Source organism: Aulonocara sp. 'chitande type north' Nkhata Bay, linkage group LG22, assembly GCF_057382095.1.
Source record: "Aulonocara sp. 'chitande type north' Nkhata Bay isolate Kocher_YH1m ecotype deep benthic linkage group LG22, A_spYH_male_GT1.1, whole genome shotgun sequence".
Lineage (NCBI taxonomy): Eukaryota > Metazoa > Chordata > Actinopteri > Cichliformes > Cichlidae > Aulonocara > Aulonocara sp. 'chitande type north' Nkhata Bay.
The window spans coordinates 9811025-9952733 of NC_141364.1; the positions used below are offsets into that span (position 1 = coordinate 9811025).

Consider the following 141709-nt stretch of genomic DNA (forward strand, 5'->3'; position numbering starts at 1 on the left):
CAAGAGCAAAACTGCAGCTCAACCAAGCTACATTCCACCATTTTTAAAAGTTTGTTCACAAATATACTGTATTAACATAAATAAGGCAACTGGTTTCAAAATTTGGGAGACAAAGCATTTTAAATTCACAGTTAGATATGGTAACTGATGCAAGTAGAAACTCTAGTATCAGATAACTTTGCTTGATATTTGCTTTTTGCTTTTTCTGACTGCAAAGATGAAAAAATTAAATATTGCCATCCTGCAGACTCTCCTCAGAGTGGAAACCTTTTTAAAAAAAATAAAAAAATAGAGATTTCACCAAAGCATTGTCTGAACATTTACCTCCCAGATTTCATGGCAATAGTCATGACATTTCACTCAAAACTACAAAGGAGGTTTTAGGCTGTTCTAAAGCATAGTTTCCTGTCAGACAAGGTAACACAAACTTGCTACCTTTACTGTACATGAACTGTTTGTACTAACATACATACACAGCCGCCTGTCTAAAGGCCTGCTCTAAGCCAGGAAAAACTCTGATATAGTAATCGCATGGCAGTACTGCGGGAAATGTGAGAGGACCAACAGAGTCAACAGGTTTCATCTTGTGAGAAACATGAGCATTTGATAGAAATCCATTTGACAACTGTTTAGATATGTCGGTCTGAGCTGACTAACACCAGTGGGAGTAAAAAGCCTCAATTTCACCAGAGAGAAATATTTAGAATAAAAATAGGCCAATTAATATGTTCTCACTTAGTTTGCATATAGTTAGCAGCCCATTTCCTAAATTAAATGCAGAAGGTGCAAACTCCACTACTTCTGTGTGCGTGTTCCGCACCCATTAGTTTATCTGTGTCAAGGTGCAAACTACATCATGCACAATTTTCCTCACAGTACGACTCCTTCCCTGCACTTTGTGGGACTTTGTGCGACTGGCTGTTAGAGAAACAGTTTTAGAAATCAGCTCTTAATCCACATTTATCTCCATTATGCAACATCATGGCATGCATGCCCCCACATCCAAAGCAATATTCCCTCCTCACCCACTGGGATCTCATTTTGGCCGAGCTTTCTCTCCTCACCAGAATATCTGCGGGAGTGACGGCACTTGTGAAACCCTAGCCGTCTGTTTCATCACGGGGACGTGGCTCTCCAGTCATTTAAAGAGCCCCACTCGTTTCTTTGACCTCATGGAAAGCTCTTGTGGGGCTGTGTGTGTGTGTGTGTGTGTGTGTGTGGGGGGGGGGGCCTAACTGGGGCAAAAAAGGGGGGCCGGGTTGCCACTCCACAACTATGTGTAACTGAAACATGTGCTGCAGTAAACACTTCCACCACTCCGCAGTTAATAAATAGCTCTGCTGCTGATTGACTCGTGGACTCTTCTACGTCAGCGAGGTGCTGGGGCTCGTAGTTTTTCCAGCGATGCCTGTTGTTGGTTTGTGGACCAGCCTTAGTAACAGGCCACTAAAGACCGGATGGGTCCAAAGCCACAACTGAAAAAAGAATACAGCAGATAATGAGAAACAACGCCAACATCCTGCCCTGATAATGTAGGCAGAGCATGGCAAACAGAAGAACTGCTTTGATATCAGCAAAGCTACTTGTCACTATTGATGCAAAGTGACACAACATATGTTGACCGGATGGACTCATAGAGCTGTTTTAGCTCTATGGGATGGCTCCGAATTAAGCTTCAAATATGTTAAGACACCATCAAAGTCCACATCAGATCTTGGTATTTGAAACATTGGTAAAAAAAACAGGTCTCAAACACAGATCTGATTCTAAATAAAACCTTTGCTCGCAAGTTTGTTTAGTTTTTTATTATGACAAGGCATTTGTTTCCTCTGAAGCCCTTTTCAAGTTCTCTGATTTAAGGTGGAGCTTCCTTTCTGGCATGTGGACAACATTTCATATTTAAGGTGGGTATCTGATGAATTCATGCATTTCTGCAGCCATTGGCAAGGCTTAGAGTATTTTTGTGATATGCAGACATCCAACATTTTTTTTTTTTTTACTATGAGTTAGTTTAGTGTAGTAGCGAAGGCCTTACTGGTAAAGCAGAACCAAGCAGAACCAAGCAGGAACCCCCCCCCCCCCCAGGCTAAAAAAACAACAGAGGTGCCTGTGAGTGCAGTTCCTCAAATGGCCACTTGAGGCTAGCTCCAGCAGGGTCAGTCCCAATAGACTCCCATGTTAAAAACCTGCTAAAGTCATGTCATGAAAGATGAAGTTATTAGGAATCTAGCCACATTATTATTATTATTATTATTATTATTATTATTATTATTACAGAGTTATTACAGTCTTGTAATTTGTAATTAGTCTTCATTTTGACTTAAAAAAATCGGTTTAATTTCTGTTAATTCCCAGAGTGGATTTCTTGTTTCTTGTTTAATTTGAGTTTTTAGTGTTTGAAAATGTTTAGTTTTAGTTTATTTTTTATTAGTTTCATGTCTTTTTCGCCCCTCCCTGAGCCTGGTTCTGCTGGAGGTTTCTTCCTGTTAAAAGGGAGTTTTTCCTTCCCACTGTTGCCAAAGTGCTTGTTTATAGGGAGTCATATAATTGTTGGGGTTTTCTCTGTTTTCTTTGCATTATTGTAGGGTCTTTACCTTGAGGCAATTGTTGTTGTGATTCCAGTTGTGAAAATCAGTACAGGTCTTACTGGTCTAAATAAATACATCTATCAAACTCTCATGAAGCAATTTTTGATGAAAATATTTTAACTAACAAACACTAAAATTAAGGATATTTCCTAATTTCAATTAGTTTTTATTTTCTTCAAAAGTCTAGCTTTTATTTTTACTTTTTAACATGTTTTTTTTCACATTTAGTTTTTCGTTTAAGTTATCTATAATAACCGTGGTGTCAACATATGGCCAGATTGCTAACGCAGACCAAACTGGGTTTTGGCGTAAAAAAGAGCACTTTAGGTGTTTACGAAGAGAGCGCAGCAGTAAGATTATACGTAAGAGGAGGGAACTCAGAGTAACTGAACCTGTTGCATATGTATTTCTGGGAGTTGATGCATCACTGCTTCCAACACGCAATCTACTGTTAATTACATCAATATTTAACGCCGGGAAAAAAGCACGTCTTATTTTTTACGCTTGATGTTGAAATGAACTTGAACTCTAAACTGCGTGTAGAAAACAGCACAACTTTTGTAAATGACCCATAAAACTAACCACACCTATTAACACTATTTGTGGATTGCCCTTATTACCTACTCAGACAATTCAAATCACCAATTTAGACCTGCTGACTTTACCTTTAGTGGCTTTTTTTTAATGTTATCACTGATCAATGATATGTCAGGATGTGTGCGAAACTGCACTAACAAACTGTCGATGGATGCATAACTCAGGTTCCACCCATCAACCATCCACCCACACAACCAAACATGGTTACTTCAGGCTAAAAACAAACTAACAAAAACATCATACCAACAGCCAAAATCTTACAATCCAGGAGGTCAAAAACCAGTGGGTCATGTCACGGTGTCTGTGTCCATCATCTATCTAAGGTCTACGGGTGTTTCATTAACCACACTCATTTGCTGTGTCACAATGCACTGACACTGACTCCAGCAACATAAGAAGGAAGCAAAACACAGTAGGTGAGTTAAAAACAGATATTCAGCTGCAGTTAGGCTGCTCTTTAATGTAAAGATTGACTTTGTAATACAGTAGCATATTGAGGGTTAAGAGCAGTAAAACACAGGGCACTTGTTGGGCAATAAAGATTGGCAGCAAGCAGCTGGCTCAAACTTTAATCCCAAATGAACATCTTGTAACAAGGGAACAGTCCCCTGTGGCACACTTGAGTTGTTTGCCAGCCAGTTAAAAGTCTTAAGGTGGTGTACATGTGAAATCACGACATGACTGCAGCAGGTTTGAATCCCTGGACTTAAAGTGCATTTAAAGGGAGGCCTTCGCACTGCACGGTTGTGTGACCTTCGCTGTGAACCAGCGGCGTGACTTCGTTTGGACAGCACAAACACAAACACAAAGCAGCGCGCTGAACATTTTCTTTATGGTGCAATCTCTCGGCTAATGAGTGACACAATCACATTGCTAATTTAATCAGGCTGTAAATCATGTTTGTGTCCAGGAAACTTTTAAATACATGTTTGACCCCACGTCTCCGTGTTCCCTGCTGGGAGCGCTGCCGAGCTGCTTTTCCCAGAGTTTCATGTGGTATATCATTTTAAGGGTCTAAGAGGGAGGGGTAAATCCGATCAGGGGGTTGGGGGTGGTCTCCCTATCACAAACCCACAGATTTTTGTCGTCTGCCATCCCGTGTGCGGCCGCTGCCAAATTTTTGCGAGCGCTCTGCCTGGTATGACGTGGTTTGGACACGGCGAGGTGGAAAAGACCTCGACTGGATTTTCTTTCCACAGTTCTAACCCTCAAACTCTTTATTTGGGTCTGAACAAAAACATGATGGAACATTGGGCGGCATTGTAAGTTATACAAAAACCGAGAAACAACTGGCCCAAAATACCAGCTTTCCCACTGCTCAATCACCTGTTTGTTTTGGAAAAATAATTTGGAAGGAAAGTGAAAAATTAATACTGTAGGTCTTTGTGTTTTTAAGCTTCCTCACACACCCCTGTCACCATATGTGCTTTCATAACTGCTATTTTATAAAGTGTTTCTTGATGTAGAATAATAAAACATTAAAAATAGTCCCTGTGACCAAGAGTTGAGTTCAGACTGTGACCAGAAAACTGGTTTCAAGGGACATGAAGTAATCTGGTACTGGCACAGCTTTACAGTTGCCTGAAAAGACACGAGAGCGATGAAAAGAAAGGTATGCAGAGCTGAGATCAAACAAAAATGTGAGAGTGTAAAAGTATTATATCACCATGAATACACTCTATGAACAATTCTGCTTTATAACTGCTTAAGATTGAAGCATTGGAAGCCAGATGTCTCACCACCTGGTTGAATCATTGGTACTGAGTGAACCCTGTACTCTTATTATCACCTGTTTGAGCTATAAGGGAGTAAAAACAGAAACATTTTTGGAGTTTTTGGACCATAAAAACTTTGTTCAACATTCACCCTGTCAGAGGAGTGGTGACCCCTCACCACACCCCACCACCATGCCCGCTCTTTCTTACAGTCAGACTTCCTGTCTCCCGTCAATGTTCTCCTTTTTTGTCGACCGCCGTGACGGAATCCCCTGCTCTGTTTCCTGTTTTGAAGGCCTGTTGCTTAGTTACATGCAAGGGAGGGGTTTTTAGAGCTGAGGGAGCGTTTGCAGCAGACGGCCGGGAGGTTCGTTCTCCCTCGCTCTCTCTCTAACAGTCCCAGAGCTGGCATGAGGCTCAGGCATAACAAGGATTGAGCAACAGCTCCCTGAGGCACACAGCCGGTTACTGTCTCTTAACTGTTGGTCAGTGGTAGGGACACCGTGTCCGAAGGTCATTTACATAAGTGAAGAATGGCGATAGTGTAACTGCAGGGGAGTGCGGTTACCAACAGACTAGTTTGTTACTGTGGTACAAACCGAAGGAGAAGAAGCCTATTGGCCCAAGAGGAAGTTTGCACTCGGATGATTCTGGTCTGCAAATTCTTCAGTTAGTCCAACAACCTCAACGCATATCTGTGCTCTCATCACAAGATACAAGTTTTTATTTTTACTGTACATGGAAAAATATTGCAGCAGTACGAAAAGTATTAGAAGTAGATACTGTATTCATTATGATTATCACAGAAAGTCTAAGTGAAAATCTAAGTACAACTTTACTGCTTCCATAAGAATTAAGAGGGTAAGCAGCAGCCAGGTGCTGCTAATCAAATGCACTTAACTGCTCATCAGCAAGTGTGAGCGCCTCTATAAAAGCAGACGTTTTGGCAGTTTGCTGGAGCATTCAGGTGCCAAGGAGGAATAACATTAGCAATGATCATACAGAAGTACTTGTTGCTGCCCTTCAATCTGGGAAGGATTATAAGGCCATTTCCAAACAGTCTGACATCCATCATTCTGCAGTGAGGAAGATTATTTACACGTGGAAAACATTTGCCAATCTTCCCGGATGTCCCGGCAAATTCAGTCCAAAGTCACTCAGAGAAATTGCAAAAAACCCCCTGAGAGCTACATCTCAGACACTAAGGGGGTCAGTTAGCATGTTAAATGTTAAAGTTCATGACAATACAATTAGAATAAGACTGAACAAGCATGGCTTATTTGGAGGGCTTGCTCTAAAAAAAACAAGCAAACCTGGCAACCCTGCTTACGTTTGGAAAATGTTTGCATCAAAGTATTTTTAACTCAAATGTCAGACCACCTGTCCAACAACTGAAGCTTAGCTGAAACTGGTCGTGCAGCAGGACGTCTCAAACACAACAGCAAATCAACAGAATAGCAGAAAAAGAAAATAATCAATATGTTGCAATGATCCAGTCAAACTTCAGACCTCAGCTCGATTAAAATGTTGTGTACCTTTGATTAAATGAGTTGTGCATATAGGTGACAATAATTTGTATGTAGAATCTCCAATAAATACATCAAGAAATGCTGCACTTGCTCCCACCAAAAAGCAGCATATAAAGTCAATATTGTTTCTTTAAGGTGCCAAATGGAGTTAAAGCATTTTAAATGCTAGCTGACAATGAAGCTCTAAATGGGTTTGAGTATCTCTAGTAGCAGCTTTAAAGAATATAATTAATTACAATGTAAAGTTTAAACACTTCAGGTTCTGGCACTGACAGTTTGTATATAAGTAATGAAAATAGTTGAAGAATGCATGGAGCATTTGTGCCTAACACTGTATGATCTTTACCTTATATTTTAAATGACCTTATGGGAACTGTTGTTGTGAATTTGCACTATATGAACAAAACTGAATTGGCATTCAAACAAGAGGAAGAGGAAAGAGATGAAATGTTGGCAGAAGCTAGAGATGGAAAAAAATCATGTGAAATTTAAGCTGATCAGCAAATAATGACAGAAACTCAAATTTAAGGTGGAGCTGGAAGTGCCAGAAATAGTTGAAGGGGTTAAAATATTGTGAAATATTTACAACTGAGATGGTTTATAAAAGAGCCGGAGTCAAAGCAGTCGTTTTATTCTAGTCTTAATGAGTGAGCTCTGAAAAAAATCTTTAACACATCAGTTTACCTGAAAGTTAAACTGTTTGAATGGCACAAACTCAGCGTGACCACTGTTGGTATTTAAGGAGTGAACAACAGTTAAAACACCAGCTGGTGTATCTCACATCTTGACATCTGAAAACTCAGAGTTTAGCTGAAATTCCAGCTGAATATTTGAACTGGTGTTTGAAGGTTGAATGCCACCTGATGTCAGTGCACCAAAAACAGCTGCCAAGAAAAACAAGCAAACAATTTAACAGCAAAACAGTGTGTGTATGGAGGTGTGATACCACCTGATGTGTGAGCTTTCCCTTATTGTCTGTCATACATAAATTTAAAATGTTGGACACTCATGTCAAACAATGTCCAAAGTTTTGCATAACAAGGTGAGTGTATGCGAGTCAAATCTTTAGGGTTCAGACAGATCTAAAAAGTCAGTTTTGCACCGTTTTTTTCCTATTCTTGAGTCTGAGTGATGTCAAAGAGCAGTGACTTTGTAAATGAGCAGCCGTGCTGTTTAAACCTTCTCTTTGTAAGGGGCAGCCAATCAAAGGAAAGTTGTCTGAGAGCCTGCACTAAGGCCCAGTGTACCAATCTAGCCCAAGAGCCCAGATACAAAAACAGCGCTGATATGGAGATAACAGATCATCTTTAAAGTGTTGATGTGTTAATGATGAGATTCTCTCTGTAGGACTCTTTTTTTCCTGCCTCTCAACCAACCTATATTGGTGATTGGCTGCCTCTCCTTGACCCTGGTTCTTCCTGTTATAAAGGGAGTTCTTCCTTCCCACTGTCGCCAAGCGGTTGCTCATAGAGGGTCATGTGATTTGGGGGGTTTCTTTCTAATACTGTAAGGTCTTTACCTTAGAATATAAAGCACATTGAGGTGACTGTTATTGTGATTTGGCGCTATATACATAAAACTGATTGAACTGAACTGAAATGACTGTTTTTTTAAATATACATTTCCTAGAAACAACGTCTCACAGTTATACAGAGACTGATTCTCGGTACAGCTAAAGTCTGTTGAGCTGCTCCGCTGGGTGCATTTCGGAGTTTGTGGCTTTATTAATGATTATTCCTGCTGGTCTTAGGATTGAACCAGCAATCCCCAGCATCACCCAAAAAAACAATATCTGAAAAGCTGGAGTGCCTTTCTGGCAAGGATGCAGATTCTGTAATTTCAGCAGTTAATAATGCATTTTTTAACGTATGGATAAATAATTAAACGTTGGACCCCTGGAATGAAAAATAGTCTCGTCTTCCTTAAGGCACTTTAAAGTCCTCTCCCCCATTAAGCAAGTCAGGGAATATCATTAACAGTAACTTTATCTCTGCTCGTTGCTGTTTCTTAATTCAAACAGGGTGCTGTGGAATTTTATAATAAGCCCAGTCGGAGGGAATATGGCTACAGAAGCCACTTAGCCGCTTAGTAACAAGATAGCATAATGGCATAATGGCAGGGCTCTCCCTCCAGCAAATAAAAAAAGCTGCAAAAAAGTGAAAAAATGTACTAATTTGACAAATGCTCCATGCGTCTGAACTTTCTGCTGTGTAAGTGTTTTGTATTCCACTTACGGGTTGGCTAAAATCGAGTTAGGTCAAGAAGTGTTTTGCAAAAACGTCTCATCCTGGAGGGCTTCAAATTAAGTTATGGAGTCATTTTTTTATGACATGAGACAATTTGTTGTATACGAGAGACGAAACATTAGATTATTAACTTCCACTCCGACAGTGTAACAGCTTCACTGTTGTGTTTCTGCACTCACACTATTAAATCTGAGCTTGCAGCGGTTTCAGCAGCTAAAACAAAAAACGGCTCGGGATGTTGAAGTTGCAGTCCACGTGTGAATTCTCCTGTCTATGGGTTTTACATAAAGTTTACTGAATGCATGTAAACCACATTTGACTATCAAAGTGTTGCAGGGACTGAAAACAGAAAATGCATGCTTGGTTGTACGCTATACAACTGATTCTAAACCCCAACAGACAGAAATATTGTCAATTCACTGAGTAAAATTAATAGTGATCGCTTAATTTTAATTAAATTCAGTTAAATATACCTGCAAAAGGTTCTAGCATATTCCAAACCTTTAATTTACTTGCCAGAAGAGTCATTTCCACCAAAATGGTAAATGGACTTCTTACATAGTGCTTTTCTGCTCTAATTCAGCACTCAGAACGCATGCCACATTCATGCCAGCACTTTGGCGACAGTTGGAAGGAAAAACTTCCTTTTAACAGGAAGAAACCTCCAGTAGAACCAGGTTCAGAGAGGGGGCGGGGCCATCTGCCATGACCGGTTGACATGAGGGGAAGAAGGCGGGACAAACGACACGCTGTGGAAGAGAGCAATCTAATGACAAATCTCTCACAGCGTGGTCAAAATGTTTGGATACTTTGTTAAAATGACTTTACAACTGTGTTTCTCATTCTTTCACTTTATGTTTTAAGTGCCTACTTTACTGTACCAGACTACAGATTCTTCACAGGATACCTAAATATTGAGTTTAAGACTGGGAGCTGGTTAGCCACACAGCAAGAAGGTCCTGGGTTCAAATCCACCATCTGGCAGGGACCTTTCTGAATGAGGGGACATCCAACACATCACTGGAAACGAAAGTTAATGGGTAAAATGCTAAAAATCTATGTGGACAATCTGTACCAAAAACAAGCACTGTGGAAAAAAAAAAAAAACAATGGGTCTACTACACACAACACTATATAATAATAAAAAGATGTTGCTGGGTTTCTTGTTGCTTCAGTTTGTGGACAAAGAGACAATATGCCTATTTAACCTAACATATATGTGTCTGGACTGCAGGACGAAGCCTAACAAGAGAGAACCCACGCAGGCACAGGGAGGACACAGAAAGACCCCAGCTAGCTGGTGGATCATATCCAGAAGCTTCTGGCTGTGCCATCAGCATCTCCCTGTATCCATCCATCCATTCATTCTCTGCTGCTTATCCTTTTTCAGGATTCGTGGGGGGGCAGGAGCCTATCCCAGCTGTCTTAGGGCGAGAGGCAGGGTAAACCTGGACAGTCTGTCGCAGGAGACACAGACATTCACACCCTATGGGCGATTTAGAGTTTCCAATTAACCTATCCCCACTAACTGCATGTCTTTGGACTGTGGGAGGAAGCTGGAGTACCCGGAGTGAACCCATGCAAACACAGGGAGAATATGCAAACTCCACACAGAAAGACCCCAGCCGGATGGTGGAATTGAATATAAATATTCTGACTCCTTTTCCTCTCTTCCTCCACTTCCCTTGCAAAATATTTATATGAGCAGCTTCTACCATCTTCACAAATGGTTGTACCTCAGTTGTTCTAAAATGTTTTTGCAGTACTTACAGTGGGATGCAAAAGTTTGGGCAACCTTGTTAATAGTCATTATTTTCCTGTATAAATCGTCTGTTGTTACAATAAAAAATGTCAGTTAAATATATCATATAGGAGACACACACAGTGTTATTTGAGAAGTGAAATGAAGTTTATTGGATTTACAGAAAGTGTGCAATAATTGTTTAAACAAAATCAGGCAGGTGCATAAATTTGGGCACCACAAAAAAAGAAATGAAATCAATATTTAGTAGATCTGCCTTTTGCAGAAATTACAGCCTCTAAACGCTTCCTGTAGGTTCCAATGAGAGTCTGGATTGTGGTTGAAGGTATTTTGGACCATTCCTCTTTACAAAACATCTCTAGTTCATTCAGGTTTGATGGCTTCCGAGCATGGACAGCTCTCTCTAACTCACACCACAAATTTTCAATAATATTCAGGTCTGGGGACTGAGATGAACGTTCCAGAACGTTGTACTTGTTCCTCTGCATGAATGCCTTAGTGGGTTTTGAGCAGTGTTTTGGGTCATTGTCTTGTTGAAAAATCCAGCCCCGGCGCAGCTTCAGCTTTGTCACTGATTCCTGGACATTTGTCTCCAGAATCTGCTGATATTGAGTGGAATCCATGTGTCCCTCATCTTTGACAAGATTCCCAGTCCCTGCACTGGCCACACAGCCCCACAGCAGGATGGAACCACCACCATATTTCACTGTAGGTAGCAGGTGTTTTTCTTGGAATGCTGTGTTCTTTTTCCTCCATGCATAACACCCCTTGTTATGCCCAAATACCTCAGTCTTAGTTTCATCAGTCCCCAGCACCTTATTCCAGAATGAAGCTGGCTTGTCCAAATGTGCTTTAGCAAACCTCAAGCGGCTCTGTTTGCGCTGTGGGTGGAGAAAAGGCTTCTCTGCATCACTCTCATATACAGCATCTCCTTGTGTAAAGTGCGCTGAATGGTTGAACGATGCACAGTGACTCCATCTGCTGCAAGATGATGTTGTAGGTCTTTGGTGCTGGTCTGTGGGTTGACTGACGGTTCTCACCATTCGTCGTTTCTGTCTATCCGAGATTTTTCTTGGTCTGCCACTTCGAGCCTTAACTTGAACTGAGCCTGTGGTCTTCCATTTTCTCAATATGTTCCTAACTGTGGAAACAGACAGCTTAAATCTCTGAGACATCTTTCTGTATCCTTCCCCTAAACCATGATGGTGAACAATCTTTGTCTTCAGGTCATTTGAGAGTTGTTTTGAGACCCCCATGTTGCTACTCTTCAGAGGAAATTAAAAGAGGAGGGAAACTTACAATTGACCCCCTTAAATACTCTTTCTCATTATTGGATTCACCTGTGTATGTAGGTCAGGGGTCGCTGAGCTTACCAAGCCAACTTGAGTTCCAATAATTAGTTCTAAAGGTTTTGGAATCAATAAAATGACAGCAGTGCCTAAATTTATGCACCTGCCTGATTTTGTTTAAACAATTATTGCACACTTTCTGTAAATCCAAAAAACTTCATTTCACTTCTCAAATATCACTGTGTGTGTCTCATATATGATATATTTAACTGACATTTTTTATTGTAACAACCAACGATTTATACAGGAAAATAATGACTATTAACAAGGCTGCCCAAACTTTTGCATCCCACTGTATATTCATGACTTACAGCTGTGTTCTCATCAGATCTGAACTATCAGACAATTTGTAGACACCTGTCTTAGTTAATTGTATAAATATCCTAAAACGTTTTCAAATGCTAGCAAAGAATGAGAAGTGCTCTTTCTGATGTGCACAATAACAAACTAAACCCAAGTAAATGAGAAAAACTGAGAAGAACTATTTGATGAAAGTGCACCAGACGTGATTTGTGTGGCCAGTAGTTTAAAAAGAAAATCAATATTCTCACATTAATGTGATCATTTCTAAACACATTCTTTTCCCTGACTGCTTTTTTAACCTTCAGAAGCACTTTAATGTTTTCTGTGCTTACTTCTGTACATCTGAACAGAGCGGAGCACTTAGGCTCTTCTGTCTCTGTTTATATAAGGAGATGTTTATTTATCAACCAATGACTTAGAGCACTTCAGCTCTCTTGTTTCTGCCTCACTCGGGAGCAAATTTTGAGCTTCTGGGTGAACACCGTTCTGCTGCACGGCCAACTCATCCTTGACGCTAATACGCTTCTAATCTAGGTGTTTAGCCGATGCTTGCTACTGTCACTGTGCTAAAAGGGTTCTCCGTTTTTTGTTTCTCTTTTCTCTTTGCATAACTGGTCATGTGTCATCTAGCAGTGTTAAATATTACTCAGTGCTAGGCAACTAATAACTTACCCAAGTTACATAGCAGTAGTTTTGTTGTACCTCGATTGAAGTGACTGATATTGAAACAGATTGATCTGATGTGTCGTTGGAGTTTTTCTAAAAGAAAAAAAAGCATTGGATGATTACCTGTATGCTCAAACTATGCTTGTTTTATTGGTGAACCTGTGCCTTTGGACCGAGATTAACAAACCCCTGGTGGTCTGAAGCCAACACACAAGTGCATTAAACCTGCAGTCTTTCTAATGGCCACTAGGGGGTGAAGCCTCTGGTTGCTAGATGAAGTTTACTTAATAACAGACTATGAGGAAAATCTCATTCATTCATTCGATACACATTTTTCTGATGAGTTCATGGTCTCGGTTGCTAGTTTCAGGGCTTGGTGAATACAACGTGTTGTTCATTTTACGTGAGGGTGAGTGTTCATGTTTCTAAATCATTAGTTTAAAAACACAATGCTGCTTTTCTTGAGGCTTCACAACACGACCTCAGTAACTATGGGTGATGGGGCGCTGTCCGTCTTTTATATACAGTCTAATTCCAGCTAAGTCAAAATCACAGTTTCTGTAACGCAATTACATTTAAAACCACTTTAAAGGTGTTTTTCTTTTGGTTTGTTTTTTAAGAAACAAAAATTCTAATTCTTTTTTCCCCCCCATAAAACAAACAAACAGTGACTGTACCATTACTCAGTTTCATCAAGAACACAAATGAATCTAAGAAATCTGCAGCGGTTCTCCTTTTAGTACAATAAATCATTAGTCCCACGAGCATTATCCAGTCCATCAAAGCTCCTTGTGCAGCACATTAACTCTATACTTTTGCTGGTCTGGGAAACAAACCACAATAACTCTTTCATAAATGTTGCAAGAAAAGTAAAACACAACCTGCAGTGCAGCACTTCTTCCCCTCCCCACAAAGTGAAAAGCGTGAGATGAAAGAACTTTTCTTAACATGTCGAAGTCATCGGACCATCACATTCATCACTGGGTCACCCTCCATCAGCAAAGTACTTCCTGCTCCATGGGGAGAAAAATTGATAGCACATTGTCTGTTTGCTCAATGGCTGCCTTAGATTACATGGTAAAACATATAGTTTCTTTTAAAGAGTCATTAAAGCTTCCTCCATGCGGCTCACATTTAAAAGCACCGACGTTTCCTCTTGTTGTACATAGAGTAGAGTAGACATTTCTCAGGTGAGGGATATTTTAATACAAAAATGGAAACGTGGGCCAATTACAGGTTTGGGTGCTTGAAGTGATTTAAAACATGCATGTAATTCATCTTAGGTAGTCTGAAACTTTAGCATCAACACAGATGAAAATGGCATTTTTAATTTCATATATAAGTTAAATAATTGCTAAAACTCCAATGCATTTTTTTGCTGGTTTGAAAAGGTTCATAAACAATTCTACAACTACATGTGGCGACATAAGTGAAGGATTCCAAACTTCACACTTAATTTTTCTAAATAATTTTTTTAACATGAACATTTCTTAGCAGTAAGGCGAATCACTTAATTGTCTAAACTTTAACTAAATGCTCCATATGTGCGCCCTAGTCCCTTCTTTCCTTAAGTTTGGTAATATCCAGCTGAGATGCACCTGATACACTTTGGTGGAATACAGCTTTAGTTTAATAATAATTTGATTAGGAGTTTTTGAAAATTCTGGTCACAGATTTTAAATCATTTTTCATCATTTGAGCCTCAGAAACAAATAGATGCTATTTGCAATCTGTTACAGAAACTTTGTTTTGTTTTTAAATGTAAAAAAACAAAAAAACAAAAAACAAAAAACAAACACCTAAGGTTCAACACTCAAGTTCATACATGACTGAAACTCATTTGCTCTCCAGTATTTAGTCTCTGTCTCCATCTAGTGGCCAGATGATAAACCTAACAATGAATATATCCTTGGCTGCCTCTGCTTTCAGTTAGAAAAATCCAAACAGGAACATTTTTAGTATTCATTGTCTTTTTATTACTCCTTAATCAATACCACGGTTAGAAATTGCTGTGTCAGCCATGGAAAGTAAGATCATAAGAAACTTGACAGAAAACAGGAATCAACAACTGGAATTGCTGCTTGTAAGAATGAAAATCGCAATTTCAAACATTCAATGCAATTTGCATCAAAGTATTTTTTTCCCCAAAGAACTACAATGATAAAACTCATTCCTCCTTAAAAAGGGATGAATGTCAAAGTCCACTGCAGGTCAAAGTCAAACCGGAGCAAAAGAGTCGAATTGTCAATAAAGCCCTAAAAGCTTTCAGCCAGCGAGTTTAATCAGGGCCCTTATTATAGTTTGCCATCATGAAAAAACTTGTTCTCCAAGAAAAGCAGCAGGATTCAAGTTCAGATATGGCTGTGGAGGCAAAGAAACCGAACCTAAACCTCTGAGATGCAGATTGAATACATGAACATCATAATGAGGCACAGAGCTGCCACGCTGACAGGAGGACTGACGGCCACAGACGCACACAAGTGTGAAATTATACAATCAAAGCCAAACATGGAAACATTTAGGAGTTCTGATTCTACACTACAAAGACTACAGATTGATGTCTTAAAAATGTAAAGTTCACTTCAAAGCCAGTCCCAGGAAGCTTCGACCCTCAACACATCAACAGCATTTTCTCTCGAATGATTTTTGGTTAATGCACGTCTGTATGAGATTGAAACACAGCGAGTTTTACATTAAGTCCAGTAACAATCAAAGCTGCATGTAAAGACTTTATTTACAGTAACACAAGAAACCAGTGAATCATCCTTTTCTCCCTTACTGCAGCTCAACACTGTTCAAACACACCGCCCAGCAACTGTAATTAATACCATAAATTAAAAAAAAAAAGGTGACACTTATAGTAAAAAAGTTTCCAAACGCCACATATAAAAAATCTAAACACTGAAAGTAATGCATCTGAACTGTATAAAATGACGAGCTGATGTATTTAAATGCTTTAAAACAAACGAAGGCAGGTCGACCCCCTTTGGGAAAAAGTGGGGTCAAGTGTTTCGGGCCTTCCAAGTGCAGTCACCGCGCCTGTACCCCTCCTCTGACAGTCTTTTATTATGTGCTCAATCTTTTCAAGTAATTCCATGTATCAGTGGCAAACCCCCCCTAAAAAAAACCCAACAACTTTCTTTCAGTTTTTTTTTTTTTTTTTTTTTTTGATTGTTCCAGTGTTTCCTCTGTCCATCACTGAGGACCAGTGTGTACAAAAAGTGCGAAAATTACAAAGCTCATTGCTGCACAGAACTACAAACCTAACAAAAACATAATCCCAGTTTGGCTCATGAGGAGAGCTTGGAGTAGCTTGGTGGTGAAAACTTGCGCTTCAGGTATTTGATTATGTAGAGAGGAAGACAGCTGACGAGTGTGATGGCGGACACCTTCCACAGGAAAGGCCAAGTCGTGATGAAGGACGAGTCTGGGAGAAGGAAAGATAAAGACTTTATCACAGCGACATGATCGCGCTCTAAAATTATGTTGGTGATTGCGTATTGGTCAAAGCATGAAAATAAAAACTTAAACACGTGAGATGAAAACGACCCACACGACAAAATAAACCCAAGAACATAAGATGATGCAAACATACAGATGCAAGACCAGATACATAATATCAGAGACAGATGAAGGAGAAAGGGGTGTGAATTCACAGGCTGTACACCTACCAAGGAAAGCTCCCAACGACACCCTGCCTATGCCTGTTGCCGACACACAGAAGCAAAAGAAGTGCAGCAGAAACAGTGAGTGCAGTGCAAAAAGTTAGCAGTGAAGAAAGAAAGAAAAATAGGACAGACAGAGAGAAGAAAAAGACTGAGGAGGGAATAAAAGCACAGAGCTGAGGGTTTAAACAACAGCGCAACACTTAGGTGCCAAGTAGTGTTACATCAAACTAAACAGAGCGGGCACAGCGAAGAAGAAGGCGGTTCCTTGAAGTACTCAGACCAATCAATACTGGACGTATCAAACCAAAAGTAAAAGCCTCACACCAACTGTTCAAGCTGTTCACAAGCAGGTTAGTTGACTATTTAGCAACTGAAAAATAGCATATTAGCATCACTCTTCATGGTTGTTCAGACTAAGGTTTTATTTTAATGAGAAAATATTCAGTAGATTAAAGTACAACAAGAAGTTCTCATACAAGCTTTCATATAACTATTTGATAGGATTTTTAAATATAAAGATATTCTTATTATCTCCTGAAACCTTAAATGTTTAAAAGGTCAGTAAACCAGTAGTGAAAAACTCAGAGGAAAGGTATACCTACCAAAGTACTCGTTGAGGAAGGCGAGTGAGGCGAGGTAGCAACCCAGGCTGAAGAACTCAGCCACCACCATGAGCCAGTGCCAAGTGCGGATCGTCAGCGCCACCATCAGCAGCTCAGTCAGGATGAGCGCCGTGAAGGAGATGGCAACCACGTGAACGAACTCCGACTCAAACAGCACCAACGCGCTGTACATGAGGATGCCCCCTGGTGGCGCCAAAGGAAACATGCGGACTTTAAAAACTTTTTTGCGCGATTAGGTCTGGTCTAAGTGTCTGGGCTTAACTAAAATTACATTACTCATTATTCATTCAGGACTTGCTGTGCACCAGATCTCCCTTTAAGAAATCACGATTGTTTTCTAAAGATTAACTGGCCCAGTCTATCAGTTTCATCAACAGTGGTCTGGGACACTGAGTTAAGGATTATGGTGTCTGCAGATAAGGACTGATTCAATAACATTATTTATGAGGCTGAAGGATCCACAATGACTTCCAGTGTGTCTCACTCTTGAGTGTCCAGACACACACTCATCTTTGGGCGCCTGCTGTATCTTGATAGCCTTTCATTTTATCATAACACTACACAAATTGAGCTTAATAGCCTATAACTGATCACGTAATTGCTTTTTCATATTGGCTTAATACAGCGCATTCCACCGACTCAACGTCTGTAATAAATTATGCCCGATCAGTTCCTAATATTTACTTCCTTTCATATTGCTTTTTTTCCTCTCCACATACCGAGTATTGGCCTTTAATTAAAAACCTCGAGCTGTCAGGAAGTCACGCTTGAGCAAGAACATAGATCTTTCTCACTCGCTGCATGGCTTAGCGATTACAGAAATATCGATTTACTGGACAGACAAAAGCTTGCATGTAAAAGCGGATGGCAGTTGGAAACCTTAGATACTGAGAAACGGACTGTGCAAGGGTTTGAAGGGGCCCTGGGACTGTGCTACTAGACAATGCACAAATGATGAAATGGTGGCTGAAGAGTTGCTCTGACAGTTTAAAGATAGAATCACGCTGTAGATGGTTCTGCTATAACTTGAAAGTTGATTTTAGGAAGCAAATGTGAGTGAATGATAAGGAAAAACACACCTTGATAGACACTGATCAAAACCCAAATGAGGAAAGTCTTGAAAGACAATGAACGTCCCTGAAAGAGAGAAAGACATGTTGTTACTTGTTTAAATTCTAACGAAGGAAAGCTGTCAAAACCAAAGATTAAAAAAAAAATGGGATTAAACCTTAGTGAGGTCCTTATAAAGCTCTGGGTAGAGCAGGGCCATTTCTGGCTTCACATCTTGGTCCAGGACCAGGGAGAATACAGGAAACATGGTGTAGATAGTCGCATACCTACACACAAAGTATAAAAAAAATAAATAAATAAAAAAAAAAGAGAAAGAAATGAGAGACGAAGACAGGAGAGGCAACAAAACTGAAGGTTATATGATCGAATACTGTAGAAGCTTGCATCAGGGTTATGCTGTTGTGAAGCTGTCCTTACACTGGCCCCATGAGACTTCAGGTACTCACCCGACCATGAGGAAACCCTGGTACAGAGGCACAGAGGCAAAGTAGAAGACGGAGGAGAAGACGGCCTGAGGACAGGACACAAAACTGGTGTCATAAAGTCACCAAATGAGGAATTTTAATGTCCCCGCTGTGGGGAATTTGTAATTTCGTTTTAACCGCAAAACAACTTTCATGATGAACTCATTAGGAACGATCAAAAGCAAAATATAGGCTCAAAATATGTAACAAGAAACATACAGCATTTGTAGTGTTTTGTCTGTGTTTTAATTTAACTATCGCTGTACCTGCATGGTGGAGATGATCATGCCCCTGTGCATGACAAACTGGCCAAGCGCTGCAGAACGCTTGTAGCTGTTCCTGCCGTGAACCATGAGCAGGCGGCCAATGTGCTTAAACTGAGTGATGGAGAAGTCTGCAGCCAGCGACGCCTGCTTCCCTTCCTATGTGAAACAAACAGAATAAAGATGCTAAGCTAAAGTAGAACAACCGTTTTCTTTTTTCTTCACATTTAAAGACATGCCACTTCGTTTTACCAGTTTTATAACTGAGGGATCTGAGTCAAGGTTTTTAGAGTTTTTATGACCAAATTAAGTTATTGGACCTAATCCAGGATAAGACACACAAGGTCTGAATGAAATGTGCAGCAGGCTTTACCTTTCCTTCAATCCCGATGCCACAGTCTGCAGCCTGGATCATACTGACATCATTTCCTCCATCACCTGCCACAAAATTACAAATTACATGATGCAGTTTCTAGAAGTAGCAGCTGGAATGGGCATTTTTAAATCAGTGAGTTTTCACTGCCATCTTGTGGACACATGCAGTAATACTCTGTCTAAGACCACATGAATCTTCCTCTAACCCAACTAAAATCAGTGATGTTAAATGGTCACATCTGGGATGGGACAGTTAAGAGACTGTGAAATTATGTGTTTTTCTCTGAAGCATTTTACAAACCAGTTCAGCTTGTATCCCAAACACGAGTATGAAATCGGTCTGGTTTAATTTGTCTGTTCACCAGAGTTTTATAAATGGTAAACACTTTCCTCTCGAAAAGATGGGGCTAAATTCACACAGATATTTTCTCCCGCTAACAGATTTTCCCAGGCTGTCCGTGGATCGTAGCCAAATGCCTTGTGGGCAAGCAGGTCTGCCGCCCCTATATCTGTCAACACTTACCTATGGCGCAGGTTCTGTTGGCTGTGTGCTGTTGGAGGAGTCTGACGATTTGAGCTTTCTGAGTTGGAGAGCAGCGACAGCAGACCACCGCCGGACACTGACACGCCAGCTCCACAAACTCGTGCTCATAGTACCTCAGACACACCTGTAGCACCACAAAGGAAGTAGCATACATTTAAAAAAAACTAACAAAAAAACCAAAAAAACCCCAAAGGTTGTGTGACATAAATTAACTTGTTGACCAGAAAACACAGTGAAAATGTTAAATTCCTGCTTAACTTCATTATTTTTTTTTTTTTTTTTTTTTTTTTTTTTTTTTTTTTTTTTAAATTCAGCTCACTGTTCCAGTTGTTTTTATTATCTTTCCCTCTCCAACTCCTCCACTTCTTGGGTGAACTCCAAAGAGTTCGTTTTGGCTAAGAAGTACACCCTCAACATCATCGGCTGTGCAAGCGTCACTGCACTGCGCTGTAGTACCTCTAAGGAGTCTCCTGAGATGACCAGAGCACAGTCATGTTTCCTTCTGAAGGCGTTCAGCTCCAGATGGGCCTCTCCTCTGTTTGAGACCTGCTTGAGAGCCACACAATACAATTATCCACAAGATCATTTAGGCTTTTTGTTATCGCACATTTAATCTTAGTGAACAGCTATCTGTTTTGGAAAATGCAAAGTGGACAAGACTGCCATAAGCTTTCCATTTACTCTTTGAAGTTTACTTATAGACACATTTCTACTAATCAGGCAGGCAGGCTTCTCTTACATGCAGGTAGACAGTCTGTATAGAGGCAAAATGCAATCGTGAAATGAAGAGCTAACATAATATATATGCTTTTAGAAAAGTGGATAGAAAAGTACCGTAATTGTCGGGCTATAAGCCGCTACTTTTTGCACCAGCTTTGAACCCTGCGGCTTTTAGTCAGGTGCGGCTTTTCTATGGATTTTCCATGATTTTTGTGATATCGTAAGACGATTTGTTTTGTTTGTTCCGCTGTTGTACGGCACTACGTTGCCTGGCGGAAGGATCGGGGTTCAAGAGTGGTATGTTAGTCACATGTCCGTCCGCCAGGCAACGTAGTGCCGTACGAAGTAGCGCGAAAAACAAACTTCAAAGTAGCGCTACGCATTCAGCGGGAGGCGTGGATGATGAGCGGCGATAAACTTGCGAAAAGCAAGTTATGCCCAACTCCACCGGTGGATTCTGACAGCGTGGAAAAGTGCGAAAACATCCACGATCACCAACGGATTTTGAAGGGCTGGACTGCTGCATGATGGAGAGGAGGACACCGCCACGGCCCTTCTGAGGGTGTTCGACTCTGACACTGACAACGAGGATTTCTTTGGTTTTGAAAGTGACAACGAAGGAGAGAAGCGGAGAGTGGATGACGAAGCCATCCTGAGCCTGTTCGTTTCCGACATTGGAGAAGAGGACTTTGGTGGTTTTAGAGCGCAGGAAGAAGAGAAAGATGGTGAATGACTGACTTTTCTTCTTGTTAAAGCTGTGTCACTGCACCTGAGCCTAAAAGGTAGTCCGAATCTATTTTTCTGGTGTGCTGTAGGTTACTGTTATGTACTACATGTGCAAATATGTACCCATAACTTGTTTTTCAAAATATTAATAAAAGGGGTGTGTCTCCAAACAGCCATCTCTTTCCTGACAATTCCCTTTGTGCATATTCTCTTACATATGATAAGTCAACATTGAAACACCTGCGGCTTTTAGTCAGGTGCGGCTAATGTATGTACAAAACAGGATTTTCCCCTGATTTTAGCTTGTGCGGCTAATATTCAGGTGCGCTTTGTAGTCCGGGAAATACGGTAGTTTTTAATACAGCCATACACACCTGCCCACTCCCTTAGGTCTGCCAATCAGCAGCTCTTTAAGGTGCCAAACACCAAGGGTAAATTTAGAGGTGACCGTGCTTTTGCTGTAGCTGCTCCAAAGTTGTAGCATGATTGGCCCTTGCACGTTAGGCAGACCTCTGCTCTTTCTGAGTTTATAACTCTTCTTAAAACATATTTATTTGCTGAAGCCTTTGGCACATTTTAAGAGATTGACTCTATTTGTTTTACTATTTTTTCTAATTCCCTAATTTTTAACATGTTTTATTGTTTATGCTATTTGTATATGTGGTTCAGGGGGTTTGGAAGCTCATCTCGTAACCTGAAGGTTGCCGGTTCGATCCCCAGCTCTGTCTGTCCTGGTTGTTGTGTCCCTGGGCAAGACACCTACTGGTGTTGGCCAGAGGGGCCGATATGGCAGCCTCGCTTCTGTCAGTCTGCCCCAGGGCAGCTGTGGCTACAACTGTAGCTTGCCTCCACCAGTGTGTGAATGTGAGAGTGAATGAGTAGTCGAATTGTAATGTAAAGCACTTTGAGGGTCTCGAAAAGCGCTATATAAATGCAATCCATTATAATTATTATTATTACAGCGATTTAAAACAGTTTTATTTTAAACTGCTTTAAAAATAAAGGTGGTATGGTAACCATAATCTCTTATCCACCCTCCGTGAAAAACTGAGTTACACCCAGAGTGTGAAGCAGCCAACTAGCCGACAGGTCCTTTTATGCAAACACTTCATGTTTTCAAATAAAACAGCGTACCGGTCTGAAGACGTGGATGTCTTGGTTCCTGGAAACCAAATGAGAGCTTTTAGCGATGCACGTAGCCGTCTCAAGCTTGTCCCCAGTCAGCATCCAGATCTGAGAAGAAAACAACATGAAGAAACACAAAGTGTTACAGAAACAGCACAAAAATGGAGTAAAATTAAACAAATAAGATCTTCAGTTATCTCCAACACTTTATGGTTAATTAACATGAAAATACATCAAATTCTGATTAGGTGTAATATTATAGTTTTCCTGCTTTTTATCCCTCCTGAAGTAATTATTAAGCAACTTTCCTTCAAGGTATCAATATTGTTGTTTAAACATAATGCTAACAAGCAGCAAAATGAATTTTTCTTCAGTCTCAATTGAGAAAAATTAAGTTGTTTTAATCTTTTAATTATTTCTTCCACCTTTTTCTTTTACTCCCTTGCACTAACACTACCATGTCACTATTACTTTAATAGTTTTGTTGGACTGCAACAAAGTAAATAAATCAAAGTGGAGATGATCTGACGAAAAAAAAAAAAAGCATCGGTCTGGCGTCCAGTTTTATTTCTGCACCGACCTTGATGCCAGCATTTCTAAGCAGCTCCAGCGTGGGCCTGACGTCTGCTTGTAGCTGGTCTTCCACACCAGTCAGACACAGAAGCTCCATCTCTCGCTCGAGACTCTCCACCACTGCTGCGACCTTCAGGGTTCGATCGTGGATACTCAGTTTCGCTTGATTGTAGCGATTCTGCACAAAAAAAGAAGAAAGAACAAAAATAACGAATAAAATCATGAAGCGATTCAGAGCTTCAGAACCGCAAATAGTGGACACGCCTGTTATTCTCCCTTTAGAGTAGTTTGAACTGCAGAGACTACAAAAACCAATAAATGTATTTACAGGCAAACATGAAAGTGATCTGAGGATTATGATGGGTTTGTGGTTGTTTACTAATGTCAAAGAATTCCTTTTTTTTATGAGTTACTTAAACATTTGTTTCATCTACTCTTCTTTCATTATGTTGTTTATGACAGTTATATCAGTAAGTGTAAGTTAAAAGTCCAGAGGAACCACGAACTTCACCCTCAAAAATGACCGTACAGTGAAAACACATATTTAGATTTTCATTTGGAGGGCTGTCAAAGCAGACTATATTAGATTTAAAGAGGTACACATCGTTCCTTATAAACCAACAACTGATAAACCTGCATACCTCAAAGTCCTGATACTGCTCCTCAGATAAACACTTCTTCGCCACCACCAGAGTCCTCAGGCCCTCTCTGGCCATGTTCCCACACTGAAAGGAAGGAGATCAGAGATCTATTTCAGGGGTGTTTTCAGTCTTTCAAAAGCTTCATCGCTCTTGACTGAAGTAGAAGATGTTGTGTATTTACAATAAATGTTTGCGAATGTTTCCCTGAGATGAATTTCAATCAAATCTAGGGCAGATAAGTTCTTTTATTAGAGCAGCTGCTGTGCAAGTACACCATGCAGACACTACTGTCAATAACAGCATATTGTTACCAACACCAAAAGAAATCAATATTGAATAACATACCCTGTGGTGAAATTCAGAGGACACAGTAAAACAAAGGGATGGATGGCAGTTTATTTTTGATATGAAACACCAATAGGGGCAATCTGTCCACTTGATTGGTTATTGACAAGCTGAGTAACTGCAGCGCGTTGATCTGACAACGGGATATTACGGCCAACAGGACATCATTAGCACCATTGTTCAAGAATATGACATACTGTAATTACTTCAACTTTATCTAGGTCACTAATTAAATCAAAAGCTGCCCCCGGTGCTAAATGACTCAATAATGCCAATATAATTATGAACATATGCGCACAAGACCTTCGACCACCAAACTGGTGTAGGTGGCCTGTTGATCTTTTGATGAAATGTCCCCATTAATAGAGATGCCATAAGCAGCTAAGCTCTCGTATATTTGTTATTCATGTTGGTTATTTTATTACTTCACATAAGTAGAAACAAATGAGAAAAATACTGGCAGAGTTCCCACATGTGACAATGTTTAAGACTTAAACAGTAGATTCAACATGTATCATCTTTATTATAGAAAGACTACATTTAGTATACATTAAATTAACATGCCTTTTTAAGACATGAAATTGCATAACATTTTTAAAGCAGGTGTTTTTCAGCATAACTTTTATTTATTTAGTTTGAGTTCAACAACTGTATTTAAAATCTTTTATATTTAAAGCTCCACAATCCCTTAACTATTATGTTATGTGAGAACAGCATGCGTCAACAGTTCACACAAAAATGTTTTGAGGATGCGCACAGACTGATTAGAGCACGATGTTTCTTGTCCCTGCTCCAAAACCTGTAATTATGCTGTCTGCCCATTTTTACATAGACTGTAATTACAAGTAGCCAAGAAGAAAAACTGGTTACATCAGCCCTAACTCCAATTCTGAGCCAGAGATATTGAGAATTTCGGGCAGTGACAATCTAAAAGATCTACAAATCGGGGACCTATCCGGGAGTCAGTTAAACCAGGTTCCTTCAGCATAAGCAAAGTTATATTCAAGACCTTTTTAATGGTGTTTAGAATGAAACTGAATCTTAGAAAGACCAATCAGGTAACAGTCTTTATCTGGCACTAGCTGAGGCACTAATTTGACAAACTGCACCAATCCAAGCGTGCTGCCTTATAGTAACCGTGTGCAAACACATGGAACACTTAAGAGTGCAGGAATAGTGTCACCGACTCACTGTTGTGATTCTCATCCTGAACCAAAATTTGGTTAAGACTAACTTTAATGGAATTTGCGCTTCTTTGATCCAGTTCTGTCCAAACTATATTTACAGGAAGTATCCAGTAAAATCTTTAATATGACTCAAATTTGTACCTCTTCTTCCAACCAGTCGTTATACTGGACGATGCTCGCCATGGCAACATCAGCACCCTTCATGTAGAAAGTGATATCCCCCGTTGACTCCTCCTAAATAGTTGGAAAATAAAAATAGCTACGTTTCTTCTAAATTTGAAGGCATTACTGTGGAAACTAAGCTAAACAGAAGCACAAGATTAGGTTCAAACCTATCTTAAAAATTAGCCCTCATTATGTGCAGGAATAACAGAAACAGGCATGACTCAGACCACACAACAATCATTATACACACCCGAACAATGATGCCCATCCTTTTGCTCTCAGAGGTGAAGGGGAAGATCTGCAGGATGTAAAAGGAGAGAATCTGTCCAGAGGGAGTCTTCAGCTGCAGGGAGGTCAGGTCTCTGTTCACCAGGGTCAAACCAACGCTTTCTGTCCACCGCACCAGCGCCACCTGAGGAAGATTCGATGCTTTGACTTTAATAAAACAGCAGACAAGATATACTTGTTCACAATGTTTGAGGATCAAATTAAAATACTTAAAATCTTAGTTTTAGTAAACATTCATCCTAAAATAAACAGGTTAATGAGAAAATCACTTTATGTAGGAAAGAAAATGATGAAAGTTGACAACATGTAAGCTGATTAAATGTACTTTCACATGCACTTAAAGGATGAGAGTGTGTTACGGCATCTCCAGAGCTGCTGAGCTCTTCCCATTCAGCTCCACATAAGTGTTTTTCTGTTTCTCTTTCCTCTTTTTCCCCTCAGCAGGAACTGCGGCCCCCGAGTGAGTGTTCAGCTGCACACGACTCAATCCTCAATGGGTTCATTTTCAATTTGCTCACTCAAAGGTTGTTATTATACTCCGACCTACAAATTAGAACTTCCTGTTAATACCCCATCATTTCTCCTGCTCCCCCTTTGAGCTCCGTAAAAAGGCTGCCTATATTTACTTAACACACATCTGTGTGCCATTATCCTGTGTGTGTGTTCACATAGCTGCACATGGACACACATGAATTGACACACAACATGTGCTGACATTAAACAGAGTCCTTTTAATCTACTTTATCAGCTCTACAAAAACTATTTAAAGCTTTGTCAACTTTGATACAAATTGCATGTGATTCAAACTGCGTGTGTTACAACATTACTAAAAAAAACGACTGCTGCTGACTAGTTTACTGCAATGGCAGACGTTCTTAAACAACACGATCAATCATTTCAACTGTGTTCACTGTGTTTTAGCAGCCATGTAAATCACAATAGCGGCAAGTGGACTCTTAACAGTTAAATTCTTTTTTCTGCTGTAATGTCACTGGTAACATAAAAGGGTGCACCCTGAAGAGCTCAATTTATTTTGGGATCATTTGACACACTTTAGATTTGAAAGAGTATCTCAAGACAGAGCAGAAATTGTGCATCTGGATTCATGAGAAACTTCTGTTGGTAACTTGTTTATCCCAAATACAAAACTATAAATCGTCTAGTTTGCGTCTTCTTTTTGCATTTGAGTAAAAGTTCTTGCATAACCAGTTTAACAAACCTTCACAGCCGTCCTGCTATTTGTACACATTTTTAACTGTTATTGATAAGCACACAGGGACACATGCAAACTTAACGGGAAGGAAAAGTATATTTACTTGATTATCATTGTGGTGTAATCGACACCATTTAATTAGCGAGGAAGCATTGCAGTTTGGTGATTTTAGAACTGAATGAATTGAACCTAAATTCTTTTTTTTGTAACTTTGGAAATTGGATTTACCTGAGAATCTGCAAATCTAAATTAAAAAGCAATGTCCCAGCATGTTCATATTGTTTACATAATGTATCTCACCTTTTTTTGACACAGAGTTATCTTCACAAAGCTTTTGATTTTAGCTCCAAATAAAAATTATCAACACTATGACAGAGTCTAAGAAGTCAAATATTAATAGCCAGTGACCACCAGCTCAGCTGCTTTTCAACTGCAGGAACTGAATGGATCCAACCTGGTGTTTCCCATGACATGAATCTTAGGGGGAATTTCACAAAGATTTCTCTTTTTCTTGGCTTTTCAACAGAATTTTGCAAACTTGGAAGGATCAGGCACTATCAAATTGACGTGCCTTGCATGTATGCCATTAAAAAGGAAGTAGCAAAGAAATATTTTTTATAAAGGAGAATATTAAATGTGAAATAGCAGCTGCTGCAATGCTTTTCTTTTCTTGCATTGGAGATGAAGTGACACAATTTTCCTGATCTTAATGACAGCTGAACAATAATTGTCAAACTTCTCAATCCAGAAAGACCAAGTGTGTAATTTAATACGAGCTCCTGAAAGGTGACAAAATGTAGGAAAGAAAAAAAAAGCCACACACATTTAAAGGCTACACTCAAATATTTTTTTCTAATCAGACCACAGGTCGGACGACCTTTGTTCTGATCCCAGTAGCTTCCACTTTATGACTGCTTATGATATCCGAAATGATGAGCGGGCCAAACAAACTAAGAGAAGTATAGCGGCTGAGATCGGATGCTGCATTCAATGAGACGAAGGATTCAAAAGAAGAGGGAAATGAAAGACAGAGAAAGAACAAAGGAGAGAGTGAAAGGGGAAGGGAGAGTTCTACCAACAATCACAGATCTACACCTCTCATCCTCCCAGTGAGAAAATTAAATATTGATCAATCCAAGCAGTGTGAGACAATAGAGGGAGGAGAGACAGAGCAGAAAGAGGGGATATAAATAAATATACCCATCAACTTGGAGGAAGGTAGTGCAGGTAAAACAGAAAAATTAGATTTATCTTTTAATACGCTTTTATCTTTATTTTGATTGCCAAAGGTGGCAGGGGGTAAAAAGAAACTCTGCCAGTCTCACATAGGCTTTACGAACCTTCACATGTCAGTGGTGATAAACATGCCAATAATGCTGCAGTGGGCCTTTAAGGGTAGATTAACTCCCCTCCAATCTGCATTAAACTACTGTTAAAAAAAACAAAACAAAACAAAAGCCTGACTTTTTTTGTCGTTTTCCTTCTGTGTTTTATGTGTTCTCCATGTAATCCAGCTCTCGTGTTACATGGAGAAAGGAAACACTGAGGATCCTCGTGGGGACCGGGCTGCATTCTTCCTTCAGTTACAGCAGTAAATTCTCAGGCAGCTAATATAGACAATTAAAAAGCTTAACCTCTAAAAAGAGTTCATGACCTTTGACTTTCTGCCAGTGAAATGATAATTATGACTAAGCAGGATTATTTAGGATGGCTAATAAATGACACAGAAAGAGATTAGAAATATTTTTACAATGAGTGTTTCAAAAGCAAAATCTCCCTTTTCCGCATCCTTTTGTTTAGTATATGCATGTTTTCTCCTACAAAAATATTAAAAGGTGCTAAAATAAAGATTTAAGCTGACTTTAAAATATATTATGGGTTTTTCCAAAGACACTGAATGAGCTGGGAATCACCCAGAAACGTCACTCATGACAAGGGCGGTATTGTGACAATTTGTCACACACAGATTATTTAAACACATCTGTGTGACTGTAGAAAAAATGGACTCTAAAAGGTAAAGAAAATAATTTTATGTAGTGCACTGTAATGTGTTCAATTCAGACAGTTATTCAATCTTAACAATGTGCTGATTTAATTCATTAGCTTTCTATTTTACGTTCCCTGCCAGCTTCCAACTCCAAATGCAATCTGCATCACAACAAGTTAACCTCTGTTAACCCAAAGTAGTCATAAAATATTGTTTTTGACAAGTGAGGAAAACTGTGACCCACCCAAATTAGATAAGTTTGCTAAATACGAGGTGGAAATAGAGCTATAATCTAATCTTTGACGACCAGGATAACCGCTGTGCTTTATATCTACCTCATCTGGGCTGGAGGCTTGATACGTGCGGTTGTCATCACTGAAGTCCTGGTCGGCTTCTGCAGATTCAGTCTCCCCGTTTACTCCGGCATGCGACTCGTACACCGGTGTGACGTTGTGGCACAGGGCGATGGCTTTCACGGCCTCGTGGATCCGGCTGCTAACGCTCTTACGAACCTTTGGGCCTGATGCCTGGGTCTTCCGCGATGGCGTGGCACCAGTGGCACTACCACTGGATGGCTGGGAAGTTGCCTGAAGTAAGAACAAACAGTCTGCAGCTGACAACAGTTTCTGTCCAGACTTGTATTAAATATTTAGTTTTTTAAAAGAACTTTATAGATTTGGGCTCGGCTGTTCCTGTGTTATGGCACTGAGTAAAGGAACAATGGCCAGCATAGTGTTGCACAGTTACATGAACCTTTGAGCTGTTGTATACAAAATGTCATCACTTTATCCTTTTAAACATTTTTGTGAAATATTGAAATATCCATGTGAATTCATGAGTTATGGCTAAAAATGTGTTTGCAAGGTACCAGATCCAGTGCCTAAAAGAACTGAATCTGGAGTATATTTATATATATTTATCCCTGCAGACACAGTAAGAAACAGCTAGTTCTTATCAATCTGACACACCTGTTCAAGCTAGATGACACAGCGAGGAGAGGACTGCAGCATAGTCTCTATCTTGTTATATTTGGTTTGAGGGCTTTTACATTTTCATCTCTTTTGACAAGAACCATCAGTTTAAGTGTGCGATTACTGAGCATGACAACAGTCCACAGAGCCAGCTGTAGTTGACAGGAGGACTGCACTCTACTGAGCATTAGACTTTGGTTTATTATTAGACTTGACTCCTGCTGAGCAGAGAAAGGGGCTGACAGGAGTACAGTAAGTACACAAACTTTATCTAAAGGGACTGAAAGATCTACAGGCAGAGATTATTATGCCATTCAGCCAGATAAACACAGTGTCACAGATATAAATGGAGGATTTCTTCTAAATGTACAACAGATACTTGTAGGCAAAAGTTGTGATTAAATTAAGACCTTTAGGTGGGGTTTTTTTAGACTATATTATAAATGATCCTCTTTAAATTTTACACATCACTGTGACAGTACAGTACAGAAAAAAGTATTGTATAGCACAAATGAGAGAGGCACTGCTGATCAGCACTGCTTCAGCTGTCCTGCGCTAAAAAGACTAGTCATTTTTCATTAGCTGAGATTAGACATAAGGGTGCGGGGCAGATGGTTTCAGCCTCGACCAGCTGTTTGGAGCTGGCTGAGAGCGAACAATATCATTCTGTCAAGACTGCAGCCAGATCTGAGCCACCCAGTGAGGAAACACTTGCTTACAGTACAGGGAGTCTCTCAGGGACGCCGCATGATGAATGGACAATATGGGCTTCTTTCCTGGAAAACTTATTCTTAGCTCAATATAAAAATTGATTAAACTGATCCGCAGAGAGGGGCAGGAATAAGCGGGAAAACACTGAGGGAAAAAAAGTATTAATTTTAACTGGATACGCGCCCATGCTGGGCACAAATTTTCAAAAGTCAAGTAAATTGTGTACCCAGTGTCTATCGTTAGGCATATGTGTTATAGTTTTAAAGTAATACTGAGCGAACACTCACACTAAACAATCATTATTCAGAAATTTACAAAAGAAAAAAAAAGAAAAAAAAAAGTATTTTTTCATAATATGGATGCTAAAAAAATTAGTGCTAAAAATTTTTACATAGATTTTATTTTTAGTGAATTAAAATATTGGACGTTATTTTCATATACACAAATACACTCACACCAATTAATGCACACAAACAAATCAGCATGGAGGTGAGCTGAAGGCAACCAGACTTCTTTTTTAGGTTCATGAAGAGATTTTACCTCTAATCCAAAAGGCTTAAAAGTCCAGATGCCTTTAACTCGGGTGCTTAAGACATACACAGACTAAATGGTAAATGGTAAATGGCCTGTATTTACTAGTCCCTAAGGACCCCAAAGCGCTTTACATATCCAGTCATCCACCCATTCACACACACACATTCACACACTGGTGATGGCAAGCTACATTGTAGCCACAGCCACCCTGGGGCGCACTGACAGAGGCGAGGCTGCCGGACACTGGCGCCACCGGGCCCTCTGACCACCACCAGTAGGCAACGGGTGAAGTGTCTTGCCCAAGGACACAACGACCGAGACTGTCCGAGCCGGGGCTCGAACCAGCAACCTTCCGATTACAAGGCGAACTCCTAACTCTTGAGCCACGATCGCCCCAGACTAACAGTAGCTGGGTTTTCTCAACCACACGTCATTAAGGTTGCTCACCTGTGCGTATGACTGGACTATATGGCTTTGGATCTCATCCATGGTGTCTGTGCCATAGGATACTGTTCCCAGGTGGAGTCGCTTGAATATCATTTCGTTTTGTGTCAGAGTGCCTGCAGTTCAGAAGATTATTTAGACATTACCATATAAAACAAACAGAACATCCACAGCACCTGAATCACAATTCAACAAACTCTCAAAAGATAATGTTTAAGACCCATCGCAAGTGTAGAATATCAGTACTGTGTTTACTATCATTATGTCATGTGTTTTAACAAGACAAGACATAAATAACATTTTCGGTACAAATCCGCAGTCTTTGTTATTGCTGGTCACAACTGTGATGAAATCCTCCCTGAGAGAAACTGAGCAGCTCCTAATTTGGCATCTCTGAACTCCAGCTTCTTGTATCATCTTACATATACACAGATACCCATTAAGCTACAACAGTATCAGATGCCTTATTTATTGTCCAAGCTCTAATCGCTTCCCAAAATTAATAGCTAAAATCGTCCTTGCTTTAAATGTGCAAGCAATCCCCTTCAAGGTTGACACCTTGTGCTCCCAGCCATCCTGCAAAGTTTGGATCACCACCTAGATCTCCAGAGGCAGGTCTGTGACTACAGCACAGAAAACAATCTGTTTATTTGACTATGCTTCTAAGAACCTTATGTTAGGTTTGTGCTCTATATAAATAAACCATGTCTCCACCTTATATCATCCAGAGTTTCTTATTACACAACTGTATACAATAGCAAAATTAAGATAAATTCAGCCTTTCTGAAAGCACACACACACACACACACACACACACAGGTCGTCTTCATAAGACCGTTTCCAATATATCATGGGACCTGCAGGGTAGTGCATTTGCCTTCTCACTGACCTAATCGCATTACCAGTATGGACTGCGTGTCCTTTCTAACTATCAGACAAGACTGCATACAAAAAGACTGAGTGAATGTTCAGACACTAAAAGCAAAAGAAAAAAGAAAAATCCTTGAAAATGGGGGCAATGGCCTTGTTTAATGGATGTTGGTTGCCAGAACGTGTGCTGATAGAGCGTAAAGCTGATTAGAGGGCATCTAACTTCCAAAAACATTAGAGGCACAGAGTTAACCAATTCTAATGGATTGATTGTTTGTTCTTTTTTCCATGTACTTTAACTACCAACCTGGATAAATAGGCTCTAAAGCTAATCTATTCCTACCTAGATCAGTGGGGGAAGACAAAGAAGCATATTAGGACCCCAGCAGGAGTTTATCACTCTGACACACCGTCTAGAATTAGAAAAGAGCAGCCATTTGTTTATTAGTGAAACACGCCACAATAGGGAAATAAGAAAACTTGAGGACTCCTGAGAAGCACCTGAAAACGCTGGATTTTTCCTCAGTTCTCCGTTTTAACTCACACATGCCCACAGTGTCAAATGTTTCTACTTCAGTTATCATCAAATGTGCTTAATTCATAAAGGAAAAATTAATGTGGCTGCATTAAAGACTCATTCTCAGTTTTTTTTGTTTTTCCTTTTGGTTAATGTGCTTTGATCAGGTAACATCACTTTCTAATCTGCAAGTAGGGATCTAGACACCTTAAAAATGTTAACATTAAAAACCCATAAATGCTATAATACACACGTGTCACACACTTTGTGTAGACCTTCCACCTTCTTTGATGGTATGATAAGGCTTCCACAGTCTCTCCCATTTGAAGATGCACAGATTAAACCAGCATCCAAATCATTTCTCCTCTTGAAGCAAATAATTTCAGTCAAACTCGGATTGTCAGTAAAATCTTAAACACTACCTGTCTTGTCTGTCAGCAGATAGACAAGCCGGCCCAGTTCCTCGGGGATGGTGCTGGTCCTCACAACAGTCCCGGGGATGTTTTCATCTTTCATTATCATCCAACCGTAGGCCGACTTTCCCATGTCCAAGTTTACACGCAAACTAAACAAAAAAAAAAACGAAATTAAATAAAATGACTGTAACCCACCACCAGTAAAACAACAAAACTGTATTAAAGACCAAATAAAAAGAAAAAATGGCTACAAAAAAAAAAAAAAAAAAAAAAAAAAAAAGAGAAAGAAAAAGAAAAAGAAAAAGAAAAAAGGGGGAAAACAGATTAAGAGTATCTTTGTCTCACCAGTCACAGTAAGGCTACATAAACTAAGAAATAAGAAAACACTGGCTAATTCTTTTTTCTTCTTAAATAACTTGTCCTTTTGTCCACTGTTCACTGGTTTTAGTAAACCTTAACTGAAATAAAAAGAGAATACTTTGAATTCAACAACTGAAGCAAAATAAATTCAACATAAAAAAAATCTATTTAACGTTGAACACAAAGATTTGATAGGAAATCTGTTTTGAATGTACTGTAAGATCAAGCTTCAAAATATTATTTTTTCTAAAATAATATTATTAAAAATAATATCATCATTATATCTATTTTGGTAAGAACATTTACACCTGCCAGTGTGGGAGGATCGACTTCTGAGGTTTGTATTTGAGACTGTACCTGATGGGGATGATGTAGGAGAAAAGCACAACAAATCGGAAGAGATTGCGGAACCAAGGACCCACAAACCCTTGCAGTGCAACCATCACCACAGAGAGAACCACCTGGGCCAGGAACAGGGCTTTGGTGAGACGGTTCAGCTCCAGGTCCAGCAGGCCAACCTTTGGGGAAAAGATAGACGTCAAAATGGGCCGATTACAACATAGCTGTCATGCTTCATCGATTAGAGAGTAATTTCTGTAAAATCTGATTAAGTGTGGCATTTGTTTTTAACAATTTTTCTCTAATGTAGGACACTTTTTCAATTAACTTGAAATACAAAGCCAGATAAAACATCTTATTCCTTTTCTGGCAACTTAAAAAGAAAAGAAAAGGGTCTTTGCTACTTTCCCATCTGCTACCAAAACCTTACAATATGCGACACATGGGCAAAAACAAAGCCAATCAAACTCTCAGCTGCAGGATTTTAACATGCAAACTGTGTATACAGCATAAGTAAGTTTATTGGTGCTGCCACTTTGTGCTAAACTTCAAATTGCATTATTGTCATGCTGAAGTATTGTCTTTCAGTGCAACAAATAGAAGGTCAAAAGGCCTCAAAAACAGAGAAAGTTCCCATATTGAGATGGCTCTCAAGAAAAACAGACAAAAAAGGGGGTCAGAATTGTCTTTTATTTTTCGAGTGTATCTCCCAGCCAATGAAGCATGTGGGAAAAAGATGTCAAATAAAGAAGCGCCCTTCCCCTTTCTGGCAGTGCTCGCAGCAAAGCCCTGTACACAGAGGGCTTTCATCTGACGCACCACGCTTACAAAAACAGCAGAACATAACATCTCTCCTCTCTCAAATAAAGGAACTGCTCTGAAAAGGAGGGGAGGGGGCAGGCATATATAAAAAGCAGCAAAATTCCTCCACTGCCTAAACCCCCACCAAAACCATTCCCCTGAGGACTGGGAGAGCTGGGAGACCAGTGTGACTGATTTATCAGTTGGTGTTAAACTCCCAGTAGCAGAGTGGGGAAAGGGGAAGGGGTCCGAGTGAGCGGGTGGGCATCTCCCCACCCCAGTGCCTCACTACATGGTTCATGGTTGAGCTATTGAGAAAAATAGCGGGTTTGGGTGGATTAAAATGAAGAAAAATTAAGACAGAGAGAACAGTGCACGCCTGAAAAGCAAAGGATCGCCTTCTGCTTGAACAATGGCTAGTCTAAATTTTCCAAGCCTTGCCGGGGATCAGATGAAGTCATTATTCATTCAGTCAAGGGGGGAAAAAGGACTCAATTACCTCAACCTAAAGATGCTATCAATGAATAAAAGTGCATATTTTACTCCATTCATCTCCAAGCCATTAAAACTGAAAGGAATGATTCGATCTGCCTGTGTGGCTTGTATTTTAGCATGTGTGTGAAATCTGATGACGGACTGCAGACGTGGGACATGAATATTCATGAAATTAAACCCAAAGAATATCAGAGCTTCAGTCTTAGTGAACGGTTAAAGCTTAGAAATCTGGCCAAGAAGAAAGTCAAGAAAAATAAAATTGATCTTTGAGAAATTAGTAAACAAGTTTAGGTTTCTATTTTTCCAGAGCAACTCGCCCTGAGAAACACACGAGGAGAGCTGAGTATTGGAACTTGGATATAAACTTCAAAGAATCCTTATTGAGAAGTGGCCTCTTGTCAAATGACAATGTTCTCCCTCTTTACTCAGACAGGAGTTTGTAACTATACTGCAACAAAGGGTGAATCTACGCCTGACGTCCTGTCAGATTGATCAAGCGCGGGCATCGTCCTGGTCGGTGTCACAACAGATTATATGAGACCAAAACGTTCTTGTGACTTTAGCCGCACTGTATCGACTTTCTCCCCCAATCTCCAGTCTCCATATTGGCACTTCTGACATCATCTCCTTGAAATATTGAATTCCTCTCAGCTGTCAGGCTTACACAAAACACTGGCCGACTGTTCGACCGGCCACATCAGCGTTCTAAATAAAAGACACTGGTGTCAAAATGGTGCTGCAGCAGGACGGGGTTATGTTATGCCACGGAGAGCTTTAGTAGGTGACAGCTGGAAGTGACAACTTTGTGTGTTAAAGTCACTGCATGGTAGATTCAGTTTAGCTAGAAAAGGAAAAAAAAAAACAAAAACCTCTGAGATCTTGTTTATTGCTGCCTCTATCAGATGACCTCTGTCTATCTAGCCAAAACATCTTCCAGGTAAAATCGTATATTTAGCATAAAATTATTCACTTCAATCCGGAGACAAAACGCTCAATGGGGATTCTATGAGATTAACTTGGTGTTGAAAATGTCATTTAAATCCTCAGTTAGTTAATTTCCCTTTTGGTTAATTAGCAAATGGTACTGACCTTTCGCGCTGACAGGCCCAACTTTATCTAGAAAGTCAAGGTTAAAAAACCACCTTGTCGTAGTGATTGATTAGTGATCAGAGGTGAGAGGGAACGAGATGGCATGAGGAAAATTTGGGATAGAAGATACTTTGTTTGAGGTGATTTATCCACTAGAGCTTTTAAACGTTTATGATGGAAACACCACAAGGGGACTCCATGTTTCTGAGTTATACCTTGCAAGCTGGTTTAAAACCTATAGAGGATATGCTTACAAGAACATTTTATTTTGTCCAAAATTCTGCTGACATCAGCAATGTGACTTTAAAAACAGCCAAAATAAATCATTATTTGATACAATACAGAAGCACTTAAAACAAAACTAGATCCAGTGTAAAAAATTATGATTGTTTCTTCTGCCGTTTGTCTTAATTTTAGTGAGGTAACTAAATCAAATGGGGGAAACAGGAGGATCTTAAGCAAATTTCAGACATTTTTAACAATTAAGCGTTAATTGTAACAGTTTAAATATTTATAATTATATTTCTAGTATACCACTTGACATTATTTGTATAGGAAACTAGAAAAAAAACCTTAGATTCAAAGCTACAAAAAACAAAAAAAAGCATTCACCTTGTTCTTGGCATAGGACGTGTTCAGTACGCTTCTGGTCTCTTTGCCTGTGTAGATCACCACCCCTATCACCGTGCCTGCCAAAGATAGAGACAAGGAAAGTAATGCTGCTCATTAACTGAACCTCACCCCCACCATCTCACACGCACACGGACACACAAACACGCACACAACACACACAAATATGCATGCACACACTCATCTTGGTCAAGTAAGACGAACTGCATGAGAGGAAACACAATAAGGCTGAGCTGAGGCAGTTTTGTCTCATTGCCACTCAAGCCAACAGACAGGAGTTTAATACGCTTAGACACTCGGGGCCTTCAGCCACCCTATGGAAGCTCATAAAAGCTGATCAATACGCTGCCATCTTTATTTGCCAATTCATTACAGTGGCCTTATTAAAAAGGATTAATGAGTCATTAATATTAAATGAGCCTAATGGCAGAGCAAAGACACTAATAAACCTAAATACAGGCTCTGAAATCCCCAAACTATAAAAAAATGGCAAGAAAGTTACAAATGGATAAAAAAAACAAAACAAGGAAAGTAAAGTGCAGGCACAACAGAGACCAGCAGCCACAGGATCAGAGGAGAAAGGTGATGAATTGCTCCTGTTGACTTCTAACTCCAGAAATATTGAGCGGTGTGACAAATGGTCTGTGTGGCTCAGCATGCAGAGGGGCTTCAATCTGAATATGCGAGCAACTAATTCTCCTGTCACAGCTGGACTGAGGCCCGTAACCGTGTGAATACACAGTGATCTGGGCCAGATCAAACGCCCTGAACGCTACTGTAGAGGAGAGAGGTGTCTGTCAGGAAGAGTCTTGTGAGGGACAATGACATTTCTAAGCAGAGATGATGTAACGAGTCTAAGTCAGGCTTTCTGTGCCACTGTGTGTGTTTGCTCTTCTGGTCAAGGTCAGGCCAGAGGGGAGAGCAACACCACAGATCAATGCTGTGGCCATCACTGGGAGCGTCACAAACACTCTCAACTGACACAACCATTTCTGCCAGAATGGCTTGGCTGAACTGAAGGAGGACCACCTCCATCGTGGGTTTTATTAAGCAAATATCTATTAAATCAAACCGATTGCTCAAGGTTTAAACCCATGAATTCTCTTTGCAAAACTTGAGCACTGCACTCAGGAAGTGTGAGCAACAAATTTAGAAAATGCATAAAATAAGAAAAATGAAATATGAGTCAGTGCATGTTTCTGAAAACATTTACACAGACATGCATTCACATCTTTAGGTTGATGTTTAGCAATAATAAAAAGTGTCAGAAGGTGAAATTAAACTGGAGGTTTTTAAAAAAAAACATCCAGACAAGCAATATATTTGTGATTCACTTCAATTTTAAAAAATGAAAAGGCTACAATAGCTTTCATTTACTTACCAGATGCAACTACGGTGCTGGCCCAAAGAGTGTTTTCAATGCTGAGACTCTCATGGATCTGTGGGTCCGTGTCTTCCTGCAAATAAACAAATTGGCATAATTAGGACTTTAAATAACTTAACTGGTGGTTTGAAATGAAATTATATTTAGATACAAATTAAATTCTACATATTACTAGTACAAACTTAATATGTTTTTTGTTTCTTCCTTTTTGTGACACTTTGTTGTGTGTGAGAAAAAACAAAGCAAACAAGAATCCTAAGACATGGAAAACTTCAACCAAAGAAGCTTCGAGCTTCAAAGAAATACCTCGACGCAGTGAATTTATTTCTGCAATTAGCCACCTTCTAATTAGTATTTCTCAGTGTGGCCCTCAGGCAAACAAACACAAAAGTAGCACCACAGATGAATTTCACTCCAGTGACTTTAATAGTAAAAGACAATTTACTGCAGTTAAACATTTTATTCTCACCAAAAATAAAATAATGAAGACAAATTTTATTTCAACTTTTACAAACTGTAAAAAACATTAATCTGATTTCTAATAATTGAAATCTTTATTTTGTTTTGTGCAAGAGGCTCTAAGATCACCACTTTATTTTTTAATAACAATAATGATCTTAGCTTTATTACATAAAAGTGTGTACTATCTGATAACCATTATTTAATAAAATTGCAATGAAAAAACTACATTTCCCAATTGATTGATAGATTTTTTGACAATAATTAAAAGGAAAAAGCTGAAAAGTTTGTTTGGACAGAACAGAAATGGTTAAGAGACCCCAGCTCAGACGGTGCATAGCTTGACCAGGATGGCTGAGCTCTGCTGTGCCATTAATTTTCTCAAGCACCCTGCACAGTTGTGCCGACTATAGCAATACAGTAGTCCTCTTACCTATACTTTCACTAGATTTGGCATGGCGATAGAGGCTCCTTTTAAAAAAAACAGTATAGAGTGTTCAAGTAGATGAGATTTTAGTGATAAATAAGCCCCTTGAGAGCCTCTTGTTTCACCCTCCCCGTTTCACCCTTCTCTCTTAAATAAAGACAAATGCTGAAAATGGCTTGAGTCAGGAGTGCAGAGTCAAGGCTCCAGTTTCGGCTCAAATTGCCTGCCCGATATGATAATTATGATACCTAAGCACCCACATCCTGTCAATCCACTCAAACATGGGAAGAGGTGCATGAAAAATAAATGGCAGTTTGCAGAATGCTTGACCGCTCTGACATTGGCATCACAGTACGGTGTTCATAACTGCAGAGGGTCTCAATGAAGACCACAGAAACAAAGCCACTATATCCGTCTCAGGAAAAAAAAAGAAAAAAGAAAGAAACTCTCATAAATAGGTAAGTTCATTTGCTGCGGATCTGTGGGAACCCATTTTTTTCCCATCCTGCTCAGACTAAAAGCACACGCTATGCAAAGGAAGGCCGTGGAGGATGAATGAGCGCAGGAAGTGCTCGCTCACTAAGCCTGGTGTGTGGCCAAGAGTGAAGACGGACCACAAAGCCCCCCTTTGTACTGGAGCTCTCCTCTCTGTGGGGGCTGCGCTAATCTGCTATTAATAAAAAAAAAAAAAAAAGGAAAAAAAAAAATCACTGAGCAACAAGCAAGACAGGATGGATAGAGCTGGAGCTGCAAGAACCTGCCTGTGATGTAAGAGGCATGCCTGCTGGAGATAACAACAGGCCCAGATGGACACACAAGCCCCTATTGTTGTCACTTGTCAACACATTGCGGTGATACACATCTTCTATGTCAATCCACGTTCTATAGAAAAATCTGCATTTCTTTGAGATTTGTTTTACAGGTTATAAATATGTCAACGAGCTACTGTACCCTTGTGAAATTCCCCTCGAAACTGTGGATGTCCAGCTGAGGCTTCTGGGCGTAGACGTAGGCGCTGATAGAGAAGAGATCCTGAGACAAGAAGACACGACAGAGGTGCCATTTAATTAGTTTGAAAATGAGACACAGCCTCATTTAACTAGGTTATATGAGTGAGCAATTCTTCTGAAAACTACAAATGGAAAAGAGACCAGCTGTTTTCAAGGGAGAGTAAAAACTGTGTTAGCATTTCAGTATTTTACAGTCTGTTGCACTCAAACTAAACACCTTATTTGGAAGTGAAAATATGTTAGAAAAATATACTTTAAATTTGAAAATAAAAGCCTCACTAATTCCTATTAGAGCAGAATAATTGGATATTGCAGCAAATATTGTTTAAAATAACATATTGCTGGAACTTAAGTCTTAGTTAATATATATGTGATGTACTATAAAGCGTGTTGTGTAATAATAACTTTAGCACAGTTGCTCAAATAAATAAGACCGATCTTGCTACACGAGCAAAACCTTTAGTATGATCTTTTGTTTCTTTGGCAAGATTTAGTAAAACAAACAGAGAATCAACAGAGTCAATGAAGGGAGTACTAAGATAACAGCACTTCCATAAATGTAGGATCTGACTTCTTAACAAAAGAAGGAAACAACCTCAGGAAGTCACAACAATCACCACTGAATCACGACCATTCAATCATCTGTTCTCTCAGTCACCCTGACAAATAAGACTGCAGCCTAAGGCCTGTCAAGCACCCAATAGCAGCCTTCCCCCCTCTTAGTGGAACAAAAATTGATTGTAAATATTAAATTATTCAGGCAGGAATGCAGCGCGTGGAGCCTCGGCAGCAGTTAGGCAGGCCTCAGCTGTGCTCAGATAGTGTTCTCCTATCGAGAACATGGGCAGAGCGGTTAAAGAGGAGCAGGGAAGATTATTTTACTGAACCCCCAATGGAGAGTTATGTTGCTCCAGCATTTTAGAGACAAAAGCACAGAGTTGGTGCAGCGATGATTTAGAGACAGCAAGTGTGGATGGTGATGGAGGAACAATACATGACCCTGATGAAAGTCATTAGTTTAAATATAGAAACAACAGCATAATTAGCAGATGTTTTACTGGAGTTGTGAACATATAAACTATTATACCTTCTCAGTGGGTGTAGACATGATGATAATTTAGTGCTTATATTATAAAAGTTTCTACGTAAGATGGGGGGACATACTTGATTAGTTAGGACCTCAACTATTCAGTCAGCAACCCTTCTTGTTGTGAAAGCGCATCAAACCAATTTACTTTAGCTCCTAATATTCTCTGGCAAATGAACAATCTTTTAATGAAGTATAAAAGCGAGGCGTGTTAACAACGCGAAAACTGGCTCAACTAAAGACAGCTTGTGCCATCTTCGGGTGCCTTGAAACCCAATACAGAAGCCGTGGCTCAATCATCAAATGACTTGCTGAAACTTTAATTATCTGATTGCATTAAGTGGCAACAAAAAAACAAAAACTCAAATCTGAAGTGTTGGGTATCATCTCCAGTTAAAGGAAGCTGCTGTCAGGTTCAGACTGTTCCTGCCGTCTGTCATCAGTGATTAGGTTTCCATCACAGCACAGACATTCGATGAGCAGCGCTGTTAGTGATAACTCAACACTCATTCACAGACAGTTTGTTACCAGAGATTCACTAACGTATCCATACCCCTACTGCTGGCAGTCGTTGTGTGCAGCCAACAGCAACTTTCAGTTTCCAGTCTGTTTCTCCATCCAGCTGATCTGTTCTGATAAAACACGAACCTGGAAAAACACAAAAGCTCTCAAAGACTGCACAGTTGTTGTGATTGCATACTTTGCATTGCTCTTTCCCATATAAGACAAATAGATTATAACTCACGTTTAATCCAAAAAGCTTTTCTTCTGAAAATGACAATTTTTCTGTGGCATTTTGCATGTTTTAACACACATTATAATGTTATTACTTATTAGCAATAGACTTTTTTAACATTTGCATTTTTAGAAACCTGACAGTGACCAAAGTTTAAAAAGTATATCCTGTGGATTAAACAATTAAAGGCCAAAACCATGAGACTGCTTTGTTGAACCAAAAAACATGCTTGAAAAGCATGCTTCCACATTACCATGTGCTAAAGAACGTAAACATATTCGCAGCACATAGAAATTGTCTTAATCTAATAACTTGAGCATTAATACAGAACCTGTAGCACAACAGAAAGCCTCTGTGGTTGCTGTGAACACCGCAAAGCCTGATAAAAATTGAGCAGTGGTGACCTGTATTGATCTGAGGCAATATTACATATGAAACTGATGGATGAGAGCAACTATCTGACAGAGAGGGTAAAAGGGCAACTATAAACCATCCCTGGAGGGTTAAGTATCATGGAAAACATTAACACAAGTGGGATGATTCATGCTTTCCCTCTGCAGTAATGGCAGGTCAGCTTCTCACGTGACACCACTGGGATGTGAGGGTGTATATGAGTATGTGAAAGACAAAATATACGAGCCTGTGTGCGAAAGAGAAATATGTTATTTTATGTGGATGTGTGTGGGCGTGTGAGTTAGAGACAAAGACATCAACAACTTCCTGCCAAGCTTATTGACATATCAAAGATTGATGGAAATGATGCCACTCAGAAAAGAGCCAGGATCTGATGCAGTTCATTGATTAATTAGAATTTGCATCGTCAGTCACCCGAACAAATCATATGAATCACAGGGTGACTTGTCAAAGGACTAGAAGTGTAGGGAAAAGTCACATTTCTCACCTAAATACACTTGACTCAGCTGGCTGAACTGCCACAGAGAACACAAAAGTTCAACTGTAAGCATTCTTTGTGTTATTTTTTTGGAAAACATACCGTTACAGGTGTGTACAGGTAATGCTGATCTACTTGCGTCTCCAGCATATTTTGTCCTGCTTTACAATGGCTGATTAAAAAAATAAAAATAAAAAAATAAAACAGACTGCTCACCAGTTTTTTCAGATGTCCTCAGGAAAATCATATCTGCAGGAATCCTTTGGTTCTAGGAAAAGAAGAAGAAGAAAGGAGGAAAATGTTAAAGGTGGTGTGTCATTGAGCACTATCCCCTCCAAATCGTCCTGAATAATTAAATATGGTCAATACCCTGACGTGAACTTCACTTTACGTGAATCTAATGCACAGCAATGAAAATTTTAAAATGGACTTAGTGTGCTTTTCACCATTTTACTTCACATATATCACTGTAACAGTGGTGTATAGGAAAGGACCCAAAAGCACAAGTTTCACCCTAAACACTCTGTTTTAGACAGTTTTTTTTATACTCTTGGCTGTGTTTGATGTCAGTGAGAGAGGATTTCCCTCAGACAGTTATTTCAGGTGCACAGCTCTGGGGTTTTGAGCACAGAAACCAACTCCTAGTAAACAAACCAATTTGTTTGGGAATAGCAGCCAATCAGATGAAAGTGGTCTAGAAAGACAGGGTGGCATTAAAGGAAGAGAAGGAAAAAAAATATTAAGAGTCCAAGAATAAAAATTTGGAGCTGGAATTGACCTAGAACCAAACATCACAAATTGATCATTTTTAATTAAATTTTTAGAATTGAGAATGTATCTTAAGTTTCAAAAAAATAAAACACATTTCCCACCGTACTGTTTAAATCAAATCCATTAATCTGTTTTATAATATCTGCCTGTTAGCAAAGATGCAAATGCTTATAAAATAAGCTCAAGCTAATGTTTTGAAGGATTTAGAACCTTTTTTGTGGTTGCTTTTACTTTTAAACAAACATCTTTTCATCGTATATGAAAATAAATTCCAAAAATGTCGGCTAAACTATCAAATTCCTATTTTATATATTTTAAATAGCTTAAAAAAATGAGTCAAATCAGCACCTATCAAGCAAATACACCTAACTGAATCCTTCCGGCATCTAGAGGTAAAGACAGGAGAGATTTACCTTCTCCACGATGATCAGGTCTCCAACTTGTATGTCTGAACTTTTCACTTGAATTTTACCTAAGGAAAAGCACAGAAATTGTGAAAGACTCTAGACTTGTATTCTGAAATACCTTCAAACTAAATTATGTCATGAAATAAAATGCAGATATTGATTTTTGGCCCATGGAAATGATGCCGACTCTTAAAACCACAGCCCACTTTTTGCTATTGCACTTTTTTCCCCCCTTCTCACCTTCTAATTGATTATCTCCAGCTTGATAACGTAATACCCTTTTGTTTTCATCTCTGGTCAGAGTCAGACAAAAACAATGACATAGAAGGTCACTCTCAATTAAACCACCCCAATATCCGCTGAGAACCTTCCTCTTTCACTGTGATTACATGCAAACATGTACATATGTACACGGTGGCTGTGAAGTGCTACAATCAACACAAGGCACAGATCTTAGGTGTTTATAAATTTGAAGGAAAAAAAAAAAAAAAGACTCAATGCAATTACAGTGAGAAGAATGACTTCTGTTGCAAGTGTAAAGCCATCTTTTAATTGCATGGAGCCTCAATCATTGGAATAAGAGTCTTCATAATGTCAGCAAACAGCTAGACGAATAAGGTGGAAGGTGAATAGGTCTCTAGTTGTCTCACTAACCTCTCACTGTCAGTTTGCTGTAGAGTTGAGAGTTCATCTCTTTGTCTCGCTGATAACGTCTCACTTCGTCCACAGCCTCCCGCACCATTGTGACAGCTAGCACAAAACCCTGATCGACAAAGGAGTGCTTTAAAAACTGAGTTTTATCAATAATAAAATCCATTCATTTAAACTACACTGGCATTTGCTTAACATTAACAAATTGGAGCAGGTTCTCACTTAAAACTGTTGCAATAGTAAAAAGTGGAAAAATATGGGTTTATTCTCTTGCTGAATTCCAATAGTACGACTAATTTGGCTTCACTGTACATTTAATTTAGTTGCAAACAACTTGATAGATCAAAAATAAATACATAAAAACATTTACCAGAGGTGCCCAATATGTGTACAAGTATCCGATTTTCAGTGATGGCACAAACTGCGAGCAGGCCACCACTAGAAAATAAAGATTGAGGAAGAACTTGAACTGCTGGTAGAGAACCTGAGAGGGGACAGAAGACAAAGATTCAGCGAGGTGAGTGAACATGTCAGCAAGGTGAGTCAAAGATGACGACAGCTGCAGACAAGATAAAAGAGGATGCAGCAGCAGAAACAAACCAGACGGGATGGGTTACTGTACACGTTCCAAGAGGGAACAAGATACATGTTAATGCTGTTAACTTTACATTAACCTAATGGAAACTCTGACACTTTGAGAACGTCTGTTTCAAATGGCACGCAGGGTGCAGATTTCAAATGTAAGGGCAACTAGGTACGATGTCAGTGCCTAAAACTTTCAAGAATAATCCTGCACTGCGTGACCAAAGCTTCAAATGAAGGAGGAAAACAGGCGCATTGTGTTGATAAATCAACATGAGGTTGACTCAATCAGATACCATTTCAGGTGGAAATCACCAGAGACGCTCTTATATTACACATACCAAAGTAGCTCTTGTGAGCGGCTCAAGCTTCTTTGCTAATGTGCCATCTATCACCAGGGAGATCGCAGTATTCTAGTCATCTAAGGTCAAATTTTGAATAATGTTTGCAATAATGAGAGTCCAGTGTCTAGTCACAGATTATCAGAGACAATGGGATCAATGCACGACGCTCTACAGTTAATGAACCTCCTGACCTTTAGGGGAAAATGCATACTGCTAACTCAATTCGTGTGTATTTAATAATTCAAAGTGGAGGGAGAAAAACAGCCGTTTTGTTCACCGTCGACGAGAATATCTACGTCTCTAATAGACAGTTGACATTTAATGGCCTGGGCTGAAGGCAGCCCTCTTAATCAAGGAACCATTTGCTTTTTAATAAGTTACTCTGATGGATCTCTATTGTTCCCTACAGAGTAAACCCTTAACTTAATGACAGAATAGTTAACAATGAGATCCAGTGAAAGCTCCTGTGCATTACAGTCTGTTAATCAGTGAAAATAAATGACTGATTTCAACTGAAAGGATGAATTTGTACTGTAGACACTATAAAGACTGGGAGCATGGACTCGATAAAAGGAAAAACTGCTGCGTTAAGAGCAAAGATCAGGGCACGAAATGCGAATTCAGTTACCAAAGCAAGACAGTTCATTTGAAGCAGGCTACAGGTTGTGTGGGAGCTACTGCCACTCACCCCAGGCACAAAGGTGATGATGTTGTATTTCTGGTTTTTGATGGCATTTTTGGGGTACTTCTCTTCACACTTCTCAGGGCAGCCGAGCCAAACTGTCCTTGCCTTCAGCTCCTTCTTCCTCCGACATATATGAGCCAGACAGTCACAGCAGCTTACAAAAGAAGATGTCAATATGATTAAAAACAGACCAAAAAAAAAAAAAAAAAGCAAAAATTACAACAACAAGACAGAACTGCCTTTATGGCTTTTTGGGGATATTTTTTTGTACCAGGGGAGTCAGAAAGTTCCACACTAGGTCACAAAATAAATTTAACAGATGATTAAAAGGAAACATCTTACATATATAAAACAGTTTATTTTTTCAGGTTTTTTCAAAATAAGAAAAAACATTTTTGAAAACCTAAAATTCAACTTAATATTTGTCACAGCAACCAGAGTCTAAAACGTATTTTCAGCCTTCTTACATTTCAGTAATCACTCTGTAACTGCGCGAGTTTGTTTTTAAATCATTATTGATGTCACAAATTCTCAAAATTTTCTCCGGACACATAGAGCTTAAAATAATAAAGATAAAAATATAACCAATAAACAGAAAATAAACTCTGTGGTAATACACGACTTTGAGGATCTCTGTCGAGTTTGCACAACACAGGATACAAATTTAAGCAATACATAGAAAAAGCGATTAAAGCAAATCTGTGATTTTGCCCTTCCTTGCTTACAATGCTTAAACAGTGCCAGCTCTAGCACTGTGCAGTAACGCCACTAATAGCTCCCTACTAATTATATCAGTACATGTGGTAATCCATTGGGCTTTTGTAACTGGAGGTGGGGGTTTCCAAAGTAAAGCCAGCTTCTTTGTGGCAACAGTGGTGCACACTGAGTGAATATGTCTATTCAAACATGTTCATTTAAATGAGGGGGTTGTGCAATGGGAGAGGATGGTATGGCTGCTGCTGATACATTGAGACAACACAACTGTCTTCCCTTAAAAATGAAACAAAAATTTACATTAGTAATACAAATGTGAGCGATAGAGAGACTCAACTAGCTCTATAAATATCAATAACTCACAATTCAACAGCAACTGTGTGTGTAAACACATATAAAAAAAAAAAATACTATATATAAAAGAAAAACAATTCTTATCCAAACTGCAAACACGAACCAAACAGCAGGCCATCTTATTCTCTTCATTTATATTCTGCAATAAATAAAGAAGCAGAAAAAGACATTTTTACTTTTTCCTTAGATTCACCAGTTTTCTTGCATCTTTCACCAGTTTCCTGTTTTTCTGCAACTACAGTGACGCAACCGTGACGTCCACTTCAAATTGGTTTATTCATTCTCATTAACGTTCTCAGCTGTTAAACCATTAGTAGCCATGGAGCCTCACAGCTGTGTTCTGCTGCGTCCTACAGTACTGATGTGATTTATATTCCAGGTCTCATCAGTGTAAATTAGATCTTCAAGGCTTTTTTTTGACCCACTTGTATAAAGAGGTCCTTTGCTTTTAACGCTATGAATCATCTAAAAAGGTTAGCATCTCTCCTGGTGGGAAATCCCTTGCTAATTATGTTAAAAGTCAGACAAGTTCAGAGCTGGATAATCAATTTAAGCTTAAGAGTCAAACATGTTGCATGTATATAACCAAACTACTGCATGAAATTGGTTGACACGCATTAGTTTTGTTAGTTTTACCCAAACAGCAACCTCTGAGGTTAAAAAGAAGGCAACATAAAAAAAGCTAAAAACTGCAGTTCTACCAGTGGCCACTTGGGGCTGATTCAAAAAGTGAATCAATTCCCATGATATACATGTTAAAATGTAAGTTTGCAATCTGGTACAATTGGTAATTTCCTCCATCATAACAACTCCACACTGAATAATTTTTGGATACTATCAAGGCTTAAAAATAGTGGAGCGTTGCTTCGACTGACACGCGTGCCTGTGCCTTACTTTTACTGAACTTCCATTTTTAATATTTTATTAGTTTGGTACTGAGCACTGAGAAGCCGATATTTATGTTTATGTGTTGCACCTCCACAGTTAACAAATGCCAACACAGCAGCAGATGTAACAACTTGACTTTTATATGCAGTTTGTAGTTTTACCCCTAGTCCATTTCTGCTTGTATGCACTAACATCATTACCACCATATTATCAAAACTCAATAACGACAGACGGGTTCAGATTGACATTTACTTTTCAAAAAGTAAGTGACTTTCCATCAACCTGGTAATGACTACAATGGGGGCTTATCTCCCATATCTGATATCAAACGCAAACAGTGGCATAGTGTGCGGGTAAATTTCAATGAGAGCAGCGTGATCTGAGCATGACCTAAACTGGCACCTGGGGGGAAAGAGGGGAGAGTGTCAGTGTATACCGTCATGCTGAACGGCTTGGCTTTTCCACATTTTAAGCAACTTGGCAAAACATGAAACTAAATAAATCAACTTTGGTAAAAAGTCCTGTTTGTATTGGCCTCGACGTTCTCTGTCTCTGTGCACTCTGAGTCCAGATTCATAAGAGCGATTATTTGAGCAAATGAATGCTATTCAAATAATATGCCATTTGAACAGTCGGGGCTTATTCACTGTGAATTATTTGTGTTTTATAATCCCACACTATGCACACATAAAATTACTGGAAAGCATCAAACTGGTCAGCTGTGAAAAATCCGATTTGTTCATTAGTGGGGGGATGGGGAGGGGGATCAATATGCAGCTTCAATTGGACACGTACCACTACCAACAAAACTGAACTGAAAACCGAATATGCTATGAAATTGCAGCAGCGGTGAATGTTACGTTTTGGGCACTGGAGTACTACACAAACAAGTGTTTATAAATGTACACAAACAAACAGTCCTCTTAGCCTGAAAGGAGCGTCGTTAGAGGGCAAAACCTGTCAAATAAATCATTAGTCGGATAAACCACCCTGTTCTGTTTGACCTGAAAATCTTTTTGGACTGATGGTGCGCATCGAGGAACCCGACCAAAAAAACATGCCCTTATCCTCTCTTTGCACTTCATGCACAGCTACCGGTGCGTTTGAAATCCAAACTGATCATCACAAGCATGCTTGCTGACATTATACAATACGCTTGCATTTACAGAAAGACTCTCGGAAATGTTAAATGTCCAGTTGGACTACTCTAGTCTGTAGATTAAAAATAAGGCGACATCAGTAAAGCATTTGGCAAAACATATCCGAGTATTTTGCTATGAAAATATGTTATTTAGCAAAGACTACTGGGCTACAAGCACAATCCATTTTATATCCCAGAGTGAACTTGCAATCTATTTTTGTGTGTTTACAGATCTGTTATGGACAAGCTTCTATTACAAATATTATTCAAGTAGTCTAATTGCTAGAAACTTATATTACAGGTTCCTTTAAGTTTATTTAGAAAACATACAAGAAGGTGGTGCAGTGTTTGGCAGAAGGTAAAAAATATGTGGTTGCAGCAGAGGTCAGAAATAGAAACTTCACTAAAAACATGGTTAATCTATTTTTGCTTTAAAATGCTTTCATTGAATTTTCCTATTAAAAAATAGCAGGGCTTGAGTGAATAATCAGAAAACACCCAGATACATAAACCCAAAATGTAAACTATCAATATTTTGCCTAAACCGTCACTATAAAAAAATCATTAAATCAACATATTAACAACAATGGTGCAGAGGTACCTCCCACACAGGACTTTCCATCCTCCCAGGAGGAACCAGGCGAGGCCACTCTGTCTCTGATTGACTCTGGCCCGGGGTAGAGTCTGGTAGTCGCTCTCGTCATTCTCAAAGCCTTCCTCCGACATCATCAGGGGCATTTCATCCAAGTTAGAGGGCTCATCTTCTAAAGAGTATCTGAAAGAACAGTAAGCTGTGTTAGGAAGACTCAGTTACTTTGAACGAGGGTAAGTATGTGTGTTGGAGAACAATTTTAGAAACATGCTGAAATGGATAAACAATTTAAATATAAAATTATGACAACACGATAAAGCAACTCTTGTGCTTCATTCCTTTTTGTAACAGTGTTTTCATTTGTTTTAGTTGTAAAATTCAGCATCTCATAACTGTGCCAACCACTGCACATGAAGTCTGATGTGTACAACTCAATCTGTGGTCCCTGACGTGAGTGGCAAAAAAAAAAAACCAACTTGTGTTCAGATTGTGTCCAAAAACACAAATGAATAAGGTCTTAAGTATTCACATTCTCTGCTGAGACTGTACTAAAAATAAATAAATTTTGAAAAAAAACTGTCAAAGTTCACTTTACTAGTTTAAAAAAAAGAAAAAAGTACTCTATTCATTACATTAAACTCAACCTTTTTCATCTTAAATCGCAAAAACAGTATATCCAAGCAGTGTGAACAAGTAACAGCATCTATGACCAACTTTATACTTAAGGAAATCTCAAGGTAAAAAAATAAATAAATACTAAAAAAGCACTTCAAAGTACAAGATGTGCAAGATTCAGTGAGAAAAGCCAAGATTAAAGCTAGTTAGAAGGGCAGAGCCAACAGCACTTTCACATAATAAACACTAAAAACACCGTTGAGAAGATATACTACCTTATTCATGAGACGCTCTCTAATAAATGTCTAGATTCTTATAAGAAAAAAAAACAAAACACATATTGTGGTCACGTCAACCCTGCAATGACCTCAATAATATTTATAGTGACGTTGCCAGATTACGTGATGAAAATGAGGATGCCAATTAAATATAGCAGTAAAAGATTCAGAGTCTCATATCAGCAACAGGCAAAATAAAGCTGAAAAGATTAATAACATTTTTCTGATCAATGTCACATACAAGTACTGATCTTCCATGTATTATACTGAGGTAGATGTTCTGAGTAAATAAAATTTACTGTACTAAAAAAAACAAAACAAAACAAAAAAAACCTAACAAACAAATCTGAATTAATTCAAATTTAACATCATTCAATTTTAACATTTGGGGAGGTTTGTGTTTTGCTTAGATTTTTTTTAAATTAAACTTCAAATCTCATTTTAGAAACCAGAACTTATTTTTATCAAATACATTCAGAAAAAAAAAATACAATATAAGCAGACTGAAAGGTCACTCCACTGTACAAGAGTGTCCTTTATTGAAAATAAATAAATAAACGTGGACATGCGCGCAAGCAAACGTAGCATGAGCAGGATTAAGAGCTTAAGGTCCAAACTCACAGATGCGGCCCTCCCCAGCAGTAAAACATTTAGACGCCTGCTGTAGCCAGACTTTGTTTGAGCTGAGAGCGTCTGCAACTTTAGTTGAAGGACCGGAGATAATGCCACTTGTAGGACTTTCTGCTACAAAACAACCTGTTACCTATTTATAACCCATATGAACAGAAACTCCCAAAGCTCTGTTTCTGAACAAGGGAAGAAGGTGTGCACCACCAGGCTTGGCTGGTTTATACATTCACTTCATTGTCTCCACAAAATCAACACCCTCTATGATGATGGTGTTTTCCATAAAATACAACCCTATTAACACAATTCAGCCTCACCACAAATAGAAATTTTACAAGAGTAAAATTCATCATACAAATCATAAAACAAATATTTGTTATAATTATTTCTTGTGTAGCAACTACTACCAGTTAATGTATTTGTTTTGGTTCCTCACTTCTAAAAATCAGTTTGGACAGATCACAGTCCAGACCATTCCCCCCCACATGCTTATAGTATTTGTTTCTTTATTTATCATTTAAAAAAAAAAAAAAAGTATTTTCTGTCAAATAAAATTTGGTAGAACTAATCTTAAAGTTTGTTTCATTTATATGAGATTTTGAACAAAAAAAAAAAAATTGCAGCACTTTTTTTTGTAAGTCCAACAACATCTGAGCCAAGAGAAACATGCCGGTAACAAATGCTGTAACTTAGCCAAACAGGAATCTGTTCATGCTTATATCCTGTCATGATACACCCATATTTCTGCACAGCAAAGTGCTTATCACATATAGTTTGGTACAAAAAATAAAGTTCCTCATACAACATCCTGATCATTTTCAAATAACTGAGTCATAATGAGAAGAAAGTTCTCCTGAGTTGTTCAAAGTTTTCTTTTGGCACTTTGAGCATCAAAAGGAGGTGCCATTTATTCTAAGGGACTACAACAGGGGGGGTTCATGAATATGGCATTTACTTTTTTTAAACACCAAAACGAGTATCCTACTCTTTCTGTTAAATGAAGGTAAGCTAAATAACTCTGTCTCTATATAGTAATGAAGTTCAGCTGCAAGCAATTAATTTTTAATTGTCATATAAGAGTGTAACCCAGTTCATTTTTGTAGCAACAATTTATAGATGTCCACTAAAAACACAAACAAACACACACACTAAGTTATTATTTTAAAAGTCCAGTTACATGCATACACATACCAAATGTGTTTGAGTGATTACGGCTATTGAAAATATAAACTGCTTATTAAAATAACATAAGTGAGTGAAGGTATTTAGTATTGCAGGCCTGCTGATGGATGGATTAAATCCCTAAAGAAGTTTGATAAACTGTAACACCAACAAATGTCCTGGATTTGCAGCATGATCTCAGGAGCCTTTTTATAGCATGAGGCACTAAACTAAATACATTTATGTTCAGCTGTATTTGCAAGAACCCGTTTGAGTTTATTACTATCAGAAAGAACAAACCTAAGAAAAGAGTTTTTTTTAGGGTTAAAATTTAAGATTTAAGTCAGGATTTTGGCATTTAGTTGTCATGTCCAAAATTAAGGTTCTGAGACTTGGGAATGCAAGATTTTCATTCAATATCTTCACAAGCACAGTCAAACACATGGCTGCTGTCACTGTAGGGGAAATACTGACATTCAAGAACAACTTCTAGTGAGAAACAAAAGTAAGACCTGTTCATTCAAATGACTTCACACACTCAGCACTGCACTTCAGTGTCTTGTAAAGGTTGTGTATTGATCCTACACAGAGCTTTGCAGACTAGTATCCGCATGTTGCATCAGTGTGTTGTCATCAATGGTTATGTCAAAAATACAACTACTACTGGCTACTTTTTGTTTGTTTTGGGTGTTTCTTTTGATTACAGAAGTGAAAACATACAAAGAAACCAAATGTTCAAAACCACCAGAACAGTTCACTCCAAACACCATTTGTACTTCTTTATTTTTGACCTTTGATTCTTTTCACACTTTTTCCCCTTCATGGTGAACTCTGCTGTCAATCCATTGTTTGTTCAAGCAAATCTTTCAATCAGCACACATCCTGTGCATAGCATCACCACCTTCAGAGTAAGCAGTGTTTTTTTTGTTTTTTTTAGAGCACTGCATCCAAGGACACTTGCATTGGTCACATACCCCAAATCCTTCCCTTCATAGCCAAAGACCCAGCTATGCCAAGTCTGAACCTGATGAGCAGAACAGTCGATACAGATACACAGATTTCTCAAGTTATAACTAAACAAACACTGATTGAATGACAATATGCAGGGAGATGAACTGTTAAAGAGGATAAGAAAAAAAAGACTGTTTTAGACAGATCTATAAACATAAAGGTAGTAGTGTTAAACTGTAAATATTGTGCTCAAAGCTTTGAGTCATATGATCTGGGAAATGTTTCACTGTTACCAAAATGTGCGATATGTTTACACACCATTCGAACTTGCTAAAAAAAAAAGTGGATTATTAGCCAGTGTTTCTTGCGATGGAACACCCACATCTGATTACATAATAACTCAAGCCTGTGGGAAACGTGGGCTGCTTTGTAAAAATGTTTTCTGCCTCTCCGGTGCAGCGTTGACGGTGTTGCCAACAGTTGCTCAGAGTGTCAGTGGGAAAGCATTCTCCATCAGCTTCAGGACAAATGCTTTGGAACAGTTTGAGAAAATCAGCTCTCATCATTCCTCTACAGGGATCAATAAACTGCCACATTAATTTCATCACTATCATGAGAAACGAGTTCAGCGTGGCAGAGGATTTTCCCAGGAAGTCCAAGTTTAAATGTATTTTTAGCCATAGTAGGAGATATAGTAAAATTAGACACAACTTACAGGTCTTAGAAACAAAGTGGGATTTATTGTCCTGTCCTGAATCCCTGCCCTCGTGGCAACATAGCCGTTTGCGTTTTTACACTGGTGTGCACTGGTGTTTCTGCTTCGATGCACTTCAAGTGAAACTAAGCTCTTTATTTTAGACTTGGTGCTGACAAATTTAGAGAAATAGACTCAGTCTAACATGAACTGCCAGAGCTACACTGGCAGAATACAAGCCATTTTATCGGCATAATAAGCAAGCTAGATACAACTCTACCATTTTTCTTTCAGTGAGGTACCATCCCCTCACCCTTCGAGTCAGTCACAGCAGATAGATGCCCCTTGCTGGTTCTGCTGGATATCTGTTCCTATTAAAAAGGAGTTCTACCTTCCTACTGTCGCCAAGTGTTAACCATAAGGGATCTGATTGGTGGGGTTTTATTTGTAATATCATATGGTTTTTTACCCTTGAATGCAAATGCCTTGAGGAGATTACTGTTGTGAACTGCAACTACAGGGAGTGCAGAATTATTAGGCAAGTTGTATTTTTGAGGAATAATTTTATTATTGAACAACAACCATGTTCTCAATGAACCCAAAAAACTCATTAATATCAAAGCTGAATGTTTTTGGAAGTAGTTTTTAGTTTTAGCTATTTTAGGGGGATATCTGTGTGTGCAGGTGACTGTTACTGTGCATAATTATTAGGCAACTCAACAAAAAACAAATATATACCCATTTCAATTATTTATTTTTACCAGTGAAACCAATATAACATCTCCACATTCACAAATATACATTTCTGACATTCAAAAACAAATCAGCGACCAATATAGCCACCTTTCTTTGCAAGGACACTCAAAAGCCTGCCATCCATGGATTCTGTCAGTGTTTTGATCTGTGCACCATCAACATTGCGTGCAGCAGCAACCACAGCCTCCCAGACACTGTTCAGAGAGGTGTACTGTTTTCCCTCCTTGTAAATCTCACATTTGATGATGGACCACAGGTTCTCAATGGGGTTCAGATCAGGTGAACAAGGTGGCCATGTCATTAGTTTTTCTTCTTTTATACCCTTTCTTGCCAGCCACGCTGTGGAGTACTTGGACGCGTGTGATGGAGCATTGTCCTGCATGAAAATCATGTTTTTCTTGAAGGATGCAGACTTCTTCCTGTACCACTGCTTGAAGAAGGTGTCTTCCAGAAACTGGCAGTAGGACTGGGAGTTGAGCTTGACTCCATCCTCAACCCGAAAAGGCCCCACAAGCTCATCTTTGATGATACCAGCCCAAACCAGTACTCCACCTCCACCTTGCTGGCGTCTGAGTCGGACTGGAGCTCTCTGCCCTTTACCAATCCAGCCACGAGCCCATCCATCTGGCCCATCAAGACTCACTCTCATTTCATCAGTCCATAAAACCTTAGAAAAACCAGCCTTGAGATATTTCTTGGCCCAGTCTTGACGTTTCAGTTTGTGTGTCTTGTTCAGTGGTGGTCGTCTTTCAGCCTTTCTTACCTTGGCCATGTCTCTGAGTATTGCACACCTTGTGCTTTTGGGCACTCCAGTGATGTTGCAGCTCTGAAATATGGCCAAACTGGTGGCAAGTGGCATCTTGGCAGCCGCACGCTTGACTTTTCTCAGTTCATGGGCAGTTATTTTGCGCCTTGGTTTTTCCCCACACGCTTCTTGCGACCCTGTTGACTATTTTGAATGAAAATGCACATCCCCTAACATGCTTAATTGGTAGTAGGCTTTCGAGCCTATACAGCTTGGAGTAAGACAACATGCGTGAAGAAGATGATGTAGACAAAATACTCATTTGCCTAATAATTCTGCACTCCTTGTATATAAAACTGAATACTTTTGCCTTTTAATATACTGCAGTTGAATTGCACATTACTACCACCCACTACAAAACACCTTTTACAGTTGCTGAGGTCTGTGATTTATGTGTGCACATGGGACAATACAATCCTTCTAAGGTTGTGCCACCTTCCACAATAATATGGGGTACATATTTTTACATTATAAAAATGTGTCATTAATGTGATATCAAGGATAGAGCTGTGCCAGGTGTTTACAATACTTAGTGCGAACAACAACAAGTGTAGCCCAGACATCTCTGACAGCAAGAGCCACATATCAGCCTCTGACGACATTTTAGAAACGAACTACTTCAACAGCCTCCAAAAAAAAAAAAAGCACAATGCTTTGCAGAATAAGCAAGAAAACTGTCTCTGCTAAAGGTGGAAACAAACTCGTTTCTCCACTTGAAGCAAAAAACACACCATCCAGTAAAACCAGGCTATGAAAGACGAGATAATAGCAGCTGGTGAGGAGTGACCCAAAAGTAAACAAATGACTCACTGGAGCACTCACTAGGTGCACTTCATATGACAGGAAGAGCTAGTGGAAAAGTAGGGTTTTAAGCAACTGGCTGATAAGTCTGACCCAAGACACAACATCCCCAAGTATAAAATATATTTTAATTTCAATACTGTGGAGGCTCCTGAGATGTTGCATGGTTTATTTGATTTAGTTATTGTTGAACTAAAGGATAAAGCATTTATGTTATAGTTTGACTTAAAATTCCCATTAAAAACACTACCTAGGCCACTTTTTTTTTTGCTTACAGTTGATTTAAACTGTGTTGCTACATATAATGTTTTGTCACTGTTATTGCATTGTAATGTTAGTGCTGCTGTTGGCACCTCGGAGCAACAAGTTTCAGACTTTGATTTAGGCAGTCTGTCATCAATGACTGAAGCTCACTGAAAAAGAAGGCTGGAAAATTCTGTTTACTTTGTTTGATGAATGATAAATTGACCTGTACCCTTAACCTGTACCCTCAGTAAACACTTTACTGACCCATTTATGGTTTCACTGAAGTTTTAATCCTTTCCACCACAACTTGATGTTTTTTGTAAAACGTGGTCCCTATTAGTGTAAAAAAAAAAAAAAAGAAAAGAAAAAAAAAGAAATAAGATAAAGATAAAGCAGTCTTTTCACTACGGCATACCTGTCTTGTATTAGCAAGCAGTACCTCTCTGTTTCTCAGCCCATAAGGCATCTTAAACTGCTAAACCATCATGTACTACTAGAAAACCTTTAGTTTAGCTTTAGATTTTTATACAAGTCCCTGTTTTGATTACTTGATTACAGTGGTGTACAGCACTCAAAAATCTACCATAGGAATTCAACTAGGTTGTAATCTTGTGTTATTGAAACTATAACATTCTAATACTCATTAAACTAACCAGCCAATCCTTGTGCCCTATGGGTGGAGGCATTGTCATCCTAAAGAAGATCACTAGATGTTTTTCACCACAGGAAGAAGAGAAATTTTTATTATTTTTGCCGTGACCAAAGGAGACAAGTGGACGTGAAACATACTAGGACATTTTCTACTTAAATCTTAACTTGGCCACCAAATTCTAACCCTGCAGGGGTCGAGGTTTTACCTTCCACCTTTAATTAGCCACTTGCCTATACGTTAACATGACCCAAAGCTATTTGCTGTGGATGCTCTTGAACTACAAGTACCTTGTTATGCGCCTACTTCGCTTCCTGTCCATTCCTCACCCTGAGGACTGTGTTAGCTCATCTTCCTCCATTCTGAAAGATGAGCAAGATGGTGAATCACGACTACAGAAAGTAACTATCTTCATATATCATGTGACGTAGTACGCCAGCACAGCTATCATGTGACTTTAAATGAAAAGCCCGAGGGAACACAGCAGATAACCATCACTAACATATGCTACACTGACAGGCTGAATTATGGAACTTGTAAAAAAGCAAAAGCACATATTGCGCAGGTTTCTAGCGTTACCTGGGGCGGTGTGATAAAATCAAACAGCTGTCAAAGCAGAAACCGCTAATGAGCTGTCAACAGCACTACTAGCAAAACAAGCTAACAAGCACGACCCCCGTACACAGATCCGAGCCCCGGGAAGCAAAAGCGAAGCAAAAGCAAAGCAAAAACACATAAACGTGTCAGACAACAAGACTGTCGCTTTAGTGCGAGACAGAAAAAACAGCTCAGCTACCCCGTCCATACCTTGAAAGCCTGGCTGAGTTGTAATACGGGATTCTCTTCGAGTTCTTCCGCACCGGATTTAACGGGATGCTGTCAGCCATCTTGGCTGGGCAGTACCTATGCGATGCCACGCAAAAAGCGTAGGGATTTGTGCTGCATTCGCGTGGCATTTAAAAATGTCGTAGTGATGAATGTCAAGCCAGGAAAAAATTGCTTCACTAATTTAAGATTAGAGAGCACAAACTGGGTGGGCGGGGGGTTCATCTCACGCAACGCTTGTTTTGCGCAGCGTGTGTGCAAAAAAATAAATAAATAAATAAAAATAAACAAAGTGGGCTTTTTCTGAATGTAGCAATGCGAAAACTGCGCTTTCAAGATGTAACCGAAGGTTGCACGCGGATTTAATCAGTGTAGTGAAATAATAAATATAGCTTACGCTAAAATAAGACTTTGGAGGATGATACGATACCTTTAATAGGTGGTATATTTTGCATTTTGCATATGATTTTGAAATTATTTGAGAAGCAGCTGTTCTAATCCGAATTTATAGAAACTACTTAACAAAATATACGCCTTTATTTTGTTCCTAAAGTTTTGATTTGAAACTGGCTGACATGGTCTCCCTTTATGAAATCTAGTGTTGACTGCTGACTTACTTTTCTGTTATTTTCTTTGATTTAAATAATTACAGATAACACAACTCATTGACCTGTTTAAATACTACAATTATTATTATTATTATTATTATTATTATTATTATTACTGATGGTTGTTTTTAGATTTAATTGAAAACTTCAGACGTAGCTTTGCAGTTCTACTAAAATGATAAAATATAGTCAAGCTAAAGAATCAATTTGTTAAAGCTGTTAGTTTATGAGGGCCATTTTATTGTTTGCCAAAAAAAAAAAACCTTGCTGAAAGAGATAAAAGTAAATGAAAAAGCTTATTCTTGGCTGTGATTTCTAAGCAAAAAAAAAAAAGTGCTGTAATAACTAAGGAGTGTCACGTATAGATCTGAACATACAGGTGGTGTGTTCTGATTTTTATTCGGTCCGACTGTTGTTTAAGAAAGACAATTTCTCACCATAACACTGACAACGTATCTTTTCAGTTCATAGATGTGGATGTTCACGAGCATATTTTGTGCTTTGCTCTCACTGTAGCAGCAGCGGGCAGGTGTCCGGAGGAGAAAGCAGACTCTTTGCATTATTGATTATCGGACATATGTTCCCTTCTTCAGAGCAACCATACATCTAAGGAATTGTCAATTACAGTATGAGTTGAACAACTTCTTTACTGTGTAGAAAAACACATTCACAAATGACTGCAAAGTAAAATAGCAAAATGTGAATAACCTACTATTCTCTGTTGAGTCATAAAAAGTTCTTTTTCAAGTCTATATATAATACATAAGAACAAACAAGGTGTTTTACAAATATTTTAATGTCCATAATAACTTGCATAATTTCACAACGTTTGTCTTTTTTTCAATTGATTCCAATTTCTTTACTGTCATCAATCAGCAGAGAAAAATGTCTGTTGTTTCCCAGGTCGATGCCTGTCTTGGTTAGACTGGTAATTGGACCTCCTGCGGTGCTCACTCTGTCCATGCCTGCCGAGAGGGGGTGAAGCTGAGGGATGCCTCTGTTCTGGATCACCGAGATCTCGTTGTTCTTCATGGCCAAGCTGTTGGTGATAGCTGTCGCGTAACGGTTCCAGAATCCTGGGTCTACATTCATGGCTCGAGCTGCCAGGTCCTTCTGAAACATCTCTCCAAACTTCACTGCCTCTCCACCCAGCAAAGCCATGGGGTTGTCCACAGAAAGCCGCCGGCCTCTCCTTGCCGGTGCATTGTTCCACATGTGAGTTCCCATATGAACCTGAAAATGGCATTTAAAGTGTTATGTGGTAATCTTTTTCAAAATACAAACATAGTTATATATCACCTATAGGACAGCTGACAGTTTATTCATGTTAGATCTTTTGATTTTTTTCAAACACACCCTGATGGTTCAAATACATTTATTTAAACGTCATTTTTAGGCTCTGACAAAATAAAAGTTTGAACAGCAAGTTTTTATTGTTTGATCCAGAATCGATTTGTTGATTAATAATTAATCAGAAACCTTTCTGATTATTCAATACTGTAAAATATTTGTTTGTTTTTGGACAAAAACAAACATTATGAAGGTGCAATCTGGGGTTCTAAGGAATTCTAATGGGAATTACTTTTGATACTTCTTAACATTTAAGAAATAAAAGTAATAATCAGTTATGATTTTTAAGATCCAAGTGGTGAATAGCAGAGATTTTATCAGTGTTAGTATGATGTTGCACTAAATGATGAACAAAGTTTTAATCCTACAGAAACCTGTATAGTCTAAGCAGTCTTTTATTTTGAAAGGTGCATGATTTAAGCTTCCATCGATATGCTTCCTAATTCGCGTTAATGGATTCTTATAAGCAAAGATACCATGTAGAGAAGAATATGTATGCTTGGTAAATGTTCTGTTTTCGTTTAGTTCATCTGTCTCTGTTTTTCAATATGGACTGTTTTACTTTTAGACACATTTGAACAAGAGATCCTCTGAATGCTTTGTTTCTCTAAAACTGAAACCAGGTTCTTGGTCTAAAGGATTCCCGTCTTGCAGGAAGTCTTGTCTTATCCAATATTCACCACAGTAAAATGAGTCCTGGTTCACCTACTGTGCACTTTTTAAAACTTAATAGCAATAGGGAACAGTTTTCCTTGATAAGGTCCTAACACAACACAACACAACACACCAGAAAAAACATCAGTTTTTATCTACCTTCAGATTGCCTTTTGTGGTGAAAGCTCTACCACAGATCGAGCAGATAAACGGTTTCTCTCCGGTGTGAGTCCGCTCGTGGATCTGCAGGGCGCTGGCTGAGGAGAAGTTCTTCCCACAGACATTGCAGTTGTGCTGCTTTGGGGTTCGCCGAGGAGGCGCAGGGCCTAGCAGGGAGGTCATACCTGGGCTACCAACTGACGGATACGCTGGGGTGATGTGGATGCTAAACGGAGGATGGTGCCCTTCCATCGGGGTGCTCGGTTGACTGTGACCATTCACCTCAGTTTTTATCAAGCCCGATGAAGTGCTGGTAATCAGGCTTGGAATACCTGGAGTATAAAGTTATCTTTACAAAACTAAACTGTTTTTTAAGGTTATTATAATAAACATTTACATGGCATTTTTAGCTTACCTCTCTCTCTGCTCAGCTGGAATGACATACTGTAAGGCATCTCCTCTTTCACACATAGTTTGCCGGGCTGTGTTCCTCTCGGCTCTTGGGCAGCTGCTGGTGCAGAGGCAGGAGACTCAAATTGCTCTCTCTTCACTGAGGCTGCCAAAGGCTCCTGGGATTCTGGCCTGCTGTTGTCAACTGCCGGTGATTTGATCGTCATGCTTTCTGAGTTGCTTTGAAAGGGAGACGCTGATACACAAGGCGAACAGGAGGACTCGGACACATGTGGGCTGTTTTCACTACAGTTCTCCACCCTTTTCTCTGATAAAGCGCCTTCAATATTGAGCTGGCTGCTGTCTTTAAAACCATTAATTAGGGGTTTTGTACCAAATGACTGGTTTAGGCTTACAGCAGAGTCAATCATTCTCATTTGTCTCTCCAGAGCTGCTATACTTGACACAATGGCTAAAGACTTGGGGGGAGAATTACAATCAGAGATTAAGGGTTTAGATGTATATGCGCCTTCCTCCATATTTTCCACTTCCTCTTCACCATCCTCATTATCCTCTTCCATTGAAATATCATCAATGAGGTCATTGCCATTGCTGCTCAGGCTGTCAAAGTTGTTCTCATTGAAAGACACGTTGCTGTCCACCTCCTGCAGCCCGTCCACCGCGGCTGACTCTGAAATCTGACCAACCATGTGCATGCGGATATGCTGCTGAAGAACAACAGCATTGGTGAACTTCTTCTGACAAATGGGACACGAGTGTTGCACCTGCACTGGGAGAGTTTCTCGGTGAACGCCAATGTGAGTCTTCAGGTTTCCTTTGGTGGTGAAAGCCCTGCCGCACACTTTGCATTTAAAGGGTCTTTCGCCTGTGTGGATGCGATAGTGCATCTTGAGCGCGCTCTGACAGCTGAGGACACGGTGACAGAGGACACACTGGTTGGGATCTGTAATCTTTTTGTCAATATTCTCCACCAGCTGCTGAAGCTTTGAGGTCTCAGATGTTTGCATAGAATCCAGGAGGCCACACGATGGGAGTCTTATTTCGTCTGAGTTTAATGAGAGAGAAGGAGAGTTGGAGGCAGGAGATGCTGAGGCGATGGGTTCAGGTGTGGTGGTCACAGATGGGATGGTGGTGCTGGTTGTTTCAGAGGCAAGGTTGGGTCTCAGATTACTGGTGCAGCTCTGGGGCAGGTGCACCCCCTCTGTTTTCAGCACACTGGAGGCTTCTAAAACGGGAGAGAAACGAGCCTCGCTGCCTCTGTGGTTAGGTGACACAGATACACATTCACCAGGAGCTGGCTCATAGGAAGATTTAACAGATGGTGTTACACTTACAGGGTCATTTGAGCCGCCGATACTAGTAATAGTGGAGGAAAGCGGAAGACCCAGAGTGGCTGGCAGAGTTGCTACAACCGGCTTGCTATCCAGCCAGGAGGAGACAGGTTTTTCTGGAGGGATGGACATTCCATAGGGAATCCCAGAACTTGTTGGCACATTATCCAGATATTCTGGCACTGGGAAGGGGTTCATCTGAATATGAGGATACTTCTCTTTGTGCCGTTGAAAGTGCACCTTTAAGTTCCCCTTTGTAGAAAATCGGTTGCCGCAGATGTTGCATTTGAAGGGCCGCTCTCCTGTATGGGAGCGCAGGTGGATCTGCAGAGCACTGTCGCTGCCAAACACTTTGGCACAGAACCTGCATTTATGCTTGAAGAAGGGCTCCTCTGGGCTGGGCTTCGTTTCGAACAAGGACACATTAGGCAGTTTCGCTTTCCTGTGCTTCATCAAGGCTGCGAGAGGGTCAAGTGCATTAGCTGTGGCGGCAATGCTAGCCAGGGGATTGGGAAAAATGACGCTGCTGGGGGGGCTCTGAGGTAGAAATGGCAGGCTAGAAGAAGAGCTGAGTAGACTGCTCTGTGCCAGCGAAATGGGGCTGGAGGAGCTCAGTGTCTGAGTACTGCTAACACTGCTGGTGTGTGAGCCTGTGTAAGGAGGCAGCAACGTGGAGATGCTGCTGCTGCTGCAGCTGGAGAGAGATGGGGTCGTGTTTTCTGAGGAGGCTGAGGTACATGTGACATTCTTAAATGTGGGCTGTCCACATATAGTTTGTGAGGGCAGGGTTTGCGACTTTTCAAGCACAGAAGACAAAGAAACAGCCGCCTGTCCGTTAATGGCGGAGGGAATCGTTCCTGACAGTGGCAGGACGGGAGGAGGGATGATGCCTTGTGAGGGGAAAGGGTTAGGAGCCAAAGACAGGGACCTGGAGACTGGGTTTAATGCTGCTTGTGTTGGTTGTCTGTTCATGACAGCTACCTGGCTGCAGATCTGCTCTATAAGCTGCAGCTGGTGGACCTGTTGTTGCTGCAGAGCTAGCAGGTGTTCCAGGATCACCGGGATAGCTGCTGAAGCTGCCTTCCCTCCTGGACCGCTGCTATTGATCCCCTGGGAAAACTGGGCAACAGCCACCCTGGTGCTGTGAAGGATCTCAAGTGTCACGTTGGTGCTCGGCATGCTGTAGCTGGCAGCTGCAGACATCTGGGAAGGAGTGGACTCAGCTGAATCCGGGGGATGGGGGCTAGGCGTTGTAGTGTATTTGTCCTGTGGGCAATGTTCAAGCTCCATAGCTTCATCCCGCTCCCTCCCTTCCTCCAAATTATCCAGACTGTCATTGTCATTCACCAGTGTTTCTCCCAGCTCAAAGCCGGCATCCGTGGACTCTGCAGCAGATGAGTCACTGGACGCTACGCTGGGAACTGGAGACGGCCCGACAGGAGATTCCTCCGGTGCAGGCATCCCCTCGCTGTCCTTTACTATCAGCACCAAGGGATCCTCAGTGCAGACTTTGTGGTGCTCTAACAGTTCGGTCCAAGTGAAGAACTGAGCACAGCATTTATCACAGATGTGTGTTTCCTCACTGTCTTCATTGGCCTTCTCTCGCTCCATGCCAGCCAAAATCCCTGAGAAGGAAAAAAAACAAGAGTAGAATGGGAAACTGATCACTGAATGTCCCGATGTTTCGTCGGTGGGACGAATTTTCTCTATATCACCTTTCACCTATGGTCCCTTCCCCCTCTCACTCGTGCGTGCACACACACACACACACACACACACACACACACACACACACACACACACACACACAGCGGTGAGTCCATCTTTCCAATCTCGTGTTGTGCGGACAACCATTGTTTAACTCCACTGAACGTTGAAATCCACAAGACACCCTGCAGCGTCCAAAGATAACAAACATGTCAAGCTGAAACGGGACGGTTTGTCAAGGAATTATCTAAAACAAATTTAGATTAAACTGCATATGTGCCGTAAACGTTATGCACACACGTGCATTTGTATGTGAGAACAAATTATGAACCACAGGAGGAAAGGTTTGGGGCATTTTAAGGTTTATTTTTAATATAAAAAACTGCATTTAACCAAAGACCATGTTCAGCTACTTCAAAGTTTACAGCTGTGGAGTGTGTGTTCATTTTTAATGAGACGTGACTCTAAAAGACTGCTTTTAAGTGTCTGACAGAAGTTTTCAACTCACACTTAAAGTAAAATTAAAGTAAAAGTAAAGAGTGTGTGAAAACACATATTTGTCAAAATTTCTATTTGGAAAAAGTGAAGTGAATTAACCTAAACTTAAAAAAACTGTTGTAACATTTAATAATCTACACAACCTGAAACACATGTTATACCCTGATTGTTATTAAAACATCGTGTTCGCTCTCAGGGTCTGATAAATTTAATTGTCTTCTCAAATTTCTTCAGGAACACATCTGTGAATCTGCATCAGCAACACATATCTCTTTTTTATTTTTGTATTTCATGCATCTAAATACCAAAAATACAAAATACATATAAAAATAAAAATACTAAAAAATACCCTGACGTGAACAGGACGTAAGAGCGTGCCTTGTCGTCCTCGTTTCCAGACTTTTCCTGATGTATTTTCTCATATTTTAGCACAATTCTTTATTTTGAAATCTTCATTTCATTTTGCCCCGTTTCAGTAGCTGATATGTGACATTCCTTATGACAGGATTTCACACTTTATGATCACTGTTGCATCTGTTCAGGTTTTGCCCCATTAGGAAACAGACAGTAATGCCAGATGGGAAGTTTTGGGGAAATCACTACTGAATTATTGCACATATATCCGGGTATTGCTACACTAATTTAAGGATAACAATTTTTAAAAACTGACTATTTAGACGGATGGATATTTTCAGGGATTAGGAACGACTGTAATTGGATTTTGTTAACTGAGTATCTTTACAAACTTCCATTCTTGTAAGCATCACACGTTAAAGACACGTTCACAGGGACTGTCAGCGTTTTTTCCTTAAGCAAACTAAATGTGAATTTTAAATAATTTTAGATTGAAAGATGTGTGTTTGTGCTAAATTTGACACGAACGTGTGTCTGTGTGGCCCCATATGTGCACATAATTCGTGTGTGTGTGCACACGCGTGTGTGTTTGTGTTTCCGACTTAAATCAATAAACTCCAATTATCACATTTCACCACCTAAAAGAATTACTCCCAGTGTGCTGGAGCTAAAAGCAGCCGGAGACGTCTGTTATATTTACAATTATACGAACACACTGAACAAATCCTCACGCAAACACGCAGAACAATGTCTGCATTAAGGAGGAAATTAGTTCACTAACCTATTATAGACATGTAGCTCCAAATGTGGCACGTCAGAGATTTTATAAAAAGAATTTTTTACAGACTTTTTTTCAGTTTAAGAAGTAAGAGTGTAACCAGAGCAGAGTAGAAAAATCTATTTGAAAGTCAAACTTGTCATGGGTAAATAATCAGAGTCCTTGCCTCACAAAGTGGGTGGTCTGAGGATCACCAGGGCGATTCAGCAAACACAGGAGTGAAAACACTTCCACTGTTTTAGCACAGGATTTTGTCTGCTCTCTGTAAGATTTACTTCCAATGAAAACAAAGAAAAGATCGGATTTGATTTAAACCTTTAAATATATTTCCAAATGTAATAACACGTGATGGGAATTTATTTAAAAATGTCACCCTCACTCAATCCATAATGTCAGGAACAGTAAACAGATTTATGTTGGTTTCTTGTGTGGTTTGGCGATGAGAGGAGAGAGGGGGAAAAAAATCATGAAGCTGCAGCTGAAAAGCAAACAGATTCGCAGCCCAGCATTAATGCTTCTGTGACTCTCTGCGCGACCTCTGGGTCGCAGAGGTCAATGGTTCAGATGTACTAATTGTATTGTGATCCAGACATGGACCACTTGCCCCTCTCAGGGTGATGCTGCCAAAGGTTAAGTCAGCAGGCTCAATCAAAGCCCAGCTCATAGTGGCGGAGCCCCCTGCTTGGCTGGAGGGCGGTGGGAGGGCCCGAGTCAGGAGGGCCTCTTCCACACTCGACACCTTTTCACAGCCACGCATAAAAACAAAGTCACATATAATTCAATGAAAAATACGCAACAAAAACGGCAATGATGATAAAAATTGCGATTCCACCAGTGAAGCTGATTTTTTCATTTACAGGCCTTTTACTTTTCAGGGTTATGCAAACAATAATAAAAAACCCTCCATCAACATTAACATAATTAAAATAAGTCAAATGAATGATATTACATCAGCATTATTTGGATGAATTTATATTTACGTCCCTGGTGGAATGTAAAAGTATTTCAGCTGATTCTGCACCAAATTGAGAGGCCAAAGATTAATTTTAAAATTCTGTTAAATTTCAGTAAACATTTTGGCCTCTTCCAGCAGTTTAAAGGTTGATTTACACTTAAAATATTAATGCTGATACAATTTAATGCTCAGCTTCTTTGTTGATTAAAAGGTTGAATAGGGATTTCCTGCAAGCACACCAGATTAAATCCTGACACTGAAAATATACAAGATAAGAGTTATAGTGTACTCTAACATGGGATGGTCATATGTTTTAATGATTTTGTTCTGTTTACAAATGATATGAAATGCGCTGATAATCCCTAGTCATTATTTTATTCATGGACTTCCCTAATGTTATAATTAAAAACTTTAAATCAATATACATATATATTTAAAAAAGGGTCTTGACTTACTTAAACGTCTTACTTTATTAAGAAGCTTCTTCTAAGACTATTTCTATTTGATTTATAATATGAATGTTTATCATTAAAAGTTTAATAGTTGGCAGGAGGACTTTGTCCCCCAAATTAAAAAAATACAATAAAATAAAATATGAACATAATGTGAAACAAAATATAAGATTTCCGTGCGTTTCTTGCTTCATGTGGGGGTTTTGTTTCGGCGCAGTCCTTCACAGCAGGTCCTGTTTCTTCAACATTTAAACACCAAGCAAATAAACTATTACATTGAACTTGGTTCATAAAGAAAAATGTTAAAAGATTTCAGTCTACAGTTGCCACTCCATATTGTGTCAACATCTTCTCCAGCTGTTAAATCTCGACCTGCACGAGTCAAAGTAAAGTTAAAACTAAATGAAAAAAGCTTCCTTGTGATCAAATCATGAACTTTTTCGGATTTTATCTTTAAAAAGTTTCCCTAATGAGACTTGAAAGCTAAACAGTGTGATACAGAAATAATGCTAAAATAATAGGTGTGTTTCCGCAGAAAATGGTAAGTAAAATTGTTTAAATTAATTTGCATTCTATTTTATTTTACAAATTGCCTAAAAAGTTTTTTTTGTAACAGAATAAATAATTTTGAATAAACCGTCTAAGACGACAGTTCTTCTTCACGCAGCAGCCTAAAACCCCCCTGAAAAGTCGTCCAAAGCTCCCCGGACACTTACCATTATTGCAGAGCAGTCCGGTCTGTATCGCCTCCTCATCTGACTTGAGGTGCTGCGGCTTGGCTTGCTTTCGCCGGGACATGTTGATCTGTTTGTGCGCCTCGCTGCTGCCTTTCGCCGAATCATCTACAAGCAGCGAATGGGACGCTTCGTGGAGAGCGGGTTCGGTGAAATAAGAGATCGGAGGATGGTGTTGATGCCCGAGTGCAGATTGCGCATGTCAGTGTAATTATGATGGAGGAAGGATAATGCTTTTACGACTCTAGCTGCCTTTCGATGGGTGATTGGCTGCCGTCCAGCCAACTCAAGGTAGATATGGAAATGAGGGATGGTGTTTAATAATAATTAGTTCACTTCCTGTCCGGTGTGCGGCTGATTTTACGCACATCTCCGAGCAGCCAACATGGTTTAGTCCGATCTGAACTCCTGAGAGTCTTAAGCGTTTTGGAACGGTCTTGGTTTTAACTCTGTGGTCAAATGCTGCATCTTTAGATAGTCCGTTTGAGTCTAAGATTGTTTTATTTCCTTTCTCAGCTCTTGGATTGGCTTAGACATTCCACTTTGAGTTGACTCCTCGGGAGGTGGATGGCTCGATGTCCCAGCTGAATCCCTCACACACACTCGCGGCAAAAGCGTAACACTAGCAGGAGCACCCTCAGAGAAAATAGGCTGAACACCTAAAACTGCCTCAAGCCCAGAATCAACGCGACGGAAGAGGTAACTCCCTAACAGATCAGATTTCGCAGGATTGGATACGTGCGTAAAGTCAAACTTTGTGCGTAAAAATCTCACTCAGGTCGTACGTAGATCCGATCTTGCACTGGTGACTATCGGAAGTGAGATCCCTGGTTTATCCGAGCTACCGGCGCTCTCCTTGTTGCCTCCGCCTCCGGTCCATCATTAGATGCCCTTCAGCCGCCTGCGATAGGCTACTGCCAGGATACCACAGGAGGTGTTGGAGCCCTTGCTTCATTTGTTACGACCTCCCACAATTTGGCGCCATAATAGACTGAAAAATGTGTCGGAGAAGAAATCCTCCCTCGAGTGAGCATCAGGGAAGTGTATAAGATAAACCCAGATGAGCTCAGTTTGAAAATAAAACTAGGCTGAATACACCTTTTTTGTAGCTTGTATATATGTTTTACCGGTTGGTTGACATAATAGCAGCCAATACAGACCAGAGTTTAAACTTAAATCCAGCTCAGTTATCGATAAATTAAAAAAATCCTTTAAAAAAGAAAGTATGCAAGAGTATGAGGTGTATAATAAAATGTGTTTGAAACCCTTCCACAGACTGTAGCTATTTCAAAGCTGGGAGAAGAATGAAGCATACTTCAGCAAAGCTGTAATCCCCTTTCACCAGACATTGTCCCCAAACTTGTAATTATGTGGTATTAAAAGATGCAGCTGGGGGACGACAGAATCAGCTGTTGATAATTGCAAGTACTACACAACAGCCTGGTATTGATCGGCATGTCTCCTATTCCCCTGCTATAGAGAGATAAGGAGGCCCCACTCTTGCTCGAATATAATTTCTTCTGACCTATCAGGTTTCTACAGACTTATGATGAATAGCCAGAGTGGCCGAGAACGCTTATCTAGAAACTCAACCCTCCTTGATTCGATATTGATTCTTTGTAACCAGCGTCAGCACACAAAATCAAACTAGCAACTACTTGACCATGATCTCTTCCAGATTCTAACTTGGCCTCCACCCGTGCAGACTCCACTCTATGCCCGAAGCACCACTTGATTTTAATCATTGTGAACATCTGTTAGACAAACAAATGTATCAGTTTATATTGTTTAATATGAGGAGGAAAGGTAATCCAGCTGAGCCACTTAAATAAATTATATTCATTAATAAATAAGTGCTGAAAGTAAGCAATTACACTAAAAATACACAAATCACTTAATTAATAATGAAACAAAAAAGGCACTTGGGAGTTATTCATGATGCTATTTTGGCGACCTATGCTGCTAAAACTGCTTCGCTTTTTTTCAGCAGGGCAGAAGAAGTCTCCAGTTAATTTTGGGGCAGCAGTAAGTGGAGTTGTGGTGTTAGATTGCAATACAAACACTGGCTTAATTTAAGAAACAAAGAGGTCCTGAATCCTGGATGAAGCTATTACACAGGATTTCAGTAGAATTTTTGTTTTCAGTGGTTTTGTTGGAAAAACAACTGACCAGTAGTATTCCAGGCTATTTAATGAAGAGAAGTCTAAAAATAACTTTTAAAGCTGTAAATACTGCAAAAATACAGCAATAGCATATAAGGATGGGTAAAGAAGAAAACAACATAAAGTACCTTTGTTTTGGTTTGGACCACAGCATCAGTGAGTACCTTTTAAACATGACTTTAAAGGCCATATCACATGATTCACAACACTTTTAAGCCACTATTGATTCATGCGGATGAAGGCATTGTTGTTCTGGAAGAGAACACAGTTAAAAGTGATCTTTCAGAACAAGTATGTATTCATGTGCGCTCAACCTTAATTTCCTCCTGCAACCTTTTTTTTCCACCAATCCAGTACCAGTGCCAAATCTAGAACCAGCTGTTTGCATTTCCAGTAAAAAAAAAAAAGACCTGCGCTGGTGCCAAAAAGCTGGCACAAGTACTGCACCACAAAATTGCTGGGCCCAGATTTGGACCCACTGAAGTAAGTAACTAAGGGACGGGTTATGGCAAGAAACTCACAGATGATTTGCAGATTTTGTCCACTATAATTTTCATCACATGGATTTATGAACATGACGTTTTGCCACTTAATTCAATGTTATACTCAGTTCTTAAACCTGCAGAAATGTGGGCTGGTATAACCAGGCATCAGCATCACATCTGTAGAAACCAGGCATCATGGCACAAAGGACCCAAACCATTACCACCGGATGCCTCGCTGTCAGGGCCAGTGACTCATGGTTTTCTTTTTTTGTGTCATGCTTCCTTGTGTTACATAATGTTCATTTTGTTGTACAAATCAAACCGTACCCGCCTATAATTATATGCCAAAATATCTGATATAAAGGAGGAAGAGGATTAAATTTCCAAACATGGGCTGTTATAGTCAGTAATAATCATTCTAGCCTGATATCCACTAACAACTGAAAAAACACAGGAAATGTGATATCAGTGGCTATGGCATGAATAACATAGAAGGTATTTCTTTTCTTTCAGGAGCCTGGAAATGATAAATACCAACAAATCAACAAGCACATCTCCTAAAAACAACATCACATTTAATACAGATTACATTCATTCATGTTTTGTCCACTACACAAGAACTTGGAAAAGATATCAATTAATATAACAAAGTGTTTGTGTGTCTGAAAATAGGCCAAATACACTATTATGTTTGAATTAATATAAAATGAAAGTTAAAATCTGTCATTTGTAATGTTTAAGTTCTTTGCACATTTGCGTATCAGTCATTTGTGAGCAAGAAATTGACAGTGAGGTTGACGTACTCGCCAAGATTACAATTTGATGCTTCAGAATTGAGAAGCTTCTCTGCAGCCACATTTTCTGTATGAAAATTACAGTAGGCAGCGATTTACTAGCAACTAAAAGGAGGAGCAGATACACCAGCGGCTCATCAGCCGGTGCCAACTGAGGAATGCGAAGGCTGCTGTACAGAGCATGAGGCCACAGATGGAGATATGACAAGCTAATGGCCCCTGAAGACAGTGATCAGCCACGAGAAAAATGCAAAACTTTCCAGAGATATATCAGGCTGAAAGACACGGCAAGACTTTGAAACTATCTATTCATACTGAGGTATTTATGACTAACAGGAAAAGCCTTGCAGAGAATCTGCAGGGAATAATAAAAATGTTTATGCACAGATTTTTACCTAAAGAGCTTCAATGTGTTCACTGAAACTTGACTGGCCTACGTGGTGGTGATTGTGGAGCCAAAAACTGGTTAAACTCACTAAAATGTTTTTAAAATGTTATTTTTAATGATCCTAATATGAGCAGAAGATTTACAGTGAGCTTTAAAGTGAAGTTGATAGACTGTTAGATCGTCTTAAAATAATTTAATACATGCTTAGGAGGACATTGGTGTTAAATTCTTCAAATATTCTTTTAAAAGCTCTTTTAGCTAAGCCTGATTTCCTAAGAAGTTCATTGATAATGGACAAATCTACAGATCAAATTACATTCTGTGCTAATAAGGAAAGTAAGAGCCACATATGTTCTGTGGTATGATAAATATGTGAGGATGTAACCAGAGGATGCTATTGTTTGCCTTTTTTGACTTATTGTAGTGACTAAAATGACAGAGTGAGGTGATTTATTAGCTTTTTATATTTTATATAAGAACTGATATAAGACTGATATACTTTTTGTTATGCATGAAGAGGTTACTCTGACTCAGTAGAGCCGTTTTCATTGTCAGGCATTTGTATTTGCCTCCTGTCTTCTCTTACATCTGTTAGCCATGGCTCAGAGAAAAACATTAAAACGTGGTAATTACAAGGGAACGATTGTGTTAAAATAAAGCTTATGATGTTAAAAAAAAAAAAAAACTTGATGCCTACATAACTTTCCATTATTCTCACCATACCAATGGGACAATTCCTTTAAAAACTATAAAAAGTTAAAGCAGAAATGGACTGAAAAAATTGTGGTACAGTAGAAAACATCTTTTATTGTTAGAAATATCAGCTGGGTCATAAACTACCTCACTGGGTTACTTGAAGGTTAAACATTTCACAGCTGCCCAGCAAATACAGTGGAAAAACTGGACTGTACAGTTTCTGGAGAAATTGCTGTTGCATTGTTGCTACGCACAGAGATCCTTGCTTTGTCTCCTGTAGGTTGAGGTTAAAGTTTGGTAGGGTGTATGTACCCAATAAAATGGCACATACACCCTACCTAAAATGGCTAAAATGGTGTACCTAAAACGTGGCCAGGTACACAAGTGTGCCTAATAAAGTGGCCACGCACAGGTGTACCCAATTAAGTGGCTGACTCCGTTTTTACGCACACGGTGTACCTAATAAAGTGACCACAGGTGTAACTAATAAAGCGGTCACAGATGTGCCTAATTAAGTGGCCAGCCACCTTTTCAGGCACACAGGTGTACGTAGTAAAACGGTCAGCATCTTTACAGAGCTCCAGGATGTCACAGCATCGATACCTGACCCACAAAATCACAAACAGCCAGGGACACTAACAGAAAAATAAATAGTAGCTTTATGTGGTAGGACTCGACTTAAGCGGTCAAAGAAGTGCAGGAGACTGATGCTGTCCAGTGTAGCAAGTGATTTATTCACCATTCTGTGGCCCAACAATATTTACAAAGAAACAAATAAGAAACTCAACTCTATAATTAACTCAATTCAAATAAACATAACTGAACTTAAATCAACGGAAATTAAGGTCAAACTGCACACAGCTACACTGACCTGAACCTTTCTTCCGAAACACCTGAGTTCGTCTGCTTAAATAGTCCCCTTAATCAAACACTTTCTCCTCTGGACTATTCCATTCAGTAGGTAGGTGAGATGAACATGATTATATTCATCCTCTACTTTCTCCTCTTGACTGGCAACATAAACTCTGGTGTAATCAATACATATCACAACATTAAATCTATTTCTTTATAAACCCTTTAAAATCAACTTTATTAAATTATAAGAATTCTTCCCCTCCTGCACTTGGTCCCTTCCTGTGACCTCAGATGAACCCAGAAGGTATAAAGCAGGAAGTAGAACTACATTTCCTCCTTTTGCTTCTGGAAGACAGGTAGGTAAAGGTAAGTTCAAACAGTACAAATTAACAGTTGAAAGAAATAACTTGTTAACTTAACAAACTTGTATGAATTGATTTAAACCAAGATGTTATATTATATAATCTGTAAAAGTGCAGAACATAAACAAACCCGGGATAGTAGATGTTTGCCTATTGCAGATTACATGTGAAATATGGTTAAATCAAAACAAGAATGTTAACTAAGAATGTAGACAAATGGTCTTCTCACCCACTTTGTCACACTTTAAATCAGTTCCTGTGTGAAAATGAAGGTTTAGTTTAAAAATTCTGAAATTTTACATCATATTGGTCTTTGATTAAAAAAAAGGACTTTTATTTTGAAATTTGACACACACACACTTAGTCCTTGTCAGGGTCTACGACTGTTGTCTGTTGTCCTTCTGTGTTTGTTTGTGAATGACAGTATTTTCAGTGTATTTTGGAACAAGCAGCATTGTGCTGCAAGTAGTTAACGTATGACATCATGAAAATGTTTGTCCAAGCGGCTTATTTTACTCAATCGTTGTCAGTTTTACAGCCTTCTTGCTGACAAAGTCATCGCATATGGCTCGCCATAGCACACTGAAGTAAGGTGGTTCAGCTCAGGAGGCATGCCAGAGAGTTTCTTTGATTTATGACTGTAGTGTTTCTTCACAGTGACAGCGCACTGACTCAGTGTGGAAATATTGTTCTTTACTTTTAAGGTTTTTGTTTTGTAAATGACAGATTTGTTAAATGTTAAAGTTTTCAGATCACACTTGCACGTCTTTAAACTAAAAGAAGGGGAAAATTGGAGGTGTTTTGTAGGTAATTATGCAATGTTTTTACCCACGAGCGAGAATGAGTTTTAAAAGTATATTTTGGGAATGTAGTCAAGCTCATTAATAGGGCGGGATTTCTAAATTACCCACATTATCTAAGAGGTGCAATGTTGAAAGCCACAGGCAGCAGCCGCAGTTTGTAACTCATGAGTGTGTGGAGCCAGCTGCTTCCTTTGATTTACTTTTCATTGAAACCAACAGGATCATAACAATTTTTCTAGTTGAAAATATCTCTCCTGTGAGGGGCTTCAGGGTGGCAGTCTGTTTAGCCCTCCACCACTGGCACTGTGCTCTATAATATCTCTAAAAGAATTGCACTCACTCAGGCTCTGTTTCCTCATATAATCACACAAAGGGATTTTTCTAGAAAATGATCGTAAATCACAGGCTGGATCAATACAGCAAGCCCAGGCTGCACTAGCCTGATAATACAATCAATAGGGGTATTTGGATTTTAATTAATACATTGCGGCACCTCAGCCCTGAAACAGTGAAATATGACCCCAAACCCTTTTGAAATACACCCTTCAGAGCATCACATACAACCCTGATATCTGCTACAACTCATCAGTTGTCGATGTGATCTGGTACCTGAGGAGCTGAAGGAACAGAGGGCTGCGGGAAAGAGGGGATGGGGGTGAAAATACAAGTGGACACACAGGATTTGTAAAAGAAGCATGTAAAACAAAAGAAGTCAAGATAGTAGAGACAGGATTCAGGCCAAGTGATTCTTTTAAATGCTAACCATAGCATGACAGTAGATAAATAGGGTAATATGAAGGTAATTACATTACTAATGGCATTTCCCATAGGTTTGCATAGTGTTAGTCTTGTATAGTCTTTGTATAGTCTGACATTTTTGTCTTTTAGACAAAATCTGTGAAATAGCAGGTACAATGTTCATCACGTTTGCCATCTTAGTATATCTTTAACTAGGTGCCAGACCAGGGGAGGCAACCTTTCTGATGGCGAGTGCCATTTAAAATTTTCTCAGAAGTCAGTGTGCCATATTATGTGCCATATTAGCAATAAATTTAATAATGCTCTATATGAACAATTACACAATATATAGAACCACTTTATAGAATCATATTTGTTTGCAGATGTTGGCAGCTATCAGTGAATAGTTATCAGCTATTTTGAAACAAAAAAAGACCAGCTGTCAGCTACTTAGAAACAGATCCTGGTGTTATTTGTCTCTCAGAAACAGTTCATAACTTCCCTTCAACTCATTCCTGTCACCTAAAAGGTAAACCTGTTTCTCCATCACCTGTTCAGCTCTGATGATTCAGTAAGGACATCTCCTGGTTTCATCTTCATGTTTCCCTCTCACCAGATAACCAAACCATATCATGACCAGCAGCTTTTTTGCAGCTGTGGCTCCAGCAAACATCAGCTGATACTAGAAATTAATATTAAATAAATTCTAACAACAGCTGATCAAGCTTAAACGTGCTGCTGTTGTTTAGCACAACATCCGGCGGTTTCTTCTTTCTGGTGCAAAGTGGGCGATAAACAAACGAGAGAGAAAAGCCGATCAGCTGATCATTGATCAGTTTCATGATTGAAGTAGCAACAGGAGAGAGAGGTGAGAGAATGAGAGGAGAAGAGGCAGCTGTGCAGCGTAACGACAGAATAACTTCAGCTTTGTTTCTTTTTCCATCCTAGACAAACTGCGTCCCCTCTCAGCTCAACACGAAACGCATATTTTCTCTGAATGCGGGACGACTCCATCTTTTTACGGGACGGTTGGCAACTCTACTAACTAACCTTATGAATAAAATAAAGTTCACTATCAGTAACATCAAAGCACCCAACCAGCTGTATAGAAACTCCATCATGCTAGCTAGCACACAGTACGAGTTATTGTAACTGACTGTAAAAAGTCAGCACAACGAAAATAAACTCCACCTAAACTTGGTTTATATCTGACCCAGATAGACTGCAGGTCATAACTTCTTACCTGAAGTTCAGTTAGCCTGATACTCGGACCGGTGCTGCCTCGGGGCTGTCCTCCTCCTGCCTCCCCTTCCCTCATCCACCTGCTGGCCTCCACCACTTGCTAATTTTACTGAATCTGAGGAAGCACCGCTACAGCCACCACCAAACAACTTGAGTTATTTTTACACACCGACCAGCATCTGGCTAATCCACCACCTTTCATTGTTCATACCATTACAAAAAAAAAATAAAAAAATAAAAAATCATCGGGCCACTGAGCAAATGCCCGGTATGCCCGATGGCCAGTCCAGCTATGGTCGTGCCATCAGTTAACCCTTCGCGTGCCAAGTGTGGCACGCGTGCCTAGGGTTGCCGACCCCTGTGCTAGACTAAAGGTTGAGCAGAGTATGGAGTTCATCTCTGGTAGATATTTGTTCGTAAACCAAAGTAAACATTTTTTTGACAATGATGATGATGAGGAATTAATTTTTACAATTGATCCCACTTTTTCCAAATGTATGAAAATATGCAATTCTTAGACCTCACCAGGAAATCGTCAGTAATGGTCGAAAGTGGATGAAACCACAGCTGCTCACATTGGAGATCTTTTGTATCATCTAACTCAACTATCTTTCACCTTTATAATCCAGAATATGGAAACGATTGTTGTACACAGAAGGAATTTGTTTCCTAGACATAAACTATATATAAAAGATGGGCTTACAGTAGCTAATTTGACATAACCCATTAGTTTTTATTTTGCATTTTGAATACTCAGCGTTAAGCTTCACCCACACTGGAAGCAACGCGGCGACAGGAGACCACATAAAGTGAATGACATTCAGCAACTTCAAGCAACTACGGATGAAAAAAACTGCAAGCGATGGGGAAGTGGGCGGGACCTGAGATAACATTTTCTCAACCTCCCATCCAACAACTAAAGTGACTGCAAATCAGAGCGAAGGATACCACTGACTGACATATGACCTGGCAGCAAATAGATTAGCGGGTTACCAAGGCAACTGGAGCCTTGAATGTCTGCGAGCAAGCAGCCGTCAGCTTCAAAGTGATGCGCAACAAGCGAATTGCGTCCAGTGTTCAACAGCATTTGGCTATATCTCCCTGTGTTGGAATACCCTCGATTCAAATAGCCATGCCTCTTACTCTGTTATCCCAATAAATTGACCCAATGACTATAAATATTAGTTTGTACCTGTAAACATGCTCGTTTTAAGCTGTAAACTTGGGAATCTATGGAAGCTGACTAAAGTTTTAAGGGGTCGCAAAAGGAAGTGCAGAAAATAAAATTCATTTCTGATTATTTTATTCCCTTATTTGTCACTGGAAATTTTTAATTTGTAAATCGTGGCACAATGTAGAGCAACTTAAAGCAGGATATCCTCCAGCCTGTGTTTCCCTGTGGCAGGCCTGATGTACCTCAATTTCTCAGTCATTCGTGAAGTTGGTTTTCTTGGTGCAAAGACAGTGACTCCAGATTGCTGAGGCCACAGTGGTTGTAGCCATCTTTTATATACAGTCTGAGTTTTTAACTTGACTAATATACAACCGATTTTTAAAAACCCAAATCATGCTTTTCCTGAAGTATGTCATTGCATAAATGAACTAAACAGAAAATAAAAGTATTAATGTCAAATTACACAAAAACTATTCTTGGCCCCCATAAACAGAAATTCTACTGAAATATATACAATCATAGATTTATTCCATTAAAATAAATGGTTTACATTGTACTCATGTAACATAATTACATGAAAAATTAACACGTACTCAAAAAACTTAAAGTAACCATTTGTGTATTTTAAATACTTTTGTGTATTTTAAAGTGAAGTCACAGTGGAGTCATTAGCAGTTAGCATGTTCTGGCGTTTATATTCACCTAATTAAACATTTGCCAATCACAAATACTGATTAAACCTAATGGTGACAAGTGAGAAGCTAGCATGCGTATTTACTTTAGATTATGACGCTCGGTTCAGAATTTTATGGCAATCGCCTCAATAGTTCTTGAGATTTTTCAGTTTTTCAGTAAAACTGAATAAAGTCAGACATTCATGTTCCTCTGGGGTCCTCCATGAACGTCTGTGCAAAAGCTTTTTTCAATCCATCCTGTAGATGCTGAGAAATAGTCTTATGGAATGACTAGCCAACACCACCATCTCTAACTGCTAGTTCTGCTTTAAAACAAGAGGCCCGATGACTCCACACGGTCACGTCCCTTAAGAGAAACCAGCAATCGTCAAAGCTGAGATGGAGACTCAGACCCAGACAGTCTCCCCTGCAATAGCCAAAACCTTCACTCAGCAGTTATTGTGGTTGAATGGGATCTGGTTCTTCATCCCAAAACACAAAGCAAACGGAGAATAGACCAAAAAGAAATCAAAAGCGAACAAAGAGGGATTGAACGGAGAGCGCAGAGTGACAGACAGCACCAAGGCAGGGCTGTTAGGTTATGTAGACTGAGGGCTGAGTGTCGGGGAAATTTCTGATCGCTTTAATTCACTACACCTAACTTGGCTCGGCTCTTTCCCCCCTTTCTGCTTTTATCTAACACTGTGTTTCTGTATTGATTTTTTTTCTTTATCTTCAAGGCTGGATAAGAGGACACAGAAGTGCGGGAGTGAGAGTGAATGGAGAACTTTCCTGAAGATTGCTGCTATTCTCCGGCTTATTGCCTCCTGTCCTTCATGGTTTCACATGACGTCCCGGGTGTCAGGATCGCCTTCAAGCTGGAAATGAGGAAAGTGATGATACCAGTGGGCTGGGATCAGAAAAGAGGAAATTGGCTAAGGTAGAAAAAAAATGACAAAATAAAGTTAAAGTGCAGAATGACATAAAATAGGTGTAAATATTTGTAAACTTTTGCTGTATGAGGAAACTCAAAGGGTGCACCCATTTAGAGGAGGATGAGAGAAACAGGGACACAGAATAAAACATCCCCTCAGCTGCTGTTTTCTTACACATAAAAGCTTCATAATTATGTGTTTGGGGCTTTGTTGACATGAAAACCTACATGAAAAGCACCTAACGGCAAAAAAGCTGCAGATTTCAGGAAAAAAAGGAAATCATTCCTTCTTAAAACTTGCATGCAGATTAGAACAAAGGAGGCAATAAAACAGAAGCTAATTACAACCTTCATGCACATAAAATCTAAGGCAGGTAAAAGGAAGACTCAGAGTACAATATGCCTTTCCTTTCCTTGTGTGTTTCCTTAAACACACTGCCCTGTCGTAGGACAGAAAATCTTTTGTGGAATAAATAATTTCTTCGGTGAATTAAAGCTACAAGTGTTTGAATTGAAAGTGAAGAGAAAGGCAAAACCCCTGGGTAATAGATTTCTTAAAAGAAAGAAGAGGAGGACTTAAACGTACCAGCAGGATGCCCTTTTCTTATCTCTGAAACAATTAAGCAACACAGTTGTTTAGAATAAGAATAGATTGTTTCAGATTCAGGTCTTTTCCCAGCTGAGTAACAAAGCAGGCTACCTACAGCTAAGCCTTTTGTTTCACCGAGCATCAGCAGAAATAGATTTTCACATCAGCTCTCTTACAAATAATCCAGTTAGCTCTCTCTTAATCTGAAAAACAAGTAAAGCTGGCCCTGCCCTCACCCCGCTTATTATTCTCCAGCTGAGTTCGAATTTCAGCTCTTGCAGCAATGACGAGTGTGCGGACTCAAATATGGATAAAATAATGCCGAGTAAACTGTAGAAAGTCAGCGACGCCTTTTTCTTTTCACTAAAATGAGGTCAAATGCATTATCCCCTGATGATTTACATTTTTAAACTTGTCCTGGTTACAAAAGAGGCCGACAAGTTAAAGACTGTACATCTAAATTAACTTAAAAAAAAACATATTCAAAAACTTTTTGAACTATTTTGCTTCCATAACGTATCTTCTTGCACTAATGGAAAGAATATGTCCAAAATACACATTCCAGTTTCAGAAGTCAGTGTACGTCTAATGAGACTATGCTTCATTTTCATATCTATACATACACTTTTATAAACTTGGCCCTATAACACAATACAAAAGATCATTCTCATAATGTAAGCAATTCCCTAAACAAGTGTCAGGGTCATCTCTGTTCGAACAGTATTGGAAAAACAATGGAATTTAATAACACACATTAACAGAAGCTTTCTTAAAATGCATTAGTCTCATATTTGGAGCCAGAAATCCTCATTTAAGTAACTCCTAACTCTCCATTTTTCTTCTTGTTTAGGATTTTACACGAGCGTTTGATATATATCACTCCAAACCTGTTTTATAGAAAGATTTAATCCTTAAAACATTACTACTGTAGGACGAATGATGACTGGAAACAAATCAAAATGGAATCAGTTCCGACCTTTTGCTTTAATGCAAAAATGAAAAATGAAGACTTTGCTTTAGTCAGTATTTACAACTGTGTTTTGACAAATATGCAAATAAGCATTAAATTAAAAACATTTGCATTCTAACAAATATGCTAATTTTCAATATGCAGCAATAAAACTTTCAGAAAACCTAAAAAATTTAAACTTAGCGTCAAATATTCAGCTGAGGAGGTTTGTTGGAATTTTAACCTGTAGTGTTTCTGCTAAATGTTGTTTAAGAAAAATCCCAAAATCCCTAAAAATATATAAACGGGAAATTCTGAAGATTTTGAAGACACATTCTAATGAGCGCTTTAAAAACCTAAAAATCCCCCCAAGTACTCGTCTGTTTCCTTTTTTCCCGTAGTCTCTGCTCGGTACTTTTACCGAACAGCTACAAGTTACCCAAAGATAGATACAGATAACATACAACCATATGATTAGTTTGTAAAAGTGCGACACACTTGAGAAGTACATGATTTATCTCCGACTTCTTCATCTGCTTTAATATCAGTAACAAAACTGCATTATAAAGGAAATATTTCAGTATTAGTATCATAACAGTTTTGACTTAAGCTCACTTTCTTAATAAAGCTTTTAATCTAACACTTCTAGACATAATGGAGTACTTTCAGATCGCCGTATCACCTCCTTTTCTGATGTTAAAGATCTAAATACTTGTTCCACTGCTAGCAGAAAAACATACTGAAGCAGTAAGAGGAGCCCTGCAGGCGACTTTCACACATTAAAGCAACATATGTGAAGATTTTCTAAGCCTCCTCCTTCAGCGTGTCTCTCAGTGGGAGGCAGACAGTGGACAGAATAATTATTAGGAAACTCAACGTAAAGCACACCAGGAGAAACTCATGACTGTCCTCATAACTTAGACCAATAAATGCTCGTAGCCACAGCCTAAATCTTGCCATGCCACATCATCATTAGAGCACAAAACTGGACAAAAAAAGAAAAAAGAAAAACAGTTTCACATGCACTATTATATCAGCGTCAGAGGACTGCGTCACTGCTCTGAACTGTAATTCCCGTATAAACTAAAATAAATCATTTGACTTCTGTGTAATCGTAAATTAAAAGGTCTGGCTTACTCGTGTCCGTGAAAAGTTGCAGATCCTTGTGAAATTTGAAGGAAAACCTCACAAAGATCCTGCAAGCAAATAAAGGTGTTGTCTCCCACCAAGTCAAACAGTAAAGCTCCTCAGCTCTCTGCACACAATGAAAAGGAGATGAGGAAAAAGAGAAAACTAAACGAAAAGGGCCCAGGCTGATTTTTATGTGAATGTTGACTAAGAATGGTCTCCATCTGTGCAAACCAACTCAAACAGTTACTTCCTGTGAGTCACAGTCTGAAGCCTGGAGCAAATCACTGATATTTATCATGCAAGATGGCACACATTCCCAGGGTTATACTTTCTGCTGCTGGTCTCACAGTCAGGCTCTGGCCTGCTGAGAGAGGCTACTTTTCAATCATGTGAGGAGCTGGTTTTTAAAGTTGCAGGTAAGATTGTCTTTATTGATCAAAGGTAGACTGAACTTCTGTGACTTACTTCAGACGTTGTAGGGAACCGTTTTGGGTCTTAAGTATTGCGTAGCACCCGATTAGCAAAAAAGTTCCTGAACTCAGCTCAAGATGCTCGACCAGTAATGCTTTAGCGGCTGTTAGATGCCGTCGTATATAGAAATCAGGCAAGTTAATCAATTTTGTGGCGAGGAGCCAAAAATTGGGAAAATCCACAAATATCAACACATTGTTCACTTTTGAAGTCAAGCTTGTGCTACACCTGTTAGCAACATGCTAATGAAAGGAAGTAAGTATAAATATGAGCTATGCACACTAAAATTTCTCAATGATTTTTGGACATATCGTTTGCTGTATACTTATCATGATATTTAGCAGGTTGCACACATGGAGGAGCAGGTTTTGATGGCCATCCAATGATAACAAAACTGAACTGAAGTGATTTTTAGCTAATGTGAATCTGTACTGGATAGTCCTTCTTTGCAATTACAATAATATTATATGATATTAATATTCATTAGTATACCCCCTGCACAGATTTTGTAGACACACTGCGTAAAACAATATTTGTGCCCACTATTCACATTTTAACTGTGGAAATTTAGAACCCAGTAAAAACTTTCCACGAGTCTTTTCTTATGAGAAACACAAAATGCTTCCTTTGTTTCCCAAAGTAGCACTTTATGACGTTCTTCTGCAGTTATTATCGTCCTTAATTCTACCCAAACATACTCAAGAGGTAGCACTGAGGGTACAGCAGATATAAGCAAAAGGTAGCTGCCCTCCACTGATGTGAACTTTTTAGATTCCAAGGTTATTCTTTTGTCTTAGTTCCTTTAAAACTGTCTCGGTATGAAAACCACAGTTGAGCTCAAACATAAGGTCGATGGGAAACTTGTGATTTGTTTGCATTATTTTTGGTTTCCTCTGTTAAAGCTCTGACTTGCTCTTGTTTTGTTGCATTTCGGCACGTTTCATGTAAACCGCTCCATGCTGGGATTTTTCAGAGTTGCTGTCACCCTCAGTCGTCGACCAAACTCCCCCCAACTTTAATGATGCAATAAAAGGCAGGACATAAGTTACGGATAATTGCAAAAGTCATGCTCCGTGGGGCTGGTGTGGTTTATTTGATTAACCTATAGTGACAGGTCAGATGCTGGGAATATGTTTTTCAGGCACATGATCATGGGTCATTTATGACCTCCTGCTGAAGGATAATCAATCGCTGGACAGACAGACAGCCAGGCAGCTGACAAAGTCTGTCATTAGGGTGATGTTTGTGTTATGTCTGCTCCTGAGGCAAAGTAACGGGCAATATCAAGACGCTGCAGAGGCTCGTTGACACTTTCTGACGGGGATGGTGTTTATAGAGAAAAGGAAAGGGAGAAAGAGAGTCGAATTTTCTCACAACAGTGGTATTTAAACCCCATAAATGCTTCTGTTTCTATACATGCCACACACCCTTTTTCCTCTCACAGCAAAACCATGTCGCAAAATGGCAGCATGTGCGTCAAACAGCCTTTTCAAAGAGAGAGGCAAGGGGAGGGGACAACAGGAGGAGTGGGGAAAGAGAAAAACAAATGTCATGCAATGCAAACAGTAAAGAGAGCCCAGTCTTTACAACAGTTTTACAGCACATCCTGGGCCGAGCTTCAGCAGCTGCCTGCAGACAAACCTTCCCTGCTCGCTGCAGCCTCTGCAGCTCTCTGCTGTCCTCCCAACAGCAACTCTTTTAGAGCTCCTAGTGGCTGTAAGCAGATGCAATTTTGCATTTCCGGTAGTCTAGACATAACCGAGGCAGAGTGGCAGCACAGCTCATTTTGTCCAATGTGCAATAAAAGTTTTACAACAAATTTAAAAAAAGAAAAAAAAGAAACAAAAAAGATTAATTACTAAGTTTATGTAAGAGAAGAATGTTGGTTAATTAAATAGTCACAGCAGGTAAAATACACAGAGTGTCTTTACACTTTAGATTACAGACTATATTTAAAGAGAACATGGTAAAAATCTATAAAAAAAAATTGTAATCATTCTTTCAAAAAAATACTAAATACATTTAAAAAAAAATGTAAAGATAAAATCAATTTAAAAAAAAAAACCTTTAAAATTCTCAATAAAAAATCCCCTTAAGTCTTTAATTTAAAATGAAAATAATTTTAAATAAGACTAGAAAAATTACTTTCTGCAAAACTAAATCAAACAAAACAACAGAACCCCTCCATCCCAAAATATCCTGTCCATCAAAATTATAAACACAAATATCCAACGATACAAAAAAAGGAAACATGCAAGTCCTCAGCAAGGTAAATGCTAATATATTGTACTGTGTGAATCCCAGTAAGTGGACCTCTATTTTGATTTTGTCACACACGTTCTGAGCAGTCAAAGTTTAATGTGCGCACGATTTTATTCTTTCCAACTCTTCTTGTTTTTCAACATAATCCACAATTTACAATCCTTGAAGAGGCAATAATGCATTTTCCAGGCTTGTTTGTGGACAGTGAACGTGTCACGTCTTTGACATGCAGCCTGTGTAAATTATCCCTTTGCTGCCGAGACACCCTGGTCTGTTCTGCTGTGCAGCCAAACGAGAACGAATCAAAGAGCTTTCGCAGAGATGATCATTGATTTAATCACATCATCGACTGCAGCCACTTCAGGGCCAAAGTAGCTAATCCATAACCAGCCAAACAGATTTACGCCAACGCCTGCAATCATAGCTAAATGGGGATCAGAAGGTGTCACGCAGCATATCAGCTTCTATCACACCTCAGATGTGTTATGAAGTGTCTCAGTATTGATCAGGAATAACAACGACACGTCCATCGACCACGTAAGACATAACTGTATCGACATGAGAATTAGAGGGATAATTGTTCCTCTGTCATCTAACTCCAGCATGACTGCGCTTCCCTTTCTGTGTGTGAGCTGCAGTAACAAGAGTGACATTAAGACTTTGTTAAAGGACCAAAACTGAAACGATGCTGCTTTAAAAATCCTGCAAGAAAAGGACATAAAATGAACAAAACAGACAGAAATTATGACAGGAAAACCTGATTTGTATCATTTAGATTGTATAAGGAGGCTTTACTGCTCTAACCACTTTGTATATAGTTTTATAGTTTAAAATGGGAATAATGGTACCTCTGGGGGTACACCGTAGTACTACAGCAAGTGTTTTCCTTTCATTTTTCCTTTTTTGTTTAAGTCAATAAAAACATTTTCAGTCATGGATAATTTCCAAAATAATTAAAATACAACAACCCGGTGCAGTGAAAATGAACTGCATGGCAAAATCTGACATATATCCAGGATATTTAATGTTCACTGTCACGTTTTAATAAAATAAAAAGAAATGCAATTTTGATAAACTTTTTATTCCTGATTGTAATAAGGCTGTAAGCTTTCAACTGCTGTAAAGCCTCATCCCAACACATAACGCACTCATGTTAACTGCAAGTTTCTGATCTTTAAGGCAAAAAAAAAAAAAAACATCAAAAAAGATTAAATTTAGCAGCAATACAAGTGAAAACGAAATATTCACAGAACAGCGATCCACATATTCAGACTGGAGCACTGATACAGATCGTGCCTGGAAACAGGAGTTTGATCACTGCACAGTCACAAAGATCCCCAGTGAGGCACAAGCCCATGCTTCACATTTAATTTTAAATGCATCTTATCATAAATAGTCAGATCTTAGTTTCAGAAATTAGCGATGGATTATGAAACTTTGAACTTCAGCACTGAAGCCTTTTCCAGCAATATGTTTGTTGTTAACAGATCAGACATTGACGCCTCAGTCCTGCGCTGCAGACGCTTTTCTGCACCGAAAATGTTTTGTTCTGGGGGAGGCACTTGGCTGAAAAATGAGGGGTACATGCATTACTGAAAAGCATCTGAGAACTGCTGTTTTTTTTCTTTGCTTTCATCACAGGGGTCTAATTCTTCAAAGGGGTCATAAGATTGTCTGATAACAGAGATTAAAAGAAGTTACATATGCATTAGTTTTATTTTACTCGGCTCTGCTTTATTTCTTGTGAAAAACTTGATAGGTTTTAGCACTTTTGGCTTTTTCAGCAAAGTTTAAAGGGCAAGTGTCCCTTCAGCGTTGCTATTAACGATTCGGGAAGAGTTTGAGAGGCAAATAAGTGTGTGTGGGGGGGTTTCTGACAATTTGCCATGCTTGTTGTGTGTTTTCTAATTTACGCTCTTGGTTTAAAGATTAATTGTAGTCTTTAAATAAATGTAGTGTAATAAAAAAGTGCAATATTTGCCTTTAAACTGTTGCAAAGCACAAGAAAAGAAGTATCTTTAATTACTGACATGCAGTATTACCTCCGAGCACCACCGTGCTGCTTCCCCAAATCTCATTCTGAGCGTAAAGTGCCAAATATTATTGCTCTCGTTTAATTTCAAATGCTCGCTACTCATTAGTTTCTCAGGACGCCGCACAAAGCAAAATCAGGGAGAAAGAGCGTTTGAAGAGAAAGAATGCTACTTCCTTTTTATCTGATATCTGGTTCAGAAAAGACTTCTTTCGTTCCCCCTCTTGGGTGAAAATACAGCCCTGGGAAAGCTTTGGGTTATTATTGGATGTCCACTCTAAAAGTATTTCCAAACAATCCAATGTTGTGCTCTAATAGAAATCTATGAATGCTTCTCAGGGCCAGAGGACAAAGCTACAGCCGGCCTGTACATCTGTGAGTTTAGAAACAAAGCTTTGTTTGTGAGCCTCAATCACTTGTGCTCATGAAAGCAGACACTTACTTGAAAAACTTTCTTTTTCTTTCAGGGGAGGTGGGGGGGAGAACACTCTAAACCTACATCCTGGTATAAATTTGCAAAACGCAATACAGGCCTGATTGTGTGTGGAGCAGACGCAGGATGCATACAAATAGAATCCCTTCTGAAATGTCCTCTTCCTTGCATGGCTCAGTGGCTAATGTACAATAAATCAACAAAAGGGGGCTTTAATACCAGCAACGGGCAGGTCCAGGGTACTGTTATTTTATCTTTTTACAGTATTTAATTGGAAGTTTTCCCTGAAACATTACACCGCGCTTTCAAATGACTTTGCTCAAATCTAAGAGGAGATTGATAAGAATTTGTCTCCCTCCCTCAGCCCCTCTCCCTCCTCTCTTAAGTTTTTTTTCTTTCTATCCCTTTGCCTTTCAGGAGAGAGCAAGTTTTTGCCGAAGGGAGACTAAAGTTACAAGTGTGTGGCATTTCGTGGAGGGAGAATGAAATTGGAGGCTTGGAGGGACGGATAAGGACAGGCTGGGAAAAAGGGAAGTTGGCAGTGGTAGCGGGTCAACAGCGCGCCTCAGAGCCTTACCCACTGCACCAGGTGTCCACTTAATTCAAATGATACTATTATTCATAGACAGAGGAAGAGTATTGAAACGACCCCCCCTCCAAATCATTTGCAACTGAATACAGATATAATCCTGGAAATATAAGTCTCCATTAAGGCTATCCCATTTAGCAAACAAGGATCCCATTGTGCAACATGTTGTGTGTATAAATCACCATCTGAGAGAGAGAGAAAGAGAAAAAAAAAAAAGGGACGAGGGGGAAAGTAAAACATTTAGTCCAAGACGAGATTTGAGAATGTCAACTAGTCACGCATGACAGCTCGGAGTGTGTTTAACTTTCTGATTTTAGGGTGGCCCTTTCAGTCCCTAATTTATCTCTTGTTTTATACGTTTTCAGAAGCTAGTAGGTAATCTCAGCTTTCTATTAACAGCAAGGAAATTGACAATAAAATGAATAATATATAAACTTGTATCACATGAATTCAACAGGTTCTCTGACTTCTTGCGTTGTAAAACAGATCCGATTACAGCGTTTCGGCACTCGTTGACGCCTTTGGGATGGAACCGTCGCACTCCAAAATATCAATCCTCCATCTCCTCCTGCATCTCATTTCTATATTGTTATCAACACACTTTGAGAAAAAAAAAAGCATCCCGTAAAGACGGCTCAAAGAGGTCACACGTGTTGGTTTTGCATTAAAAGCTTCTTAAAGCGCTGTAATAGAGCAGGAAAACCATGTTTTGACCCGTTTCACTCATAGCTGCGCTCCTTCAATATGCAGCTGTTGTTAATTAAATATAATTATTAAACAGAATCAGAATCAGAATCAGAATACTTTATTGATCCCTGGGGGAAATTATTTGTCCAGATGTCCAAGCTTCATTTTTGTCATTTTTTTAAACTTAATGTGACTTTGTGCAAACATTGAAACTTCCTATTTTTTTCTTTTCTTTTTTTAAATCAACCAGGATGTACTCAGAAATTTGCTACCTTTACTCCGGGCTTCGGGATTAAAATGTCACACAATTAAAATATCATTTGTCCACCGACTTGTCAAATGGGCTTTAAAAATCCCCGCGGGCCAAAGTGTCAGAGTTTGTGCAAACACAAACAGGCCGCGAAATTATACAAAAAAATACACATATATACTCGACTTACAGAATATTCTACAATCACTGTGCAATTACACCCGCGTATTTCCTTTCTGGTTCCAAATCCTGCAAGTCCTGCATGCCGACACTGTATTACAGTTATTACAGTTTCCTTTTATTTTATGACATTAGACAGCTACGTGGACTCTTTGTCCTGGGGTCCTTAAAGACTTTTCCAGTTGAATTTCTTTATATTTTAGTGCTAAATTGCATACTGTGGGTTTCTATTAAAATTGCTTTCTTTATATAATTAGATTGTGTACTTATGGAAGAATTTGGTGTTAGGAAAAAATGGTAAATCACTTTTCTCCAGGATCAGATGCAAAGATAAATGCATTGCTGTTGACCTACTTCTGTCTAAAGCAACTTTTTCCTAATTTATGGAAAATGTTGCTTTTTGTGTCATTTTATTTTAACTATTCATTAATCTTCTTCAGAAACTGACCACGTTATTTGGCTTTGCACCCTTGCTCTTGTACATCCACTGTGAGGGTTAAAAAGGTGATAAAAGCAACTTAATGAAAAATAATCACAGAAAAATTGCTTACCCCTGCCCCCAAACCCACTTTACTCTGCCTAAGAAGAGTAATTAATTTCAATTCAGTAGACAAACAAAAAAAGCCCCCACGATCCACTCCACTTTCCTCTTTTCTTTTTTTTGAAATGTTGTTCAGTACAGTACTGACACGAGGAGTTCGCCTCCCACTCAGTGGATCAATCTAATCCTTCAGAGAAACGTGTGATGGACTGGTGCAATCATCCCAGACAATGGCCCCACAGAAGTCTATTCCCTTTGCCCACAAACTCAAAGGTGAAAAGAGAACAATATCGAGCTCCTGATAAACTTTCTTTTCTGATTTCAGGGGCCACAGAAAAAAAGGTTTCACTGATCCAGTTCAATCCGTAACTCAGATGTGAAAATATCCGGTCTTATTTTGACATCTTAAATAAACATACAGACACGCTGGCAGACGACCAGCGTTCGTCCTTGTGGTTTCTCTCAAACGTCTCCTTTACTAAAACTTGAGCTCTGCTTCTAATGACTTGAAATGTAACTTCAATTACGCTTGTTTTGATTTGTCGACCTTTGAGCAGTTTTTGCAGGCTTGACTGGAGACTCATACGAGCGAGCTGATCCTCTGGTTTTACTCTTGATTGTATTTTTCTTTTTCTGCAAACAGTGGTGACGTGGCCAGCGTGTACCCTGCCTCTCAGCCTATGAGAGCAGAGATAGGCTCTGGTAGGACTGACCGACAACCACCAGAATACCTCTCACTTTAAGCAATGTGAAAGTGTTTAAACTCTTGAGCTAGCATTCCCAAATACAATATAATACAATATAATGTGTGTGCAGTCAAAAGTCTATTATTTATTAATTATATGGCAAACATCTTGAGATTTAATGGGTGTATGCAAAAATAAATGTGTGAATAAAAGTAGTAATGATATAACATGCATATAAATAACACAATAACATAAACAGGGATACGTATAAGGACTCTCCCACCATTCCACCCCACACTTACTAAGTCTGTTGCATCTGTTTACTCAAACTGAATAAGAAATATATGAAATAAATAGGCCATGAAACATTATGGCTAACACTGAGTCCACTTATATGCTAAAAAAAAAGGTAAACAAGAAGGTTTTCTACTCAGAATGATCCCCCTGGGTGTGACAAAATCAGTCCACACGCACAAAGACGTCAAGTCCTTCCAGCACAGTCCCGATACAGTTAGAAAAGCTATGAATTGAACAGTTTAAGAAGCTAATTCTTCACAGCTGAAGACTCTCTTGTAGTTTGTCATCAGTTTACAGCCATTCCTCTTGTCTGTCTCTGTGTGGCACTTTTTTATTTTAGAGTTTGGATCATTCAGTAAAACAAAAAGTGACTTTTAATGTCTCTTTCTCTTTTTTCTTTAAATTGATACAACATTAATTAACCAGAGTTTTCACTAACAGATGACTAACCACAAATTATGTGTTTAAATCAGTTGCTGCCAAATTTGTGCTTCTGTGTGTGTGTCTCTATTTTTAAAGTATTTTTAAATACCTTTAAATGTTTAGGTTTTGAATCAAGAAATTGAAACACGTGAGCGTGAAGAAGAAGAAGGTAAATTTCAAATAAGCAGCTGACTGATTTCATTAAAAAATAAAGGGAGAAAAAAGATTGATTGACCTTAAAGCTAAAGGCAATGATGATCAGCCCTTATGCATTTAAGGTGCAATCTTGCTTTGACACTTTCACAGCAAAAACATCAAATTTGGTATAAATTTCAAATGAATATATGGATCCAAAAACTCTTATTTTGAAAATCTCACTTTAACCATTCCTCACTGTAGTGTGTTGTAATTTTTTACAAGTGTTATCTTAAACTGTTATATCCATTGTGATAAAAAAAAGTGTAATATATAAGTAATATGAACGAGAAACAGTGAACTATTAAATGAAAGCTTTGCTTTGTAAAACTTTCTACACATTAAAGTTTTTTGTTACAAATAAAGATTTTAATCACTCCTCCACCTCAGCTCAGGTTGTGCCCATTTTTTTTTAATTTGCATTTTATAGCAAAATTGGGGCCATTTCTGATTAACATGAAAATGCTTGTCATATGTGAACCATATCTTTACATCCATATGCGTCCTTATAAATTTCTCATTTATTTTAGTCTTTTCATTATCAGGTTTCTCGACCTCTCTGCGTCTCTGTCTCCGTCGCTCTGTCTCGAAGCTGAAGTTCCCATGACCCGTCACAATACAGTGATGATGTATTCAAGCAGTGATGTATGAAATTCGGGCAAATAAAAACCTTTGTCCTCCCACACTGGCTAATTATTTGACAGATTGGAGCCCTGTTGTGTGTGGATACTGTGAAGGAGCCCTCCGTTGCCCATCCCCCACCCAATAAAGAGGCCACTTGCAGAAAAAAATTCCTCTATAGCCTCCCTTTTCTATTCTTTGTTAGAAGATTACATTTTTTCACCACATTTTGGAATGACAAAATGGGGGAGAACTGTGGGTTTTTTGGACCCTGTGGGGACCCTGTGTGCTCAGGCAGTGACAGAGGGGGCCAGGACAGCAGTCAGTGGCCGTTTAAAAAGATTTTCTCAAGCAGAAATATTTAATCTTCTCAGGGAAAATAAAGCAGAGAAAAAACAGAGGACAAAAAGAAGCTAATCATCCACAGGTCTCCCCTCCCCTCCACCTCTTCCCCCACTCCCTCCCTCCCCAGTTATCTGTAAAAAACAAAAAGGGGAAAAAAAGAGAGAAAAAGATTATGTAAGAATGACAGAATAAATCTGCATGTATAATTATGGCGAGTTCCCACATTTGTGTTCTGTTTCGCTGTTTATGAGACAGCTTTTCTGTCAGTTTTACACTGACATGAATTCAGAGAAAACACTCGAGATTAAACTGCCAAGAAAACAATTAATGTATAAAAAGTTTCGTCCGTGTGAAAATAAATAATCATATACACATTAAAACTCCTCGTCCTTGCTCGTTGTGCTGTATTGGTTGCTTTAACCTGACATTTTTCCTCATCTTTTCTCCACAGCGACTACTTTCTGGGCAGAATCCTGTAACTGGCTAATTAGGAAAGCTGGAAACGTCCCATTACTCCCTTAACTGAGATCTGTTGTTACATTTGTATGTGGAGAAGAAGCATAATTATATGCACACGTGCATATCACGTGCAGGTGCAAGACTATTGTAAAGAGCAACTGGTGAGAGGCTCAACACCTGCACTCGGATGCCATGCTACAAATTTAAAGAGGCATTTAAATAGACTTTTTAATATCAGATCTGCATTCGTCTGTGTGTTTTGACCTTAAAAGATTTAGTGAAATGAGAAAATGTAAATAACTTGGGGGTGAAATTCATTATTATTTGCATATGTATGCTTTTTTGTAAAGTCTGTTCTTTCTGAAAAATGAAACCAATGAATGAACAGTATCCCTCGAAGAGCCACGTGAGGTAAGCTGGAGTCACTGCCCCAGGTTACAGTGGCTCTATGGATAATTTTCCCATCAGTAACAACTCAGCGGGCAAATTAGGTCAAGCGTTTAAGTCACATGAGCGTTCAAAGCTACGCTTAACGAAGGGCTTGTCTACTTTAAGGGACAGGTGGGTGCATTTTGTATTGTTCAGCGTATATTTGTTCAGTTTGTCTTTTTTGTTTCAAGCCTCGTTTTGTCACCCAAAGTAACCAAGATATAGGTACCCTTTGCTAGCCAAGCTAGCTATTCAGTGCTAGCATTAGCTTATTACTGCTCCCAGTTTTACTCTTGCTCAGATGTTTGAGAAGTTCAACAAAAAGCTAAACTGAAGATTTAAATTAAAGATAAATTCAAGGAAGCGGTGACTTTTTACCGCTGACTTTGAATATGATGTAGCTTAGCATGTGCTTATTTTATCTGAAGATATTGCTAAAAGCAAAAATGTTCTGCTAAAGCAAAAATACATGTTTTAACATCCATGATAGACTCATGCGAATACTTTAATGTAGGTTTTCAAATGTTAATATAAAAATCAGAGCAAGTATTGTTGTTTAATTTGCTGTTTGAGCTTTTTTCATAATAGCAAATCAAAATCTTTGTAATCTATTTACTAAGTACTCCAAAGTACTCTCTTGTGCTTTTTGTTTCACTGCAGAGGTCACTGTAGTTTTATTACCTAAAGTACATGTATTACAGTGTTAGTCATTTCAGTTGTTTTGCGCTGTGATTCAGATGTTGTTGAGGCAGAACACAATCATACATCATGCCTTCTCTGACTAATATCACAAGCTCGAGATTTGGACACAACCTTGATGTTGTGATACTGGAGTTTATCCTCTCGGCATCTGGCTGCGAGGTAGAGGGGACCGAGAGAAAGCATCTGTGGGGTCTCGTCCTCACCCCCCTTCCCAGAGACGAGCCGAGCACACTTGGCGCTGGCCCAGTGATGAGGTGGCTGGAGTATTAACTCCAACTTCCCCAAAGTGGAAGGTTAAAACCCTTTCACAGTGTCCTCCCTCCCTCCCACTGCAGCAGCAGCACAGAGCATATGGTCAACAACAAAATTTCTGCTCCTTTAAAAATGGAAATACTGAAAACGTTCCTTTTGAAGCAAACTCGGTGGATCTAAAGCTACTTTAAGAAGTGATTAAAGGATCCGTTACCGGGCTGTAGCGATTTATCATGCACATATTGTCCCAATTAGCACGATTATGGTGATGGCGCAGGGTGCTTGACCTTCTAGCACCATCCTCATTTGTATCATGTCAACTCAAAAACAGCTCCTAAATCACTGCTCCTCACTCCCTGAACAAATTACCTCGCACTATTTAAATCTGCAATCCCAAAGACACCGAAAAGAGACATATTTAGGAGTGAACTTTCCGAAAAGTGATTTTTACCCTGCTACAGAGTAAGTATTGGATAAAATGGGGGAGTATTAAGTAAGAAGAAAAATTACTTTGGGTCCTTTAAAATAGTAGCTTATTTAAGGAAAAAAAATAAAGTATTATAAAGTTTTCCAGTTTATGTAGAATACTTTATGAGATGTGACAATTTTTTTTAAAGCAAGTGAAACCTTTTTAATCATAAAAGTACAAGAAAAAGTTTTAAATAAATAGAATATTGAGTACTTTGAAAATGCCTGGAAACATGTGTAGATACAAATTTGAAAATAGATACAAAGTTAATACAGAGAAATTAGAAATTTTATACAAAGTATTTACAAAATGAAGATTAAAGTATCAAATAAATACCAAATCAATAGTAAAGGGCTAAAAGACAATATGATGTATGTCATACACAAAGTAGAACAACTATAAGGTGCATGCACATTAGGAAGTAGATTTAAACTAGAATTAAAAAAGTACATACAGGGTATCTACTTTACCCTGTATATGCTCTATATATATATATCCCTCATCCTATTCATGTAGCCCCTTCCGCCGGGGTTACTTGCGTAGTAGCATTCCAACAACGCCCTGTTTTCGTCTCTTGCCCACCGATGCCTTCTTGTTCCAGTAGCCCACTTTTCGTCAGAGTGCCCTGGTTCCTCAACACCTGACGTGGACCTTGTTGATCCGGGCGACGTCCGAGCCGGCATGCCTTCATATTTATCTGTCTCGCTCATGTCTGCGGTAGGCTTGCTTAGCATAGGGGGTCTAGCCTTAGGACCCTTACTGGACACAGACGCCCCAGGCAGGAATCGAACTTGCGATCCTCTGTTCCAAAGGCGTGTAGTCTAACCACTACGCTATCCAGCTGCTATTTGTGTTGTACCTCGTCAATCTCTAGCTGTGAGAGCAGTCCCTTCTTTCGAATGTTGGAACACTGAGCTACTAGTTGTTTCGCCGTCATTGTGGATGTTGGGTATCGAAGAAGAAGAACAACGAGAAGCTGGAGAAATACCAAGGGCTCAGAGAAGAGCTCGAGAGGATGTGGAGGGTGAAGGTAACGGTGGTCCCCGTGGTAATCGGAGCACTAGGTGCGGTGACTCCCAAGCTAGGCGAGTGGCTCCAGCAGATCCCGGGAACAACATCGGAGATCTCTGTCCAGAAGAGCGCAGTCCTGGGAACAGCTAAGATACTGCGCAGGACCCTCAAGCTCCCAGGCCTCTGGTAGAGGACCCGAGCTTGAAGGATAAACCGCCCGCAGGGGCGTGCTGGGTGTTTTTATATGTATATATATATATATATATATATATATATATATATATATATACATACATATATATATATACATACATATACATACATATATATATATACATATACATATATATACATATATAAGAACTGAGTTGAGTTGTTACAGGAAAAAACAAATGACATTTCCAATTTGCGACATTATTTTTTGATGATAAAACAAGTTTAATATCCTCTGTGTGAACAGTAAGTGTGTACAGTACTCTATGTGTTGCTCTGCCCACGCCGTTGTCTGCAGGTGGAGAGCGAGAAGCAGGGACAATGACGCTCTTCAGGCCTGCCCGTGTATTGAGTTGAATCTCTGGATGCTTTGTTTTGGCTCATGGCTGATGTGTCAGCTCGTATGTCTGTGTCACACCACTGGCCAAGGCAACCTCCCAACTGGGTTTTTGGGTGTACGTGTGTTGGTAACAGAGAGTATGGAGAAGCACAGATTCAGGAGGGGTGGAGTCGGGGGGGTCAGTCTTCGAAGGGACCACATGGAAATGAGACCCATTCATCCCTCCACCCCGTAACCCCCCCAATTGGCATATGGCATGGCATTGTCCTTGGCCGCTGAGCCAGAAGTGATGCAATTTGTTGGCATGTCCTGTCATTTCACAAACTACCCATCCCATTGAGGCCTCCAGAAAACAACAACAGAAGACATGGAAGGGCAGCCAACAGCTCCGTTTCCACTGATGCCCTGCCAAACTCAGTCAAGAGGGAAATGAAAAATAACTTGAGTTCAAACACTCAAACATTTACCAATATTAATTTAGGCTTTCATATCGGAATGAACAAAAAATTCAAATGCTGCTGGAAATGAGATGTTTGGAGAAGCTTTGGTATTTGTTACAACAGTAAAGCCATGAAAGCAGGCATTACAGTGACACTTGAATTAAAAAGTACTGAAAATGTCAAAGTACCGGTTAGAAGTTTTAGTTTAAAACAAGTTGAAGAAATTAAATATAGATGTGCTTAAGTGCAGAAAGTCGTTATAGGTTTGGTTGAAGTTCACTGAAGGTGTTGAAGTGTCATAAGAATTCCAGGTGACTGAAGTGGAAGTCATTTTAAGAGCCATTGAAAGTGTGTAAACTAAAAGAAGCTGTTAGTATAAGTGTTGACTGGGATGTAAGGACAAGTAATGAATGTCTACAAGTCAAAGATATGAATGGAAAAATGTATTAGACTATGTAGAATTTTATTTCAATGTATTTTGAATTTACAGATATTCAAAGGTCAAAACCTGACAATTGAAAGGGTTTGAGGTGACAGGTGAAGGCAGTTAAAATGCATCAGAAGTTTCAGCTGTCAGAAACAGTGATTAATATACTAATATACTGCTGGTTTTCCAGTTGAAATATCAGAAATACTTGAAAACTGTTGTGGTTAAAGTATAAAGACTGAAGTATCAGATTAAATAAAAGGGCTGAAAGTGTAAGATTACTGTAAGCAGAAATTCAGAACCTGAGAGGAGTTGAAAGGTCACATAAATTGCAGGGGACGAATTCAGCTTGAATGATCAGCTGACACTGAAGGCCTGAAATAACCAAGTGGGAGTTTCTTGCATAAACTCAAAGGTTAAAGTTCAGCTTCAGGCCATCGAGTTCATGTTGCTATAATAATGATACTGAGCATTTACTTTTGGATATCACAGTAGCACTCAGACGAGTTTAAGGATACGTTCAGAGCTGAAATGTCTGTAGAGGAAAAATAGGTGGATAGGTTCTAAGCTTTTTAAAACATTTACAGTAAATAATTATTTGTTTTTTATTTGGTTTTGTTGTTAGTACACAAAACATCTAGAAGCTGCATTTTATTAAAATAGCTGTAATCGGGCTTTAAAATTACTTAGTGCCTTCTTTTAAATCTCTTTAAGGGATCACTTTTTCTTAAAATAAACAAATGCAAGTCATCCTTAGAGCTCCAGCTGAGCATTGGATGTAGCTTCTTCTTTATAAAGCACGTTGTAACTTTTTCTTTTTTTAATATATGAATTTCAATAACACTGCCATCTTATTGCAAAAAAAAGGGAGAATAAAATTAAGTAATATTAAGGTGAGATTATGGGATGCTTTTATGGGAAAGTTTTTTTCCTTTTTCCTTTGAGCCTATGCTTGACCCCAAGCTGTCTAATGTTTAATTAACTCTCGCAGACTTGACGAAGGGAGGAGGCAAAATCTTCAAAGAATATGACCAGTGCTTTGTGAAACATTAAATCCAGCTCCAGATCCTTTTGTGCAGAGTTTGCTCATAGTTGACCTCACCTTCTGTTGGGATATCCTGTTGAAAGACGCGGCCGGCTTGGGCCGCCCAAACAAAGAGGATTTCCCTCCAGGGGAACTCTGAGCCATCAGTGGGAGATGTTGCTGCTGCCGATGCTCTTGTCATCTGTCTGATCTGTTACTTATAAAGACCCAGGCCTGTAAAGGATCAGCAAAAAGATCTGTTGTTGTTTTTCTGTGATGTGTTTGCTTGCAAATCTGTCAGACTCTTATTGTCGCTGCTGTAATGACACAGATCCTCCCGTTTATTAACTCACAAATTCGAGTTTGTTGTATTCTGGCAGTAACTGTTTACAGAGTGAAAACATTTCATTTGGACGTTAAAGTCTTTAATCACAAATGGCTTCGTTTCTGATAACCAGTAGATTTTCTTCTTCTGAGCTGGGGGTGAATCTCTGTCTGCTGCCTCTACTGGTGACAAATCCGTCTCACTGGCGGCAGATTTAATCTTGTCTGTGGCAACTGCACAACTGCCCTTCATCTCAGTATCCTGGATCATCTCAGATGTGCAGTGCATTCTTTTCTGTTCATGAGATGTTGGAGCAGGTCCCTGAAAACAGCAGTATGCATTGTTAGAATATTCACTGACAGATGTTCAACAGTAGTAAAATATGCTTTGCAATCGCCAAGACTACAATTATACTGGTGATTTGCTTTGACACTTGTTTGACAAATTGCTGCTGCCTTCAAAGGAGACAGTGAAAATAAATGTGTTACGCTGAACAAAGGAGAAAACTATTCAACTGGAATTGCTGCAATTAACTTTTAACCAGGATATCCTCTCAGTTTAATATCCAGTTTTCGAGGTAGTTTCATCATCATGGCTTTATTCTCTCTGTTAGAATTTAATTCAGTTGTACAGTGTAAAATCTGTAATGCTTGCCAACTTGTCGCCTCAAAAGAAGATTAAATATACAGGAAATCAACTTCAGGGAGGCAATTTTTTTATTTTGAGTTTGCAAAATTTATGAAAGATAAAGTCACGTAACTCCACAGTAAAGGAGCTGCACTTAATTTGAAATGTAATTGAATTTATGCACCCTTAGATACAAGCATTTTTCAGATAATTTGTAAGTGTGCAATATGCCCCACATACCACACATTGAACAACACTTTATACAACTATATACAATCTTATCCCAGTTATAATTAAAATAAAATGTAGGAAAATCGCGTTGAATGTACATACAGGGAGTGCAGAATTATTAGGCAAATTGTATTTTTGAGGAATAATTTTATTATTGAACAACAACCATGTTCTCAATGAACCCAAAAAACTCATTAATATCAAAGCTGAATGTTTTTGGAAGTAGTTTTTAGTTTTAGCTATTTTAGGGGGATATCTGTGAGTGCAGGTGACTATTACTGTGCATAATTATTAGGCAACTTAACAAAAAACAAATATATACCCATTTCAATTATTTATTTTTACCAGTGAAACCAATATAACATCTCCACATTCACAAATATACATTTCTGACATTCAAAAACAAATCAGCGACCAATATAGCCACCTTTCTTTGCAAGGACACTCAAAAGCCTGCCATCCATGGATTCTGTCAGTGTTTTGATCTGTTCACCATCAACATTGCGTGCAGCAGCAACCACAGCCTCCCACACACTGTTCAGAGAGGTGTACTGTTTTCCCTCCTTGTAAATCTCACATTTGATGATGGACCACAGGTTCTCAATGGGGTTCAGATCAGGTGAACAAGGTGGCCATGTCATTAGTTTTTCTTCTTTTATACCCCTTCTTGCCAGCCACGCTGTGGAGTACTTGGACTCCACTCATGTTTTTCTTGAAGGATGCAGACTTCTTCCTGTACCACTGCTTGAAGAAGGTGTCTTCCAGAAACTGGCAGTAGGACTGGGAGTTGAGCTTGACTCCATCCTCAACCCGAAAAGGCCCCACAAGCTCATCTTTGATGATACCAGCCCAAACCAGTACTCCACCTCCACCTTGCTGGCATCTGAGTCGGACTGGAGCTCTCTGCCCTTTACCAATCCAGCCACGGGCCCATCCATCTGGCCCATCAAGACTCACTCTCATTTCATCAGTCCATAAAACCTTAGAAAAACCAGTCTTGAGATATTTCTTGGCCCAGTCTTGACGTTTCAGCTTGTGTGTCTTGCTCAGTGGTGGTCGTCTTTCAGCCTTTCATAGCTTGGCCATGTCTCTGAGTATTGCACACCTTGTGCTTTTGGGCACTCCAGTGATGTTGCAGCTCTGAAATATGGCCAAACTGGTGGCAAGTGGCATCTTGGCAGCTGCACGCTTGACTTTTCTCAGTTCATGGGCAGTTATTTTGCGCCTTGGTTTTTCCACACGCTTCTTGCGACCCTGTTGACTATTTTGAATGAAACGCTTGATTGTTCAATGATCACGCTTCAGAAGCTTTGCAATTTTGAGACTGCTGCATCCCTCTGCAAGATATCTCACTATTTTTGACTTTTCTGAGCCTGTCAAGTCCTTCTTTTGACCCATTTTGCCAAAGGAAAGGAAGTTGCCTAATAATTATGCACACCTGATATAGGGTGTTGATGTCATTAGACCACACCCCTTCTCATTACAGAGATGCACATCACCTAATATGCTTAATTGGTAGTAGGCTTTCGAGCCTATACAGCTTGGAGTAAGACAACATGCATGAAGAGGATGATGTGGACAAAATACTCATTTGCCTAATAATTCTGCACTCCCTGTACAGGGCGTAGTTTGTTTTTAGAAAGTGAAGAGATCTGAGGCGTAACAAGAACACTTTATAACATTTAAACATCAACACTTTATACAACCTTACACGATTACACGAGTTTAGCAAATTTTACGATAAATTAGGAAAATATCACTTTGAATAGCCTGGATTTTTTCATGAAAAAGTCCATAGTAGTGGTTTTTAGCGGAACGAGATACAAATCCCACTGTGATGACCTGTTGTGAAATTCTTCTATCACAGAATTCGACACATTTCTGTGCCCAATACACTGCAAACTGACATTCCCCCCCCCCCCAAGATTTTAATAAGAAAGCTTCATACAACCTTAGATGGTCATGTTGTAAAATAAATTAAGAAACTACCACTGTTAGATTTTTTTTTCTCTCCAAAAGATTAGAGGTATCAGTTTATGGCACATTTTTTGTCACTTGTGTATTAGTGCATGCTTACCCAAATTAATAACAGAATAGTTCATAATATTAAATCAATCCAAATGGATAATTGGATAGAAGTTTGTAGCTTAGGTGTCATCCATCATTTCAGCTGACCAAATAAATAATTCAAAGGTCAAAGAGGCAGAGGGGGGAGGTTTCTTCCCCTCCGATCGTCCAATCGTCAGATTACCGCTGGGTGAAGTTGAGGTGACAGTGTCCCAGCTGGAGATGAATGGTGAGGAGGTGTTCAGGATAAACCAGGAGAGCTGTTCTCCTGACAGCTGGGTCACAGCATGGCTAACAGCTTGTCATTTTTAAGGGTCAGCAGATTTGTATGAGATCCTTCCTTTTCTTTCCTTTCTTTTGTCCCTTCCTGATTCTTCTTTGAATTCCTGTTTCCTGCATTCCTGCCTTTTTTTTCCCAAAACAAATTCCATTATCTTTGTGTTCATTCAGTTTACTTTCATTCTTACTCCATTTTCATCCTTATTTGATGCTAAACTGCATTGTATTAATTGTTTCCTTTCCTTTCTTGTTTTTACTTCCACTTTCTTGTTCCCTAACTATTACTGTACAGTGCTGTAACTATGTCCAGCTGTGCCCTGGTCTTTCTAATGCTTGTTTCCTTTCCTTTCCTTCCTTTCCTTTCCTTTCCTTCCTTTTCTTTTCTTTTCCTTTCCTTTCCTTTCCTTTCCTTTCCTTTTGTTCCTAAACTATTAGTGATTAGTACTGTAAGTGTGTCCAGCTGTGTCCCTGGCTTTCTCTTATCCATCCTCTTTCTTCTTTTTTAAAAATTCTTTCCTTTTCCATTCCTTTGATATGCCCTCCCTGCTTTCTCTTTCCGTTGCACTTCACATTAATTTTGAGCTAAATGCATGCCAAATATATGGCTAATCTACTCTCTTTTTTAAACTTGAAAATGCATATTACATTATACCCTTCATTGCTCCCAGTTACTTGGATTTAACAAAATAATTTAAGCTAAGAGACAAAAATAAAATATCACTTCATGTTCCTGCTTACTGTAAAGACTTGTTCTTTTTTGGTCTTTTCTTTATAGTCTGCCGCTTGTCCTTCTTCATTAATTAGGAAATGTGTTGGCATCACAGGAAAAGAGTTGAGTAATGCTGATGATGTCATTGATAAAACCCACCGCTTACAAATCACAACAAAATCATAAATCATCTCACAGATGTCTCCTTCATTCGATTAACACAGTGTCCATATGGTTCGCTGTAGTATATCAATCAGCAGAAGATGCCAGCCGCTCGCTGGCCTCTCCTCAGCCGAGGCAGGTCTTAATGGAGAACACGTAGTAATACATAAAGCTTCTCAGGTTTTACAGTTTTCAAATGTTTGTTGATACCGTTGTAGCCGAGCTATACCGTGTAGCCTGAGCTGTTAGTTTCCCCATGCAGACTGTCATCTTTTATTGGTGTCAAAGTGTGTGCCAGTTTTTCAACACTTCTTCTATTTTATTTTTATGAGAATCCAATTTGCAGACACAGCCATTTGCATTTCCCATAAAGTGAAGCTCTTAGCGACTGCTCAAAGCCTGATCTTTCAGGACTCTGAAGGTAGCACGAGTTTATGATAATTTCACACACAATAAGGCTGCTGCTGTGAGCTTTGTAACGCTAGCAGGCCTCAATGCTCCCTCTCTGCATATCAAAAACAAAACCGTTTATGCACCGCAACAGAACTCATCTCATCTCTCATCTGAAGACTCATCCGACCATTATAGTTTTGAAAAAGATCTCAGAAATGATGCAGACAATAATGAAGGGATTTCAGGCTGCAGATATGAGCTCGGTGCACTAATTATCACATTGTTGCAAATGTATTCCAGCGTGTTTCAAGTTCACTCTATTGATTTCAGCGTTGTTCTCTCTTAATAACATTTCTTTTATGTCTGTCAGACCTCATGCATTAGTCTGTGGGTCTCATTTACATTCAGGCCCAAAGCTCCACAAATGACACTATAAAACCTTTGAAGTAAGTGAATATGATTTATTCATTTTAGCTTCTTTTTAGCTGACCTTTTTTTTCTAACCTGTCAGTGCTAATAAATTGAAGAGCATCGTTTTTAGGGGAAATTTGGCCAATGAGCCTCATCTCATACTGCAAGTACCTGGAAGAAAGAAGGTGGCAAAGACAAAGACACAAACAAAGAAAAGCAGATTATGGAGCTACTGGATGGTCACGACATCACGCCTTTCACTTCGCTATTGGTGTGGTCAAAAGAAATCCTGAAAGTGATATTACTGCAATATTTATTGAAATCTATTAAAGCAATCGGTTAAATGAATCAGTATCGTGTTTTGTGTGCTGTTGTTTTCTGCAAATTCGTTGAACTCCTTACACTGAGGTCCTGCACTCTTTCTTGGTTACTGCTGAAAGATTTATCAATATTATTATTAAATTTCATTCTTTCATAAGTTCATAATCGCAGCATTTCCACATTCTCATTTTGCCATAGTCATGACAAAAGCCAATCAGGATTGGCCTGACTAATTAACACCATGCATACATGCGTATCAGTAGGCAACGGACGGCACTTCTATTGAGTTTATACTATTAACAAATCAAAAACAGAGGTACCACTTCTTAGGCATTTAGATGAGATGACATAAACAAGTCAATAAATACAAAGAAATGTAAATTGCCACAGTTCATCAGCGAACATACACAGCGACAGTTATCCAGTAAACTACACACTTGGGGCTAAAAGACAAAGAGACCAGTAGGACTACTGAGTGCAATCAATAACTAATAAAAGTAACCTTCAATATATACAGTACTAACTTAACAGGTCAAATAAAAATAACCTTTTGTGACTATGTGAGCTCTCTTATACTCACACCCCACGATTTCAGGTTAAAGTCTGGACTTTGACTGGTCCTTTGCAACAAATGGTTTGCAGGGGACCATGGTCAACTCAATGACTGCAAGATTCCCAGGTCCTGTGACTGCAGAACAAGGCCAAATCATGAACCCTCCACCACCATGTTTGACAGCTGGTATGGAGCGTTTGTGCTGATATGCTGGGTTTAGTTCTCTCCAAAAATGCCTCTGTGCATTATGACCAACACCTCGACTTTGGCTTTGTTTGTCAAGAAGACATTGTTCCAGATGGAATTTTACGAACTTAAAATATGCTGCCGTGTTCTTTGTATGGAGAAGAGGTTCGCTCCTTTGTGCAGGAACTTTAACATTGAAATTCTAACTGTAAACCCACTGTAAGCCTGTAGAGTCTCAGATGCAACTTGTGGGTTTTTTGACCTTGCTCTGCCTTTAGGGTGCAGAAGGTTGCATCCACTCCTAAGAATATTGTTGCATTGACACACTCCTGAACTGCCAAACCTTCTGGTTTACTAGAGGTGCTGATGATCACTTAATCAAGTGCATTTGATTAGCACATCGGGCTGTTACTTAGCCTTTGATCCCTATGGAAGCAGTAAGGGTGTGCTTATAGTCCTGTCTGAACTTTTTTTAGGCCACATGACTGTATAACCACTATATTGCCAAAAGTATTCGCTCATCCAATCATTGAATTCAGGTGTTCCAGTCACTTCCATGGTCCCAGGTGTATAAAATCAAGGTATGCAGACTGCTTCTACAAACATTTGTGACTTTCTGGGGCTCAGTGAATTCCAGAGTGGTAAGTGATGGGATGCCACCTGTGCAACAGTATTGTGTATTCATTATTAACTCACTATTGATATTTATATCTTAAATATAGCTGATAATAAGCTGCTACTGTGTCGCTAGTGCTAAAATTGATGGAAATCACATTTATGTATGTAAGAAAGCAGCAGGGAGATAAGAGACATGAAAAGTAAGCAAATAATTTGAAATGCTTTAAACTGTCAGCTATTTCAAATACAGGAAATACTACTTGTGTATCTTGTATTTGTTAATCTGTAATCTTTGAACTGATAGAACTTTTTTTCAGCCCAATTTCAATTTACAGAAAAATTCACATATTTCAAATAATGGCTTATCTGTGTTGTGAGAAGTATTTTTTTTAACCGTAGTGTAATTTTTAACTGTAGCTTATAGTTTACTTTTTTTTTTACCTTTAATTTGTGAACTCCTGTAGTAAGATTGACCATGTTAGGACCATGTTAGGACCCATTACCATTATTTCGGATTGTGATACAGGAAAACAGGAAGTAAACAGACCAAACCACCAACCATACAATGACATGCATTTCATTTAAAAGTTTTGGCAGAGGAAATTTAAGTAGATCATAGAGTATTGTGATAAACTATTTGCCCACTTCTTGATTTCTTATTATTTTCATATTTGTTAAACTTAAATGTTTGAAATCATCTTGTTCACATCATTGTGGAGGAATTTTTGCCTCTCTTCTTTCCAGAATTCTTTATTTCAAGCATGAACGGCTGTTTAACAGTTGATTGGGAGCAAAGACTCGTCCACAGATTGACTAGGCCACTCCAAAACGTAAGCTAAGGGTGCTTGAGTTTCAGGCCATGAACTGTTCCCTGGACTTTGAGAGCAGAATTCATGATTCCATCATGAACTTAAACTGTCCAGGTCCTGAAGCAGCAAAGCAGCCTCAGACCATCACACTACCACCACCATGCTTGACTGTTGGGATGATGTTCTTTGTAAGAAATGCTTTGTTAGTTTACAGCAGATGTAAAGAGACTCAAACCTCCAAAAATTTTAACCATTTTGTTCTTTTTGGCCCTGATTTTCTTCCCCATGGATGCTATTTTTTGCCCCGTCTCTTTCTTGTTGTTAAATCATGAATTCTGACCTAAACTTTTGACCTCATGGATGAGTTGTTGACGCGCTCTTGGAATAATTTTGGCAGATTGGTCACCCCTGGGAAGGCTCACCACTGTTCCAAATTTACTCCATTGGTGGATAATGGCTCTCACTGTGGTTCACTGGAGTCCCAAAGCCTTAGAAATGGCTTTGTAATCCTTTCCCAACTAACAGTTATCAATGATGTTGCTTCTTAGCTGTTTCTTCAGATCGTGCCATTATGAGCTCTTTCATCCTCTTTTGTCAGGCAGGTTCTATTTAAGTGATTTCTTGAATCAGCGCTTCTGGTTAATCACAATCATAGGGAATGTTTGGTTTGAACAAATTAATAAATAAAATCATCATTTGAAAAATGTTTTTTTTTATTCATTTGGTTATCCTTGTCTAATATTAAAGTTTCACAATCTGAAATAGTTACGTATGACAAATGTATAACTAAGAAATCTTGAAGGGGGCTCATGTACAATTATACATTCATTTATACCTTTTTCCTGCTGTTTCATTTGGTTTGCACATCAGCAGAAAGAGAATTCACTTTCCATCTGAATTCACTGGTGGATCCTCACTCATTTTGGATTGAATAGCTCATATATATGCCTCATTGTCAATTGAGTGTTGTCTGGTGGGTACTTGAAAATGCATTAACCTACAAACCTGGGGGAATAAGCCAGAGAGGTTCCATGTAAAACCAGTGAACCCATTAAAAGGGCTGATCAGAGCGTTCTCTTTATGAGTGTCTCCACTTCATCCTAATGTAGCTTTTAGATGATGCTAATAGATCACAGGCCGTTGTGATCAGACAAGGTAATGGACCTTTGTCACAGCTTGCTGAGTATGGCTTCAGGCAAAACACGCACATACACACAGACACACATAGACATGCACACACGTATGCACGTGCACTGACAGACGCACAAACACATCTGCATACAAAGGGAACAGACACATGCATAAACACGGGCATGCAAGTACAAACACACTCCCATCCTCACTCACACACACAGTAGAACAATGACCCTAATTAATAACGATTAGTCCTCTCTTAAACACACTCACAAAATGTGCAAATGGAACAATAAATATAGCTCTTAAACATGGCTTTTACAAGTGAGCTGAAACAATCTCCACTAATCATTAGCAAACATCGCCCCGATTTGTCATTATTACTCTGTGATGCGTGGAAAGGCAGATAAACCGGGGTTCAGGTCTGGCACAGAGCGCGGCTCGTCAAAGTTTAGAGTGAGAATCAAACAGCTCTGAAAGTGCAAATACAAACTCTGATCAGACAGAGAGGAAATTTAGTTTAGTGGTGGAGTTTTAAGTACTGCTCGTAGGGTAGAATTACATACATTTGAACTTTCTCTTTTATGTTTTATACCTCTACCCCACTACATGTCCAGGTACTGTGGAGTTTTACATGTATCTGACAGCTAAAGGTTCAGTTACTTTGTAGCCTTTTAGATTAAGATTTTAAAGAAAAAAATTATATATGAATATCATCTTGCAATCAAATACTTGATGTTTCAACCGCTTGAAGCACATCTGTTTTGGTTAACATTTATAGTATATTAATTTCATTATCATCTTAGTTGAAATTACAGGTCCACTTTGCAGACTCAAAATAGGCACTTTAACTCTGTGATGTCTAAGTCATGGCCTACAATCATAATGACCACCTAACCCTAACCTTGACCCAAACTCTGTATTTGGAGAAAAACCGAACGGGACTGTTTCGTTTAAATAACGTGAGCTGATGAAGATTTTATTAATAATTCATAAAATTATTATTTATTGGCACATTTTTTATTTTGTCAAAATTACATTAAGTGAAAGTCAACTGTTGCAAATAACAGCAACTATAACCCAAAGCCTGAAGTGAGTTCTGGTTAGTTCACCTCTCATTCCACACCAGCATATATTTATTTTTTGTAATTTTAAGACATGTAGCCTTTAGATCTAAAGACATAACTGACATTACTTGAGGCACTGTATCCAAAGTGTCCTTTGATGTGTGTTCTGCACTGGATTATGAGTCACAGTGATTGGTCACTCCCGATGAGCAGGATTACTGTTGATAAAGATAAAATGTTTTAACCCAAACCACAACCTTTTCTTAAGCTTAAGCTTAATTTGTTTTTGTTGCCTAAACCTAACAAAGTACTTTTGATTAACATAATATAACCAAGTGGTTTTCAGGTTGTTGGGTTTTTTTTTTCAAAACATTGACCAGACAGACAACAAAAGGTTTGAATTTTTATACACGGGTCTATTTTGAAGCTGCAGTAGGATGAAATCAGGAAAAGGCAAAAGAAGTTCAGCTGTTCTTAGCCCCTCCCACCAGACGATTCGAACACAGACGTTATAAAAGATGGACGTAGCTTTGGATCTGAAAATTGAAACCAACACAGAAATGCCTTGGCCAGCAGGGGGCGACTCCCTCTGTGACATCCAGTACACTTTCCTGATGAGTTTATATCAGCTGAGTCACTTCTTTCAGGTGATACTCAATTAAGCATGAAGTTGATTTTGTGAACTATGGTCAGGACTTCATTAACCACGTGGCGATGTCACATTAACTATGTCCATCTTTATATACAGTCTATGGATTCAAATCTTTTCTCCCATTGTCCATTCAATAAATTACACCAGTGGTCAGAAAGGAATAAATGCAGGAGGGTAGTTAATTTTTAGACCACTTCAATTATAATATGCTGAAAGGCTATTATGAGTTTATTTTGTCAAAAATATGTTGTCAGCACCAGACTCGAGCATATAATTCTGCAAAAAATGGCTTCAGCATTCCTGCAGGCCACTGCTCCTCATTCTCCTGCTCTCTTCCTAGTGAAGACAATAATATCAAAAAAGAATGAGATTATGATTGTGAAAGAATGAGAATAAATTGTGCTGCAGTTTGGTTTTGTTTGTTAGAAAAATTTAAAATGTCATGACCGCAGTCAGTTAATTAAGTGGGTGATATTGCCCTTTGGGTTGACAGTATACTAAATATAAAGGGATAATGGGACTTTTTGGGAGGCATTTAAATCCTCCGTTCATTTATTTCTAAATGTAGTGTCATCCCTGCTTGTTCCAAATGTCTCTTTTGAGACTGCTTTACATGTTTTTTTTTTATGAAATGCTAAATGGTTTTCAGCCTTCAGGCCTCTTCTGATCTTTCATAAATGACACAACCTAAACAAAGAAAAGTCTTCTTTGGACCCCACACTTCACATTATGAAACCAAAGACAGAGCATCAAATTCAGTTTCAATTCAGCTCAATTTTATTTATACAGCGCCAGCTCACAACAAGGCGCTTTATATTGCAAGGTAGACCCTACAATAACACTGCTGAAGGTATTAGTTAAAGAAGTAGAGGGTTAAATTGGATCAACATGACTTTCAGGTCAAGCAGTTTTTTTTATAAATGTATTAATTGATCACATTTAGGTTTTTAGACTTTTGGTTGGACAAAACAAGCAACTTGCAGACATCACGTGTTGCCAATTTTTCTAAACTCAGTATATAAATAACCAGTATATTTGTTATTTAAAGTTGTAGTTGTATAAGGGCTGATCTGGTTTTAATGAATGAATGAATTGGATTCATTCATTCATTTATTGTTTCATTGTTTTTAAATAATGAAAATGTGTTTTATCTAAATATAACTGAATGTGCTTGTCTTTCCCCTCAGTATCATTTCCTCCATCAGTGACCCGTCCATCAGAGCATCACTTCTGACAAACAGCTTATTGTTTCAGTCCAGAGAGAGCAGAGATAGTGGTGATAGTGGTTAATAGAGGACATAAAAAATAATGATTAGCCTACTATGTAAATGGCAATTAAAGGACACTAAGTGCTGCAGGCGCTGTCCTTGCATTACGAGGCTGGTTTTGATAGGAACACACACAGCTGCTGAGAGCCGCTGGCCTCTGACACTCATTTGTCAAAATGAGACGGGGGTCGGGGGGGATCTGGCACTATGCGTTAAATCAATTAAGCATAATGGAAAAAAGTGATCAGAGCGATTAGTCCACTCCCTCTGAACCATATGGATAAAAATGCTTTAATGTGTATGGGAAGTGCAAATAGAAGTGAACAACTAAACGAGAATCACTGGAGCTAAACACGTTTTGCTTTCTTACCCAAAAACGAAACATTTGAGCCCATTTCATCAAAATCAAATCATGAATGCCAGAAATGGTGACCAAACTGCTGTGGTGTGCTGCTGAAAATGAGCATCATTAGTTTTACTTTAACTCAAAGAGCTCTCAGTCTAATTGAAGGGGTGGGGGTCTGCGCGAAGGTGCTGCTCTGATGAAGAAGGCGAAGGGGCGAAGGAGCACAAAGGCAGAAGAATCAACTGCATCAAACAGCAACAGATGCACAGAGAGGTGGTGCAAATCCTCACTGATTTATCTCTTCAAACACCGAGTGCAAACACAGCACAAGGAAACTCCAAATGATTTGCATGCATAGAAGTGCACTGCCACCTAGTGAGAGTTTATATGCAAAACAACTGAAATGAGGAGAAATAAGAATAGCATTCATAATTCAGTAATAACTACGATAATAACAAAAACATTTATCTGTTTGGCAATAAAGTGACTAGTGAAGGTGATAAAAAAGAATAGAAAAAAAGGAACCTTGTCCAACTGGCTTTTAGAAATAAGCTCGTAGTGTGTTGTGGACTTAAAGATCAGGCAGCAGTGATTTTATTGGATAGTCAAAAGTTGCACTTGCAACTAGAAATACAACAAAGTTTTTCAGCTTAAATGCAAAGTGCAAAGCTGTAACTCTGCCTCTCTGACGCTTTCAGTAGTAGCCTGGGAACAATCTACCAGCACTTTACTTGTTGCTACCCTTTCAGTCGGGCCCACTAAAAGAAGATTTTAGTTCTATATACAGTCTTTTATTTTTGGTGGTGTCACTATGTTCCGAGACCTTAATGCCCCTTCACTGCACTTCCATGTGTTTTTAAAGGAAATGGCACAGAGGGGACTAAAGACGAATCAGAATGTTTAATCTGAAATAACATTAGTGAAGCAAGCTTTTATTGGTTAATTGATCATTTTGAGCATATGCATACATATGCACAAAATAGAGCATATATACAGGAAGGAAAATACTATTCTCTAGTACTCCCACCTCTTCACGTATTTGTAACTCAGTCATGTAGCTCTGCAGCTAGTTTCTGCGTATGTTTAATATAAATCACAATTTTCGGGCTCATGTGCAACTCTGTGTCCTATTTGAGATTAGTTATTTAAGTAGTGGTGTTGGCTATGCAAGGATTTAAACATAACACTGTGTGTAGGAGACTTGTTTTGCAAAGAGAAAAGTACCTTTTTCTTCAGTAAAAGTTACAATCCCACTTAAGCAGCTTAATAGTGCACATAACGTGTATTCAAAAATATTTTTAAAGTACCCAAAGTTGATGTACTTGATGTGGAATGAAACTTTTGAGAATCATATACATTTTATTACAGGGTTGCAAAGCAGCTTGCAGTTGGCCCTGCAAGCTGGGTAAAGAAGCATGAATATATCTTCCCTTCAATGAGATTGTGTGGACGACACCTGCTGACCTGCTGAGGTTGTGGAGAATCCTGAACCTCAAAGCTGAATTAACACTATGCTCAGTTTTACACAGCTTTTCCTTCTGTTCATGAAGGGAAACATAGAGTTCTGTTACTCTGTTACATTTTTGACACTTCAGCTTTCATAAATGTGCACATTAAGATTCGGTCAGTTTGAAACTATAGTAAACAGTTGATACCTGGAGCCCCCTGTACTAGCACCACTTTTGAAGGTTTCCAAGCATGACATATTCAATGGAGAGGCCACCGACTAGTACCATGACTGAAATTGATGTAATATTTACTTTGAATCTATTTTTTGTGTAATCAAATTTAGTTGAGAATTTTTAAAGCGGATTTGATAAAATCGGCGTCACTGAGTCACAGTTTTAAGGCTATTATTTACTTTCTGATTCATAATTTTGATTGGGTAAAACTCAAACTGTCTGTATTCAATTAGATTATTCAATTTGGACTCTGGACTGTTTAAAATGTCTCCTATCCGCAGAGCCGGAGATTATTCAGTTTAGCTTTTCAGGTGAAATTTGGGGATGTTTGGAAGCGTCACAGTAGTCTGATGGATTTAAAGTGATTATTGCTTATTGCTGCTTAAGGCTTTAAACAGACGTATGCTTATGAGACTTCATCACCATATTTCAAAATCAATTCATTTGATTCTCCGAAGGCTCAGAATATCTCAGACTTCAAAAATAGAAACCAGGAAGTGTGTATATGCAGCAATATGGGGGAAAACGGGGATGTACTGCAATAATGATTTTGTTTCATCAGTATAAAACAGAACAGCGTGTTTTTGTTTTCCTGTCTTGGATCCTTACAATCATTCTTCTCTATAATCTGTCTCATATCAACTCCAGCGTAATCAGTAGAAGTGTTTTGTTGTACAGAAACACTGAGTTGATCTAGATTTGGGACAATGTGCCACAGATTCACAAAGGAAAGAGTTTATTAGAGCTCCTCTCTGATGACGTCCTTGTGGACAGGAGCAGCAATCAGGACCTGAAGTCACACTTCATTTTATTTTTCAGCACCGATGAGATCTCAGCTGTTATCTGATGAAACTGAACAACCATTACTAAGCGAATAAAGCCCTTTTGAGTGCCCCCTAACAGAAATCCAGCAGGCCCCTCTCTTTGTCCGCAGTTTTGAATTCATTGGCCCCCTCTCAACAAGATGATAGGAATAATCTCGCCGAGTGAGATTGACAGTTCATTTCAGAAATCAATATTTACAATTTACTTCTTTCAAAGTTCATTCTGGGAGAGGGCTCCATATTATCCACCTCCCAAATAAGCTGATCATATCTCCGCTGGCCCTGGAATGAGTTTCCTCCCCAAAATGTGTAGGTTTTTTTCCCCACCTCTCCTCTTCTCTCCCTCTCAGAAATCAATGTCTGCGTTTGTGCGCTTTAATCTGGCCTCTGATGACAGTAAATCTTTATCTGTTTCTGGGCGAGCAGCAGTGAGCGGCTGACACCATTTCCCATCAGAACAAAGAGCCAGGCCTGTGTGGACTCTGGGAGATACATGGGGCTCTAATGTGACTGGACATGTTTCAGCAGGGCCATTAATCAGAGAGGGTGACAGCCAGGCCTGCCGCGGTCGTCTTCAACCCGGAGCGCCGCATCTTTTCATCGGCCAAAGTGGGAAAACTGAAAAGTCCAGGACAGGTAGATAGAGATCAAACTTCAGGTCTGCCACAGCACTGGATGAGATATTTATATCCTAAAAACTGCTTTCACGAGAAGTTTTTACTCAAATAAACATTTCAGCACCAGATCATAAGACCTTTCAGCAGTGGGGTATTCAATAACAAGGGCAAGCTCTCAGTCTCTTACTCTTAAGGGTTTGAAATACAGCATGCCTGTGTTTTTGCAAGGTGATATTGGTTAATTCAGAGTAATGTAGTTCACAGCTCTGCTGAAAAACATCCACATGCATCTCTACAACACTTCTACACATCATAAAATTAATGTAGAAAGCTACTGGGAGATCAATATAAAAGGAGAGCATCAAATACTAAAAGAAAAACAATTATTTAATACCATGCATTGTGCAATGACTATGTGAAAAGCTCATATTTAATCCTATAATATACAACAAGTGGCAGCTGCCATAGCAACTCTGCGACACTGCATGACAGGTTAACATCTGCAAATGAACCTTTTCCTTAAAAGTAGAATTCACCATCTATGCTTAGCCTTTTAGCATCTGCTGATGAGCATTAAACATAAATACCCAAGAAAATCACAACCGATGTGCAGTTCTTTGGGCAATAGTATTGGTTAAAATGTGTTATAAACACTGGAATACTCAGAGCTACAAACACATAGGCGTTTTAACAAAATGTGGGATATTGGCAGTACATGTCAGTATGACTATGATTTAACATCTTGAGAGTAGCTGCACACCAAATCATACCCAGCTTTTCCCCAGAGATGTGTCTACTCCAGGACTTCAGCATGCAAGAAGAGGAGTCAGAATGCAGCTTTAAGGCACATTGGTGTTGCTGTCCCCATCTTTTATATACAGTCTATAAACTTAACCACTATACCCACTGTTAGCTTTGGTGTTTTCTGATCTATAGAGTTTATTTTTCCATAGGTACTTACACAGGTTTGCTAATCATTCATCAAGACACATTAAGGCTCTTTTGTACACTGATTAATGTTCTCTCTGGAGCATAATCTTATACAATAAAATGTATCAGTGAGATAAAACAGGACCAAAATCCAGAATTTGAAGCTAACAGGAGTAAAAAATAATAACGATAATTTTAAAAATCCACAAAAACATTTTTTTTTTAAAAGCAGGGAAATGATCACAAATTTTTAAGCTGGAGCCTAAAACCCTCTGGTGAAATCGTGAAATGATTCATATCCTCCTCTGTATTAAAACACCACCTACAGCAGTGAAAGAGCAGACTAAGGCAATATTTATTATTCGGGAGAATTATGACTCCAACTGCGACCCGTACTAAACAAGGCTGTAATGGCCCACCGCCCCATTCACCTGCTCCATGGAGGATTATTTGGAGGTAATCTATTGTTAAACAGCTTTTAGAGTGATGGATGAAAATGCCTGCGACCTATAGACGATCAATTCATATCTAATTAGCCCATATTATTTATGACACATTCAATAGGCTGGGTGGGAGTCTCAGGGGAGGGATAGAGGAGTCAGCTGCCACAGAGGGGAAATGACAAATGGGAGAAGCTTCAGGAAACAGAACTGATTAGCATACACGATCTAGAAATGAATTTCCAACCAGCAGAGAAATTAAAGTTAATTTAGATGGAGGAGAAAGGAGAAAATACAAGTACCCACCAAAATAATCTGATTGATTGAAATTCTTAAATTATTATTTGTTATCCCAAATTTTTTAAATTTGCTCTTTAACAATCCAGAAATATAAACTTTAAACAGTTTAAACATTTAAACTTCTTTTGCAGAAGATGCAAATTAAACAGAGCAGAGAAAGAGAGGCTTGAATATCAACACCTGTGTAAGCCTGACCTCTGCTGTTCAACTGAGGTTAAAACAGCTTTTTAGTTAACATCAGGAAAATCGGTTTTCTTACATTTTCCTTTACTAACGTGTCCTTTCATCCTCATATTTTTTAGACCTCAGATGCAGTCATTTTCTTCAGGGCATCAGACTGATATATATATATATTTTTTCTTCACATAACTGAGGGACCTGCAGTTAAACCAGCTCTTCATCATCCTCCCTCACTGTGACGTTGCGCCTTTAACTCAGTTTCCAGCTAATGGAAAATAAGATGAGCATCATTTGAGCATATTACATAACATAGTCCATTATGAAAAAAATGATTAAAGTGAAATGAGTCATCAGACAGGATGCTTTGGGTCTGTATACTTTATGTTCTAGGTTATCTTCAGGAATAACACCACAGTAAAGAATATCAAATCATGAAAGAAGGAATAAAATTGATCATTTCGTGTTCGTATTTATGAGAATTACATGGGTAAGTCGCAGTCAGGTGCTGCTAATCAAGTGCTTGATTGAAGATCAGCAAGTGTGACCACCACTAAAAAAGCAGAAGTGTTTGCACTTTGCTGGTCTGAAGCATTCAGCATTAACACAGTCCCGCAATTTAGGTCCAACAAATTCAAGCCAAGGTCAGACCCGCCAATGCTCCGAGATACTGTAAAAAACAAACAAAGTTCATGACAGCACAGTTAGAAAAAGACTGAACCAAAAGTGACTCAGAGTGGAGATCAATTACAGTAAAAGTACCTCAAAATTATAGGAATCAAAAGAATCAAATAGGAAACCTTTTGGTTACCAAGTAAATGTGTTAACGACACCGTGGAGCCACAAAACTGTACAAAAGTAAATGATGTACTAAATACTGATAGCAATGGTTTTTTTAAAATTTGTAATTATAAAAAGTAATTTTGTATTTATTATTGATCAACCTGCGGTCTGGAGTGTGGGGCCTCCCTGCTGCTGCGGAGTCGGGGCGGTCTGCCTCCCCCCACCGCAGGGAAAAGGGTAACACCACCTGGGTCTGGGTGCAGTTCCCCCCTCCAGGGGCAAGGGTACCTAGACCCGGTTCGTAGAGTACGCTTGGGGAGTGTGATCGTGTGTACAGCGTCTCTTTATGTCTGTCTCCACGTTGGTTGAGTGTGGAATAAGTGCATATGAGAGCATGAGGGTGGGAATGGATGTTTGTATATGTGTGTGCCTGTATTTCTGTGTCTATATGTCAGGTTGGGTATCAGACGCCACCTCTCTGGGGACATCTCAGGCCCGCCAAGGTTTGGAGGCCTATCTCCCCCCCCACCACCACTTCCCCTGCCAGTGGCGGACTCCCTCAGACATCGGTGCGTTGGTGGTTCTTTATGTCTGGGGGTGGGCGTCCAGGTACACACCGGCTCACTCCTTGGCGGCCGCTTATCGGGGCCTGGAGCCTGGGGCTCGCTCGGGCCACTTCGGAGGTGGGGTGCCCCCGGCCTCTCGGCCTGGGGCTCGGTCACTCAGGCACAGCTGGCTGCCGGCGGAGCTCACGGGCGCGTCACTGCAACTCCCCCTGGCTTCTGCTCCGCGGCTGCTGAGTGAGCCCTCATCTGGGACTCTCCTCAGCTCTTTCTGGGACAGTGGCGCGGCTGCCCCTCTGTTGGTCTTCCTTGGTCTCTTGTGTTCTGGGGGCCTCTGGATGTCTGGAGTTTTGATCTCCTCCATACCTGCTTCATGCCCTGGAGGACGGGGCAGCGGCTCCCCACACCCTCTAGCAGATCATTACATGAACCAACCTTTTAAAAAAACAAGCGCGTCCATGCTCACAGGTGTACACACGGGTGATCACACCCACAAACTACACCCTTTTTGGCTCCTACCTCAAAGCACACTGTGTTCTGTTGATCTTATGTGCTGCACAATAATGTTTAACATTTAGTATTTACTGTCATATTCCCATATATCATTGTGATGTTGTTTATTCTATTACTCTTGTTCTCTTCTGCTTGTTTTCTTTTTTCTTTCTCAACAGGTGATCCAGGTGATCGATATATGCATTTTTTTTCTCTTTTTTTTCTCTTTTTTTTCTTTTTTTCTGCCCATTCTGTTGGTTTTTGTCTTTTGCCCTTCTCCCCCGTCCCTCTTCTCAGCTGTTTCTCTTTCCCTCTTTCTTTCTCCCCTTCTTTCCCCAAGTCAAGTCTGTCCCGTATTCAACAAGTGAAAATAAAATACACAATAAAAGGTGAATCAAATGGACCATTATGGCAAGGCTGGGATGGTAAATTTGGTAAAGTAAATCCGTTGGGCATCTTTCTTTGCCTTTAGACAACAATTCTGATGGCAAAAGAGCCAAACGGGACAGGGAAAAAAAAATTATTGATCAACCTTATAAAGTGAATGTTTCATTCAGTTGTTTATGGGAGCAGTCGACCACATGATGTTTTTATGAAATGAAATGAAACTGTGTGCATTGTTTGTATTTGTGTGCAAATGCTTTTTATCTCTTTTCTAAGACAGCACTTGAGTCTGCACTGCCCCAGTTTTCAGTGTAATAATGCCTGCAGAGGGCAGACAATACTGCAGAAAGGAGCATGCACAGTTACCTGTTTGCAAAAGTTAATCAAATTCAGCCCAGGGGATAAACAGGAAACAGCATGCAATCTGTGCAATAAAGAAGCCAGGTAAGCAGGCTCAGTGCTGCTCTGGTTATATCAGAGCAAAGTCATAACATCAAACATGTTTCATGCACACATGAGCTATTAAAAAGAGTTTATTTGTTTGTAACATAAATTATTCATGTCTTTGTACAACTTGAACACACATACTGTACACTTACACATTTTGGTTTTAGACATTTCTTTGCTTGCAGTTGGTGCACATAGTTTCCGCACATTCAGTGAAAACGCTTCACACAAAGACACTGCCTTTAAGTTCCCTCTAAACAAAAACAGACTACACAACAGGTAGACAACACACACACACACACACACACACTGGATAATCCATTCAAAACACACAGGAAGCCACAGATTACAGAGAAACTTAAGGTCTGTGGCAGCTCAGGTGAGACTATATTTAACCTTCACCTTTGATCTTTGAGAGCAGAACGGTTATCTACAATGTGATTTAAATGATGCATTATTGCAATTGCAGTGGCTGTAGCTCAGGCGGTAGAGCAGGTCACCTACTCACCAGAAGGTCGGTGGTTCAATTCCAGTTTCAGTCTACATGCCACATATCCTTCGGCAAGATATTAACCCCATGTTGCCCTCCGATGCATCCATCAGAGTGTGAATGCGAAGTGATTGGGTGAATGCATGAGTTGTATAAAGCACTTTGGGTGCTCAGTGAGAGTAGAAAAGCGCTATAGAAGAACCAGTCCATTTACCGTTATCACTTACGCGCATATATCTCTGGTATAGACTGTACAGTATGTACATTCCATTAGGCAGACAGAGTTAAATTGTAAACTAATCATCTAAAGCTGGGCAAAATAACAATTATCACTGGATCTTCCAGCAATATCTAGAAGCTTCTGTCCAACACCTTTTGACTGATCCTGGTAAATATTCACCAGGCAGCCATCTCTGGGGCTGAAAATTAAGCCAATAGGAAGTGCCAAAAACGTAGTTCCTAAATTTGTGGGTGTATCAAAAAGCATCGTTTCATGGTGCTTTAATCTTTGTTCACCAGTAACAATCGAAACACACACTGATAGAAAGAGGAGATTTGTGAGTTTCACACAGTTGCCAGTAGACATCATAACAACAGCAGTGGCTGCAGTGACATCCTCACAAGCGTACGGAACAAGTTTGACTATCAGGACACTTTGGGCACTTGTGAACATTGTAAGTTTGGTATGAAAAACTTTATATTCAACCATGCAAGTTTCTATATCCATTACTTAAAAAAAATATAGCCTTTTGAAATTGAATGATTATTTTAGATACACCCTGTATTATTGATGCTAAGTCCAGAAGTGATTCAGTCCCCATAAACTCCCATGTTCAAAATGTTCAGTGGTAGTAAAGAAAACAAAAGGTTAAAGAGTGGTATGAAATATAGCTTTGATCTCGATAATGTAATGAGAATCTTATTTTATAACTCAGCACATTTAACTTGAATTAAAGCACTTTTAATTATGCAAATAACCAGTCAGAGAAACCCATGCTGCTGTTGTGTTGAGTGAAGTTTTAGTATTATATTTGTATTTTGGTTAATTAGTACCAATTAGCAATAATCATTCTCTGTGCAAATCACCAGTGCATTGATGCTAATCTTGCTAGCGTTACCTGATAACTTCACTCTTCACCATCCTGTACAAACGTATACTCACTTCTGGCATCATAGACACTGACAGTCACGATACTTACAACAAGTCTTCAAAATGAGATTTCACAAATCAGTGGGTGACATTTAGTCATGTTCATATTTTATATACAGACTATATATATTACACAGATTTTTTTCCCTCCTCTTGTAATCTGTTTGAGCAGGAAATGGGTTGATATTTCCTGACATTTAAAACTGTTACTTCTTGTGTATACATGAGATATGCAAATGTGCCACATTGAGGAATGAAGGCCCAAATCAAACATGCTCTTTAAAGTCTTTCAAAATACAAATATCAGTCGATATATGAAACTCTGGATTTGGTTAAACTTTCATATCAGTAGTTTCAGCCTTTAAAAAAATCCATTATCCGGCAGGCTGTACTCAGGATGCACCGCCAGTGTCATCAAAGCATTTTACTGATCTGAGAGTCGTGACCTTTATAAGACACGCTGATATTAGTAGAAGGTGCCGTCTCCATTCTGCTGCGGGGGTCTCTGTTTTCATTCAGAGGACACTCACTGGGCGCCCGGCACCAGAAAACCTGCTTATACGAGTTCCTGAAGTTCTCAGACAGGAAGGCATAGATGATGGGATTAACGGAGGAGTTGCTGTAGGCCAAGCAGTGAGCCACCATCCTGAACACGAAGGAGGCCTGGTTCAGAGGGAAGGAGCCAAACTCCACCCACAGGTGGACGATGTGATGAGGCAGCCAGGACAGACAGAAGACAACAACCACCACGAGGACAGTCTGAGCAGTCTGTGGAAAAGAGATGATCACAGGTCACGTGTCACATAAGGGTATGAACACGTTTCCAAAAAAGTTGGAACATGTGTAAAATGTAAATAAAATATATTTATTAGACATTTAAACCCTGTACTTATTTAAAAGTTTACAAGTGCAACCAATCAAAAGTGCCATTGCTTTTGAAAAACATCTGTTCATTTTAAACTTCATCCTAATCACCTCTTCTTCTAACAACACTCTGTAGAGTTTATATGCTTTACTATATATTGTCAGGTCTTTACTGCAGGCACTTTAAAACCCTAACTCTTATACTCAGAAGCAATTCTGTTGGAATATTCCCAAAACACAGTTTGGCATTTTTTCGCTGAAATAAGGCTTCAGGATGGAAGCTGTTGTCCTAGCGTTGTGTATCATTTAGCAATAATGGTGCCTTCATAGATGTTATCCATGCCATGTGAACTATCAGGAATGCTGTCTTTGAACTCTGACAAGCTGTTTGGTCTCTCTCCTCGTGATGTCCAAAAACTATTTTAAATTTTTATTGGTCAAACCACAAGAAAGTTTTCTAGTTTGCCTCACTGCACATTATGGTGGACCAATACTGCCAAAATCAAACATAAATAAACAAATAACTTAATAAAAATATGTCTTTAAATGCATCAGACAGCAAAGCATCTTTCACCTGCTCCCCTATTCTGGTCATTACAGCAGATGGATCCACACGCTTGATTCTCTTCCTGATGCAATGCTTGCACGGGTTTGCCACTTCTCACAGTCTCAAATTAAGGATCTTTTGCATGTTAGGTGAATGTGGTGACCACTATGGAGCCACCCATTAATTGCATGAGATATAATACCAAATTAAACACAGGCACTGACTAATCTATCAGCTGTGAGACATATCGAGACTTCAGACATATATTTTTTTCTTTATTTTTTCTTTTATATCTTTATTCAATCGTTTTTTTTTTAAATTTTACATTTTATTGCTAAATTCTTTGGTAGTTCCAGTCTTCCACACATGTTTGTTTCACCAAAAGTGTTGCTGAGCCAATGCAGTAAATTGAATATTTGTGTCAGTTTTTTACTGCAGTGTCATCTAAAGACCAAAAGATTTCTGAATAAATGCAGAAAATTTGCACATTGTTTTATTTAGATTTTATACATTTACTTTTTTTGGAAGCAAGGTGGTATAAATTATTGGAAAAGAATTGTTAGTGGATAGCTCAGTGCCGAGTTTTGAGCCAAATGCAATAAAATGACACTTCACAGCATCACCAGAACCCCACTGGGTAATTTAATCTAGATTTTTATGCTGACATATAAGTGCTGTAAATGGAGTTCAAGAGTGCAGGCATTTTTATCTGCACCTAATGAGCACATTAACCTCTCAGCCAGCGAACTGTTCAATCACGACTCCTAATTTAGTGAGAAATCAGAAGCAAAAGAAAATTGCTTCCACCAACCTTCTTTTTGGAGAGCTCGGATTTTTTTGAGACATTCTTGAGCTTTTTGTGCAGATGATTTAAAACCTGAAAACACAAAACGCACATGTGAATGTTTTCAAGGAGCAGCCAAATTATTTCACGTTTATTTATTTTCAGAAAGACATCTGGGCAGATGTTGAAGGACGACTTAAACCTTTTTTACAAACCAATCCATTGTTGTTAAAATAAACATTTTTTACACTATAAAAGAGAGAAATACGATCTGAATAACAAGTTAACGCATTAATTTCTTCAACACTTTGAAAATTCGTCATTACACTGTATATTCATGGTCACATGTTGACTCTGATTCGTGCGCGCTCACCTTTGCATAGCACACAGATATCAAAGTGAGAGGCAGAAGGTATCCAACCACAAAGGTGCACATCACGTAGACTTTCCTCTGGTTTTCCGGCCAGACCTCCCAGCAGAAGGTGTTGTTGTTCTCCCTCTCCACGATGCTCTGGTAGTGCGCAACGGGAGCTGCCATGACCACGGACAGTGTCCAGATCAGCACCACTCCGAGCATGGCATGCCTCTCCACCCGGATCGAGGAGGATTTTCTAGCGTGGACGATGGCCACGTAACGGTCCACGGACATTGCTGACAGAGTGAAAATACTGACCAGCATAGACACGGTGAAGAAATAGTGGATAAACTTGCAAATGAACGCTCCGAGCACCCACGTAGGCAGCATGTAGATGGTGGACTGGAAAGGGACGCAGAAGAGGAGGTAGGACAGGTCAGCCACGCTCAGGTTGAGGATGAATATGTTGGTTGTGCTCCTCGGTTGTCCGGGTTTACTGCGCGCCAGCACGGTTATGACCAGTGTGTTCCCAAGCACACCAAGAATGAAAATGAGTCCAAATATTAGAAGAGAAATAAAGTTATCTACTCCCATTTCAAGGATGATTTTAGCTGGCAGCCTCATGGTGTTGGTGGCGAAAGGCTGACTTCGGTTTTCCACCTGTAGCTCCATGATTTTCCAGCAGTGAAGAAAAGTTACATGTTTTTACGAAGGATGGATAACCTCTATGAGGCTCAAGCTGAAGATAGATTTCCTCTAGAGTAAAGACAGGACAGAGCTCATGTATTTGCAGGTTGACCCCCTCCCCACCTGCCTGCCTTCCCGAGAAACGTCACCATACTGTACGCACCAATACCTTTTCACTTTTCAGCGGCATATAGCCAGTGAACCAGAACTAAAAAGAAACCAGGTGACTGCTTTAAGAATTCACGTTAACAAGCCACATCCAGAAGTATTCAGTACTGTTATGATATTTTGATACCACGGTAAGCATTTACAGGATATTGTTTCATACAGGAAAACTGTTACTCAATAAGGCCCATATACTAGTTGTTTTTCTCTTTCTCTGTGACCCAAGAATTAATGTGTAAGACTTACAGGCTGGTACCTCAAGGTCGAAAACACCACAGAGATGAGACCACTTCCTTACTCCCATCCTCCCTTTTTTCTTTATCTCCTGGAAAAGGCTCGTTAAAGGCTAGGTGGTTTGTTTCAGAATTCACTGATGAAAGAACTCTGTATTCTATGTCTAGGAGTGTATTTTGCTGGGATGATCATAAATTGTAGCTGAACTGATAAACTACACACAGGATACTTCTTGGCTCACAAGGCAGGAAGACGTTTCCTTATTTGGTCTGTACCGGTTTGAACTGGGAAAGCTGACACACGAACCTTTTTTCATCTATATAAACTGCTGTGTATCAAATAAACCTTTGAGTCGATTGGGAAGACAACCTGAAGCAGTCTGTGTTTCCTTGTTCTCCCAAGCTGCTCCCGAGCTCGTACTAACACGCTGAACGGCATACCTGAGTGTTACTTTAAATAATTAGGAATCTTAGAAGGAAAGGACAAAACTCTGCTTATCGCTCACGCCACGGAGGAAACCCGGGAAGGCAATTTCCTTCAAGTACCACTTTATTAAACCAGGAAAATCCAAAAATAACACATGCTGGCACATGGAATATGCTATATGAGAGGAAATAGATCATATACATGCATACATAAGTACTTTATTTGTAAATATGGCATGTATTATCTCCCCCAGAAGCTCACTTCAAGCAAAAATAAATGGATTTAGGTATTTTCAGGGACAGATAGCATGACAATTTATTATGCTGCTCTGAGACTTTTTAAGTCTTTTCATAGATTCCTTATTCCTTTTTTCTTTATACTTTTATGAAGTGTCCATTGACAGAAGATAACTCATGTTACAATGTAATAGAAACAGTCAAAAGTAAAAAACAAAATAAAACAGAGGTTTAATTAAATATTTTTGTCATTATCATTTGTAAAATCTTAATAAAGTATCTGATTTGTAATCCTTGCTTATAAGCAGTTGGTATGACTTCAAAAAGGAGATGAATAGTTTATCTATGTTAGCGTGTACTATTTGTAACAGTTTCAGAACATTTACCAAACAGCTTTTTATAGGGATGCAGGATCTGACTTGTCTTTCTTGGAGCTTTACCAGTGCAATGAAGGACATACTGTAGTTAGCTAGCATAGACTGTATGTAAAAGATGGACATATGTGCTGTGACATCATCAATCCACGAATGACACAGCCTCAATATAAGGGGTTTGTTTAGTTTTGTATTTTATTTGTTTTTTCTGGGGCTTGTTTTGTTTTGTTTTGATAGTATCGTTTTGTTTTTTCATAGCCAGAAGTGATTTTGGTGAATAAGATGTCACCTCAGCTTTGATAGCTACCTCATGCATCCATAAACTATACAGGTGTAATGCAAAGTCATGGTGCAAAATTTAAGAATAGAAATCTGACTGTTCCAAACAGCAAGCCATGTTATTTTTCAGATAATCCCATAAACAGTAATCCAGAAAGCACAAACATGGGAAACATGGTAAAAAGGTCCCTTGATGGCAAATGAAGCCTAGCAGAAAGCTATCAGCTGCAGCACAACTGTTAAGTAAAGCTGCACATTAAGATCTACCAGTTAACAAATGGTTGATTTATTTGACCATCTACTAGCAAATAATTGTTGTTGTGAAAGGTAAAGCTATCCAAACTGTTTGTTCTAAGCATGTTTTTTAAAGCACTGAACTTTAGGATTTTACCACTGGAACCAATGGAGATCAGCTCACTTTTGCCATTAGCTATGAAGGCTGTTGGGACATTAATTTAAGCAAGCTGAACACTGTGATAATAAAATGCTCAAAATGTCCAATAGCCAATAACAACCCAACAATGAACAGGACACATATACTCCCAGTGACAGTCCCAAGCCTGGATAAATGGAATCATAAAGAAGATTTCCATAATGGATTGGTAGATGTCAAGGTTAACGACTGGCTCCAGTGCTGCTGGCCAACAGGATGTTGGTACTGTTGGTTGAAGATAATGGAAAATGAAAGGGGGAAGGCATGTTAGGAGGCAGCGAGAGAGAAAAGAAATGCAGGAGTGTGTGGGTGAGAGTGGGGACTTTAAATATACAGACTATGACTGGTCTATGATATTGTAGCCAGTTACAAGCACTCAGACAACCAAGTAGAGGACATGACTTTAGCACTTTAGCACTCCACAATAAAGATCAAATCTAATTTGCTAGTAATCCTGGAGGTTAGGCCTGAAAATACCCAGGATTCATCCTGTGGGCACAATGAACTAACATTAACCTCCTAAGACCCGAACTCTTCCACGGCATGCATTTTTAATTTCTTTTTGATATTTTGGCTAATTGGGGCCCGATGAATGTAAAAACAAAGAATTACCAGATTTGTTTTTTGACCTTATTTTTGTTTTTAAGAAAAATGAGAGCCACATATGAGGATATTCGTTTAAAATTTTGATAGAACAGTAGCAGTATAATGTCCTCGTAAATGGATATTAGGCCCTTGTAGAGCAAAATTGAGTATTTTGGTCTAAATAACCAAAAATGTGATGTCCACATATGTGGACACCAGGTACTAGGAGGTTAATTTCATCTGTGACGCCATCATAAAGTTGTCAAGATATTGTCAACAATACATAAAATAATCATCATCACTGTATCAAAAGCAGAACACCACGAGAATGTGCACACTGTACGGTGAGACTGACCACCAGAAGAAAAAAAGATCCTCAAATTAATGAAAATTCAACAAATCACTAGTTGGTTTAAGTTTTTTGTTGTTGTTGTTTTTAAATGATGAATAAAAATGTGGAAAAAAAAACACCGAAAAGAGCACAGACTGCGCTAGAAAAAGGGTTTTCATTGATCGTCGACTGTCTTCACTTATTGATCTACTCTGAGCAGGTCTCCAAGCAGCTTATTATCATTATACAAGCATGTGAGTATCAGCCAAATCTGCTTAGAGGGATACCATCTGGATATGACGACAGAGATGATGCACATGCTATGTAACCTGAGAACAGAGGCTGATGATATCTTATCCTCAGTTGATTGACTGAGGCTGTTATTGTTTACATGTTTGGTTCATTTACTGGTGTTATGTTGCTAAAACACAGAAACTTTACTCCTTTAGTCTCAAACATCTCAGGATTGTTATCGTTGATGGCAGCGATACTGATGTTAATGATGGCGGCAGATGATGAAGATGAAGACAAATGTTTGTGACCAATTCTCCCACTTAGCATTTTCTCACCATCAGTGGTAGTCATTATGTTTTTTTTTTATTAAGGGGTTTTATTATACTTTTGGGAGCATGGCAGATGTTTTGTAATTGGTTGCTCAGCTCGTGTCCTGAAGCAGCCCCAAGTTTCCATGGTGACTCCTTACTCCAGCGACTGAGATGTTATCCCTTTCTCTGCTGGGAAAAAGAAAGTGATACTGAAGCCTCGGAAAAGCTGTAAAATGCAAAGCGTGTTGTTACATTCTTCAGTTCATCTCCTGTCAACCTGCAAAGCAAGTCCAGTTTAGATGTCTACTATATCTAAATTGTTTTTACTTTATAAAAATACCAATGGATTTATATAGCACTTTTTAAGGCACCCAAAGCGCTTTACAATGCCACTACTCATTCACACACTGGTGGAGGCAGTGTGTGAATGCACAGCTGCCCTGGGGCAGACTGACAGAAGCGAGGCTGCCATATCGCACCATCGGCCCCTCTGGCCAACACCAGTAGGCGGTAGGGTAAAGTGTCTTGCCCAAGGACACAACGACCAGGACAGAGAGCCCGGGGATCGAACCGGCGACCTTCCAGATTCAGATGCGCTTCCCAACCACCTGAGCCACAGTCACCCAAAAAATACTGTGCATTTAAAACTAAATAAAGTCTTTTAACAATGTTTATAGTTAATGTTTTGTTTTGTTTGTTTTATTAACCTAACCATACAAATAAATCAGGAGAAATAAAAGTTATTATAACATATTTACTTATTAAATTAGATAGTCCAATAAAAGAAAGACAAACATTTACATCATAAGTCTGGGGTCTAATTTTTAAATGAACCGTTCATTCATCTACCTGCTGCCAATTTAGAATCACCAACTAATCTAACATTGATCTAACTCCCAAAGTCATTGGATTTTGGGAGGAATTTTCTCTATATTAAAAAAAATACAAAGAACTTCCTTTTTCTAAGTGTTTACAAAAACCTCTTTTTAAAACTTCCAGTTGATACCAATAACAAATACTTTTTATTAGTGTTTTCAGTATTGGTAAATTAAGTAAAAATTTAAAGTAGCTGTTTTAACCCTCTGTGATCTAAATTATCACCAGTGAGAAGCTCAACTCTAACTCCAACCATAGGTAATCAGATTACATCATCATCACCTTTATTTACAAAGCACTTTAAAACACCCACAGCTGACACAAAGTGCTGTACATTGGAAGTATATAATAAAAAGATTACATAATGTTTGTACTTATTAAACTCTTCTTCCCAGTCTTTGTAGTCTTGAAACAAAAAATCAATATAATTGATATGCATTATAAACTATCCACATTTTCTTCTAAACATTTGCTTTTTGGCCTTCAAGAAGATAGTTTTTTAGATTTTAAATCCCACATGTGGGAAACTTTGTGGTCCTTTGCATTCAACCCATTCACTCAGTGAAGCGGTGGGCAGCTACCAATCCAGTGTCCAGGGAGCAGTGTGTAGAGACGGTACCTTTCTCAAGGGAACCTCAGGGTAGCCGTTTGGTGGATTCAAACCCCCAACCTTCCGATCATGAGGCGACCATTCTACCTACCTCTGTTTAGGGTTGTCATCAAGAGGGTTAGGGTTAAAATGCCTTTTGTCCAGGGAGAAGACTAACTGAGGGGCTGCACCGAGTACCAGTAAAATTTCTATAAGTTGTATTTTTTAAACTGCGAATGTTTCAAAGCTTCCAGCCCAATCCAAGAACAAAAATACAGTGGTGAAAACTGACCATAACAGGTTCCCTTTAAAGAGGTATTTCATAATGACCCTTAGAGGTAAACACCATTAATATGGTGATGTGATATACCCACTGCTGCACTTTCAATCATCAGCCAAACAGATCCAGAAATCAGCAAAGCCATGACCGTGGCCCTGAGGTGTAAGTCATTGTAGACCTCAGAGGGGTCATAACACATGTGTTCCAAGCACAAAAAGTAACTCTGATTGAGACTTAAACACCACAACAACAAGTCAAGTCAAATTTACTTGTAAGCACATTTATAAACAACACAAAATAATTAAAAAAAAATTGAAAAAAGAAAACATAAAACATGCAAACATGAATAAAGTAGAACTGTTCAAAAGTAACTAAAAGAAAAACTCAGTCTGTTTTAAAAACAAAAAAAAATGTTTTTCAAACTGATTTTAAAAACTGTTCTAATGTTGGGGAGGTCCTGATGTGAAGGAGAAGTTGTTTCAGTCAGTGCAAAAATGCGACCTCCTCTGTTTGTTTGTTTTTTCAAGATAGCTAGCGTTTGTTCAGTAGATCACAGGGATCGAATGGGAGTGTGCAAAATTCAAAGATCAGAGAGGTAAGAAGATGTGACCACTACAAAACAGCAAGAGAATTTCTTTTAATTACAGTTGGATGGATGTTATAGTTCAGAACAACACATAATCATATTTCCCAAGATGATCAGTCCTCCAAGTGTTACATGGATTGTTTAGGGCAGTGCGGTGAAAAGGAACTGGCACTGTTGCCATAGAGCAAGATGGTTCAAACCCATCAGGGGGCGTTACAGTGTCAAGCTTACATATTCTCCAAGTGCTTAAGAGGCTTTTCTCCAGGTGCTCCAGCTTCTTCCCTCAGATAATAGAGCTTGTCTGGTTAACTGATTAATCTTAACTGGCTATAGCTGTGAATGTGAGTGTCTCTCTCTCTGTGTCAGACTCAGTTGACACCCAGCATATTTTCCTTAATGAATAATTATTTGAATAAATAAACATTTGATTTCATATATTTCGGTTGCATTTTGCTCAAAATTATTGCTTTGTGTTTATTGGAGGTGGATTTTTTTGTGTAATGTCTCATATATCCTCAGCTATATTTGAAATAAATTTGTTTTCTTTGAAGTACTGTGACACTAATTTGTGACATTGTGTGAAATCTGTAAAGAAGGGACGTCACAAACAAACCATGTGAGCCTTTGTTTCAGTGCAGGAGTAATGGAGTCCTAAAGGGCACAATCATTAAGGTGTGATGCATGAAGTCCTACTTTCAGCATCTGCCGCAGCTTTATCTCACAGCGATACCATGATCTTATACAACATCGTCTCCCCTCCCACCTCTGTGATTTTCTTTACCAACCTTGTTAGAGACATAAGGAGATAAGCTGCTTTCGACTCTGCTGCTTGCCCTCTCAGGTGGTTAGCCCTTTACCTCAGCTTGGAGTCAGACCTGTTGTTTCCATGACACTGAGCCATGAGAGGAGACCACAGCAACAGCACATCCATTTATACCAATAATTTGAAACAAGCTTACTTCTCCTGCTAACTAGTTGGGAGCCTCAGGTTGTCATTTTGGTGATTTACTTTTCAAAGACCACAGTGTTTGTTGGGTTTTGTTTTGCCTTCATTTTCTTTTCTGGATAATGATAGGTCTTTCTGAGTCCCTGAAGATGCAGAGGATGATGATGTCAAAATGCTAGCCTTCCTCCTCAAACTAACATCAATTTTCAGTAAGATAAGACTGTTTTTTTCTCAGGGAATAAAATAAAAACTCAGCTTTTTTTCTTCAGTACTGATTTTTTCTTCTTCTTGTGGAATGACTAAATAAAGCATCCTCTTATAGAGAAAACGAAACATCCCTCAGATAATATAGCGCTCAGTTGTGGATACGTGAGAGTACATGTTATCTCCTGTCACATCCGTTTTGTTTTTATTATCTAGTTTCATGCTGTTGTGCATGTGTGCAAATAAAAAACCCTACATAAAGACGATTATGAGCGTAATAAAAAAGACATTAGGTAGTAGAGCTTTAAAGTCTTCAATCAAAGCTTGAGGTCATTCTTTTTAGGTGATGACTATGTCAGCGGATGGTCTGAATGTGTCATATTCTTTTGGATGTCAGAGGTTGAGCATGTATGGGATGGTGAGCTCTAGCTGAATAAATTGAAAAAAGGAGATGTGAGCTATTTTCAAGGCTTTAACAGCAAAAACAAAACAAAACAATCTAAATAGTGGTTTTATATCATGAAAGATGCAACATGTTTTTGTCTCAGTGCAGTTTTGTCAGAAGCCGCCTACATCTCACAATTAAGGGTTTCTTTGACCACGGTCTTTGCAACAAAATGAGGTGCTGAATGAAAACTGCTGAAAACAGTCCTGTTTTAAAGATCCACATTGTCCACATTAAGAGGCTTACATGGTGGTGGTAATAAGGTCCCTAGAATACATCGGGCGAGTGTGTTTGACCTCGATTTTCACTCCTGAATTGGTTCACAGGTTTTTTAATTTCCCTTGCTGGTTACAGTATATTTACCCAACACATGCATCACATAATACAACATAACAGTTGGCCCTTATAATGATCATAATTTACAAAATGAACTACATTTTTATTGGAATGAGTGAATGAGCCCATAAATGCATCAGGAAAGTGTTTACAAAGGCAACTTTCTGTCGGATTTTTATAAGGCCAAAGGTTTTTGCAGTCACAGGTATTGCCCCCTGGTGGGTATTAAAAGGCACTTTTGAGTTTTCAAAACAGTCACAAAAATCATCTGTGCAGCTGTTTTTCTATATGTTATAATACAGCTCCGTATCAATGCGTCCACAGCAAAAAGTCGTGAGTCAGTCACATGCTAAAGCCTCAGTCATGCAGGCGTAAGACCAGAACCACAGTAATTAGATGCTAGAGACAATACTCTGACTGGATGGAAAGTGGCTCGCTGTTGCGAAGAAGTATACAGGACTACACCAAAAACCTCCTTGCCAGTGCATTGGTTTCAAATTTGTGTGGTTGCCCGTAGCTTGTAAAGATGTCAAATCATGACAAAACACTGGCCAACTACTTGCTAAGGGGCAGTGAAACTGTGAAAAATGCAGCATAAACTGGGAACAGAGACCGTTCACCTTCAAAGTAAAAATCGTGCCTTTTGAAATGTCTTGGTTTCAGTGGCAAGGCTCAACTACTACCTTGAAGGTGAACATTCTCAAGAAGATCAAGAAGATGACAAGTGTTTACTGACAAATCAGTGTTTTCCATGCAAACTAAAGATGACAACAATCTGCGAATGATGAGAGCAGGTTTTCAGTGCAGCGACCTCTTTGACTAATTTCATTTAGTGCCAGCCAGCAGCCTCCAGCAACCAATTCAATTGAATTTCATTTATAAAGCGCCAAATCACAACAACAATCACCTCAAGGTGTTTTATATTTTAAGGAAGAACCTACAATAATACACACAGAGGAAAAAAAACACCAATCACATGAACACCTATGAGCAAGCACTTTGGCAACAGTGGGAAGGAAAAACTCTTTTTTAAAAGGAAGAAACCTCCGGCAGAACCAGGCTCAGGAAGGGACGGCCATTTGCCTGAAGAACTGAAGAACTGAAGCTTCTCAGATGAGAGGTGAAAGATCTTCAAGCAACAGATGCTTTTCTTTCCAAGGTCCTTAGACTAAAAATCTGATGATGCATGTATAAATTCTTCTGCTGCAAAAAGCAGATTTACCACTGATCGTCTTAAGCAAGGCTCACATACAATGAACTGTTTTTTGCAAAGACTTTTACAAAGTAGCCAATTAATTGATGGTATCTAATTGCTCAGCAGCATATTTTTAAAACCTAATAATGAAAAAAATCCCTGCAGACACCGGCGTCCAGTGCATTTCACAAAACATCTTAATGTACTATACCATCCTAGTTCTGATAAAACAGCATTTGGCACCCTGATCTGGACTCTGTTTTTTCAGTGGTTTACCTTATCCAACCTCATTATTCAGGAAGGAGTGATGAGTACTAAATTTTATATTAGCGATAAAGCAGAATGCAGTGTGGTAGGCTGATATGAGAAAGATATTCTTTAATTCTTTTTTTTTCTTTTTCTTGAGCCTCTGAGAAGGGTCATAGTAAATCTTACCATTTAATTAAATTAACACATTCTGACACTTAAGTAAAGCAAAATAAATATTCATCAGAGTCACAGTTCCTCACACCAGCAGCAGAGGGAGTGATCGAGGTTTGCCTCAGCAATCATGAGTGCCACTGTCAAGTGCAAAGTCAAACAGTCCTGTTGATTTATCTGGAGCCAGAGGAAATGTCTTTTTTAAGCCCTTGTTGGCTCAGATTATTTTGCATCCAGTGTCAGGAACCTGTGCAAATTTAATCACGATCACAGAAACACACCAAGACCCACGTGAGAACCGCTCAGCATGACCACAGCGTGCTGCTTCTGGTCATTGAGATGCACTGCTGGAGTAAACACAGATCAAAGTTGAGCATGCTCATTTCCATAGTGTTTACTGTACATGCAGCACACAGCAGGAAACAACAAGAAGTGTTAAGATAAACTATTAATTGCTGCTGGGAACATGCTGTTTTAAGATCGTGCCATCTGAAGTTACTAGTTCTAAATTTCAAATATGGCTTCAGATGGATGATAAACATGAAGACTTGCAGGTGTGAAGGCACGACTTGTTCTTTAATATGGCTGAGGGTATGGTACTTTGGGAGTTAGATCAGACATAACATGTCTCTTATGTCTGATGTGCACTTGAGCTGTAGGTTTGACCAAATGTCTGAACCACACTTTTCAAATTGGACTTTCATCTGCACAGCACTGTCACAAACAAGTACTGAAGTGAATGAAACAAAGGAAATTCAAAAGTAAATGCATGAAAGTCACAACACCAAAAGAACTTGTATCAGACAAAAGAAAACAAACAAGACACATCTCCAGGGAAGATAAAGCAAAATAAGAGGCACATAGAACTTTTCTTTCAGCTATTGGTAGCTACAAGTTGGAGATGCTGGAACAAGCAGCAGGAGTTCTGCTGTTAAAGGAGGCTGCGAAGATGAAGAGGGAGAAGGATAACAGTTGAAAGTAAAACATGAGGGAAAGCAGCATGGGGATTCACTGAAGGGAGAGAAACCTTCAGAATTGAGAGGTTTCAAAAGTGGTATTAGGTTCACATTATTCCTGCTTGGTTTCAGGAAACAAAACCTTCCCACAGTCTTTTCAAAAGTAACGACAGGGTTGTGTGTTTTTACTGGCAGTGAATCCAAAACAAAGCAAGTAAAAAATAAAAGAGAAGAGATGCATTCAAATGTGGTGTTGAATCTGTGTTTACTCTGAATTAGGATTCCAGGTAATGCTGAACACAGTAAACAGTTACCCATGTAAGAACCAGAAATGAACAACTTGCTATATTTCAGCATTCAGGAATTCATGGCTGCAGCTGAAGGAAGGATTCCTGCAAAGTCTGTTTGTTCTCTATAGTCTAAAGAGATCCATGTGAATGGTGATTTTAAAGGTGCGAATGGTTGCCTGTCTCTGTGTTAGCCCTGTGACAGACTGCTGAATTGTCCAAGATGACTTTATCAGCTGGGTTTCTTCTCTTCTGTGGCTCAAGCTACAGCTGAGGGTAAGAAAAAGGAGATTTTTCCTGTCTTATTTCTAAACCATGATATTTTTAAATCTATTCACTGAACACCTGAATATGTTTTAGTAAAACCATAAGTCCGTGACAGATGTTAGGATCCTGCAGATGCAGTTTGCATGTTGTTTTGAAATGAATGGAAACAGCAGGCAGCTGGCCCACTTGAGCCATCGCAGGCACAATGAGTGAAATCTGTAAAATCTTTTTTGGCACGGAAGTGGAAAATATTGCCACAGTATTATTATGATAACAACATGGCTGCGCTTCTTTCAGGCCCTGCCAATCTCATGAATGCGTTAAATGGGACAAAAGCAGACCAGTGATAGATTGATCAATTCTGTTGATTACATCAGAAAGATAAAACTGAGAAATGTATTACACAGTTTGCAGTTCGTCCACTCCTGTGAAGTGTCTTGTTGTTTTCAGTGACCTTCGCTGCCTACCAACATGTTTCTGTCACACTCCCACAGAGTGGAGTAAACTGGAATACATCGCTGATGTGTACACAAATGTCAGAGTTTCTTTTATGTGATCAGCATGCAGCACTGAGAGACAGACTCACTGTTTTCATAATGAATGCAAAGATGGAGATTTACTGAAAACCAGCCGAATGGTCACCTGCTCTCTGTGGGGGAAACTAGGTGCATAACAGGCCGTCTTTACCCAGCACAGATGTTTTTAACACATCAGTGGCTCCAATAAATACAAAGCAGTGTGCATGAACTTTATCTGTGTGTGGGGTAAGGCAGAAGGAAGAGAGATGAAATATTGTAAGGCAACACGTAGCAATATTTAAACAAATTTTAGGTGACATAAACATGAAACATTTACTGGGAAAACAGTATCACCAAAAAATAAATAAAGAAATTAAGTGATTATATTTCAATGGCTGCAAAAACAGGGGCTGGCTGTGATATTTAAGACAGAAAACCTGCAAAAGAAACATTTCCAACACAGACTTCTCTTCTATTTCTACTTTGTCTCTGGTTGCAAAAATCCCCTTCGTGTGCAGCTAGCGGCGGTGGCTCAAAAATATCCTCCAGCCTTCGGTTTGAAACAAGAGAGCACGATATTGTTGAGTCGCTAAACAAATGATCGCTTTATGCTGGAGCCCTGCGCTGTGGCTCCTGCCAAATGTTGATGGAATCATTGGCTTTCAACCACCAAGACATTTGCATTGAGTTGTTTACCAGCCAAAAGGATTGCTGCAAGGACGCACTGCGATGGGGGGGGGAGCATATCTTACAGCTGATCCAATTAGCTCAAACAATAGAAATGTTCAAAGACAGAAAAGAGACAAACTGCCTCAGAAAAATCAGCAAATCATTATTCCTTTAGTGATAATTGACTTAAAGGACTAAATCTTGAATTATGAAACACTAGATGTAAAATGAAACACAATTATATTTACTTTAAAGTGTTTTTTCTTTCTTTTTCAGCCAAGTGTCTGCTAAATGGAGACATCAGCTGCCGAGCCTCAAAGCTATGGTGTCATCTATGTGCATCTACAGGGAAGCCACTCGATACGAAGAGGTCATCCAGGGTGACGAAGAGACGCAGCAGCACAAAGGCTTTTCACTCTCGGGGCTTATTAGTGGATCACAGTTTAAATGAGACAGAGTAACATCTCCTTTCTTCCTTTTTCTACCACGGCTATTGTCTTCCTCAGATTAAAGAGAAATGAAAAGAAAGTAATTTCAGACAAATTTAAATCTTCAAAGACTTATTTGAGGACAGAAATTGTCTGTGAACAAAACATAGATCCATCTCATTTCTAGGATGTCTAATTCTGCCGTTCTGTCAAAGCAGCTGGCATCAGGCAAGACGTGCTTTACAGCAAACATAAGTACCGTGACACAACAGTTTATAGCAACACTAAGGCGGGTCTGTCACTTCCAATTCAATATAAACACTCTTTAAGGAGCGCTTGGGGTTTCATTTAAAGACAGTTCTTAAATGGTGATTTCATTTATTAAGGGAAATATTTATCCAAACCTACCTGACCCTGTGTAAAAAAGTAATTTCAGACCTCTGCAGGAAGTTTGTACACAAGAAGGGACTTAAACTTAAACAGCTTATTTAAGGTCATTCCAAAGGGTTTCAATAAGATTTAAGTTTTGACTTTGACTTGGCCACTCCAAAACCTTACTGTTTTGGACCAGTGAGGCCTGCAGTTCTTTAGATGTTTCTCTGGTTCCTTTTGTGACCTCCTGGATGAGTCACTGATGCGCTCTTGAAGTAATTTCGGTATATCGGCCACCCCAGTGAAGGTTCGTTACTGTTTTCTCTATTTGTGGATAATGGCTCTGACTGTGATTTACTGGAGTCGCAAAGCCTTAGAAATGGCTTTGTAATCCTTTCCCAACTGATAGATGTCGGTGACTTTGTTCCCCAGCTGTTTCTTTAATTTATATCATCATGTGTTGCTTTTTGAGATCTTTTAGCCTGCTTCAGTTTTATCAGACAATTTCTATTTAAGTGATTTCTTGATCCAACAAGTCTGCCAGTAAACAGGTGAACTTAGCTTCCCAAAAAATGAGATTAATCCAGTTAATTCATGATTTAACAATAGTGCTAATTACTTTTTCACACAGTCACACCCACAGTAACCCACAATCACATACAGACTCAATACTAAGACCAAGTCCTTTGCATTACTTCCAAAAACTTTGCTCTAAATGTGTGCCTTTCTCATGTTTGTATATATTCATCTAGTCTGTATATATCTATTCTATTCTATTCTATTTACAAAAACATACTAGACCTTAGGGGATATTAGTACCTAGGTTGGCTTTGACCTTAACCATCAATGTTAGTGTCCAGGGTCAAAGCTGACCTTGAGAAACAATTTCACAAAACTATATCAGGTACTCTGTCACATGAAAAGGGCACGGAGAGACTACACATTTTATTTTTTATATGTTACAATGATGCCAGGGTTTTGCACAATTACACTGTATTTGTATATCTTAAAGTCTGAAGTTTTAAAAACTTATTAAAGCCAAAGGCTTCAGCCCATTCTGCTCCAATCATATGGTTAAAGATAATAAAATGTGTAATTTTAGTATGTAATCTTTGAAGGACATAGGTCAAAGGTCAAACATCAGTGTGTTGCTATAAAAGCAGGCTGATGACAGCGTGTTGTAATAAAGACATCATAAAACATCAAAGTTTTATATAGCACTTGCCCTTCGGGAAGCGTTGCCCTCTCTGAGTGTTTATATGTGCCTCCACCTGCTTTACTGCCTCTTAATGCAGACATTTTCTGCTCTTCAAAACAATTCAATTCAATTCAATTTTATTTATATAGCGCCAAATCACATCAACAGTCTATTGCAGCCTACGTCTATTGCAGCATAACTAAGGGAGGATTCAGGGTCACCTGGTCCAGCCCTAACTATATGCTTTAGCAAAAAGGAAAGTTTTAAGCCTAATCTTAAAAGTAGAGATAGTGTCTGTCTCCTGAATCCAAACTGGAAGCTGGTTCCACAGAAGAGGGCCCTGAAAACTGAAGGCTCTCCCTCCCATTCTACTTTTAAATACTCTAGGAACAACAAGTAGACCTGCAGTGCGAGAGCGAAGTGCTCTAATAAGGTGATATGGTACTACAAGGTCATTAAGATAAGATGGGGCCTGGTTATTTAAGACCTTGTATGTGAGGAGCAGGATTTTGAATTCCATTCTGGATTTAACAGGAAGCCAATGAAGGGAAGCCAAAACAGGAGAAATATGCTCTCTCTTTCTAGTCCCTGTCAGCACTCTTGCTGCAGCATTTTGGATTAACTGAAGGCTTTTCAGGGAGTTTTTAGGGCATCCTGATAATAATGAATTACAGTAGTCCAGCCTGGAAGTAATAAATGCATGAACTAGTTTTTCAGCATCACTCTGAGACAGGATATTTCTAATTTTAGAGATGTTGCGCAAATGGAAGAAAGCAGTCTTACATATTTGTTTAATATGTGCGTTGAAGGACATGTCTTGGTCAAAAATGACTCCAAGGTTCCTCACAGCGTTACTGGAGGCCAAGGTAATGCCATCCAGAGTAAGAATCTGCTTAGATGCCATATTTCTACGATTTTGAGGGTCGAGTAAAATAACCTCAGTTTTATCTGAATTAAGAAGCAGAAAGTTAGTGGCCATCCAGGTCTTTATGTCTTTAAGACATTCCTGCAGTTTAACTTATTGGTGTGTGTTATCTGGCTTCATAGATAGATAGAGCTGGGTGTCATCAGCATAGCAGTGAAAATGTATGCTATGACTTCTAATGATGCTGCCTAGGGGAAGCATGTATAATGTAAACAGAATTGGTCCTAGCATTGAACCCTGTGGAACTCCATAATTAACCTCAGTGTGTGAAGAGGACTCAACATTTACATGAATAAATTGGAGTCTATTAGATAGATATGATACAAACCACTGCAGCACAGTAACTGTAATACCTACAGCATGTTCTAATCGCTCTAATAGGATATTATGGTCAACAGTATCGAACGCTGCACTAAGGTCTAGCAGGACAAGCACAGAGATGAATTCATAAAAAGATCATTTGTAACCTTCACTAAAGCTGTTTCTGTGCTGTGATGAGCTCTGAAACCTGACTGAAATTCTTCAAATAAAACATTCCTCTGCAGATGATCTATTAGCTGTTTGACAACTACTCTTTCAAGGATTTTTGATATGAAAGGAAGGTTGGAGATTGGCCTATAATTAGCTAAGACTGCTGGGTCTAGAGATGGCTTTTTGAGTAAAGGTTTAACTACAGCCAGCTTGAAGGCCTGTGGTACATAGCCTATTATTAGAGATAGGTTGATCATATTTAAGGTTGAAGCATTAATTAATGGCAGGACTTCTTTGAGCAGTTTTGTAGGAATGGGGTCTAAAAGACATGTTTATGGTTTGGAGGAAGTAATTATTGAAGTTAACTCAGAAAGATCAATTGGAGAAAAAGTGTCTAAATGAACATCAATGGTACTAAAAGTAGCTGTAGATAATATTACATCTGTGATATGATTATTGGTAATTTGTTTCTCTAATGATAAAAATTTTATTTGTGAAGAAGTTCATGAAGTCATTACTAGTTAACGTTAAAGGGATGGTTGGCTCAACAGTACTCTGACCTTTTGTCAGCCTGGCTACAGCGCTGAAGAGGAACCTGGGGTTGTTCTTATTTTCTTCAATCAGTGATGAATAGTAAGATGTTCTGGCTTTGCGGAGGGCTTTCTTATAAAGCAACAAACTATTTCTCCAGGCTAAATGATGATCTTCTAAATTTGTGAAACGGCATTTCGTCTCCAGCTTACGAGTCATCTGCTTTAGCTCGTCCACAGAAGGACTGGTAGCTCCCCTTACGATAAGGGTTCAGATCGCGCGAACAGGTGTGAAATGTGTGTGTTTAGTTAGTTTGTTTGTTTGCTTGTTTTAATCAATTTTAAATCATGCTTTTTATTTGTTTTTGTTTCTAATGTCTCTGTAAAGCACTTTGAATCACCTTGTTGTTGAATTGTGCTATACAAATAAATTTGCCTTGCCTTGCCTTGCCTTGATTTAGGCTACGTGTTTGAGAATTATACCACAGAGTCAGGTACTTCTGATTTGAGGCCTTAGTTTTCACCGGAGCTACAGTATCCAGAGTCGTAGGTAGTGAGGAGGTAAAATTATTAACAAGATGATCGACCTCTGTTGGAGTAGCGTTCAGGTAGCTTGTCTGCTCTATGTTGGTACAGGGCATTGACGACGATAGCAGTGGTTGGATTAAATTCTTAAACTTAGTTACAGCACTTTCAGAAAGACATCTACTGTGATAAAGTAGATGTCTAAGTAGATGTCTAAAACAAGACTGTTATCTCTCAGTTTCAATTTCCAAGGCAACCATCACAACATATAAATATTTATAAGCAATGCAGTGGCATCTTAAAAATGTCAGGATTTGATGCTCTGAGATGAGAATGCATTTATCAAATAAAAATCTTTTGTTTTGTTAATACTGCTTCTTTTTTTTTTTAAACTGTGTGTTTATTGAGTTTTAAACTTTACACTGACACCAAAATTAAACAAACAAACAAATAACCAAAACAACAACAACAACAAACAAAACAACAACAACAATAACATAGCAGAATGAAACAAAACAGACAAAACAAAACAAAGAGACAGGCAACCCGGCTTATGAATACAAAGAAATAAGTGGAAAATCCAGACATTTTGATTGTGAGATACGATTAACAATACATATATGTAAAATAGCAGTGATCTGCTTGCATTATACCAAGGCCCGTGAGAAAATAGCAGAAATATCCAAACCGACATACGCCATAAATGGGTCCCATATTTTATGAAACTTTTTGTCCCTATTATGTAGCTTGCATGTTAGGAAATCTAGTGACACATATTCCAATACTGTCCAATGCCATTGAGTCTTAGATGGGGCCGTGTCCGTGATCCAGTTCAAGAGGACACAAATACTGCCTCTTTTATTAGTGATTGGTTTGATGCTTTTTAAGACTTCAAGAAAATCATATTGCTGACCCCTCTTTTCCCAGTATAATGTACAAGCATAAATGGAAATTAATCACGATCTTATACTGAACCCAATGAACACATCAGCCATACAACAGGCCAAGCAACAAAAAAGCACATGGCATTAATAATAGCAGCTTTCTAATAGCATGTTCTTTTAACTAGCATGCTTTCCGAATCACCAGTAAATATCGTTTGTAGTTATAGTTTCCTCACAACATAAACACTTTCCAGGATAAGTTAAATTTTACACTGGTCTCACATTAAACCAGTCTAAAGAAATAATAACGCTTTTCCTTACACGAGCCTCAATGTCCTGGGCTATTTCGTCCTGCTGTTGTTTTTCTTCTGTCCTTACTAAACTGGCCTCCTGTGTCATTTATTCCTACTGCCGATACGCTCTGCACTCTACTGCAGAAGACTCACCTGCACTCACAGAAAGCTAGACAAGGTGCAGCATGATGGTTGTTTCTTCCTCTCCCTCTCCTCACCACCACTAGCATTGGTCTGATTTTACTGTTAATTTGTCATTTTCTTTATTAGTTAACAGTTAACAGCTATCCTGTTTTATTTTGGTTCTGTTTCAATATTTATTAATAATAATATTAAGGCGAGAAGCCTGATCCAGTGGCTCAATGTGTGGGTGGCTCTTTTGTTCTGTTTATTTTTTCAGGAATCCCATCTTTGGATTTGATATTTGTAATTAATTATATTTCCATTATTAAGATTTTCTTGAGTTGTAGCAATGATGAGGCACATTTAATATCTTGGTTAACTTTGAGTCACAGATTTAGACCATCACATTTTTAATTTCACACATCTAGCGTCCATCACCCCAGAAATTGCTGCCCTCAGAATAAGAGGGTTAGTGTCACACTTCAAATACTTTAATACAAATATGGGCTTTTGACATGTTCAGAAGGCGCATCAGCAGCAATAAACATGCCAGATTGTTTCTTTTCTTTAAAAAAAAGACAAACTTCAAGACTAAAACATACAGTGAGCCATTGCTACTGCACAAGGACAAATATACTTGACAAAATTGCAAAAAGTGAACAGAAAACCTGCAAAAATACGGGAGAAAAAAAAGTCAGTCTACTTAAAAAATGAGGGGAAACGGTGATGATGGTGTATTTTGTCCACCAGTCTTCAGGCAACTATTTTGCTGAGTACCTTTATAAATCAAAACCCGTTTTTCCAAAATAATATGGTTTCAAGTGTGGTTTCTAATGACTGGGATCTCTGATGTGCCCTCCACTGGAATCTACCTGCAACAACCAATGTACAAAGTGTCATGGTTTGCTGTGTGGCAG

The 141709-nt window shown here is 39.1% G+C and overlaps 3 protein-coding genes across 8 annotated transcripts; all 3 read right to left on the reverse strand.

Moving 5' to 3' along the window:
- Nucleotides 1-14046: 14046 nt before the first annotated feature.
- Nucleotides 14047-58588, reverse strand: atp9b (ATPase phospholipid transporting 9B). 6 transcript variants are annotated; one of them, XM_086279750.1, is made up of 31 exons: nucleotides 58425-58534; nucleotides 57908-57979; nucleotides 50044-50217; nucleotides 46349-46499; nucleotides 45105-45218; nucleotides 44738-44846; nucleotides 44090-44148; nucleotides 43122-43173; nucleotides 41831-41925; nucleotides 40132-40212; nucleotides 38292-38367; nucleotides 36893-36969; nucleotides 33914-34074; nucleotides 33203-33345; nucleotides 31397-31509; nucleotides 29069-29320; nucleotides 25496-25657; nucleotides 25222-25314; nucleotides 23549-23632; nucleotides 22915-23085; nucleotides 22344-22442; nucleotides 20220-20312; nucleotides 19743-19887; nucleotides 19218-19282; nucleotides 18848-19003; nucleotides 18564-18628; nucleotides 18275-18383; nucleotides 18126-18183; nucleotides 17026-17229; nucleotides 16427-16459; nucleotides 14049-16182 (listed from the first exon to the last, which is right to left on the reverse strand). In XM_086279750.1, exons 2-31 carry the CDS (start codon nucleotides 57937-57939, stop codon nucleotides 16046-16048), a joined length of 3363 nt encoding a protein of 1120 aa, XP_086135876.1. In that variant the 5' UTR covers nucleotides 57940-57979; nucleotides 58425-58534; the 3' UTR covers nucleotides 14049-16045. The 6 variants fall into 6 exon arrangements, with proteins under 6 accessions (XP_086135872.1, XP_086135873.1, XP_086135876.1 ...); XM_086279746.1 differs by lacking the exon at nucleotides 57908-57979 and having other exon boundaries at nucleotides 14047-16182; nucleotides 58425-58588; XM_086279747.1 differs by lacking the exon at nucleotides 57908-57979 and having other exon boundaries at nucleotides 14048-16182; nucleotides 20220-20309; nucleotides 58425-58588.
- Nucleotides 58589-59307: 719 nt separating this feature from the next.
- Nucleotides 59308-69648, reverse strand: sall3b (spalt-like transcription factor 3b). The gene is made up of 4 exons (XM_086280448.1): nucleotides 68416-69648; nucleotides 61629-64580; nucleotides 61214-61545; nucleotides 59308-60283 (listed from the first exon to the last, which is right to left on the reverse strand). Exons 1-4 carry the CDS (start codon nucleotides 68495-68497, stop codon nucleotides 59891-59893), a joined length of 3759 nt encoding a protein of 1252 aa, XP_086136574.1. The 5' UTR covers nucleotides 68498-69648; the 3' UTR covers nucleotides 59308-59890.
- Nucleotides 69649-118109: 48461 nt separating this feature from the next.
- Nucleotides 118110-122982, reverse strand: galr1a (galanin receptor 1a). The gene is made up of 3 exons (XM_086280937.1): nucleotides 122193-122982; nucleotides 121847-121912; nucleotides 118110-120392 (listed from the first exon to the last, which is right to left on the reverse strand). Exons 1-3 carry the CDS (start codon nucleotides 122844-122846, stop codon nucleotides 120039-120041), a joined length of 1074 nt encoding a protein of 357 aa, XP_086137063.1. The 5' UTR covers nucleotides 122847-122982; the 3' UTR covers nucleotides 118110-120038.
- Nucleotides 122983-141709: the final 18727 nt, after the last annotated feature.

Coding starts and splice junctions, on each gene's coding strand:
- sall3b (XM_086280448.1), bottom strand. CDS start 68,497: ATGTCCCGGCGAAAGCAAGCCAAGCCGCAGCACCTCAAGTCAGATGAG. Junction 64,581..68,415: donor CGGACTGCTCTGCAATAATG/GTAAGTGTCCGG, acceptor TTTCCTTCTCAG/GGATTTTGGCTGGCATGGAG. Junction 60,284..61,213: donor CCACAAAAGGCAATCTGAAG/GTAGATAAAAAC, acceptor TGCCATTTTCAG/GTTCATATGGGAACTCACAT.
- galr1a (XM_086280937.1), bottom strand. CDS start 122,846: ATGGAGCTACAGGTGGAAAACCGAAGTCAGCCTTTCGCCACCAACACC. Junction 121,913..122,192: donor TATCTGTGTGCTATGCAAAG/GTGAGCGCGCAC, acceptor TTGTGTTTTCAG/GTTTTAAATCATCTGCACAA. Junction 120,393..121,846: donor CCGAGCTCTCCAAAAAGAAG/GTTGGTGGAAGC, acceptor TCTTTTCCACAG/ACTGCTCAGACTGTCCTCGT.
- atp9b (XM_086279745.1), bottom strand. CDS start 58,573: ATGCCACGCGAATGCAGCACAAATCCCTACGCTTTTTGCGTGGCATCG. Junction 25,658..29,068: donor AAGCCTCCAGCCCAGATGAG/GTAGATATAAAG, acceptor AATCTTCCTCAG/GTGGCGCTGGTGCGGTGGAC. Junction 18,629..18,847: donor TGATCATCTCCACCATGCAG/GTACAGCGATAG, acceptor TCCTGTCCTCAG/GCCGTCTTCTCCTCCGTCTT.